General features: G+C 37.7%; 5 protein-coding genes across 12 annotated transcripts; 3 read left to right on the top strand and 2 right to left on the bottom strand.

Moving 5' to 3' along the window:
• The first annotated feature begins 2,986 nt into the window (after positions 1-2,986).
• ndufs1 (NADH:ubiquinone oxidoreductase core subunit S1) lies at positions 2,987-13,041 on the top strand. Its single transcript, XM_053497982.1, has 18 exons — positions 2,987-3,092; positions 3,310-3,401; positions 3,514-3,621; positions 4,898-4,974; positions 5,060-5,141; positions 5,247-5,377; positions 5,862-6,047; positions 6,182-6,316; positions 6,450-6,564; positions 7,331-7,476; positions 7,603-7,731; positions 8,704-8,833; positions 9,276-9,436; positions 9,737-9,891; positions 10,771-10,946; positions 11,303-11,437; positions 12,535-12,607; positions 12,748-13,041. Exons 1-18 carry the CDS (start codon positions 2,987-2,989, stop codon positions 12,837-12,839), a joined length of 2,229 nt encoding a protein of 742 aa, XP_053353957.1. The 3' UTR covers positions 12,840-13,041.
• Positions 13,042-13,730: 689 nt separating this feature from the next.
• ino80db (INO80 complex subunit Db) lies at positions 13,731-21,220 on the top strand. Of its 3 annotated transcripts, XM_053497981.1 has the most exons (11): positions 13,731-14,111; positions 15,720-15,966; positions 16,049-16,262; positions 16,392-16,725; positions 16,804-16,894; positions 17,191-17,409; positions 17,629-17,726; positions 17,961-18,094; positions 18,646-18,878; positions 18,968-19,125; positions 19,318-21,220. In XM_053497981.1, the coding sequence occupies exons 2-11, from the start codon at positions 15,749-15,751 to the stop codon at positions 20,028-20,030; spliced, it is 2,412 nt and encodes an 803-aa protein (XP_053353956.1). In that variant the 5' UTR covers positions 13,731-14,111; positions 15,720-15,748; the 3' UTR covers positions 20,031-21,220. The 3 variants fall into 3 exon arrangements, with proteins under 3 accessions (XP_053353956.1, XP_053353954.1, XP_053353955.1); XM_053497979.1 differs by having other exon boundaries at positions 16,049-16,725; XM_053497980.1 differs by lacking the exon at positions 13,731-14,111 and adding an exon at positions 14,140-14,715 and having other exon boundaries at positions 16,049-16,725.
• Positions 21,221-39,185: 17,965 nt separating this feature from the next.
• Positions 39,186-61,533, bottom strand: kcnj3b (potassium inwardly rectifying channel subfamily J member 3b). The gene is made up of 3 exons (XM_053499285.1): positions 60,288-61,533; positions 54,206-54,422; positions 39,186-41,392 (listed from the first exon to the last, which is right to left on the bottom strand). Exons 1-3 carry the CDS (start codon positions 60,954-60,956, stop codon positions 40,677-40,679), a joined length of 1,602 nt encoding a protein of 533 aa, XP_053355260.1. The 5' UTR covers positions 60,957-61,533; the 3' UTR covers positions 39,186-40,676.
• An 18,459-nt stretch (positions 61,534-79,992) lies between these two features.
• Positions 79,993-82,065, top strand: rprmb (reprimo, TP53 dependent G2 arrest mediator candidate b). Its single transcript, XM_053499316.1, has one exon. The coding sequence runs from the start codon at positions 80,084-80,086 to the stop codon at positions 80,393-80,395; it is 312 nt and encodes a 103-aa protein (XP_053355291.1). The 5' UTR covers positions 79,993-80,083; the 3' UTR covers positions 80,396-82,065.
• A 5,169-nt stretch (positions 82,066-87,234) lies between these two features.
• On the bottom strand, positions 87,235-131,561 carry fmnl2b (formin-like 2b). 6 transcript variants are annotated; one of them, XM_053498338.1, is made up of 29 exons: positions 130,948-131,117; positions 127,958-128,041; positions 122,522-122,602; positions 121,526-121,602; positions 120,202-120,285; positions 119,951-120,100; positions 119,459-119,567; positions 119,284-119,360; positions 116,937-117,030; positions 116,725-116,799; positions 116,531-116,641; positions 116,029-116,178; positions 115,420-115,521; positions 114,204-114,561; positions 113,781-113,966; positions 113,529-113,549; positions 113,058-113,182; positions 112,555-112,757; positions 112,170-112,404; positions 111,320-111,388; positions 111,159-111,239; positions 110,537-110,666; positions 108,446-108,609; positions 106,549-106,650; positions 106,142-106,243; positions 105,715-105,838; positions 91,333-91,386; positions 90,838-90,970; positions 87,235-87,484 (listed from the first exon to the last, which is right to left on the bottom strand). In XM_053498338.1, exons 1-29 carry the CDS (start codon positions 131,062-131,064, stop codon positions 87,391-87,393), a joined length of 3,492 nt encoding a protein of 1,163 aa, XP_053354313.1. In that variant the 5' UTR covers positions 131,065-131,117; the 3' UTR covers positions 87,235-87,390. The 6 variants fall into 6 exon arrangements, with proteins under 6 accessions (XP_053354313.1, XP_053354310.1, XP_053354306.1 ...); XM_053498335.1 differs by lacking the exons at positions 87,235-87,484; positions 90,838-90,970; positions 91,333-91,386 and adding exons at positions 102,036-103,219; positions 103,701-103,815 and having other exon boundaries at positions 130,948-131,561; XM_053498331.1 differs by lacking the exons at positions 87,235-87,484; positions 90,838-90,970; positions 91,333-91,386 and adding an exon at positions 102,036-103,219 and having other exon boundaries at positions 130,948-131,561.
• Between the last annotated feature and the right edge of the window lie 6,073 nt (positions 131,562-137,634).

Genomic DNA, 137,634 nt, shown 5'->3' with positions numbered 1-137,634 from the left:
AAATTAAATGATGTCCAGGTTAAATTATTGTTTTAATAGACCGGAAATTGCGTTAACGGTACATTCTACAAAGTGTTTTACATTTTGATGAAAAAGCTAATAAACGGAAGTTAACCTCTGACCTCTGAGTGCAGCGCATAATAGTTTACCTAAAATATTTTTTATTTATATAACTGTATTTTACTATTTTAATTGAAATTGTATTTATAATTTTTACGTTTAAAATTTATGCCGAAGTTCGTCACCCGTGAATCGTGTTTTTTCCCCCCACCTGTATTTAATAAGAAATGTTCGGATTGGCTGCTTAGTTACACAAAAAACAACCCGCCAATAAAATATAGGTTACATCTTCATGGGCGGGCTGTGAGTGTTAAGGACCAACCAATCATATCGCTGGATTCCGGGTTTGTCGGAATACAGGTGGGATTCATATCGCGTTTAAACATCCTTCAAGTGAATGCATTACGGTTGCGCTGTTCTGGTCCAGAAGGCCAAATAGCGTCAGGGTAAGATACACGATTTGTTTTAACAATATCACAGGCTTGTTATGGTTTTCTGCAATATTATACAGCAAAACTACAGACGTGTTTCTTGTTTTGAATATGGAGTGTAAAATGCCGAGACGTTCTCTCTGCCCTTGGTTTGACCAGCGGGTTAGCTTATATGCTAAACCTGCAAAACGTCAACACAGAGCGACACGAATTAACTGTCTAAATCTTTTCAGAATGCTTTTCGGCTAGTGCTGTGTTTTAAAAAAAACGAGTCTCTAAGTATTCTTTTTTTTTTTTTTTACTCAATATACGTTTCAGAGGTTTGACACGATTGCTATAACATCATAATGTCGGTTATTCAAGCATTATGCTATGTTACTTTGCTTACATTCTGCATTTAGTAACTTTAACCCTTAACATTATAGCTATTTACTGTTTCAGTACTAATTTTTAAAACATAACCCAGCTATTAAAATATTAGTTTTATGATTTAAATCTGTGCAATACTAATTTCTGGTTTGGAAACTTCCGCCAGCAGGTCAACACCATTTATAGACAGCAGTGTTATTTAGTTGACCATTATTAGTTGACAGTTTGCAACAGGTGAAAAATTCATTAAGTTACATGACCAGTCAGAAGTTTGGACACACTGTCTAATTCCATGCTCTTTTTTTTAATTTTTATCGTAAAACAATCATGAAGATATCCAAAATTTGCATTAATCTTCTTTGAACAGTTGATATTGAGTTGTGTCTGCTATTTATACTTTGTAAAGCCTTCATAATGGCTCTAACCTGAAGTGCTGTTTGTTAATAAGTGATTTTTGTGGCTGGTAACTCTAAATGAACTTCTCTGCAGCAGAGATCATTTTTGCTCTTGCTTTCCTGGAATGGTCTTCATGAGGGCCAGTTTTATCATGGTGCTTGCAAATGCACTTGACAATGCACTGGAACTGTTCTTGCAAGAACCATTCCACAACAGCTTACCCTAGTGTCTTTTAAAACTTATAACAACTTACTTATTTACAGACTGTATAAAAATGCATAAAGTTATGTGTTATTTCATAGTTTTGTTCTAGAACGTAGAAAGTAAATAAAAACTTTTGACTGGTACTGTTTACCTTCACGGAAATGCTTACTAGTTATTTGTGTTACCTGGTAGTGAAGAAACATTTAATAAACTTGAATAACATGTTTTTGTTAAGGGCATTCAATTTCACAAACAATCACAAAACTTTTGTCAGAGCGTGCTAAACTGTCTCGGATTGAGATACTCGAACTGTTCTTGGTCGCGTGACTAGTATTGCTTAAAACGCCTACAAATTGACCACGCATTACCCATGAAATGCAGTGTACCTGTAAATTGCCTAATCGGATTCCACTAGGAACGCTGGCAAACTCAAGTGTTAGGAACTCTCTAAAGAACTATTCTAAAGAATTTTGCTTTAAATTGTCAAAAAAACCTTGTTACGACCTGCAGTGATATCTCCTCTATTAACAGTGATCTGGATACCCATGTTGGTTTTTGTTTATTTATTTTTGCTTTATTACTATTATTATTGTTATCATGTTTTTTTTAAATCCCGTGACTGCTAAAGCTATGAACCTGGTATTCACTTCTGAAATAAAATGTAATAAGGTCACCATTCCAGGTGTAGTACTTAACGACATGCCCATTAGAGAGTAGCTTAGAGAGTACCTTTTTAATAATTTAGTGTGCAGGGTTTCAGTAGCTTCAACTTAAAGCCGTCCACTTTAACAATAATCAAGGAATTCGGCACATGTCTTTGGACTTGGTGGTTCACTTCGAAGTCTAAGGAGGTGGATTGAAGCTGGTGGATTGAATCTCCCCCTAAGATCCCTCAGAACTGCAACTAGCTGAACTCTTACAAACTTTCTGATGAGTTCATTATAATTTAGGGCTTCACAATTTGTTTAAAAAAAAAAATCACACACTGTAGTACTTGTTTTGACATATATTGCGATTTAAATCGTGAGATGTAACTATAAAATTAAAAAAAAATTGTAAATGTTTTAAGTGTTTATCTAGGCTAATAGCAAATAATGGCACAGATCTCATTGAGAGGATTTTTACCAGTGTATATTAATCCTTTAAAAATTATTATTATAAACAAAAACTCCACATAAATTCTTAACTACGCATTTATAACTTGTAATAAAATGGTGCCCACTGCGATTAAATAATTCCACAGGTCATATTGTGATTTAAATGTTTTATGCGAATAAAAGCAATAAATGTGATTGTGGAGTTTTAATCACAGTGATTTGAGAACAAATTTGGGAATGTGGGAAAACCTTCTTAGGGGATGAAAACCTTTAGACTGTCGTTATAAAAAAAACTTAAATAATGTTAAGGTGTAATATTGGTAGGGTTTCATATTAAAGGAAATAGTTTACAGTTTAAGGCCGCGGTTTAGGCACATTATTACAGAAACTAGTGATGCATCGCATGTTGTGAATGTACAATACATACTAATGCTCGTTTTCTTTCCCCACAGCGTCATGTTGCGGTTGCCAGCAGTTGGTCGGGCCTTGGCCGGGGCAGCCCACTCTAAAGGGCAACTCGTCACCTCTGGCAATGGTAAAACCACACACCTCTCTGAGAACACGAACAAACACAAGATTAAGATAAGAAATTCTGTTTCCATGTATGGGCTTAAAGCTTCGGATCGCTTCGTAGTTTTAATCCTGTGAATTTTTGCGCTTCCATTGTTTTCAAAGTTTACAAAAGAACTTGATAGGAAACAAAATTTCCCTATTGTTAAGGGATGAAGCATTTTGTGCTTTGTCGATTATAGTAAGGACGTCAATCCGGGCCTCGAGTAACCTGGTTGAAGTGTTTGTCGATGGCAAGCCTGTGATGGTGGAACCCGGGACGACTGTGCTTCAGGTGATGCATCACTACCCTGCAGTGTTCTCTGATCAGTGTTAATGGACTGTTTCACCCTAAGCATTTAATAGCTAAATTGAAACATATTGAACTGCTCTGTTCTGTGTCTTAGGCCTGTGAGAAAGTTGGAGTGCAGATTCCTCGCTTCTGCTACCACGAGCGTCTGTCTGTGGCAGGGAACTGCCGTATGTGCCTGGTCGAGATCGAGAAGGCACCAAAGGTATCGTTGTTTTCTCATTAGTAACCTCATCACTCATAAACTTGTAAAATTATACACACAACTAAATTATGCCAAAGATTCAACACTTAAACTTTACTTTAATCAACCTTTAGTTAAGAAACTTTACAGCTGTTTTTTTACTCGTTCTAAAATGTGATTAAACTGATGTTAGATGAAAGCTTTCTTCATGAATATCGGTGAACTAAATTTCAGTCCTGAATAAAAAGCAAAAATTGCATATAAAGACAACAGACTAAAGTTACACACTAGTTGCATCTTGTAAAGTATGCCTGTACAATAGTTTTAGAAATCTAAGATTCATAGATGCAAATATGCTTATTGCACAACTGCAAACTAAGAAGGTGGTTATCCTCATGAGTATTGTGATTCAGTATTATCTACATAATAACATTACCCTTTCATATAATTCACTTGACTATTAACGTTGTTTATTGTATTTTACTTATTATGCTCTAAAATGGTACACTGTCTGGCCCAATGAAATAATTGATCATTCAGAAGCTGCATAATGAAAAACCAACAGTTAAAACATAGCTGTGTTGAATAGTGAATGTAAGAGCATTTCCATACACACATGTGATGATAACTCACAGGATTGGGATTAAACAGCTGTGTCCATTAAAAAAAAAAAAAAAGACTTTAATTAGGCTAATCAGAAAAAAAAAGTTTCAATTTGTTAGGAAGGTTAAAGATTAGTCTTTGGAGCAATGCTCAAAAATACAGCAAAAATGTATGTGGTCTGATGAGGGCAAATTGACCGTCTTCCAAAATGATGGGTAAGAAGGTACACGTTTAAAAAGATGCACCCATCATGTATCGTGGCCACTGTACAAGCCAGTGTTATGATCTGAGGTTGCTTCATTTGGTTATGTCTAGGCTCAGCAAAGTTATTTGGCAATAAAATGAAGTCAGCCGATGACCTGAATGTACTGAATGACCAGGGCATCACATCAATGCAGTTTTTCCCTGATTGCAGTGTACAATCAAATTTCCACAAACTCTGACAAAATGTGTGTTTAATCTTACAGAGAGATTAAAAGAGGTGAAATTTGTATATTTTATTATTGAATTTGACTGCTTTGATAAATGAAGTCTAAGGTCTAAATTAAAGACTGCTTTAATGTAATTGAAAGTAATTTTTTTTATTAATTGTACTAATCGTAAGAGTGTAAGTATTGCAAGAATTTTAAATTGTTATCAGAGCAGCTCTTGTTCTCGTTCTTTGCTCTAAAATATCATTGTCCTTTACTGATAGCCGGTTGCTGCGTGTGCGATGCCTGTTATGAAAGGATGGAACATCCTAACGAACTCTGAAAAGACACGAAAGGCCAGGTATTGTTCAACTTGTAACTTTATAGCCATATTTTATTGTTTTTTGCTAAATTATTCTACTAATGAAATTGTTTGGTTTTGTTAGAGAGGGAGTCATGGAGTTTCTTCTTGCCAATCACCCACTTGACTGTCCTATCTGTGACCAAGGAGGAGAGTGTGACTTGCAGGTAGGAAGACTTTAACTGTTCACCTCTGAACAAATCAAAAAAGAGAATTTGTAGTTAATCTTTTCCTAACTGTTAAAAAAAAAAATATATTTTTTTTTTATGTAGGATCAGTCAATGACGTTTGGTTCGGACCGAAGTCGATTCACAGAGGGGAAGAGAGCAGTGGAGGACAAAAACCTCGGGCCACTCATCAAAACAATAATGACGCGCTGTATTCAGTGCACACGCTGTGTTCGGTGAGTGAATCCAGTGTAATGCATGTTACATATTGCAATCTAAAGTAAAATTAGTTACAATTATGTATATATAGGGTTAGTTAACACAGTGTCTTGTGTTAATCATTTAGTAAAGTTTGGTGTAAACGGTTTTGGTGTAAAAGCCACACCTGGAAGTTCTTTAGAACAAGATCTTATAAAAGTTTTCTTATGGAGATGGGGATTGGGGGGTTGATTCATAATTCAGGTATGAATCGCAATTCTTTTGTGTGGCGATTCTGGCGCAGAAGCTTCTCAGAGGGTTCTGACTGTAATTTTATGACTAATTTATAATATATATATATATATATATATATAAAATAAGAGTGCAAGTTGGCTAAGCTGCTTTCTTCACTCATCTGAATGGAAGTTTGGTTTAAAAGAAATGGCGTTGCAATATTTAGATTTGTCAGACACTTTTTTTTTTTTTTTTGTTAAGTCATTTATGATGTATCGTTTCTTGCAGCTTTGCTAGCGAGATCGCCGGTGTGGAGGATCTGGGCACCACAGGACGTGGCAACAGCATGCAAATTGGCACTTATGTAGAGAAAATGTTCACGTCCGAGCTGTCCGGGAATGTGATCGATGTGTGTCCTGTTGGAGCGCTGACATCGAAACCCTACGCTTTCACAGCCCGACCCTGGGAGACAAGGTAAAAACTGTTACTGTAATCAGCAGTTTAAAAGTGATAAACAGTTTAAAAATTCTCATATTCTAAGTAAAAGGGAGATAAAGGTAAAGAGCAGCACCTGGTGGTTCATTTTGTGTATTACTTCTGTTTTACAGAAAGACAGAATCTATTGATGTGCTTGATGCGGTCTGTTCTAATATCGTGGTGAGCACAAGAGGTGGAGAGGTAATGAGGGTCCTGCCTCGCCTTAATGAGGACGTCAATGAGGAGTGGATTTCAGACAAAACCAGGTAAACTTCCAACAGACTCAAAAATGATATTTGATTCTTCTCTTCACTTCTGTAAACCTCTGCAAACTTGCTTGTAGTTAGCTTTTGACTTTTTCCCTCTTTTTTTCTTCTTCTTTTTTGTTTCTCCCTTAAGGTTTGCGTATGATGGACTGAAGAGGCAGCGCCTGACCCAGCCCATGGTCAAGGACGCCAACGGTCAGCTGGTGCCCACTTCCTGGGAGGATGTTCTCACACGTGTAGCTGGCGTGGTTAGTACTTTTTATATAGTTTTGGGGATGAAGTATGAACTATAGTTAATTACTTATTTAAAGAATGTATACTAGAGGGTGCGTTCAAGTCAAACCAGGACTGAAATTTCTCATTAATAAAGGCACAGAACTATTTGATATTTATAGAAGACTTCAAACACAGTACGATGCTGACACTCTTAGCCGCAGTAAAACGTATGAATGGTTCATACAAAAATTGTAAAGAAGGACATATAACGATCCTGGCCGAGGTGGTAAGCCCACTGGTGTCAATCTTGTGAACATTCAACTAGTGGAACGTTCTCAGGGGCCTTATTTGATTACTGGTGGCATTCTGTTTTTGCAAGACAATGCACAACCTCATACTACGCACCACACCACTTTAAGCCACATTATAGCTGTGGAGCTCTTGTCACATCCCCAGTACAGTCCTGACCTTTTTCCAAGCGATTTTAATATCCTTGTGACATTAAAGGAGTTCCTGGGAGTGTTCCTCCAGTGTTTTAGATACAGTATGGTCCAATCATGGCTTCGGGGTAATGAGAAGTCTTTTTTTCCCTGATATCCAATCACTAGTGAAATCCTAGGATAAGTGCATTAGCATAGCAAAGTATTAAGTAAACTACTTTCATTTTTTTATAGTCATAACTACTGTTATTCTGCACAGCCAGAAGTCCAGGTTTATCTTGACCGCCCCTGGTAATGTAATGTATGCTATTATTCTGTAGTTTTTGAGACTTTTTTATGTGTGGGAATGGATTCACAGGTCCAGGGAGTCGAAGGCTCTGAGATTGCAGCCATTGCTGGTGGTTTGGTTGATGCAGAGTCTCTGGTGGCCTTGAAAGACCTGCTGAACAAGCGGGACAGTGAAAACCTCTGCACTGAAGAAATCTTCCCTATGGCTGGTGCTGGGTGAGTTACAAAAGTACCGTTCCTCTGGTTGATCCTTAAGTACCTCGTCCCTGAGTTAATTGTTGGCAATCTGTGTATTGGTAATATGTGTATTAAAATACTCTCTAAACTCTGCCCCTCACTCAGAACCGACCTGCGCTCTAATTACCTCCTGAACAGCCGCATAGCTGGCATTGAGGAGTGTGATCTGCTGCTTCTGATTGGAACAAACCCACGTTATGAGGCTCCTCTTTTCAACGCACGCATCCGCAAGAGGTACTTCAATTCAATTCAATTTTATTTGTATAGCGCTTTTAGCAATTTTCATTGCCGCAAAGCAGCTTTACACAGTCAAAAGAATTATTTAAGTTTGTATGAAATGTGAATTTGTATGAATCAAAATGGTCAGTTTGTCCCTGGTGAGCAAGCCGAGGGCGACAGTGGCAAGGAAAAACTCCCTGAGATGGTAATAGGAAGAAACCTTGAGAGGAACCAGACTCAACAGGGAACCCATCCTCATTTGGGTGAAACAGAAAGCAGTAAATGATCTGCATTTATACAGTGTGTAGGGTGGGAGGCAGTTCAGCTATAATAGCTGATGTTAGGTACTTGCCTATCAGCATAGTACAGCTGCTTTCTGTAATAAGTTTTAATGCAGGGACTATACCAAAAATAATACAAAAGTGGGCATACATCTCTTCTTCTACCACCCCCCCTCGCACATGTTGGTAGAGTAACCCGAGGACTCTCGAATCCTCTTTGAAAATCTACTTTGTTCCTGTTAATGATTTTCCACCTCATGGTTTATTTTAAATGCTGCTTTCCCCTACATTAGAATTCATGCATTTGTGCATGTTGTCCATGGGATCATTTCTATAAAAATTTTGTAGCCCAGTGGAAGACAACTGCAACAAATGGAATTTTTAAAAAGGATTGAGTTGCTTGTGGTCGAGACTATCTGAGTAGTACCTTTGTACAGAGTAAGGTTTATTTTACCAGCATGTACAATTTAAACAACCTGTCAGTTAAAAGAAAGAAAAAAGTTATGCCAACTTTTGCATTACATTTGGTAAAGCCTTCATATATTTGTCTTTTTATTTTTATTTCATTGCAGGTGTGGATTTTAATTTTCCTCCACAGAAGCTATTTTTTTTTATATTTAATATTGAGCTGGTCTAAAGTTTAACATTTTAAAGTAATGTTTTTTTTTTTTTTTCTTTTTTTTTTTCTTTCTTTCTCTCTTTATAGTTGGCTTCATAATGAGCTGCAAGTCTCTCTGGTGGGTCATCAAGTGGATCTTAGCTACTCTTACGATCACCTGGGTGATTCCACTCAAGTGCTGCAGGAGATCGCTGCAGGAACCCACCCTTATTGTAAGGTAACAAACTCTCAATTTCTTTTTACTTTTATGTTCATTCCTAAGGCAGTTCAATATTTCACTGTACCAAATATTGCATTGGCTTAGGAATCAAAGTGTTATTGTATCGCAAGACTGGCTGAAGATTACAGTCCTGCTGGGCGCATGGCAGAAATCACCCCAGACGATGTGCACACACACTTATTAAAAACAGCACTTCAGTTTGGAGGTCGGAGGAAACCCATGTAGACATAGGAAGAACATGCGGAAAAGGACCTTTTGATGAAGCCCACTGCATTATCTTGGCGTCAATTGTTTAATTGTTAACTAAATAGAGTGTTATTCATTTGGCAGAAAAGCAAAAAATGTATCAAATCTAGGCACCAACACATTGTTAACAAAAGACTGTGTAAGTTCATTTAAGATGGCAGGTAATCCTAATAGGACTGTCTCCTGGTGTTAGGTTCTGGCCCAGGCCAAGCGGCCAGTAGTGGTTGTTGGAAGCTCCTGTCTCCAGAGGGCAGATGGTGCTGCCATCTTGAGTGCTGTATCTACAATTGCACAGAATGCCCGTGTCAGCAGTGCGGTTGATGAAGGGTGGAAGGTGCTTAATGTGCTGCACAGGTTAGTTCAGTTTCATGTCATTTTGTAAAGTGACTGCGTTTTGTGTGACGACCTCTGTGTCATGTTCAGACATTAGTCATGGAAGACTGGTCAGCATATTAGTAGGTTGACTGCTATTTATAAGTCAGTCGTGATCCTAGGTCAGATTTTTTTTTTTTTCTACAAAGCTTTACAGAATTTATCGATAATCTGTTGTGGAGTGAACTAGCGATTCTGTTTAGAAATGAACTTTTGGTTTTTAAACTTGGACATCAATGTCTGTAGGCTAATAGAAATTTGTGTTTGTGCCAATGTGTGTAGAGTGGCCAGTCAAGTAGCAGCACTGGATCTGGGCTATAAGCCTGGTGTGGAGGCGATCAGGAAGAACCCCCCTAAAGTGCTGTTCCTGCTGGGAGCTGATGGAGGCTGCATTACTAGAGCAGACCTGCCCAAAGACACCTTCATTATCTATCAGGGTGAGTCTTTCTTATCAGGATAAAAAATTCAAAGACCTTTATTAATCCCAGAGGGAAATTGCTTTGTCTTAGGTATGGTTGTTTTTTTGTGATTGTTAGGTATGAGAGTAATAAATTGGAAAAGGTGGAGGGGAAAATAAATATAAAATGTAAAAATAACATGAATCATGAATTAATTCATATATATTGCACTTGGAATGATAAAAAGGAAAAGGCATTGCACAAATAATACAGTTATCAATATTGTACTTAAAGAGTGGTAAGGCTCAATAGCATTTGTAAATGACTATACAATACTTGTTCCCAATGTAATATTGTGTCATTACAGACCGTTACTACCCACATAGTGTAAACGCCATAGAGAAGACTTGTATAATTTTATGGCCATGGTAGATCTCTTGTGGCGCTCTGTAGGACACTTGGTAGTAAGTAGTATCTGTCTGAATTTGCTCCTCTGGTCGGAGAGAACACTGTATCGTAGTTGAGAAGGATTCAAGATTTATTGTACTTTGGACAGAATCTGCCTCTTTGCCACAACCTCAACAGAGTCCAGCTCCATGCCTAGCACAGATCAGGACAGACATGTACCTTACAAAAGGGATCAGTGTTAGTGGTTTGAAATACAGTATGTATTTGGACATTTTTTATTTTTGTTGCTTTGTGTGCATATTTCAAATTTACACCGATTTTGTAATTTGAAATTGTAATTTGAAAAAATCTGTTTTTCTTTTGTGTATACGAGCTAGGCTGGTTCTTTTCAGATGCCTTAGAGCATCAATTGACCATTACATAAATTACACCATTTCAGTACACTTTACATTGATCTCATTCTCAGGGTAATGAGCATCCCACAACCTTCACCCCTCTCTCCTAATGCAGGTCATCATGGCGATGTCGGTGCCCCGATGGCCGACATCATCCTGCCTGGTGCAGCATACACCGAGAAGAATGCCACATACGTAAATACAGAGGGGCGGGCTCAGCAAACCAGAGTGGCAGTCACCCCACCTGGAATAGCTCGTGAAGACTGGAAGATTCTTCGAGCCATCTCTGAGGTTTGTGTGCATGCATATATGCATTAGGCTGTTTACGGAGTCTGAACCAGATTAAGGTAGATGCAACAAACCAAAACCAAAAAAAAAGTAATCCCAGGGATTTGTAGGCCTAAAAACATTTAGGCCTACTATTTGTAAATCTAATCGAGTTATTCAATTTGTCATTTAACTTATTCAGAACACATGCCACTACTGCTTAGTCCCATGGGCTCAGTTTTTGCCTTGTGGCTCAATTTAGCAACTTGTACAAACAAAGAATGCTCGCAGTTTTCTTCCACACCTACACAAGTTAGCTGCCCCAGACAGGAAAATACACAATTCCAATTCATACTATGTGTTGTGTGTGTGTGTGCTAGCTGGCTGGAGTCCCTCTGCCCTATGAGACATTAGACGAGGTGAGAAACAGACTGGCAGAGGTGGCCCCCAACCTGGTGCGTTATGATGACGTAGAGGAAGCAAACTACTTCAAAGAGGCTAATGATCTTTCTAAGGTCAGTGTCTGTCTTTGGTTTCTCTCCATTTTGTTGTTTGAATGTATGAGCAATCTTGGGTTTACAAAAAAGGTAAACGACCTAATAAAGTAATGGTGAACTGGTTTCATAGTTAAGTTCATGCATACAGACATGAATAAGGGGATACACTCCCGTGTAAGGGATGACTCCACCATAATCTTCTTTTTCCATGTAACATTTTGTGGCTTGTATCCTTGACAGAAATAAATTAATTAGCAATTTGTTTGCTATGAGCTGTGGTGTTTCTCTTCACACAAATTATACTATGTCATTCGTGAAATTAATTCTTGATTACTTTTACTAATTGGGCATAGTGCAGCAGATGGTGGGATACAGAACAAGTAGCATGTGCCATAGTTGCAGCATTAACTGTGTCGCACCACTGTGAACCGTATGTTACTTAAATAATTATACCAAATAACTTTTATTCATATGACAATTCGTTTCGATCGAGCAATCTATAACTGATTAAATAAATTATAATCTGTAGATAATAAATGCTGTTTGAAGAACTGTTCTAAAAAAGAAATATCACACTAGGTCATGCTGTATCTAACAATACAGCATGATCTAGAGTGTGGTATTGCTTCATTTAAAAAATTATAATTATTCAAGGGTGAACTTTTTTTTTTTTTTATCCCCTTTTCTCTTTTGAAAAAAATAATGAAAACCACTAATGTTTATAGATTTTACTTGTCCAACAGGCAATTATCAGTTTTTTTTTATTACTAATGTCTCTGGCTAATAATTTGTCCACCCTATGCCCTTGTAATCATCATGGGCACATAATGCAGATCAATTCCTGCTTTCTGTTTCACCCAAAAGAGGATGGGTTCCCTGTTGAGTCTGGTTCCTTTCAAGGTTTCTTCCAATTACCATCTCAGGGAGTTTTTCCCTGCCACTGTTGCCCGCGGCTTACTTACCTGGGGCAATCTGCTCATTTTGATTCATGCACACTCACATTCCATACAGACTTAAATAATTCTTTAGATTGTGTAAAGCTGCTTTGCGACAATTGTTAAAAGCACTATACAAATAAAATTGAATTGAATATTTAGATATCTTTTCTCTTCCAGGGTGTGAATCAGTCCCTGCTTGCAGAGCCTCTTGTTCCTCCTCAGCTTTCAGTGAAAGATTTCTACATGACAGGTGATGATAAACTTCTTATAGTGTAAACTTGGTTAGAGCTTTGTGTGATGTGATGTTATGTATTTGTGCATAATTTAACATTGTGCTTTATTTGCCTTGCTTAAAACTAATGTAAAATCGTTTTTCTTTCTTCTTCATAGACTCTATCAGCAGGGCCTCCCAGACAATGGCGAAGTGTGTAAAGGCTGTGACAGAGGGAGCAGCAGCAGTAGAGGAGCCTGCTATCTGTTAAAACGCACACGTCCATGTCCATTACCATTTGTTAAAAGTGAACAAGTTTAAAGTTTGGTCTAGCTCATACCTACAGTCAGGAACGCTTGCTTCTATTTAAATGCTCTTCAAGAACGTTGTACACATTTCGTTCCTACACTGAGATCAAGAAAGAACTGCTTTGTTATCTAAAGCTCATAATGAATAAAGTTGTATGATGTACATTTTGTCTTTATGTACGCGCTTTATGTACACTGTCTACATTAATTGAAAAGTTAATGCATTGGTTAAAATTTTCATTTTGTTTGAGTTTCAACCTCTTGGTTCGTGTACAAGTATGCTTTAAATATTTTACACTGGTTTATATGTGGCCACAGTGTAGAAAGAGAAATCTGTATTAGTTATAGCACTTAATTCTGTAAAAAAAGGGACATGATGGAGAGGTTGATAGGGGGCATCCTATCTTACACTTTTCTTCCATGTTGAAGCATGTACTTGCTTTAATGATTTTTGACTTCCACCTTCATTTTCTGCATGGTATACTATTATTAATATTATTTTACTGAACTTATTATGGGATGATAATGCCATGGTTACGTAGGATTTGTGTTGCACTGCGTTTAAAAACAAGTTCAGGATTTGACTTGAAGCTTGAATGAGACGTGTGATGAAAAGGCTGCCGGAGAAGACTTGAGGGAGATCCCGTTCAAGTTTGAAAATCAATGACTTGGGAAGTCAGATCGAGTCAAAGTTAACACGTGTGCACTTTTAACACTACTACACAGAACTCTCCATTCAGGTTTCGGTTTTTAGAAAAGAAGTAGCGTGAGAATAAAGCCAAACACATAAAGTTGAATTCCAAAATGGTTGCGGAGGTTGTTGTTGCACTGTCGCCTGTTGTCATGTCCCCCCGGTGCCTGTAGTAGTGCTGTAAGAAGCCTCGATCCGGCGACCAAACCAACACCTTGTGCTCCATGTATACGCGCACTTTCTCTCAAAATAACCGACATCCAAACGCGCGCCACTTCCACCCAAAGGTGCGTGCGAGAACGGAATCAGCGCCGTCGCCGGATATCCGCGGAGAATACGCCTCGGGATCGAGCCGCTCGACCGTAATAGCCGTCGATAGTGGGTGAAAACGCGACGCTCGAGCGGCTAACGCTAGCGGGCTAAGCTAAACCCGGAAGCGAGCAGCTGGCGCAGCACGGGAGTCGGAGTGAGCGTGAAGCCGGCGCGGGCGCGAGGCAGAGCGGCTTGCTTGCTACGCGACTCGGGAGGATTCCGTAGGCCTACGGTAACTACGAATTTCGCTCAAAAAGACATAAAAGGAAGAACACACAGGAAGGAAAAACTCATCTGGTTTAAATACATTAAAAAGGGTCCTTAAATATATTATTAAAATAATTCGTTTGATATTTTTAAACCGCACTTTTTTGCTTTACGGTACCATTTGTTTTGCGCATTATAAACACTAATTAATTACACACCCCAGATAATTCATATATCGTAGATACTTAATAATTTTTTTTTTGTTTTTATAAGTATTGTTTCTGTGTTTATAATCAATCCGTTAATCTCCTTCTAGCCAGTTAATGAGCGCGCTTCCTCTCGCGCTCGGGTTCCGTCTTTCATCCGCAACGAAATGATCAAACGGTGACCGCGCGCGCGCTACTCTAAGCGTCTCTCCTAATCCTGGCCTCTTAAGTAACTGATAACGCGACCCGAGTGTGAGATAGAGCAGGAGGCGGGAAGTTCTGGTCACCATCCCCTCGCTCGTTTTAACTCGCTTTGCATTGCAAACCTGCCGTGCACTCTTAACTCTTTTTTGACATTTTAGCCCTTCATCTGCTGAAAAGCACCTGCTTCAGTAAGGGTTCCCCCTTGCAAGCATCACTGGGGTAATTTCAGAGGATTCCTTTTTTCATAAACTCCAGAATTTTGCATTGCATCGCGCTTTTTATCATCATTTTACTTGACATACCTATCTTTATTATTATAATGATTATAACCAGACACTGTGTAAAAAACAAAAAAACTTGTTTTAATCCCTAGGCTCAGTATGTGAAAAGAAACTGTACTAAATGCAAGCTCACACGCAAATCCACCATCAATCAGTGTTTGTTAGTCTTTAATTATATGCCCAAAAGTATCTCTCTCTCTTATATATATATATATATACACACACACAAACACAAATCCTGATGTGGCTGATGTTTGATTAGTAATCATGGAAAGAAATCTCAAAAACTTTTCCTCAGTCTCACTCACTTACTGTCTGTGTACAGGGTCAAAGGGGCCTGGATCCTATCCCAGGAGTCTTGGGGCACGATGCACGGGGTGCCAATCCATCACAGGGCACACACACTCATTCACACACTTTGGCCAATTTGGGAACACCAGTTAGCCTAATCTGCATGACTTTGGACTGTGGAAGAAAACCGGAGTACTCAGAGAGAACCCACCAAGTACTGTGGAAGAACATGCACACTCCAAGCACACAAAGATGGGAAGTGAACCTGCCCAGGAATATTGGCACCCTGTCCATGGTGTACCCAGCCTCATGCCATAAGTCTCCTGGGATAGGCTCCAGGCCCCCTGACCTTGTACATAGGAAATGAATGAATTAATAAATGAAGAAGGATGTGTCATTCGTTTTTATACAGCCAGAGTTCATCTCTGGTTAGTTGACTCCCTGCTAATGGAGATTTTTTTGACATGGTTTTGTGAATTAGTGTATATAATTGGTCATTTAATAATTTTTTGGGGTAATACTTTACATACATTTAATTCACACCAGATAGTAAAGGTGTCAGTTTGGTATCAGTTGTTCTAAGAATGTGTTTGGTATTGTATAGCCTCTATCTTCTCACCTCTAAGATTCTAACTTATTTTTTTCTTCCAGCTGATGTTTCAGAGTGTTTCAGCCCTGGGATGTATGAAGGGAAACACATTCACTATTCGGAGGTGGACCACAAGCCTCTGTGTTCGTACAGCCCGAAGCTCTGCAAACAGCGCAGACTTAACGGCTATGCTTTCTGCATTCGGCATGTTTTGGAGGACCGGAGTGCCCCTTTCAGGCAGTGTGAATATGTAGCCAAGTACAACAGCCAACGCTGCACCAACCCCATCCCTACGACCCAAGACCGCAAGTAAGTTTGTGTTATTATTATATAAATGTATTAAATGATCTTGCATTTTTAAGTATACTCATGTTTATTGTTTTGAAATCAGATATTGTAGCAGTCACCTGCAAGTAATGGGTGTCCTGCCAAAAAAAGAGAGAAAGAAGAAGCAAGACACTCTCGAATCTCTGGCCCTTAACATCACTGTGCCCTCTCTGGCTCTGAAGGCTTCTAATGACCTGGACCACTTACTCCCATCTTCACCCTCCTCACTCGCCCGCCTACTCCCGTTGGACCCATATGCCTTCTTTAAGGTCGATAAGGTAAAAAAAGAAAGCCCTAACTTGGGAAAGAAAATCGCAAACCGCTCATTTAATCCTAAACAGAAACATAAAGATCACACTGCAGCCCCTGCCATCTCCCCACCTTCCGTCTCCCTTCTTCCCCAACAGGCTGTAGGGCCTCCTCGAACTCCTTTAGTATCCAAATCCCCTCCTAAATCCATCTCACAACATGCAAAACCTAAGTCAGGGCCAACATGCACAACAGCTCCTGCTCAGGCTGGTCACCACACCATGACCACTGCCAGTCTCAAACCAGAGATGCGTCCAGAGCCTGCTCTCGCCAAACGAGCCGAACCTCCAGCTCCAAGCAGTGCAAGCGTGCATATGGAGCCAGCAAAGGATCTGAGAGCGCCAGTACAACATCGGACTCCATGTTTGATGCAGCTTCACAGGCTGATGGAGGAGCAAAGACGAAAGCGTGAAGATCTGAGACCTCATTTCGGTCTGTATCTACTGATTTTGTCCCGGGAAGTAGAAGATTTAATCAGTCTCTAAGCTTTACTAACTGTTTCTTTTGCAGATCTGGACTGGTCCGAGGACAGCGGAGAGGAGGAAGAGAGCCAGGTGGAGAAAGTGACATTGTCTAAGTATCAGAGACCACAGGACAAGAGGTGTGTTTTAAAGTCGAAAATTTATTTAAGATAGGTAGCGAGTATGGCAGTGTAAGGTATCATTTAACAGATGGGAATTAAACAGGCAGCATATGAATCTTGATTTATTAATACTAATAATAATTATTAATAATACTTTTAATAGTTAATTTTAATAGTTTTTTACATGTTACGGTAAAAAGGCAAACTGACTTTTTTTTATTTAATCAGTAGTTTGTATTGTAGAAATCACTTTCCCCATCTAACCCCTGAGACATGCTACTCGGTTTCTAATCTGTGTTTGTTCCGTACAACAGTTCTTCTGGTTCTGGATCCCGCGGGGAGCGGCTGGCGGGGCTCTGCGGCTATTTGAAACAGAGGCACAGACAAATGCGTAAGGAGGAAAGAGGCTTCAGGAAAGAGAGAAAGTCCCAGCACGCTCTTCGCAAAGCTTTGCTTCAAGCAGCCGCACACGACCCTGATCACGCCGCTCCAATAATTCAGCAGCGTCGTACTGAAATTTCAGCCACCTCCAGGTAAATCTAAAGCATAGTGCAAGTCACTTGTGTTCAATAGTAAAATGTATCCTACGTGTTGAACCCAAGACTTTATAGGTGACTAAGTTTTATTTATTTATTTTTATTTATTTATTTATGCAAATGATGCATCATCATCTTATTCTACCTCTTCAGTGTCAGTGAAGATGATTGTACGGTACTGTATTACTAATTCCATGTGTCTGTTTTGCTCTACAGTACTGTAGGCAGCTTAGACTCAGGACTGTGTGTGGCCCAGGTTAACGGCAAAGCCTGCACTAACCACTCCTTGCCTTTCACCAGACATTGCCTCCAACGTATCCTTTGAGTCTCCCCGTCTGATTCGTGTCCACGTCAAAGGGTGGACATAAAGGACTGCCGTGCAGCGCCTCACACCGACTATTCATCAGCTACATTTATAGCAGCATTGTTATTATTATGAGTCATTAAACATCAAGCACTGATGTACAAAGCATGTGCATTACACTGTGTTATGTGTATATTAGTGTTTTCTTTTGTGTACTGTGTCGGTCCTTAATGGTGTCGCTCAGATATCCTGCAGAACAGGTCACAGCAGCTGTTCTCGAGCTGCACTGCGCGTTTTGCGGATGGGGCGCAGTGTTCCGTGCCAGTCTTCGACATCACACATCAGACGCCACTCTGTCAGGAGCATGCCAAGAAAATGGTGCGTATTCAATCTGCATAGCGATTAGCACTTTGGTCTCGCACCTCCAGGGTCGAGGGTTCAAATCCCACCTCTGGTCTGGGTGCATAGAGTTTGCATGTTCTCCCCATGATTGGTGTGTTTCCTCTGGGTGCTCTGGTTTTCTCCTATGCATATTAGGATAATTGGCATTCACAAAATTGCCGAAAGGGTGTGTGTGTGTGTGTGTGCGTATGTGTATTTATGCACTACATAGTTGATTTAGCACTTTTTCCACAGAGTACCCTGCCTCATGCCCAAGGTCTCCTGGGATAGGCTCCATGCCCCCTGTGACCCAGTATAGAAAAAGTGCGATAGAAGATGATTTAAAGAAAAATCATATAGTACTTTCTCTGGTGAAGCATTTTGTTAGGAGACAATTATTTAAACATTTATGGAAGGAGCTTCCAGTTTCAGTGCTTTGTGACGGTATTTCAGCTATATCTTTCAGGATGTTTCATTATACAGTATGTTTACAGTTTCGATAAAGCATATGTGGGTCACGTTTGTGTTTTCTCTGGCACACGGAACAGGATAACTTCCTCCGTGGAGACGTCAGCCGCAGAACGTACCATCACCAGCAGCAGCTGCAGCAACGCCGGCGTCTAAAGAAGGCCAAGCTTCCAGCATTGAGCAAAAAACAGAAGAAGAAAGGCAGGAGAGGAGCAGTTCGCCGACCTCAGAAACCCATCCCTCCCGCACTGCCCCAGGGTAACCTGGGAATGCCCTCTGTCCTGTGCCTACCGACACAACCAACCGGGATCAGGTAATATTCTGCGTGAGTGTCTGTGTTTGTGAGTTTGGGGGTGTACCTTATTGCCTGATTTTTGTTGTTGTTGTTTTGAATATTGACAGCAGTCCTTTGACCCCTGGCCTGAGTGCTGATGAGTTTCCGGATGACATCACTAGTGACATCAGTGACATTCCTCATGACCTGGAACTGAATCAGGAAGATTTTTCAGATGTTCTGTCCCGATTCCCAGATGACCTGCAAGACTTTGATCTGTTCGAAGGTGGCATTTTTTTTTTCTATTGCAGACAAAAACATAAAAAAACAGAAATCACTGGTTATGTGACGTGCTCTGCCGTAGAACATTTAGTGCCATTCGATGGCAAATGTTTTGGAAATGAGAACATGTCTACAATGAATTATAAACTTTTGTCTCCATAATAACCTAGTTCCTTTTTTTTTTTTTCAATCACAGGTAAGCAAAGTGAGCTCTTACCTACGTCAGAGGAAGCTGAGGAACTGGTAAGGGTACTGCAGGACATGGGGTCCTACCCAGAATCTCTGGCATGCCTGAGCAGTATAGGTGAGCTGAGTCCGGTTGAGGGCTCAGACTGCCGCGGGATGGAAGGCGGTGTCATGGACCTGCTCGGTGCTCGTCTTTCAGCCGAAACTTTGTCCAGTCTTGAGCTGGACCCTAGCCTGCTTCATACAACAGAGGACGCCTTCCCCCCATCCCCACAATCCCCACCTCCTTCCATAAGTCACCTGAGGGACAGCATGCGTCCACAGAGGCGTCACTTGGCGCACATCGACGACTCCAAAGACGATCTGGTAGATGAGGACGTGTCCCACGGCTCTTGGGAAGTCCTCGCTCTGCCTCTCGGTGACACCACTCAACTCCACAATCTCATCAGCTCAGACGGTCTGCTCATGTCCACAGCGTTGTCCACGCCACCGACTCCAATGCCAACAGCACCTTGCCAACCCACCGCCTCGCTTTCCTCATTACCGGAAAGCAGCCTGACCATCCCAGTCACTTCCTCTTCTTCTTCCTCCTCACCCCGGGTAGACTTCCTGTTCCCAGGGCAGCTTAAACACACACTTCCTTCTTTGTTCAGCCACTGCGGAATTCCTGCTGACCTGCAGCCTCACCACAGCGCTCCAGCGCCCACTATGGACCAGACCTGAGCGGCCATCTGGAACAATTACAAGTGCACATCTCTTAATATTCAGGGAAGGTTTTCCTTTTATAACTTGCATGGGTTCTTCAGCTTAACCGCTCTATCTTCCCATAACCTACTGGGGTTTTTTTTGTCACTTGCAAACCGCAGAGCAATAAGGAAACCCCACGAGCAAGAGTATATGGCACGCTTATTTTCTACAACAGATAAATTAGATGGATTTTAGCCATGGATGCACACCACTCGTATTCTTATATATATGCATATTTAATATATTTATAGATTAGTGATGTGCACAGCTAGTTTTATTGCGAAGTCCATATATGTGGAAATGTGGTTACTCATCTAGAAATAACCTGAAATGGTTAAACGGAAGTACAAACAAAGGCAAGAACAATGTCACAGATGTGTCAGTTGTCCCCTCTCGTCCTGTAATGATTAAAGTGGTTATATCGGCGGCTGGTGTTTGTGCTTTTCGTAGCTGTTCTGCTGTTGGGTTTTGCTTTTTTTTTTATTGTCAAACACCATGGAAACTACGTAAACCTTTCATAATCAGTGTACTGCAAATCAATAGTGTCCTTTAAAAAAAAAGAGCTATAGATATGCTTAAAATGTCTTTGTTCTGACCATCTCATTCTGTATATGTGATGTAACACCGAGACCAGGAAGCCATATTTTTCGGCTTTCATGTTTGCAATTAATTTTCAGAAGAAGTTTTGTCGATTGTGTCATGAATAAAAGCTCGGTAACGCACGCATCATCCCAAGGTCTCCGTAAGAAACGGGATTGTATTAACTATCTTCACAAATACCGTCACAACAGTCTCATATCCTGACATGACATGTATTTTTAGTCGAAGGCAAGTTGATGTGTGATTGGAACAGTGAAAGAGTGTGTTAGATTTGGGTAGGCCTGCCTGTGTATCAGATAATGCTGCTTTTATCAGTGTCAATAACAGTATATTATTCCTACATAAACAGAGAAGCTGTTTTTTTTTTTGTACTCCTGTTTACTGAATGTATTGAATGATGGAAGGATTTGTTTATCACCTAATAGGATTTATCGCCCCCTCTGCTTTGTGTCTTGATATGTCTACTTTTTGTTACTAAAGTGTGTGGATGTGGGTATGTGGCAAACACAGATGTGTCTTTTTTTGTTGTTTTATCAGAAATGCGTAAATTAAATTGGCTATGAATACTGAACAATGTCTGTTTTTTTTTTCCCTTTTCAACCAATGTGCGGTGGTAGCATGGGAGCTATATAGATTACAATCATTGATCGTTTGTTGAACGTCATTCCTACGTATAATTATTCAGTCAGAACTTCAAAGCAAAAGCAGACACTCATTCCGAAATACTCTCTCTAATATCGCTCGTGCTCTATACCGCTTATCCTGTTCAGGATAGCGGGAGGCCTGGAGCACAGACCAGGGCACAAGAGGGGGTACATCCTGGATGAAGTGCCAATCTATTGAAAGCCACACAAGCACACATTCACTCGCACAGTATGGGCTAATTGCAACAGCAACAAGCAAACTTCACGCACACAGACCCGAGGCAGGAATCGAACCTCGACGCTGGAGGTATGAGGCCACAGGAGTGTTAACCACTACGTCACTGAGCCCACTGCAAGACAAATTAATACAATTTTGAAAAAGGTGTTATAGATAAAAGATGGGTTTTATTAGAGTATATTTGCAGTTAGCCCAAAATATGGAATTTTTGTCATGTTATACATGTTATTTTATTTTACAGAGGTTCCAGGGTAAATGCCAGTGGTAGCTCAGTGATTAAAGCACTAGACCGCTGATTGGTGAAACCACCACTGCTGGGCCCTTGAGCAAGGCCCTTAACCCTCATTGCTCATATGTATAATAAGAATGTGTAAGTTGTGAAATGTATTGTGTAAATGTGTGTGTTCTTCAGCTTGTTCCGAACAGTTGTACTCAAAAGTATTCAATACGCAAGTTGAGTTTATTTCAATTTTCCATTTAATTTTATTTGCGTAGCGCTTTGCATCATGAAATTATGGAAAAATTTTGGAAGTGTGTATGAATCAAAATGATCAGATTGTCCGTGATGAGCAAGCCGAGGGCGGCGCTGACGAGGAAAAACTCCCTGAGATGGTAATAGGAAGAAACCTAGAGAGGAACCAGACTCAACAGGGAACCCATCCTCATTTGGGTGAAACAGACAGCAGGAATGGTTTCACAGTCATACTTTGTTAGACAGCTGGAATTTCAATATAACATTTAATGTCTTTTAGTTAATATGAAGTCTAGTTTTTGGAAGCTCAGGTAGAATGTAGGAAATTCCAGTCCTGACTATGCAGTGTCAAGTCCACAGAGAACAGCTGTCTGCATCAGCTGAGGCCAGGACTGTCTTCATGGTATGGTGGAACCGTCCCCAGACACCACACGGGTCCCCTAGTGACGAGATCTCCGAGCAGAAGTCAGGCAGGTAGAGAGGGCAGAGGGGGTCTGGATCACTGGCAGCTTAGGAGCGGTATGTGTAGCTCGAGAGAGAGACAGAGAAGAGAGCAGAAGAGTAAGAGAGATAACTTCCACTTCTTTTTCAAACAACCAATTAAACAAAAACCCCACAATTAGAGTAAGTTTCTTTTTTTTTTTCTAATTTAGCAATTTTCTTTGCCGAAGTCGCACCTGCTGATTCCGATTTCCTTTCTTTTTAAGAACATTCACAGCACACACAAACATTTTATAACCTACTGTAAATTCAAGGGAAAATTCAACTATATGTTCATAATAAAACGTGGTTATCGGCTTTGGCATGTTTTCTGAAACTGCACGAGTAAAGAAGACTTTCTCTCACTCTCACCACAATTAAAAGTGTTTCAGGTTACTGCACAGAGGACGAAAAGCTTTATTTACAAAGTAAATCCACCTGAAATTGATTCGACAGCTACCAACCTTGAGAGTGTGACGGCTATGAAGACACATGATGCCATCTGGTCACATCTTTTTGAAGAGCCCACACGCCATTAGGGGGTGAAAGGAAAGCGCTAACAGCGTGAGCAGATGTGCCAGTCTTGCTATTTGTGCGAATTCAAGTCACTTTCTCCCTGAGAGCACAGCCAATCTGTTCCTTAAACGTGCCGCTATGGATGAATGCAGTTGCATTAAACTAGTGCACTCGTTCGTTTTTGTTTAGCATTATTTACACATTCCTACCTTAACCGGACCTATGCTCGGGGTCAGTGTTTTGTTATTATACGAGTTCATTACAGGAGTCATAACCCTTGCCTTCCTTCCCCATGCAGACCACTTATCCATCCATAACTCAACATGCCTATCCAAATTCATTCTTCTATATAAAAGTGTGCTTTTTTTGAAGTGTGAAGCATCTATCATATAACTTTGTAGTTATTGTCTCTTAAAACCTTTTTCCCCTTAGCTTTTGTTGGAGGTCCATTGGGTTTGGCATGTGTGTTACTGAGCCAGAATAGCTACATGCATGGATAGGGTTTATACACTGTATGTATCACAGGTGAAGTAAATTATGTGTGACTAAAGAGTTCCCCAAGGCTTATGCTGTGGTTATTAATGTTGCATCGTCTAATTTCCTCTCTATAACTGGTAAAAGTCAATGGAAATCAATATAACTTTGTCACCTCACGTGCATTTTAAAATCTGAAATAAATAAATTAAATATGCTATATATAATTAAATGAGAGTTTTCCATGTCAGTAAACTTGTTGCACTTGTTTCCTTGTTAGATTGGCTGTTTTTTTAAGTAACTGGATTACATTTTTAAGAAGGAACATTGGTAAAGTGTGACAGTTTTGGAAATGTTCTCTATCACTTTTTACATCATATAATTTCAGAAAAGTCTTGGTGGCACAGTGTTAGCGGTTAGCACTGTTGCCTTAAACCTCTATAGTCCAGGTTCAGGTAATTGGCGTTCCCAAATTGCTCATAATGTGTGAATACACGTGTAAATGTTGACCGGAGGTCCTACCACGGTCGTACAATAGGGGTCAATACAATGGTAATGACCACTGGCCTCCACAGACCCTAGTTGGACTACAGAGGTTCCTAGATGGATGGAAGGAGGTTGTCCTTTATACAATACAAAAAAAAAAAAAGATGAAATGATGCCTCTTCAAACCTCTATTGACCAAATGTTAAATCTTTTAAGAGAAACTTTATTAGTTCTTTGAACTTCTTCACCTGTTATAGAAATTCAAAGAACTCATTTTAGAGAAAGCATGTATAAATTTGCCAGTTGGGCTAAAAGATAAACCTAGTTTTTCTCCAGATGCAAATACTTTTAAGACTGTGTTCACTAAACAAATGTATGGATTTACAGTTTGGTCCACACAGAGCACTGTGGGAAGAAGATAGGTAGTAATGAACATGCCATTGATTAAAGCCTCTTAGCCATTTATAAACCTGCAATAAAAGGAACTACACAAATACATTATTCAAATAAGTTAATTAGTTAGGCCATCTTAGCTTATTAAAGAGGTCCTATTATGCTTTTTCAAATATTATCTTTCAGGCAGTGTGTCATGTAGCTGTATGTGAACATAAACTATCTGCTGTATCTGCGACGCTGACGGTGCATGATAAATGAAGTTTTTTCTGTTAAAAAAAAGAGTCGACTCACATTCGCCTAAACGAGTCGTTAGCAAATCAAATTTTTCTCTGTTACGGATCCATATGTCACTCCGTAACATATTTGCATAATGTCGTTCTACATCGCAAAATACTTGCCCGCCATCTTACAATTAACGTTACTACATTCTTGTTAATGTGATCGAGCATTCTTGCCGGAATTCGCTTAAACACTTTGTATTATAAAAAAACAATAAAAAACGAGAGCACACAAAATCCTTTATAACTGTTTATTCTTGAATTCTTAACAGTCGCGAAGTGCGCATGCCTATCTACGGCAAACCCAGAGGAGAAAAATGCCGAAGTGTAAGGACACGGAGCATGCGCACTTCCCATGCCCCGAGGGGAAAATGCATGAGTAGTAATGGTGGACCAGCGCTGGCGTTATTTGTTTGGACGAGAGAAGGAGAGATTGCTGTGGATCATTTTCTTTTGAAGATTTTTTAACCGGATTATCTTTGACTGGACATATTCCTCGAACTTCTCACCCTCCGTCATCGACCTCTCGGACTTCATTAACCCCGGTGAGACCGAACCATACTCGGTATACTTGGATAACACATATAATAAACACGGACTTTGGACATTTTCCACTCACTTGCGTTCACATACACATACAGTTTATTATATATAATTTGTAAATATTGTTTATATCTTTGTTCGGTTGTGGTGCACCTTTTTCATTTACTTTATTTAGTTTTGTATAAGACACGTTTGCTTTATCTACTTGTTTGTGTTTGTCCTTTTTGCTCAACAGCCTTTTAACGCAACACTGACACAAAGATAAAAGACCTCTCGATTTTTGTAGCCACAGTTAATATAAAATTAGCTGGTCGTTACACGGTAAAACCGACGCCATCTTTTCTATGTATTGACAGGTCTCCAGAGCCTTTTCTCAGCTGTGGTAATGAGCGGTTAGTTTCCCAACACACGCTGTAGCGGTAGACCAATTATAAATCACCATGCCATCTGACCAATCACAGCAGTGAGGGCTCACGGAAAGGAGGGGTTTAGACAGACTGACTCTTCAAACTGCTTTACATGAGTCGTTTACGAAACATCTAGAAATTGGGTTAAATTTAATCTATTTTTTGAGAAAATTAAAGTGTTTTTTGACCTTGCATGTAAACCTGTTTTAAGAGACTCATTAAGCAATATTAGCAACCTTTAAAATGACATAATAGGGGCACTTTAATACAACTTTTTTTTTATATAAAAATTTATTTCATTGCTTAGACTGCAGAAAATGTGTGAATTTGTGTGAATGTTGGTATTAAATATGTGGGAAAAAGTTGGTATTAAATATGACATGCAGGTATAACTGAATTATACAATATAAAGGCCTGTAGTGCTATGACATGCAAATGCAGGGCATTTCGAATGTTATTTTCCTGCTGTTTTACAAGGGAATGAGAATGGGTGAGTGCGGGACTGGGGTGTTCGCGATTTGCATATTAATATCATCTGGATTTCACAGTAAGAATAACAGCTTGTCTTGACTTGCTGCCCTTTTTCTCTCTTTTTTTTTCTTAATTTTTTGGTAGAACTAATAAACGATTACATCACAAAACATGAGCAGCCTCAAAAAAAAAATCACTGCTTCTGGTCAGTGAAATGATTTTCCTCATCACATGTTGTATGAAAAAAATAATTTGCTGCAATTGTGGTACAATTTGCAAGAAATTGTTATTCAAATGATTAAAAGGCCTCGGCCTTTCCGACCGTCATGTACCTGCTTAAAATGAGAGCCTGCCTTTATCCTATTTCAGCTTCTATCATTATGAATAAGCATGTAAATATATATATATATATATATATATATATATATATATATATATATATATATATATATATCTCAGATAATAACTTAATAATATCAAATAATAATAAATAATATGAGCTACATTTGATTCATTAAAAGAAATCTTCACCTTAAGACACATTAAGTATGAATATTCCTAATTTGTTTGTAATGTGTGTGGTGTCTGTGGAGATAATGTATTAATTAGTGCTATATTTTTGGTAATCCCTTGATTAGTTTGCACTTATCTGTTGCTCTAATGTGACAGGAGAACATTTTTAGTGCAATGAAATGATTTTCTATAATAATAACTAATAATAATTCTAAATGTCTAAATAAATCATAGTCAGATTTTGCTGTTAGCTTTTATTTTCCAGCAGCTTTAAATGCTATATTAACAAGAAATTCAATGTAGAAATAGTAAAAAACGCAAATATTAGACTTAAAGATTGTAGAAGATTCACATAGAAATAGCATACATTAACTGTATCAGTCAGGATTTAAGCCTCATCACAGCACTCGTTAAAGTAGTTAATGACCTCCTATTGGCCTCTGATCAGGATTTTGTAACTATGCTTGTATTACTCAACATCAGTGCAGCATTTGACACCATTGATCATAATATTCTTCTTTACAGATTAGAAAATGTAGTACGAATTAAGGGAACAGCCCTCTCCTGGCTCAGATCCTATTTGACTGATCGTTATCAGTATGTAGATTTGAATGGTGATTATTCTGCATGTTCTCTAGTGAAGTTTGGTGTTCCACAAGGTTCAGTTTTAGGCCCACTGCTTTTTTCCCTTTACATGCTTCCTCTGGGCAACATAATCCGTAAGCATGGTATTAGTTTTCATTGTTATGCTGACGACACACAGTTATATGTTTTAGCAAAACCAGATGAAAAAAAACAGCTTGCTAAAGTTGTAAAGGATATAAGAGACTGGATGCTAATTAACCTATATCTGCTTAATCCTGATAAGACAGAAGTTCTAGTCATAGGACTACATGCAGCTAGAAGCAACATTTTAGATTACACTGTAACTTTAGGTGGCCTTTTTGTTCTATCTAGTGCAACAGCAAGAGACTTCAGTGAGATTATAGATTTAAGTCTTTCATTTGAAGCTTATGTAGATTTATTTTACCTTAGAAATATTGCCAAGTTAAGGAATATATTGTCGATGCAGGAATATAAACGATGCAGAAAAACTAGTTCATGCTTTTATCACCTCTAGGTTGGACTATTGTAACGCCTTACTGTCTGGTTGTTTAGGTGCATAAACAAGCTTTAGCTAGTCCAGAATGCAGCAGCGGGAGTCCTCACTAAAACCAGAAGATACGAGCACATCATCCCTATCTTAACTTCTTTGGCTCCCTGCGAAATTTCGCATTGATTTTAAAATACTACTCTTGACATATAAAGCATTAAATAGACTCGCGCCACAGTATCTGAGTGAACTGCTAGTGTCTTACGATCCACCACGCCTACTTTGATCAAAGGATGCAGGATGCTTGTCAGTACCGCATATTATGAAAACTACAGCTTTTACTTACAAAACCCCAAGGTTATGGAATAGCATTCCAAATAGTGTTCGGGACTCAGACAAAGTCTCAGTGTTTAAGTCCAGGCTAAAAACCTATTTATTTAATCAAGCATTTTCGTTAATAGATTTTCCTTAGGTAAAGAAGCAGAACTGGGAGACTCATGGACGTAGAGTATTATGGTGAACTGGTGTGTTTAGATGCTTCCCCACTCTCATTGATCACTCAGGTTTGTTGATGGTGAAGTGATTAGTCGCTCTCCCCTCTTCTGTTCTCTCTCCCTCTCTCTCTCTCTTCCCTCTCTCCCCATCTCTCTTTTCCCTCTCTCTGTCGAGCTACACATGTCGTTCCTGAGCTGCCAGTGATCCAGACTCCTGGACCTGTCTGACCCATCCAGGTGCCCTGCTTCTGGTTGGAGATCTCGTCACATAGATGCCCCGTGTGTCTCTTTGGGATGCGTCCGGTGTCTGGGGACGGTTTCACTCTACCATGAAGAAAGTTCTGGCCTCGACTGATGTTGACAACTATTTCTCTGAGGACTTGACTTTCCTACAAGTCTACCTGAGTCTCCAACAACTACCTGGACTCCATATTAACATCAATTAACATCAACTGTCATCATTGTTATAGCTGAACTGGCTGCCACCTAACACAGTATAAATGCAGATCAATTCCTGCTTTCTGTTTCACCCAAATGAGGATGGATTCCCTGTTGAGTCCAGTTCCTCTCAAGGTTTCTTCCTATTGCCAAGGAAAGTTTTTCCTTGCCATTGTTTGTCGCCCTCGGCTTGCTCACCAGGGACTATTTGACCATTTTGATTCCTACACATTCACATTCCATACAAACGTAAATAATTCTTTTGATTGTGTAAAGCTGCTTTGTGACAATGACAATTGTTAAAAGTGCTATACAAATAAAATTGAATTAAATTAAAGAATGTAATGCTGAATAACAGTAAACACAATAATGTATATCTTGAACAGATGAGCATGTAAAAAAGCTGGACTGACTACATAACTAATGCAACTATATTTTTAGGTAAAGGTGCAGTACTACTTGTACCAGCGGGGAGTCAAACTGCATTATGGGGGAAAGAACCTTTACACAAAGTTAAAGTAAATGTTGCTGAAGGAAATTTAAACCAAACAGATTAATTGTTTGTACAGTTAATAATTAAAAATTAAGGATCAGATACTGATTATCTATTCACTTTCCTGCCACTTATTCTGTTTAGGGAGTCTATCCCAGGAAACTCCATGCAGGGTTGTGCCAACTGGATACACTTCAGACAATTTGGAAATGTCAATCCACATTCAAAGCATGACTGTGGAGTATGGGAAGAAACTGGAACACCTGGAGAACATTTTAACTCCATGCACACAGACTGGGGGTTGAGATTTGAATGCCCAAACTTGGCTAAGCACTGAGCCACTATGGCGCTGTTACTGATTATACATATTGACAATCACGCAAGTCATTCTGATGAAATTTTACTTTATGTCTGCATGAATTGGTAAATTGGCGACATGGTGGCTTAACAATTAGCACTGTCACCTTGCACCACCAAGGTCTGGGTTCGATTTTCACCTCAGGTTCTTTGTGCATTTGCAAATTCTCCCTGTGTTTGATGGGTTTCTGCTTGGTACTCAGGTTTTCTCCCATAGTCCTAAAACATTTAGATTAGGCTCATTGCCATTCCCAAATTGCCTGTAAGTGTGTGTGTGTGTGTGTGCGTGTGTGAGTGAGTGAGTCTCGCCTGGACACATGAATTGCATATGTCTAATAGACCTGTCAGTTGCGGTGGCGAAGATGATTTCAGTTGTCACCACGTGCACCTGAGTGGCCACGCCCCTGAACACAAAGTTTATTTTAAGCAGCTGGATGTGAATTTCTTTTTATATACGTGGCTCTAACATCAGGGGGCGCCAGAGTACTGCGCGAGCACGAGTTAAACAGAACTCGTAACTATGAATAAGTCAACTTCTGTCGTGTCGAACCGGTAGGTGGTTCAGCTCCTTACCAGGCAGAGCAAAGCAGAACATGGTGTAAAGCCCGAGCTGAACTCCCACACTGGATCTGCGCGCGCGCGCGTGTGTGTGTGTGTGTGTGTGTGTGGGAGTGATGAAGGTTCGCTTTGCCATGAGTAATAAATAATTCGACAGGGAACTTCGATGATGGCGGTAATGATGCAAAGCTGCTTTCCGTCATTAGAGCGCGCGCGGGGGTGCGAGCGCGCGCCAGGATTGGATCAGGCGTTGCCTGGCAACCCCTCTCTCGCGCTGTACCCTCTCGCGCGCTCCGAGCTGCGCCGCCGGTGCTATTTCGGTGGCGCGCGCGCTCTCCGCCTGCTGAAACATTCATGGCGCAGCCATTTCCATTTCCATCCTCTGAAAGCGGCAGCCTGTTTCACGGCTTGTGAGAGGAAAAAGCAGCTCGGTCCCCCGGTTCCGCCTTTACCAGCGACCGAGAAATGCGCTGAGTCCCGGGGGACAGGCGGAGCTGATCACGCGCTCTCCTCCAGAGTCTCACTGATTCTCTTAATGTAATGAGTGTAATGATGACAGGACACCCAATAACCTCGTGTCCAAGTGTGTGTGTGTGTGTGTGTGTGAAGGAGAGGGAGATATTTATCTTTTTATGGCAAATGCTATCACCCTGACATACTGACGTTCATTTATTTATTTTTTTTCTTTCAAGAAAAATGTGTGTATGAGGTAGAATAAAAAATAAAATACAGCAAATAAAAAAATGAATAGCAGCTTTAGTTCGAAGAAATGTCACATGAGATAGATAGAAAGCATTGATGCTTTTTGTTGTTGTTTATCAATGTTATTTATATTGTAATTTACCTATAATTTGGCAACAATGTAATTTTTCTTAAACAATCATGTCCAGAAAGAACTGCTGAGCTGAACAGAGAGAAAGATAGAGAGAGAGAGAGAGAGTTACCTTTTCAGTGGGGGATCACAAATCCTGAAATGCTAAAATGATATAGGAAAAGTTTCACCTTTAAATGTTGACATTTTCTTTCTTTCTTTCTTTCTTTCTTTCTTTCTTTCATTTAAGAAAAAGAAATGTGTGTGTACATGTTTTAGGGAGAATAACTAATAAAACATGTATAAGAGAAAGAGAAAAGAAATAAATGGATAGAGAGTGATTGATAGAGAGAGAGAGTTTTCATAGGGCTTACAAACCCTGAAATGTTAGAATGATATAGAAATCATTTTTAACTTTAAATGTAGAAACTTTCTTTTTTCTTTCTTTTAAAAAAGGAAGAAATGTCTGTATATAAGATAGACTAAAAATGAAATCAAATACAGCAAATAAAAATAAAAAGCAGATTTTGTTTGAAGACAAGAGAGAGCAAGAAAGATCGAGAGAGAGAGAGAGAGAGAGAGAGAGACTTACCTTTTAGTTTACAAATGGGGCTTACAAATGCTAGCATGATATGGGACAATTTTCACCTTTTACTTTTGACATTTCTTTCTTTGTTTCTATCTATGGAGAAAAATAGCAGGATTTATTTGAAGAAACACGCACACACACAGACCGAGAAAGAATGTATTAGTGCATCCAACTGTTTGAGAGTGACATTTGGCTTTATCATCTTTGTATTTCTATTTCTTTTATGATTTTTAAAAGAGAAATTGCAGCCTTTATTTCATGAAATGTGTTTTTTGTGTGGAAGAGAGAGAGAGAGAGAGACAGAGACTGTGTGTATTTTTGTGCAAGGAGGAACATGTAGCAGTGTGTCTGAGAAAGTGTGTGGGAGAGTGCATATGAGAGAGTCAAAGAGATTGATATGAACTGTGTGTGCCCGTGTGTGTAGGACGGGAAGGTTTTTAAGGCATGGTCAGGACCAAATGTCCCCATAAGGAGATTAGGATGTGACAGTAGTGACCTTGTGGGGACATTTAGCTGGAGAAATGCTTTGAAGTGAAGGATCTGCAGGAAAAATGATTCTTTTGGTTACTGCGGTCAAAATTAAATGGATTTGTAGGCAGAATGTTAATTAATGGCTTCATTAATAAATGTCAGTGTAAGGTATTTACAAGGTTAGTAAGACAAATGTTGTCTTTGTGTATATGTGGGTGTGTTAAAGAAAACAAATAGGAATATGTCCCAGTTTTGACCTTTCAATCTAGTGGTGACATTTGGCTGGTCTTTCTTTCTTTCTTGACATATAAAGAGAAACAGAATGTGTGTGTTTTTTGTGTGCGAGGAGAAATGCATCGGTATGGTGTGTGTATGGGGGACAGTATGAGTGTGATTGAAAGAGATTGTGTGTGTGTTGTGGAGAGTCTGTTTGTGTGTCAGCAAAAGAGCACGAGAAAATGTTTTTTTCAATTTCTCGTCTTATCTCTGTAGACTGTATGTGAGACCATGAAAGAGGAGAGAGACAGAAAGAAGGACACTGGGCATGTGTGTGTGTGTGTGTGGGTGAGTGAGTGAGTGAGAACACCTGGATAAGCTGGCAATCTCAAACTGCAGAAGCTGTAGGACTCTGCTGTGTGTACAGTGCATCAAAGTCAGCTCTTCGTGCCACAGAGAGTTGAGAATGTTGTATTACCAGAGCTTCAGAAAAAAGAAAAATGTCAGAATGTCTGAAATGACTCCGGAGAATCATTAAGGAGTGTGTGTGTGCTTCTCACCTGCTAACAACAGGCAAACATGTGGATTGCCTACTATAAATGTCCCCAAGTGTCATCTCATTGTCTACACCACTTCATTCTGTATACAGGGTCACGGGAGGGCCCGGAGCCCATCCCAGGAGACTTAGGGCACAGGGCGAGTTACAACCTGGATGGGGTGCCAATCCATCGCAGTTGGCCCTAGAAGAAATATGTGTGCATGCTGCCTTGTAATCCCATCCAGGTTAAATTCTCAGCTCCCAAATTCCATATGACCCTTTTTACAGAGAGCAGCCAAATTGATTCCTGCATATGAGTGCAACTCTCCAAACATACACCTTTTAAAATTGTTTTAATCCTCCATACATCACGTAATCACGTAATATCACTTAATATGAAAGCTGAGACTGATCCAAAACCTTTATTTATTTATTTATACAAGAATTTTTCATACTTTTACTCCCCTGGGCAATCGTTTTAAAAGGAAATGAGGTTTTATAAAATATTTTCCCAAAATTCTCCCAACCCAGTGGCTTTCAGTCTCTATGGTGATGATCAAGGTTACCCAGCATGCTCTTCCTCTTCCACCCACACATCCATTCTGACATCTAGAGCTTAATCTAGCACCTGTTTCTACCTGGGAAGATTCCAGATTCACACTGTAGGTCTTTTTATTTATTTTTTTATGTGTACAGTATAACAGTATAACCTTATTTTGCAAGGACCTTTAAATAATACATATCTCCTTTAGTTAACTCAAGTCATAAAAATGCGAAAGCAGCATACATTTACCAGAAGATGATCCACGCAGCTTACTTGTACAAGGGCATTCATTTTTTAAGCATTTCTAATAAATGAACACAGCTTTCAAAGAGTAAGTGTTATTTTATTAATATCATCATGGTGCACACTCTTAACTTATATAACCTCATACTGTACATTACTGTATATGTACAAATAGTGGTGGGTATATTTGATATTCTTTTAAAACCAACTATTGATATGGAAAGAACATGAACATCTTATGTTTTTATTCTGTTTGGAAGGATTGAACAGATTAGGCCCTGATTAGGTATGATATCAGTTAAATTAGGCATTCGGGTATACTTGATGGTTGACGTTGAACATATTTATAAACAGTTATATCTCAAACATTAAAAATATTCTGGCTTATATATGTCATTATATATACAGTACCAGTCAGAAGTTTTGTGATTCATTTTTTACATTCTAGATCAATACTGGAAATTTCAAAACTATAATAACACATAACACATATCGCATACGGTCAACAACAACAACAACAACACCAACAACAACAACAACAACAAAAAGTTAGTTAGTATTTTAGGACCCCAAGGTCAGTTGTTCTGGAATGGTTCTTGTCAAGTGCATTTGCAAAACCCATTAACACCATGATGAAACTGACTCTCATGAAGACCTTCCCAGGAAAGCAAGACGAAATACTTACCTCTGCTGCAGAGGAGACGTTCATTCAGAGGCACCAGCCTCAGAATAAAACACCAATTAACAAACAGCACCTCAGATAAGAGCCATTATGTTGAATTCTGTTATGTCTTATATACAGTATATACAGTACTGTGCAAGTCTAAGGCACCATATTATTTGCTGTACCAAACTTATATATTTTTATTATGTCTGCATAATTATGTACAAAAGCATTCAGTGTATCCATATGTAACTTTAACATTTATAAATAAATAAATAACATTACAGGAGAATATATGCATGGCTGTAAAGAAAAAAAAATAGAAGACAGACCCTTTTTTTTTAGATGGAAACCTAATGTACGCTCCTGGGATTTGCATAAAAATAGAAAGGAGCGATGGTGTTACTGGTGTTACCAGAAGAAATCATATTCTCCAGCATGCTCAGTAAAACCTAACAGCTGTTTTCCTAAAACTGTGTCTAAAACTACTGATTTTAAGCAATGAGTTTTCACTCCAAATATTCACTGTTTATTTTATTACTCTTTATTGCTCTTTATAGAAGTTTCTCTTATGTTGAAATGTTTTCAAAACCACAAAACCATCACACACACACACACACACACACACACTTTGTTCCAGTATTGTACATTGTTTCCATATGGTTCCAATTAAGAAAGTTTTAAGAATTATATATACTATATTCTTTTAAGAATAGATAAAGAACGACAAAGAACTAAAATATTTAAAAGCAGTCAAAGCTAATTTGAGAAGGATTTCTTCAGGGACAGAAACACCACATACGAGAAATGGCTCATTAGATAACAGGCATGCTGTTTCTCACTTCTCCAAGAAATAGAAATCATTAAAAAAATCTTTGGGCTTTAGTTTATAATTTATATAAAGGTCATTATTATAACTATGTGCAGCCTTGTGTTAGATGATACCAGGTTAAGATTTAAAATTAGACTCATGTATTTAAGGAGAGATACGAGAGGTAGAAATAACTGTTTTCATAACTTCAATCACTTTTAATAATTTGAGATAAATTCCATTTTTGTATATACAGCATATTTATCTGTAATATCTTTCTACTTTTTATTTGGGCGAAATGAACATTCAACAAATCAGGGATTAGAAAGACTGTTCCATATTTCTATTCTCTTCTTATAAAAAAGTATGGTATACATTGAAACATTTTAAAAAATGTGAATCATTTCTTGTCCACATATGCAAAGATATGTTAAACATCTGAGTGGGAAAAAAAGGCTAAATTTAGGTTTTATTAATAAACTAGGTTTACTATAAGCAGAATAGGACATCATAGGGAAATATGTGTATTATTATTCTATGAAATGTATACTATTTTCAGGTAATTCATGCATGTACAAAAATAAAAATAAAAAATGCATGTTTGTCAAATAAAAATAATGTCTAAAAAGCTCAAAAAGCTCAAATTAATGATTTAGTAAATTAGAGACATTGAAAAAATGACCTTTTTTTATAAAAAAAAAAACAAAAAACTAAAAAAAAAAAACTGAAATAAATCTGTCATGTGTCAGTTATTACTGCCTGATATGTTTGTTATGCATCCTCACCCTTAAAAGAATCCAATTACGTTAAGTCATGTGTTTAGACACTTTCTGCCTGCACAAAAAAAAAAGACCTTTAAGACCTTTAAAATAATCACTTTTCCCATTTGATCAGAAATAAAGCCCAGAGCATAGCTTACTGAGGCGGTGAAGTAGGCAGAGCTATGCTGCAAGAATTTGATTAGTTTCAACAGCAATTAGATAAAAGGTCTTGATAAGACGAAGCGCATGTTTTCGTAATCCTATGTAAACAATGTACTCATTTATCACAAAGGACAGAGGGAATGGGGTTTATTTTAAGTGGCAATGCATTTCTTTTCATTCATATATGAAAGGTCTTGTGCAATTTAAGTCTGAGGGTGTAAAAGTTGTCTATTTAAATTCTGAACACTTCAGTGTATAATTTATGAATAAATAGCCTTTCAGTGAAGATATGAACAGAAAAGTACCATAAAACGTCCATAAAATGTCTGATTAAGAGACATGCCGTCGTAGGTTTTAAATCAGAATGTTATGCTTTTTAAAGAAGGCATGAATAATTTACCAAATATTCACACACTGTCTGTTTTTTTTTTTTTTTTCAAGTCTTAATTATGCCTAGAAAGCATCTTTTGCTTAATGAGCTATGGCTTAAAAAAAGCATGCCTTTGCATATACAGGATTAAGAAACTGCAAAAACTTGTAAATGAAGGGCCTAGAATGGCAACCACACAGCCATCATTAATGTGTTAGTAATTTACCAGCTTTATATTTGTGATTGGTAATTGCTGAATTTTGATTTGAGTGGTACCAAATTGTGCCAACTCAGTCTTTTCCAGGTAATTAACAAAAAAGCATCTGGGCACATTTTCCTAATCAGCAGGAAACTAGAAGGCAGCACCTGTCATTACAGAATTGCTGTTTGTAAAATCCTTTTATCAAGACGTACAGAGATTTAGCTTTGTCTTGTTTGTCATAAAGGAGGCAGCTGTGTATGGTATGAACTATTTCATACATGCTGTGATTGAATTTTTTCATTTAGACTATAACTGGACAATATCCAGTTATTGACACCACATTAATGTTGGTATGTCATTAAGTCGATAGGTATTGCAAGTGTTTCATTTGCTGAGACAACTTTCCATCAGCAGGTCAGAGGAATAAAGATCATATAGTACTTTCTGATTTTGAGTGCATCTTAAATATTATTTCATAAATAGGATGGTGTTATGATGATATTATATAATAATCATTACGTCACTACACTATTGCTACAGTATTTTGTAATTATTACAAAACTGACTGGAAGCAACTAATATGTTAATATTTGTCAATTTAAATATTATGCGAATATGTATAGAATAAGTTTTGCTTTTTAAATGTATTTAGGTATTTATTTGATATATTAAAAGGGAAAATATAAATATTACCTACAGTAAGAAACTATTTTTGTTAAATAGTAAACTTACCTAAACCTATCTAAACCTGAACATGTATTGTGCAACATAGAAATTTCTCAATCATGACTTAGTTTTTTCCCCCTATAATTAGTTTTCTAGCTGTTCTTATGACAAGATAATCACCAGCTCCAGACGTATTGCTACTCTTTATAAATATGGCCAAAAATGTCGTTTTAGAAAATGATTTCGCATTTGCTTAGGTTAATCTCACACACTAACTGTAAATGTGAAAGAGCTCTAACCTTTAATCAAACCTTTAATTAAAAGCTGAAAAAAAGCTTTAATTAAAATGTTAATTCTCTTAATAAAAAATATTTTAATTTCGAGTATGGCTGGAAATTCTTAGAAACAAGTTGTAACTGATCCATAAATTCAAACATCCTTACATTTATACCACGTATCCTATGTGAAGTCACACACACACACACACTATTTGAAAATGACAATTAGCCACATGTGTTTGGACTAAAATCACGAAGCATGTGGGGAACATGCAATCTTCACTCACACAGACCAGAGGCGAGATTCGAACCTCCAACCTGTAAGGTGCAATGTGACTGTGGAACCACTATGCCACTGTGGCACCACGTATAATTTTATTAAAATTTAATTGTTGTTAGTTCACCAGTGTGTTCAAAACCTCCGAAAACCTCTGGAGTTTACTGGACATATTAGGTGATGCACTTGCAGAGAAGGCATCAATTGAATAAGGGTTTTATAATTGTACAATTTCAATGTGAATATCCAGGTTAAGCTAATTTATCATATAAATTTTCATAACCTTTTTTACCCATCTTAACAGGTGGTTGCCAGTAAGTCCTCTGTAACTTTATCTGTCCCTCACACAGACTCACCGAGACATTTTCATAATTAGCTCCGGGCTGATAAAGTTCAGGATATTGGCCTCATGTGGAGAGGTAACATATTAATAAGTCTGGGGATTTTTGCCGTGAGATTATTTTAGTGCAGAGGAACTTTACAGCACTCAGCACTTATTCTCACTTTTTAAAAATGTCTTACATTTTTCTTTCACTTCTCAGTTTTCACTGTCAAGATTTTTTAAAGGGTTTAGTCATCTTTTGGATTACATGGATAATTGCCCTTTATTTAATTTCTTAATAATAATAGTCATAATAATAATAATAGCATTAGTCTATCTGGAGAATAAAGTTATTATTGGTGGAAAGAATATTGCATCACGTTTGAAGTCCAACAAACCAGAATGTACTTTATATATATATATATATATATATATATATATATATGTACTTTATATATATATATATATATATATATATATATACTCTAATTCCTAATTAGTATTAATAGTATTCATTAATTAATAGTATTAGTCTATCTGGAGAATAAAGTTATTATGCTAAAGAGAATACTGTATTACATTTAAAGTATCCATCTTAACAATCCAGAATGTAAATACATCAAATCTCTCACGCACGCACGCATGAGCCAAAGGTGTCTGTTTTGACACCTTACGTGGACAATTTCGTCTAATCACTCCAATTCCCACTTGGACATATTGTTGAATTTATACAACAAAAATCCCCAAAAAAATGCATCCAAAAATGGAACTAAACATTAGGTAGAATAGATATTAATAAAATTGATTACTTTCTCAGACACATCTGGTTAAAATATTATGAGAACCTGAAAATTAATAGACTAAGTCAGCATTGCCCAATCAGATGACATGACAAATTATAGAACTAACTTTCATGTTGCTGAAAAAAAAAAAAGGTGCTGGCCAGTGGCAAGCTGAGCATTTCTGGTTACAATTCTTCTTATTCAAATGTATTTGAAACACCTGGCTGGCAATAAAAAGGATACATACTGTATACTGTAATTCTTTCACTGATTGTTCTCCTTCACCACATCATTTAGCCATAAAGCTTTCATAATATTAATATAGAGCCTACTGGTAGGTAGGTAGGTGTAGGTTGTAGAGTTGTTTTAACTGTCCCATTCAATATTGTCCCTGGATGTAAACAAGAGAGGCGACACGGTGAAAATATAAAGAGCTTTATAAATAAAAAGAAATACAGCAATGATATTGGTAAGCTAGTCACAATTAACAATGTCTGATTAATATTCTCTTTAAGTAGCATTCATTTAAAAATGGTGTACGTTGAACGATTAAATGATTTAGTGATTTATGGTATTTTGCTTTCCACCTTCTAAAAAAAAAGTGCATCATGCAGTTCCGTTTTAGAAGACAAATCTAGTAATGGTAGTACGTAATGGCCAATATTGCCAAAAGGTGATATTTAAGTAAGCAAAAGTGATAGTTAAGTAAGAGACGTCGTCTTTTGGAAAGCTGTCTACCGTCCACCATCTGGATTCAGACACTTATATTTGTGCAACATCATTTATTCCAGGGTTTATAAACTCCATAATTTGACGCGTTCAGGTTCAGGTCAGTCGTGGTTCTTAACGTATTGAAACTGAAACATTAACATAACACAAGTACAAGATTGTAGAGTCCAAGGTATCATGAAAAGCCGAAGGATTATTGCTTCAGTTTTCAAACACAAAACCATAACGATACCATTACAAGGTTAGAAGAGAAGATAGTTGTAAAAAATATGTGAAAAACAAACACAATTTTATGCTCTAGACTCATATCCAATAAAGCAGGCCATCACATATGAATGTGCCCTGTCACACATCAAACAAAGAAATACAATCCTTAACAAAAACATCATACAAGTTAAGGCTTATTCTTAGATTTGAGATCATATGTTTTTGGTTATGAATAGATACTGAACATGCAATAAAGTAATCACGAGCTTGAGGCAATCTGTTGGATATTGAAATGTCAGAAGTGAATTAATTTATTGGAAATGACTTGTTGATATTAAAAAGTGATTTGTGGTTATTGTGTAATAGATGAAGAACATCAAATTTAAGATTAAGATTCAAAATATTTCTCACATCTACCTTACAGCACAGTGAGAATATTTTTTTCAAATATCCCAGTAAGGAAGCTGGGGCCAGAGTGCCAGGTCAGCCAGGATGCAGCTCTTTTGGAGCAGACAGGGTTGAGCACCTTGCCCAAGGGCTCATCAGTGGCAACAGGGCGGCACAGGGGGCTTGAACCCCTAACCTTCTGATTAGTAACCCGGAGCCTTAACTGTTGGAGCCAACACCGGACAGAAAGAAAGACGGCTAAATCAGGCACACAAGGAGTCACTGACTGACTTCCTAGATTTCTTACCAGAAATCGAGGAATAGAGACCATCAAGAACATTTGACTATGTATGCTGCGTCATTAAAACATAATAATTAACATTTGATAAGAATAGTGAGTAATCTAAAAGCTGTAGACTATGTGTTCAATAATGTTTTTTATGCTCATGAATAATGTCTTGGATATGTGCCTGTATTTCATGCTCTTTGTGAAAAAAAAACAAAAAAAAAAAAAAAAAAACATGCCAGATTGTGTTAAGCAATATTAGGTCAAAGTTATATTCATATATAAATTGTTCCATATATAACATTATTGTCCAGTTTACAAAGGAGGTAAATGAAGTACTGAAAGTGAGGGGTGTTCATTTCAGACTTAACCCTGTAAATCTCTCGGAGTTCATCTTTCGCAGTTTGGGAGGCAGGTGCCCGTCCATTCTTCCTCCGATTCCAACCCCGACTCCTCCTATCCCTCCGGCCAGCCGCTGCAACTTGGGTGGCAGGTCTGTCACTGATTGGCTGATGGGGTCAATGCCTCCCCCAATCAGACCTAGCCTGGAAGTCAGCTTGTCCTCCACCGGGCTGAGCAACGAGCTGATCGGTGGCAGCCTGTCCTCGGCTACCCCAGGGGCAGAGCTGATTCGCTGAAGCTTGACGGGCAGCTCGCCCAGGTTGTACGTGATCTCAGAGCTCATGCGCATCAGCTTGCGTGGCATGCCGTCCCTTCCTGTAAGCTTCTGTAACTTAGCCGGGAGCTTGGTGCTGGCTAATGGGGCGGCCATGTTCATTGAGCCGGTCTCTGTATCGCTCTGAAAAGCTTCCAGACCGTCCACAGTGCTGCTGCCTTCGGTCAGACCTCCCGTGCTGTGGCAGAGTGAGGGGGCGGTGAGCGGCGAGGACAACAGCAAGCTCTCCTCCTGCTCTTTGACACTGTGTGGAGGCGTGGGTACCTCAAAAGTACCATGGAACTGCGAATAGTCTACCTTGAAGAAGCCCTCCTCAAGAGAGATGACTGGGAAAAAGCGATGACCCCAGAGGACCTCGTCCTCTGTGTATGATGTCCTTGCTTGGCAGGTCATGCCTGACGGAAACCAACAGACATGCATAGAAATCAAAGTAATTCTTTGACAAAGCATAGAGGTCCAGTAAAACCAAGTTTATACCTTTCATTTAAAGTTTACCAGCATGCAATTAGAAGTCAAAACCTTTCGAGTACAAACGATGGGTTTCACTGCAAAACAGGATAAACATTTTTGTACCCTCACACGAAATCATCTATAAACAAACTATTGCAAATCAAGAGACTGCAATATATCCCTGTGATATATGCTTTGAACTTGTTTTAGGTAAAATGCAGCAGTGAATAAATGCATTTCAGAGCAAAACTCTCAAGCAAAAAAAAATAAAAATAAATAAAAATCAGGGGTCGCCACAGCGAATCATCTGCCCTCCATCTAACCCTATCCTCTGCATCCTCTTCTCTCACACCGACTAACTTCATGTTCTCTCTCACTGCATCCATAAATCTCCTCTTTGGTCTTCCTCTAGACCTCCTGCCTGGCAGTTCCAACCTCAGCATCCTTCAACCGATATATTCACAGTCTCTTCTCTGAACATGTCCAAACCACCTCAATCTGGCCTCTCTGACTTTATCTCCAAAACATCTAACATGGGTTGTCCCTCTGATGAACTTATTCTTGATCCTATCCATCCTTGTCACTCCCAAAGAGAACCTCAACATCTTCAGCTCTGCTACCTCCAACTCTGCCTCCTGTCTTTTCTTCAGCGCCACTGTCTCTAAGCCGTAGAGCATTGCTGGTCTCACCACTGTCCTGTACACCTTTCCTTTCATTCTCGCTAATACCTTTTTATTGCACAGCACACCTGACACTTTTCTCCACCCATTCCAACCTGCCTCTTCACCTCCTTTCCACACTTTCAGTTCTTTCTGTCATGTGACCAGTACAGTCTGCAGTATATTATTTTCATATCCAATGCCGTTTCCTCGGCAGTCATGGACTACTTTGATATGCCTAAGTGGTAGATGTGCTATTGATGATGATGCTAATGATTCATTATTAGATGTACACTACCTCCTGTATTGCTTTTAATGTTTCCATCTCATCTTTAACAATCTCCCTCATTAAAAAAAATTGTGTTTTGTGTCTACACAAATGACAACAGTTTCTTCTTCTTCCTATTTGCTGTCAGTATGACTCACAACCAAAGCACAATCAAAGCATCAGCTGCATAAATCATACAGATAAAAAGCATAAATAAATCCTGAACAAAAATATCACTGATCCTGAAGTGCATATTCACAAACAAAACCGTAAGCTGGTTAATTCATTTTAAATAAAACTGTGGGAGGTGGATTTATAGTGTTTTGCAGAAAAAAGAAATCACACTGATACACAGAAACAATTTTGACATAATATTGTGCTGTGTTACATCCCTGTGATTCAAGGAAAACATGCACAAAATATTCTTTATTAGATTGGAATACTTTTGCAAAAACTAATTTATCTCTAAATTGCCAGATTTCTCATTTTGCAGCCAAATCTGCAAAGCTTCAAATATTATAAATTGGAGTGATCTCTTTCCTACACCACATTTTGCACATATAAAATTGAACAAATAAACCGTAGAACATACTTGCTACTATTAGTCATTTCCAATATGAGTCTCAATCGTATTTGATTTATGCTACAGGACTATATCTAGTAAATTTTTGATTAAGCCCATTATGGGCCTTTTGAGCATTGTCATGTCAACGTATGCTCATCCATGGTGCAGCCTATCAGCTTGTTTTTACTAGTTTCATGAACCAGAGTTGCCAGATTTCAGCAAAATGTCAAGTCCAACTAAAGTGCAAAAAACACACAAACGTCTTTATAGTCGACAGAAAAACTCAAGGATGGGAAAAACGAGACACATTGTGCATCATACAATAGATACACTTTACCTTTGTTGGTGTTTTTTTTTTTTTACATTTTATTTAATGTAATTCTGATTATTTGCCATAAAACAAGACCGTTGCAGCGACAGAGTACAGTATATTTAAACTGGCTCAGTTTGGTATAAAAAAAACCCTGGTAAAAATCAGGTAACATTGTCCACTCTATAATCACATGTGCTGCCCCTCCTTCACTGAAAACATTTATAGAGAGTCATCAGTGCATTTTCTGGCCCAGTGGGACTAGTTAGTGCCCTTTGACCCTCCCATTTGGACCATGAAGTGTGAATATAACTATATCATAATTAGCAAGGTGCCCCATGATGGCACAACATCTAAAAATCAATGGAAAAATCAATAGGCTTAAATCTGTCAATAGCACAATTAAAAATAATTGCTCATTTAAAATAAGTAATTAGAATGTTGGTGCAATATAAAGTCTGTAAAGTTTTTTAACCCTTAAAACCCAAGCGGTTTAGATACCCAGGTGGCAACTTCGCATAGGTCAAAGACGATAATTTTTATTTAAAAAAAATAATAAAATAATAATAATAAAAAAATAAATATGTGCTTATATAAAAGACTTTCCGGTGTGTGTTTCACTTCAAACTGTGTATTTGTGTTTTTGTATATGTCAGGTAGAACAAAAGGTACTTTTATAAAGAGTAAATCTTACCACTCCCAGAATATGTGAATGAAAGTTGCAAAAATGTAGAACCGAGCATATTATTATTATTTTTTGGCCATAGAAACAACCCAAAAACAACCACAGAAACACGTGATTGTGTGTATTTGTGCTGTTTCTTTGCCTTTGTGACCCAGTCGTGTTTGGGAAGGCGGTTAAAAAGACCTAAAATTCAGTTCATTATTATTGCCTATTTTGAGCTGAAACAAAAAAGAGCCTCTATACTGCCCAATCCTGAGCCCTATATACGTTTATAAAAAAAACCTAGCAAAACAAATAATGGCTAAAACGCTCTGAGCATTATCCTGTGTCACCCAGAGGAGGACGGGTTCCCTTTTGATGATGGTTCCTTTCGAGGTTTTTCATGGATTTTTTGTTCGTAATCACCTCCAAATTACTTATTAGAAATATAAATCTCTGAATCGAATTGGACTGCATGGAAACTATCTCATTATTACGTTAATAACCTTTGTAATGGTATCATTCTTTGTTAGTGAGAATGAATTGTACTGTTATCTCACACACACACACACACACACACACACATACACACACATAAACATGCACATGGGAGTAACATTTTCTGTTGAGCATCACCCACGGGAACGTCTGTTCACAGTCCATTTGGTTGCATGAAAACAAGAGCTTTATCAGAGGGAAATTCGTTAAATCTGTGGCTCAGCAACACTGCATCACCTTAATCACCAGTCACCACCTGATACCATGTTATCACAATACCTGGGTGCAGATTCGATTTATATTGGGAGTCTCTAAGTATCACAATCAGCATTTGTGCCGAGACTGGTGGAAGCGTGTGCAGTGTTTGAGTTTGAGACTAATTAGCTGACACATTTTGGAGAAAAAGGCTGATCGGAGGCTTTTTAATGCATACGACTTTGGATAATGGAACACAAAAATATGCGATTCTGTTGCACCACTTGGATGCTCGTGCACTCGGTTATAATAATCGGTTATATCCAAGGTTGATCTCTCTTAGCCGATCAAGCTGAAAACCAGCCAATCAAATGCTGCAGGGCACACACTCATACACACATTACAGGCAATTTGGGAACGCCAATTATCCTAATAGGCATGTCTTTGGCCTGTGGGAGGAAACTCACCACGCACAGGGAGAGAACATGCAAACTCCATGCACACAGACACAGGAGTGGAACCTGGCCGGGAATCGAACCTGAACCCTGGAGGTGCAAGGAGACAGTGCTACCTCTATTATACACATAAAAAAAAAAAATAATAATAATAATAATATGATGATTTTTATAGTAAGTAGGTGATCGCTACACAAAACATTTATAATTCATAACTGAATCAATTTTTTCCTTTAAATCTTTTCTGGACATCTCGTCATACAACAGGAAGAACACTATCACACCATCTGTACCTCTATATATATTCTTAGCGCTCCAAATATTAATGTCTTTATTTGGACTAAACTCAGAAGTGGACATGACTTAAACCAGTAGGCTTTTTATTCAAATCTATTGCTGCAGAAACGCTGGAAGAGACCCAGAGGTAAAATGGCAGTACTATTAACACAGTGTGTCAGTTCAGCTCCAGAGAGTTCCTTAGTTACATCACTTGAGTTCATGAACACCAGAATTTTAATCTCAACATTTTTTTTCAAATTTAATTTAAGCCACCATGAGTCAGACCAGGCAGCCGCTAATGACTACCACATGTTTATGTTAATGAATGTATTAGTATTTGTCCTGCAAGCTCCATGTCCAACTGCTTGCTCGCACACAGATTCAAGAAAATAAAAAAAAACCTTTGCTTATGTGATTTTTCTTTTTTGTCTCGCTGAATCACAATCTTGAGTCACTGGCTCAAACTGGATGACCTTCTGACAAGCTTTATAATCACATAATACAAATATACCATAAGAGACCTAATTCACTCAATGAAACATCTAAAGGTATCATAAAAGGTCAACAAAACATATTGTTATGTTATATATACATATATATATATCTCCTCTGGGAGATTTTGGAGACACAGCTATCATAAAAACACTAATTGAGGACAAATCTTGGCACTAATTAAGGACCTTAATAGAGAATTTGTGGAATCTGTGCGTAGCTGTTCACACCTTATGTTGCTTTTACATTTTTTATTTTAATTTTTTTTTTGACATTTTGGGCAATTATAAGGTGAGTCGAAAAATATCCGCACTCTGACTGTAAAATGTATTTAAATTCATCTTTAGATATGACAAATACATAATTTTTGACATAATCTTCTTGCTTTTCAATACACTTTATCCATCCGTTAGCAAGCTCTCGTATTCCCACGTTAAACATTTTTTAGGCTGAGCTGCCAGCCACAAATGCACCACGGTCTTCACTTCTTCATTCGATCAGCTTTCAGGGGACAAAACAGATGAAAGTCCAATAGAGCAAATTCAGGACTGTAGGGAAGATGCTTTAACACCTCCAAATCAGATTTTTGCAGCGTGTCGACAGTGTGGATGGAAGTGTACGCTCAATGTTGTCATCATCCGTGGATGTGGACGGGCGTCCGGGTCCTTCTCGATGGCTGCCGCTTGTGCAACCTGTCATGAACTTCTCTATTTATTCATACACACATACAAGTCTTCGATAAATAACGGCAGCAGGTACAACCTCAGACGACCAAAAAGACTCACTGCCCGCTGCTCTTCTTTTGTGCAAATCACAAGTGGGGCATCAATTTTTGCTCTCACCGTAGTAACAAATGAACTGATGTAACACATTAACACCTGCACAGCAGTGACTGGGGAGACGGTAGCATTGAACGGAAAGCGCTGATAAGACGGCCAACAGATGTTTTAATATAACCAGAGTGCGGAATTTTTTTTTTCTTGCAATTAATATATAGGTGGATCTGCTGTGAATATTTATAGATGTAGTATCTGCCAGCATGTGATCCAAGATTTGAGAATATTTTACAAAAAACACTCATTATTATGTACAGTGGAACAGAATTAAGTAAGAAAACCTACAGTAGATGTGTAAGGTTTTAGGGCATCTGGTGGGTTCTCTGATCTTGTGGCAGTGTTAAGAGACAATGAGCACAAAGGGCTTTTGGATTGTTTGGGGATCACTGAATGGGGCTCTGAGCTGCTAAAAGTGGCACTTATATCTATTTAGAGAGCAAGTCTGTTTAAACCTGCTCCTGCCACACTGGAAAGCAAGCTCAGGATGGAAAAGACGGAGGATCATCCGAGTCCCCGGAAACTTGTGCAGAGAGCACACATCTCCGGTTTACATAAACTAGCCCAGACTATGATCTAACCATCTCACACACGCACAAACACACACGCACCCATCACCCAGTCTAGCCGATACACTGTCTGTCTCTCACCCACACCGCGTGAGAAAGTTTACTGTCCGTGCTTGCCCATTGTAAAACCCCCATTTCTGAGTCGACAAGAGTGCGAAATATTATCATTCAGCTCATGAAATATTAAACAGGCTTTCTGATGTTCACCGAAACACTGCTCTAGTGCGTGTGCGCGCGTGTGTGTGCATGGCAAGTGAGGGTCCAGACTGATTTTCCTATAACGGTGCTTACATAATCACCCCATATTCACCCATTACAATAAAATTTAATTACAGCGATTGTTTGCGAAGCGGTTGCGCATATTACATCGTGTACTGATTAAAAACAAACGAACCAAAACATCATATCACTACGCGCTGCCAGATGACAGTTACGAGGGCAATTTATATTTCCAACAGAGATAATGTGTTTTTATGGTGACCGTCATTAAGAGCTCTGTTCGCGCAGTCGTGCTCTCGCTGACCTGTTTCTGTCATCTTTCTCTCGCTATGCTTCACCATCGCTCGCTTTTTTTCTCGCATGCATTGTTTGTCTGCTGTGCTCATGCCACTCTTTTGCACTCCCCCCCCCCGATCCTTCTGCAGGTGGCTGGGCTTTCTTTGGGTACCTTATACCTCTTTTTTTTTAATTTTTTTTTTAATAAAGCTACATCTCCCTATCATTATCACTACTTTGATCATCATTATCTGCATCGCTGTCTCCGTTTGTGTGCCATTCTGCACCTATTCATTAGTCAGTTTCTCTTCCTGAATGTCTGTGTGTGTGTGCTGACTTACATGGCACTACGCTTAGTTATTGGCTGTAATCGAGCATCCAGCTGAACTCAGTTTTCCCAAAAAGACTTCAGGGCTTTGGAGGCCAGGAGTAGCCATGTTCCTCCAATTTATCACAGTCTTCAAGGAGGGTCACACAAAGCCAGGGAATTGTTATTTAGCTTTCAGTGTGCGCTTTGCACCACATTGCAACCTGAACTCCAATAAGCATTCATCTGTTGAAGACATAAGTAGTAACAAAGAGGGCCAGAGACTTCAACACATAGTATGCACTGTACTTAGTTTAAACTTCCTCTCCAATATGCTAATATAATCTCTGAACAATCTGTGCCATGTGCTCCTCTGAGTCAGGCAGTTTTCAAAATATTGGCTGTAATATAATAGGCATCAGTTCTCCAGGAGCCACAGAGGAGTAGTTTACAGTTTACAGAGAATGCACTAAAGTATGAGCGCGTCTCAGACTGGAGGTTGACAACAGACACGAGTCCCGGTTTATAGCCAATGGAATAAAGACATTTTCCCATCATTTTCCCATCTAAATCCTGTACACCATAGCTAAACCTTATGAGCAGCTTGGACAAGGAAGACAAATGGCAGGTGTACAGAAGGTGTAGTGTCCGTAACTTTTTTTAAATTCAAATCTTTCAATGATCTTAATTGGGATGAAATTTGACCAATTTAGATTTCACAAGTAAAAAAAATAAACATAAAAAAGTGTATTATTCTTAAATGCAAAATTGTTAAGATATTGCAACATGAATTCGACACGGTTATGGACACTACAGATATTTTTTCCGGGAAAAAAAAATCCCTTATTGTAGTATCAATACTTATAAAGAAATATGAATAATTAGCATTTTAAATGATTATTGTTTGAAGTGAGACAGTATAATGCTTAAAAAAACCCACATATAACATCATCTCTCCAAAATGGCTGAAGTTAGCAACTTTTAGAGAAGCAAGATCGGTCACTTTTATGCTGCACAAACTTCAGGAATAGCTTTTTTGGCACACACACATTTTCAGTATTATACAGTATGTGTAACATTTAAAAATGAAATTATAGAATCAGTATCAATATCAATGGCCGAGATCAGACACATATTTGTATATACAGATTAAGGCATTTAAGAGATAAGCACATCAAGTATCAGATTGGGAAAGAATGTGAAAGTGTCATGGCTGTTGGTGTCAGATGAGCAAGCTGAGAAGCTTCTGGGGTTTTCACACACAACAGTCAAGAGTATAGAGTTTACAGAAGAAAAAGTGTGAAAGACACAAAACAGCCTCACTTGACAAGTTAAACAGTCAGTTTACAACCATAGTGAAAAGAAAAGCTGAACAAGAACTGGACCCCGATGTGGTCGTTCTGCATCTGCCACAAGGTTTGGAGTGTTTTTCTCAACATGACTGAAAAGAGAGGTTATTAGAGTTAACTTTTTTGGAGTACCTTTTTAGTTTTTTTTTAAGCTCAAACCCATCTGGCCATTCTCCTCTGACATCAACGACAATGCATGTATATCTATCCCAGGAGACTTGGGGCATGAGGCGGGGTACAACCTAAACAGGTTTGCACCCTGATCCATTGCAGAGCACACACATACACACACTCACATATTCATTCACACACTATGGGCAATTTGAGAAGACCAATTAACCTAACTTACATGTCTTTGGACTGTGGGAGGAAACCGGAGTACCCGGAGGAAACCCACCAAGCACGGGGAGATCGTGCAAACTCCATGCACACAGAGATGGGAATCGAACCCGGACCCTGGAGGTGCAACGTAATAGTGCTAACCACTACACCACAGTGCCGCCTTCAGGGACAATCTGTAAAGCTGCTTTGTGTTAAATTGTTAGTTAAAAGTGCTACATGTATATGTATAAGTTGTGGCCAAAAGTTTCGAGAATTACATAAATATTGGGAATTGGAAAAGTTGCTGCTTAAGTTTTTATAATAGCAATTTGCATATACTCTAGAATGTTATGAAGAGTGATCAGATGAATTGCATAGTCCTTCTTTGCCATGAAAACTAACTTAATCCCGAAAAAAACCTTTTCAGTGCATTTCATTGTTGTCATTAAAGGACCTGCTGAGATCATTTCAGTAATCGTCTTGTTAACTCAGGTGAGAATGTTGACGAGCACAAGGCTGGAGATCATCATGTCAGGCTGATTGGGTTAGAATGGCAGACTTGACATGTTAAAAGGAGGGTGATGCTTGAAATCATTGTTCTTCCATGGTTAACCATGGTGACCTGCAAAGAAACGCGTGCAGCCATCATTGCGTTGCATATAAATGGTCTCACAGGCAAGGATATTGTGGCTACTAAAACTGCACCTAAATCAATTTATAGGATCATCAAGAACTTCAAAGAAAGAGGTTAAATTCTTGTTAAGAAGGCTTCAGGGCTTCCAAGAAAGTCCAGCAAGCGCCAGGATCGTCTCCTAAACGATTCAGCTGCGGGATCGGAGTGCCACCAGTGCAGAGCTTGCTCAGGAGTGGCAGCAGGCAGGTGTGAGCGCATCTGCACACACAGTGAGGCGAAGACTTTTGGGAGATGACCTGGTGTCAAGAAGGGCAGCAAAGAAGCCACTTCTCTCCAAAAAAAACATCAGGGACAGAAGTAAAGGTGAGCGCTACCATCAGTCCTGTGTCATGCCAACAGTAAAGCATCCTGAGACCATTCATGTGTCGGGATGCTTCTCATCCAAGAGAGTGGTCTCACTCATAATTTTGCCCAAAAACACAGCCATGAATAAAGAATGGTACCAAAACACCCTCAAACAATCCAACAACAGTTTGGTGATAAACAATGCATTTTCCAGCACGATGGAGCACCGTGCCATAAGGCAAAAGTGATATCTAAGTGGTTCGAGGACCAAAATGTTGAAATTTTGGGTCCATGGCCTGGAAACTCCCCAGATCTTAATCCCATTGAGAACTTGTAGTCAATCCTCAAGAGGCGGGTGGACAAACACAAACCCACTAATTCTGACAAACTCCAAGAAGTGATTATGAAAGAATGGGTTGCTATAAGTCAGGATTTGGCCCAGAAGTTGATTGAGAGCATGCCCAGTTGAATTGCAGAGGTCCTGAAAAAAAAGAGCCAACACTACAAATACTGACTCTTTGCATAAATGTCATGTAATTGTTGATAAAAGCCTTTGAAATGTATGAAGTGGTTGTAATTATATTTCAGTACATCACAGAAACAACCGAAACAAAGATCTAAAAGCAGTTTAGCAGCAAACTTTGTGAAAACTAATATTTGTGTCATTCTCAAAACTTTTGGCCACGACTGTACATAAATAAAATTGAATTGAAATTGAATTGAATGTTCAAGTTTTGCAGGTGTTTCTAAAAAAGTGGCCAGAGGCTTTATTCATTAAGTTATTTACAGTGTATTTTTTTAAAATAATTTTTTAGGTTTGACTAAATTTTTCAGCTGAAAATAAAAAAATTTAATCAACGGCTTTTTAATTAATGGATACTTAATTAATAAGACTAATAGTTAACAATTAAAGTAGTTAAAATACGAATAAATAAACTTATTTTAATTAAGCATGAAATTAATTTGATCTGTGTTTAAATAATAATAATAATAATAATAATAATAATAATAATAAAAATCCTGATTCAGAATATGCAGAATAATTACATGACCTTGCTTGAATCGGATTCTCAATTCTGATTGGTTAGAAGGTGATGATTAATTTTATTTAATTCTTATTTTATGACAAACACTACTCATAAAGCCTAAGAATATATATATATATATATATATATATATATATTTTTTTTTTAAAGGTTCCTTAGTGAAAAAAGCATACATGGTTGTCTGGTTGCTATGGTAAGGATTTCTGCAGGAAAAATATTTGACATATATAGAGGAAAACTGCATGGTCAGTTAAATGTGTAGCTCTTACTGATTTTTTTTTTTCAGAGAGAAGCAAATCTTTAGTGTTGACTAGATGACAAGCATAGACGCGGGAAGCAATGTGGTTTCTCAGTAACGTGATAAGATATATGTAATTTACTTAGAGGAATAAAGAGGGCAGTGCTTACTGAGAGCTGTTTATATCTGCAAGGGATGGAAGAAATAAATTAATTAAGTGGATATTAAATGTAACAATAAATGGTTCATAATAAATACAAATAATTGTTAAATATATAAAATATTAAAGTACAAACAAGTAAAAAATCTCGCAGATTTTCTAAATTAAATACAAATAAATTACATGATGCCATCTGTAAATTAGTTGCATATGTTTCTATATCCATACTGTACGCCCTGTCATCATTACTATCATAATCAATCAACAATTTCATTTCTTTCCCTCACACGACAGTGAAAAGTATACGGATCTGTCTTATGACTAAAAACATACTTTGTTCAAATCCACCATCGCTAGTTTATGAGTTTATGTAATAAACACATAGGAAAAAACAGATCAGTGTTCCTTTCACATACTTCTCTGTACCTCAAACAGGCTGTGCGACTTTACTGTACTGAGCCCACTTAAGAAGGAGGAGATTTAGTTGCTATGGAAACTGATTCACAATGGGGAGAACAGAGTGCTGACTAACTGTACATAATTCTGTTTTTACCCACAAATCCGCTCACTTTCTGTGGGTGGAATATTCAGACTGCTTGCTGCTGTGCATGCACCGTTCATGTGGAAGACCTGTCGGCCGAAAACCTACTGTACATTCTGTGGCGACTGTGCGAAACACTGAAACTGTTTGGGGGGGTGTAGGTGTTTATTGGTCTTGGTATGGCTTGGTTTTTTTTTTTTCCCCATGCCGCTCTACAGTACATGCCTGGTGTACTTGCATGACTTGGTGCATTCGAAGCCTGAGGCACCGGGGGTACAGGAGAGCTTACCTATGATTGACAGGTGTGCTGATCTTACACCACGTTTAACCACCGAGATGCAGCGTGCTAAATAAAGATACCCTTTATGTTTCACACGTCTTACATAACAAGACTGTTGCTCTCTGTCTCTCTCTTTTGCTTTCTGCCTTTTTTTTTTATTAGCATTTTTAGCTCGACACTAAGAACATTCTCAACTCCTTTAGAGCAAGTCAGTCTGGTACTTCAGCGATGAGCCACCTACACCCACTGACCTAAACAGTGTACACCCACGCAAAACTCCCCAACAACACCGTTGTCTTTTTGTAAGAATAGTACAGAAGATAAAAATAATATTGTAGCTAACGCTGCGATATCTATAGTACGTCTGTATTACGTACGTCTGTGTGTCTCTGTGCAGAATGCCTGAAGACGTGTTTGTGAAACACCAGAAGCCTTAGCTTTACTGAAAGCACTTGGTAAGGTGTTCATATCCATCTGGCATGTTCTTTGCTATAACGTTACAGTTGGTACTGCACGTAATATCCCTCGTTATGTGGCACTCTGCTGCAAGTTAACCTTCGTCTCTTATAAATATTTATGATTCGTATATGGACTAACTCATTTGAGTCTAGTGCACTTTATTTTTCTTGCTTTATCACGCACATTTGTCAATTCATTTTGCATGGCACACAGACAGACGATCATCCATTTTCTTCACAGCGGCAAGCAACAAAGCGACAACAAGACACATTTGAACCGAGATTTTCTTATTACAATACATTAAAGTGACAAATCCAAGCACTTAACCAAACCTACGACATTGCGTGCTCAGTGTTTCTCCAGTTTTCCTACACACAACCTGCAGTTAGTTCCTTTTTAATGTTTTAAAATAGGTTGAATACCTAACCCTAACCATGTTTTCATTTAAAAATAGGTAAAAAAACATTATTGAGCATGGAAGGAGGTGGCAGAGATTCTGATAAGTGTATGCAACATATATATTTACCTTGCTTTGCTAATCTGCCAGTGCTAATATGTAAATAAAACCACTTTACATGATTAGGGCATTATTCAATTAGTGTAAACAAGGTAGACAGTTCTAAATAGCATTTCTCATCTGAATTAAAAAAACAAACCAAAAAAAAAAAAAACTGAACAGTGTAAGCGACAACAGTGGTAGTCAATGGGAACAAAGGGTTATTTTCAAGGAAAAAGAACATAAAACTGCATAACAAAACAGTGTATTTTTGCATGTGCACTGTAAAATCAATATTACCTGTGGTCTCCACAATGCCTTCCAGGATCACCACAATCTCAAACTGCTCAGTCTGCATGGACCGCAGGGAAAGGTCATAGAACGGGCTCTTCGAGTCGATCACATGACAGATAGTGAGAGGTGACACTAGAAACAGCTGATCAGCTCCTGTACTGAAACCAACATCCAGCTCCAGCTGGTCCAGAGGCAGGAATTCGCCCTCAGGAGTCTGCCGAGACTACAGAAAAACAAGGTTGCATTTCAGAAGCTACAATGCGCTATTGAGGAGGTTCACTGGACTTCATTATCTATGCACCATTCAACACATACTCTTAACAACGCTATAAAATCCACATCTAATTATGATGCTAGAGAGAAAGACAAGAAAAAGACAGCGTTGACAACTGGTGACATAAACCCACAGAGATGGGTGACGGGGTGGGTGAGGGGGGAACATTGATGACTTTATGATGGATCACCATAACTTGACCATACGGTACTGCTTGGCTGAAAATTAAATTGCACACCAATTCATCACACTGATTTATTGCCATATTATTGCCTCCAATACAGAGTTTCTCAATTCTGTTTCTGCACATTATATTGTACTCTAACATCCAATTTAACTCCGTTCTGGCATTTTAGTTGGCTGATGAGTTGAAGCAAGGGAAAAAAAACATGTGCAGGATGGTGGTAGTCTAGGACCAAAAATTAGGAACTCTGCTCTAAAGTAAAGCATATGTGCAAATGACACAGCAAAATCTCTAGTAATGAAATACATTTTAGCATTCATGTTTAAAATTGGATGTTAGAGCACAATATAATGTGCAGAAACAGAATTGAGAAACTCTGTATTGGAGGCAATAATATGGCAATAAATCAGTGTGATGAATTGGTGTGCAATTAAATTTTCTGTCAAGCAGTACCGTATGGTCAAGTTATGGTGATACATACAAAAATCGAACTAAATAAACTAAACTAAGGAAGTCGCAAATATTTTGTTCAACCACATTTAGCTTTGATTCCAGCACACAGTGTGGTGGCCAGTTCACATGTGAAAATGATTCCTCATTCCCCCCGAACCACTCTTTCATAATTTGAGTCCTCAAATATGATCATGTTATCAGGGAAGAAAAACTCCATAAATGTGTTAACCTGGTCATTCAGTACATTCAGGTCATCAGCTGACTCCTTGTTATTGCTGAGTCTAGACCTGACCAACTGAAGCAACAGCAGATCATAACACTGCCTCCAGAGACCTTTACAGTGGCCAATATACATGCGTCTGCATCGATTCCCTACTTACTCTGACCCGCTTTGGAATAGTGAACCTTGTCTAATCATTGATCCAAATTCCAATCTTTATGCTCCCTAGCAAATTGAAGCCTTTTTTCTATTTAGTTTCACTTAAAAGTAGTTTTCTCACAGCAACACCGTGGTTTAGTCCCAATCCTGTAAGTTCTCAATACACTGTGTGTGGAAATGTGATTACTTTCAATATTAAACATACAGTAGCTCTCTTCTCCATTGTCTATTTTTACTATGCAACGTCACCAAGTGTTTAAGTCATAGTCATTTTATTTGTGTGTGTTAGACAATTCTTAACTAAGTCCAATAATTTCAAACATTCTCCAGTCTGAAATGCAACTTTGTTTTTGTCAGACTGGCCGGATATATTTTATGCATGTGGACAAAGTCATTAGTATTTCAAGATTCAAAGAAAGTTTATTTTTCTTTACCTACATTAACAACAACTGGATGCCAGTCTGTTATGTATTTATCTTATTTCAGGTATTTAAATTGTAAGAAAATCATTTTTTATGAAATTATTTGCAAATTATGGTGGAAAATAAGTATTTGGTCAATAACAAAATTTCATCTCTATACTTTGTTATATACCCTTTGTTGGCAATGACAGAGGTCAAACATTTTCTGCAAGTCTTCTGCTGGTATTTTGGCCCATTCCTCCATGCAGATATCTAGAGCAGTGATGTTTTGGGGCTGTCGCTGATCAACACAGACTTTCAACTTCCTCCAAAGATTTTCTATGGGGTTGAGATCTGGAGACTGGCTAGGCCACTCCAGGACCCTGAAATACTTTATATGAAGCCACTTCTTCTTTGTTTGGGCGGGTTGGGATCACTGTCATGCTAAAAGACCCAGCCACGTTTCATCTTCAATGCCCTTGCTGATGGAAGGAGGTTTTCACTCAAAATCTCACGATACATGGCCCCATTCATTCTTTCCTTTATACGGATCAGTCGTCCTGGTCCCTTTGCAGAAAAACAGCCCCAAAGCATGATGTTTCCACCCCCATGCTTCACAGTAGGTATGGTGTTCTTTGAATGCAACTCAGCCTTCTTTCTCCTCCAAACACGAAGTTCTATTCTGGTTTCATCTGACCATATGACATTCTCACAATCCTCTCCTGGATCATCCAAATGCTCTCTAGCAAACTTCAGACAGGCCTGAACATGCACTGGCTTAAGCAGGGGGGCACGTCTGGCACTGCAGGATTTGGGGCCCTGGCAGCGCAGTGTGGCGGCTACTGATGGTACTTTGGTCCCAGCTTTCTGCAGGTCATTCACTGTTACTTTGGTCCCAGCTCTCTGCAGGTCATTGACTAGGTCCCCCTGTGTGGTTCTGGGATTTTTGCTCAAAGTTCTTGTGATCTTTTTGTCCCCACTGGGTGAGATCTTGCGTGGAGCCTCAGATTGAGGGAGATTATCAGTGTTCTTGTATGTCTTCCATTTTCTAATAATTGCTCCCACAGTTGATTTCTTCACACCGAGCTGCTTACCTATTGCAGATTCATCTATAGTTCATTCAGTCTTCCCAGCCTGGTGCAGGTCTACAATTTTGTTTCTGGTGTACTTTGACAGCTCTTTGGTCTTGGTCATGGTGGAGTTTGGAGGGTGACTGTTTGAGATTGTGGACAGGTGTCTTTTATACTGATAACAGATGCCATTAATACAGGTAACGAGTGGAGGACAGAGGAGCCTCTTAAAGAAGAAGTTACAGGTCTGTGAGAGCCAGAAATCTTGCTTGTTTTTTGGTGACCAAATACTTATTTTCCACCAAAATTTGCAAATGAATTCGTTAAAAATCCTACAATGTGATTTTCTGGATTTTTTTTATTTTTATTTTGTCTCTCATGGTTAAGGTAAATCTATGATGAAAATTACAGGCCTCTGTCATCTTTTTAAGTGGGAAAACTTGCACAATTGGTGGCTGACTAAATACTTTTTTGCCCCACTGTAGTTGTCAGCCAAATACACTCCTTGTTTAATAATCTAAGAATCACAGATGAAAAATCGAAAAAGTAAATTTATTAATGTTAAAATTAAGAAAAAGCACTAAATTTGACCAATTAAGCGTAGATGCTGTGACGTAATCTGGTACATAACTGCTCATAACGTCACTTCTCCTCAACATTTTGATTTCATTTAACTTGGATGCAGGTTTAAAACTGGGATTGCAGGTTTAACTTCAGCCAAATACCAAAGGACTGGCCAAGTTTTATTACATTCTGTCCAGCCAGTTTTGTGTGATGCTGTGACAAAATCTGGCTGGACAGACATACAGACATAAAAACATACAAACAGAATTTTGTTTCAGATCCTCCAAAATATGAAACATAAAGATATCAGTAAAAGGCTGAGTTCTGAGCAATGTACAGTTGTTCTATATTAATATGTTCTTTTAGTTGTATACTGTGAATTGATACATGGATCGTGGAACTAGAAGGTTGCAATGCGACCTGCTGTCTCACGATGCTGTTTACCTTGGTGCCAACATGACTAATACATAATGCAACATGTATACTAAAAATAAATACACACTTTCTTAACATATACACTACCAGTCAAAAGTTTGGACACACCATCTAACTCCATGGTTTTCCTGACTTTTATTCCTTTCTACCTTGTAAAACATCGCTGAATGTGTCCAAAATATCTCCTTTGAACAGCTGATGTTGAGATGTATCTGCTACTTATGCCCTGTAAAGCCAAACCAAGGTGCTGTTAATTAGTGATTTTTGGGAGAAATGTAAAAAATTTGAAACAAACTAGTTTCTTCTCTGCACCAGAGGCAAGTTTTGGTTTCGCTTTCCTGGGATGGTCTTCAAGAGTTTCATGATGGTGTTTGCAAATGCACTTGAAGAACTTTTCCAGAACAGCTGACCTCCATGTCTTAAAATAACAACTGTTGCTGTTGTTGTTACATAATTACCTAATTCCAGATTGTGTCATAGTTCTGAAAAAAATCCAGCATTGTTTTAGAATGTAGAAAATAAATCGAAACTTTTGACTGGTATGCACAAACTTGTGACTGGTACTGGATGTCTTAATATTTTCATCAATCAAAAAACTGCTGCCCCTGCACTCTGCACAATTGTCCACTGTAGACTATTCACAGATGTAGCTTCTCCACAGATCTGCTACTGCAATACCACAAATTAAAATATGGGTGACTGTTTAATAACCTAATTTTACATATTGAAAAGCACCATGCATTGTGTTATTGGGTTATTTGATCAATATGCATTAAATAAATTTGAGATCCTTTATTCAAATATCAGCATCAGAGTCCATTATGGTCAAAACCAAAAAACAACCATAATTTGGCTATGATGTAATCATTCTATGGAGAAGAAACTAAAGCTCACCTTCTTCCATTCAGCCAGCAGCCAGAATTGAATAAGGAATAAGGAACTGAATCTCTTTATGGCAATGACCAAACTATTTTTTTTGAAAGATAGATGTTGAGATTTGCCCTCCATACCTATAGCTCACCTCTGCTTTTACACGTGCTTTTATCAGATATGCTCCTGAACCAAACTGCTGACCTGTCTTAAAATGTTCTTTCTCTTTCTCCAATATTTTTTTCGTCCCTCACTGATCCCACTCTCTCGCTCTGTTTCTTCAGGATGCCACTCACACGCCTCTGACTGCAGCCAACTCTAATTGTGAACAGCCTTCCTCTGCCAACACTGCCATTTTCTTTGCTTATTTTTGGTTTTCACCTCATTATATCATTTCTGCTCAGCACTAAATCACAAAACGGCCATTGTTTATTTATACCTAACAGCTTGTACTTGCAGACCTCATTCTAATTCTCTTCTACATACATACATATAGTATATACATACTATATATATATATATATATATATATATATATATAAAACATATATATATATATATATATATACACACACACACACACACACACATATATATATATATATATATATATATATATATATATATTTTTTTTTTCCCCTCATATAGGTGAACAGAAGTAGTATGATATATTTTTTTACTTTTACTGTGCCTGCTCTAGCCCTCTGGACCTGACTGATTCATCCTGATACTTCTTCTGTTTGGAGCACTTGTGAATCACTCTCTGCTGTTGTACATGGTCCCAAGTGGATAGCCTAAAAATTCCACTTTATGCCCAAGTCTCACCCTGTCTATCTGGAAACTGTAGATTGGTACTGAAAGAACTGCTGCTGTAATCATAAACACTATGATATGAAAATCTTTAAAAAAATAATGACTTTTTTGTATTAATCTGGTGACACCTAGAAGAGAGTTCACTTTTGAGCCTGATTCCTGTCCCGGCTCACTCATGTCACTCACTCATCTTCTATACCGCTTTATCCTGTATTTAGGGTCGGAGCCTATCCCAGGACACTTAAAGCACGAGGTGGGGTACACCCTGGACAGGGTGCCAATCCATCACAGGGCACACAAACACACAGATTCACACACTACGGGCAATTTGGGAACACCAATTAGCCTGTCAAAGCTTCTTTCTCGTGATATCTTAGGAAGGTTTTACTTGCACCTCGGGAATCTAAATAAAAATCGGATATATTTTTTTTTTAATCAAGCTGCGTTGTGAAACCTTATAGAAACATTTATGAGAATAAATGGACGACTGACAGTAACATAAAAGCTAGATTGGTCCTACATGTGTGGAGCTGTTTCTGTGCGCAAAGCAGGATCGAGACACGACACTTGGGTTTATGAACCTAATGATGTCATGATCATGATGATAAAGTGGTAGGGAAGTGCTCGAAAAGTAAACATGCTCACTTTGAGAAGTTTGCATCGGATTTGCGCGGACACCATGTGGCTGTTTCTCAAGTTGCCCACGCGGAACATGAGCGTGAGCTTGCCGTCGCGCATGGAGATGGCCGCGTGTTCGCTGAACATGAGCGTCTCGGCGCGCTTCTTCGGCTGCGACATCTTAATGAACATGCAGCCGATCAGGAACGCGTCCACGATGGAGCCCAGGATGGACTGGAAGAGGAACAGGATGATGCCCTCGGGACACTTGTCCGTGATGTAGCGGTAGCCGTAGCCGATGGTGGCCTCGGTCTCGATGAAGAAGAGGAAGGCGGACGGAAAGTTGTGCACGTTGGCCACGCACGGTGTGTACTTATCGTCGCGCGCGCGCTCCAGGTCACCGCGCACGAAGGCGATCAGCCACCACATGGAGGCCATGAAGAGCCACGCTACCGTGTACGTGAGCACGAAGATGAACAGGTTCCAGCGCCACTTGAGGTCCACCAGCGTGGTGAAGAGGTCCGACAGGTAGCGGCTCGTCTCGCCGCCCAGGTTGCCATGCTGCACGTTGCAGCGGCCGTTCTTGTCCACGAAGCGCTGGCGCTTCTTCTTCTTCTCCTGCTTGAACGCGCCGCCGCTCGAGGACGTCGTCGCTACCTGGAAATCGTCCCCGAATTTCTTCCGCAACGCTGACATCGTGAAGTTAGAGCAGATCCGGCTGAGCGTAGTCGCGTCTCCCCCTGAGCACAGTCTCCGATCTCGGGTGTATTCAGAGCTCTCCCGCAGACGCCTCTCTTCCCCACATGTCTAACGCCGACACTGAAAAAAGTTGCGCGGAAAAGAGATTTTTCTGAGCGCCGCTCGAGCGCAGTGTGGGTGTTGGAAGTGATGAGAGTCCGAGCGCATCAGCTCTCTGCGCCACAGGAGTTTCCCTCCGATGTGCCTCTGTCATGGGAAGGACTGATGCATTTCAGATCTGGTTTTGACTTTCAGCTCGAAATCTCAAAAAGACAGTTAGGATATTAGATTGAGAGAGAGAGAAAAAAATCCAACACACAAAGAAACTCTCGGCTGATTTAAGCGCCACAGGCGCATCGGTAGTCTTTCCAGACCTGCTCTCTCAGGTGATGACAAAAAAAATCGTGCAAAGACACCCGAATCTGAACCTTCAAAAAAGGAAGCCCCGCTCCAACTTTGTAGTGTCACTGTGAGAGCACTAGCACGGTCGGTCATCCACCTCCTCCGATCCACCGCGATCTCCCTACTGTCAAGTACAGCGGAGGGCCATTTGGGAAAGAACCGTGTTTGTGTTGAATGACTCTTGTAAAGCGAGTCGGGAGAATCGAATCCTAAGCACGATTCCTGACTGAATCAAGAGTTTATGAGGCTGTGCTTGAACAGTGGTTATAAAATATGCACGATTTTTTAAAAACGAATTTCAAATTAATTTTGACATCCACGCCCAACAATGTTGCCTTGCTCCTCCAGGGTTGGGGTTTGAATCCCTGGCTAAAGTCGACGTTTGCGTGTTTTCCCTGTGCTTTCCTTCGGGTGTTACGGTTTTCTCCAAAAAGTAGTAATTTTGCAGGTTAAATGGTTTTACGAAAATAAATGGATATGTGTATGCATGTGCCACATCCTCACATGAATGTGGCAACCACATCCTTTTCATCTGTTTTGTGTCTTGAGCATCCTGGCCTCCTATCACCATGAGCATGAGAAGCTGATCAATAAGTATTTTTATGGCCACTTTTTTTGTTGGCGCTGTGCAACGAGAGTCTCTTCCATCACTTGAAAATGTTTTTTGTTCATCACCTTATAGAGGCACTTTGACTTTGTCCATCAAAGTTAAAGTGACTGTGTGTATGCATGACTATTAGGCCATGACTACCACTAAATGTTAGCCTGGAACACTTATAACCATTTGTTTGAGCAGTGAATCAGACTCATACACACAGATTCGTTGACAATGGTTTGTTCAAGAGAACCGAATCTGTGAAGTGATTCACAAAGCCCGCTGTTAAACACTTAACGGATCCTGCGCATTGCGCGCCTCCTGTTCTCCAACTCCCTCCACTGCGCAGTTTCAGCACATTAGAAACTTGTGGGAACGCAAAGATGGAGGGAGAAAGAAGATGCATGCTCTTTATGATGTTATGCTTTCGTATTATTATTATTATTATTATTATTATTATTATTGTTGTTATTAGTGGTAGTAGTATTAGTATTGGTATCAGTATTAGTACTAGTAAAAAATAATTATTTAGGTTAGAGTCTCTGCATATAGTCTATGGTATGATACCAACATACCATTTTTAATAATTGGATTTATAAGAACTTACTCAGTCCTTTGTTGTCTATACCGCTTTCTCCTGCATACAGGGTTACAGGGGCCTGAAGCCCAACTTAGGGCACAAGGCATGGTACACCCTGGACAGAGCACACACACACACAATTAGCCTAATCGGCATGTCTTGGGACTGTGGGATGAAAACCCACCAAGCATGGGGAGAACATGCAAAATCCATTTACACAAAAGCGGGAATTGAACCCGGACTCTGGAGGTGCACGGCAACAGTGCTAATCACTAAGCCACCGTGCCACCATTATAAGAACTTTTATTTTAAACTTATTTTATAAATGAGACGCATATATATGATGCGGTAAAAACCAACATTCAGTCATCAAGCACCAAAATACCAGATGTGTCAGATATACACTTACACTATATGTAAAAAATTATTTGCCTAAACCTATTAATTATTAATTTCAGGTGTTTGAATTAGGCCCCTTATTGCCAACGAAGGGCAATCTTAATTCTTCAGCATACCAAAAAATCTTGCAAGGACTACAAAGACATGGTTTGATGAGTTTGGTGTGGAAAAACTTGACTGGCCCTGACCTCAACCCCATTGGGCACCTTTGGGATGAACTGAAATGGAAAATGGGAGCCAGGCCTTTTCCCTCCAAATTCTTGTGGACAGCCTTCCAAGAAGTGTAGAAATTGTTATATGAAGCTGCAAAATGGGGATCAAAGTGTATGTATTTGGATTAATGTTATTGCAGATTTGGGCAAATGTTTTTATCCATATGTCCATCAGGTAATTGTCTTATTTGTATTTAAATGAATGGGAAAAAACATAGAGATGAAAACAGTCATTATTGCAGTGATGCACAGTCTAATGAATTTTGCTTATATTTTCTGTATTTGCTTTAATCTAGATGTTTGTGGTCACCTCTGAATCTTCCTCTTCATTGTGAGAGAGCAAAATGATAAGCACAACCATTAGTGTGTTATTTTAGAGGCATTTAAATAGCCTGCCTTCTATAAAAGGCTGATTGTACTGTGCTGTAGGTGTGGGTGCTATCCACTGTGATGAACTGTTCTGGACTGTGCTTAGATATCACCATTGTCTTTCGTCACACATCACCCACCACTGCAGTCTCACCCACCCACTCGCAAACTCCTTACTGGCCCGGCCATTCTTACATACTATCACTGACCTTGTGTGCCAAGCCAAACCAAACCACATTGTTCACAGATATGTGGAATAAGCAGCTATTCAATTACAAGAATACATCCTTCTACTTCTTAAGTAATGTGCTCTTGTTACAGATTATCTGTAAAAACAAAGGTCTTTTGAGGCAGCATTCAGAAACATGGAACAGAAATGCAATGGCAGTTGATGCACCTGATCTGTATTACAAAAAAGTAATGTGTTGGGAGATTTGCTGCCTAGTAGGCCATTGCAGTACACTCTTAAAAGATTTTTTATTTGTCCCTCTGTGGGAAAGTGTAAGGGTTTATGTAAAATTCTGCAACTCTCTCAGAGTTCATTGCTACTAACAAACAACATAAGGAAGCTGAGAACTAACCACACAAAAAACCCTCAAGGAACGCTTTTCCTGGAAAGCAATCACGCAATTTAGTACGTCCATAACAAATCAGATACTGTATGGTCAGAATAATTGTGGAAAACTCACCATAACACTCAAATATTTTGAACATTCCATTACAGATTTAATCCCCCTTAGTTGTTATAATAACCTCAACTCTTCCAGAAAGGCTTTTCACTAGATTTTTGAGCATGGCTGTAGGGATTTGCCCATTCATTCTCAAGAGCATTATGTGAGGTCAGGCAGTGATGTCGGACATAGTCAGCATTCCAATTCATCCCAGTGGTGTTCAGTGTTGAGTTCAACTTCCATCTTTGCTGATGTGCATCACATCAAACCAAGGAATCAGTATAAACTGTCTAAATGGATTCATTTCCTGGTTCATCTAGCATGCACAATCTGTATATGCTTGTTATAGACATTTTACTATAATCTCAGTGTGAATTTCAGGATGTAATGAGATGAAGGGAGGAAGAAGGTGCATGTCATCTATGATGTTATTCTTTTGCATTATTATTATTATTATTATTATTATTATTTGTGGCAATAGTAGCATTAATGACACTATTAATACTAATAGAAAATTTTGGTATTTAGCTCAAAGTAGCTGCATGTAGCCTATGAGAATATAATAATATTATATATATTGGTGCAAAATAATGGATGTGTCTGATATATGTCAATCATGTAATTGTCTCATTTGTGTCTGAATGAATGAAACAAAGTAAAGCTGAGGATATCTATTAATCCGGTGATGCATCTCATGTGCATTTTAGGGTGAATGAAAAACTATTACTGTGTAACAGGAAGTCTTGAACAGGAAGTCTTAAATAGTCAGGTAACTAATAGGCTTCCCATTTGGCTGTGGGCCATTACTACATATGCTGAGCACAATCTGTAAAAACATGAAGCTGTGGCTGAGAAAATGCAAGGTTGAACATGTCGAGCATCTGTTGTAAATAATAAATACAAAATTCATTTCAGTTACTCTCATACTCAGAAGGGAAAGAACTGATAGTGGGTTAATAACACACATAACATCAATTAAGTTACGTTAAGTTAAGAATGATTAAGACAAATGCAGGTTATGTGCGTTTAAAAATTTGACAATAACTTTAGGGTAAAGGTTTTCTTCCTTTCTAAAAACTAAGAAAAGTGTTTCATTCTATGGCATGTGAAGGTAAAGTATGGACGAGGAGCACCATGCCTTTAAATGATGTCGGTATGGCAAAAGGAACTTATCCATCTGGAGAGAAAAAAAGAAGGAGCCTGGGGTCAAGACACCACACAAGGGAGGTAATTTTATCGTAAGGTGCAGTATATAGACCTGGCCCCTTCTTCAGAGGTATCTGCTTCAATAATGGGAGACGGGTTAGGGTCAGGGTGTTTTAGAATGAGTGCAGTAGTAATTGCTCATGAGGACAAAAAAGGCCAGGGTTATTCACATTAGTTTGTTCTTTTCATCCTTTAAAAGTGAGGCAAGAGGTACAGCTATAGACTGTTTTTGATAAAATGTCAAGTTAAATTTACCAACCCTGAAAATCTCTGGAGGGCTTCAGTGCTTTGGGTGAGTAAAAATTCACCAACCTTATAAACCTCTGGAGGGCCCCATGCTAAATCTGTTCTATGAACCTGGAATAACTTAAGATTTACAGTGTGATGAAACTGCCTATCATGTTTCGAAGGATGTGAAAAGTGAAAAATATCTGAAACGGGCTAGGGCATCGACCAAGCCAAGGTAGTGCTGAATGTAGTTTTTCACCCATCAACCTCTCAGATTTCAATCATGTATTGGATTCTATAAAATTCTAACTTTATAATGGTGGAGGGTTTTAACTGTTCCTAGGTGAAAGTCACAAAGTATAGTGGATAGCAGCATTATGGTATTTCTGAATGAGATATGGATGGCCAAGCAAAAGGCCTCATAATACCCTACCAGATGCTGCTGAAAAAGTGCCTTGGGGTAAGGGATACATTACCAACAAGGATGCCATTCGGCACATCGGGCAATAGATACTCCCCCCGTGTATATATATCCATTATTTTTACGGCAGTTAATTAGGGGGTCGGTTTGCTAGCTCGACACCTGGTTGTATTTAAGCACGTCTGGGTGAAGTAACTTGCTCAAGAGTTCGCGTCATGGCTTGATCAGGGACCTACTGATCACAAGTCCAAGACCTTTACCACTGAGCTATCCATGCTCTCAGTTGACCAATGAAAGAGTCATAATAAAGATAAGGTGGATAAGACAGTTAGCAGCATGGTGGCATACTGGATGGCTCTGTAAACTCGCACCTACAGGTTCCATTCCTGCCTTGGATCTGTATACGTGGAGTTTGCATGTTCTTGTGCTTGGTGGGTTTCCACCCACAGTCCAAAGACATGCAAATTACGCTAAGTGGATGGGTGAATCATGTGTGGTTGAATAGGTACATGCTTGTGCCTTGCAATGGATAGTCCATCCAGCTCCCCTCTAGCCTCCATTGACCCTGTACAGGATAAGTGGTATAGAGAATGAATGAGTGAGAGCGAGAGTGAGTAGATAGCACAGTCTATATGAAAAAAGAGATCCCTTGTATTTGCCTAAATAATATATATATATATATAATATATATATATATATATATATATATATATATATATATATTATATATATATGCTTTGGATTTTGCAGTATCACTATGTTGTCATTTTTTTGGTAAAAATAGCAGTACAGTGGAAACTCGGAATACGAGTCTAATTCATTCCAGAAGTAGGCTCGTATTCCAAAACACTCGTAAACCAAATTTAATTTTCCCATAAGAAATAATAAAAACAAAATTATTCTTTCTACAGCCCAAAAAAATAAATACATAAAAAATTTATACAAAATATAAAGTAAAAATAAAACAAATTAACCTGCACTTTACCTTCAAAAAAGGTAAAAATATATCCCGACAGATAAGTGTTTCCGTTTGTGCATGCAGGCGCTGTGTGTGTAATGTGCGTGCACTCACACACACACATTAACAGATAGACTGTTTTATCGGAAAAATTAGCAAGTAACATTGCTAGTCACACCTGTGTGAGCGCATACTAACAGAATCACTGCTGTAAAGTAAAAAAAAAATAAAAATCAAATGAACCAGCACTTTACCTTTGAAAAGAATCGCGACAGAGCAGAGTTTCTGTATAAGGCAGAGAGTGCGCGTCTGTATGTGTGTGGAAAGTCAGGAGGAGGAGGGGGTGGGGGGGGGTGCCTTACACAAAAACTTTGCTCTATCGCAATTCTTTTCAAAGGTAAAGTAAAACATGACAGGCTGATACAGACAGGGAGAGAAAAAATGGATCTTTACCCTCTAATGAGATTTACTTTTGCTTTATACGCGTGCACACACGTGTGTACAAACACATTTCGAAACACAAAATAAAATATGTTTCACACACACACACACACACACACACACACACGTGGTCACAGTGTTATAGTAAATAGTACACGGATGTTGGTTATACCAGTAAGAGACTGGCACTAAGACCCAGCAGGGGAGACAATTACCTACAATTCCGCAGCGCAAGGGAGAGAATAACCATTGGCTCAGTTGTGATCACGTGACGCTCGCCGTCAAAACAAGAAGCGCATGCATGATACATGATACTCGGTGCTCGTAAACCAAGACAATGCTTTGTCCATTGAAACAAAGAAACGTTTCTCAAGTCAAAATTTATTAAAAATCTTTGCTCGTCTTGTGGAACACTCGTAAACCGCATTACTCGTAATCCGAGGTTCCACTGTACACCTTTCCTGCTTTATTATGTGAGTTGCATGTATCTGTAAGTACATTAAATGTTTATGTTTATGAGAGCACAATTAAAAAAAGACTAAACAAGTATAACTTTCATGGAAGGGATGGCCGTTTCAAATGGAACATGGGAGCATGACTTAGGGTTGCTAAATTGCTTCTAAACAAACCACAAAAGTTTCGTAACCATATCCGTTTGACTGATGAGACCAACGGGGAGAGGTTTGTTTAGATGCTTTGTGAAGACCATACAAGGGTGTAAAAACGTTCTGAGAAATTTTCAATAATTATAAGAATGCTGTTAATTTAAAATCCTCATTGCATTATAATAATTAAATACAAACTCTCAAACTTTCTTAGTTTAAGGCAAGGCACATCTGGTTGATCAAATGTCACATCTTGTTCAGAATGTTAAGGTATAAATATACAACTAAAACAGTTTTGAGAACAGCTTCAGAATTGGAGGTATATTCTATTGAACCAGTTATATGATTCGTAACTGTTCACAGAACTGTTCACGGTTTCCTTTAATGCTCACCTGACGTTCACTTGTACAATTTGTCAAAAGTGCTCTGCGTCGCACTGAGGAAGTTCAAACCCACTGGAGTAGTTAGTTAGCCTAGCTACCTAGGCTCATTGATGTAATAGATGATAAGTTATTGATAATAAACTGCATATTCACACTGCCACAAACACAAGTGCAGGCTGATTAATCACTTTGACAAAACTATGGGAGGTGGATTTATAGCATTTTGGAAAATCATGCAAAATTCACCCTGATATGACCAAAACTTTTGACATACTTTGGTGTTTGTGCTTTTTAACACCTTTGTAACATGTACTATATATTCACTATTCTCTAAAAAAACTGCCAAAATGGGACCCTTCCTATATCAGATCCACCTGAGTGCTTTCTACTGACATATATGCTGTGTTGAACAGGGGGAGCTATACAGGTAGCATTACAATCAGGAGGCAGTGATTTTGTGAAAGGAAATTCGTGGGTTATTTGTCTGCAGCCACAGCAATCCCAAACAATGGGGAGATTCAGTAATAATGAGGGATAGTCTCGTGGGTGATGACATTCTGGTTGTTGTTGAACATGGATAGGATATATTATATGGCAAACCATATTTAGGTTTATGATCTTTATTTGTGCTTCAGTAATCCAGTCCATACTGAAAGGGAGACATTGTTAGTCTGAATAGAGGACTATAATAAGAACATAATTTTTTTTTTTTTTTTTTAAATATGCAAAGCACTTAGATAAGTGATCGTGAAGATTAGTGACATCAGGGCTGAAATTACATCCCACAATCTGCAGGGATGTATCTCCACCTATCTTTAACACTGCCACTCTAAGAGGATTTAATGGAGCAGTTAAAATGTTCTTCTAGCTGTTATGGTGGGAACTCCATAATTTTAAGAAGACAGTATTGGGACAATTCTTATCTACAGGATTTTGTTATGAGTTTTTAATGTTAGATGTCAGATTTTCCTTTAATACTTTGAAAAAGTTGATGATGATAGGATTATTTATGGGCTTCTCTTTATATATATATATATATATATATAGATATATATATATATATATATTTTTTTTTTTTTTTTGTCTAAACTATTTGGAAAAAGGCATCCTTAGCTTCAGATTGTGACAAAAATACTTGGCAGTAAAATGTGACACTTTAAGGAGGCTGGCCAATCTAAATAAAAGTTTTTTGCCATTAAAGGATAGCTGTTAAGGTAATTGACCCTAATAAAATTTAAGATTTCTTGTAGTCCTGGTCTTTTGGCATCTATTGTTAAATCCTTTGTCAGCATTTTAGCAAATAAATATGCATAATCACTTTAAAATGCATACCTAGTTCAATATTACTTTTAAAAAAATATTGCTAAAATGACAATAATCTTTAAGGATATGGACAAAATGATCAATGCATGTCTGTCAAAACATCCAAATACTACCGTTCCTTGTTTATTTCCCTTATATAAGGAGTTCAGACTCATATCCAGTCAGTCTAGAGCGCAGCAGATCATCTGCCTATGAAAAGGACAGGAATTTGACATTTGAAATGTCTGGTCTTTGCATGCCAGGCACTACATGGTAAAAATTCTAAACAAGACAAGCAAAGACAACAAGACAAGCAGTGAAGTCTTGTGGGATTCTGAAGCAAAAAAGGTATATAGTGAGCATTGTAACAAAAATCCTTGGCACCTGGCTGGATCTTCATCATACTAATCTGGTCGAGCTGTTAGTGGAAGAGTGTGAGGACCGAGTGCAGCTGCTGCAGGGTCAGAATGTTGGATTTTCTAACATGACCGTGATCTGATATTGATCTGCAGTGTTGCTCGCCAACAACATGGCCCTGAGCAGTGACTACTTGATGCAAGTCCCTGAATCTCATTGCAATACGGTACTTGCAATACCGTCTTCTTTCATGACAGGCAGATGGAAATTTGTAAATGCAATTTCAAAAGGAGAAAAAACAAAACAGGATGGTTATCGGCAAAAATGGCTGAACTAGTCATAATATAAACCTGATGCTAAATTACAGTGAATGTGTAAGTTTTTTTTATTCTAATGAGAAATAAATCCTCAGGCTTATAAATCGTATACGCATATTGCAATAATACTATAAACATAACCACAACATATTTTTATTTATTATTTATTTTTTCAACATTTACAAGCCCCATAACAACCCACTGGCAGTGACACTTCTTGGACCTCAGCGATGACAACAGACGCCAGATGGAAATGTCACATTTAAAATCAGCACTGAACCTTTTGTACATTATAAATCAGACGAAACAATACAGTGCTGTTTAAAAATCACCTAAAAAGTTGTTTTTCTTTAAAATAGATTTAAATATCCTCAAGCTAAATGCAACATTCTGCACTTTAAATTCATACTCAGTGCTTCACTGCAAAAGTGATATGTTGTCATAGAGAGACTTGTGCTGTAGAATACTAAGAAGAAGACTTTCCCTTTAATCCATGGCACTCAGTGTGGAATCATATCACTAGCCTCTCACTTGCTGTGTGGCTGTGTCAATATCAAACATTTGTTTACCCAGTAAAATCCCAGACCAGAAGGGGACTGTAGTGTTAGCCTCAGATGTCCACCCTCCTGATCGTCTGATTCATCACTTGGCTTTTTGAGATTTTTCCCAAGTACAATAAGCTGCTCATTCCATGCTGCACATAAGCTTAAAATACAAAAAGAATCAATGTCAAATGCTTGAAAGTCAAATTCAGCTTACCAGCCTTCTTCTTGCTTCTCAGTTTCAATACAATGTTATATAAATGTGAAAGCAGATGACTAAATACAAATAGTTTTGTGCTTCCGGCTGCTCCTGTTAGGGGTCACCACAGTGCAGCAGCATATTTTTATTTTTATTATTATTATTATATTTTTGTTTATGCTGGATGCTCTTTCTGATGCAACACTCCTCATTTTATCTGGGCTTCGGACTGGCACTGAGAATGCATTAACCCATTGCTGGGGGTTCCCCATTAGGGACTCGAACCCTGCTCTTTGGCAAAACAGGCAGAGATAATCCCACTGTACTAACTCTTAGTGCTAGTTAGTGTATTAGTAGAATATCAGCCAAGTGCTCATGACATATATGAATAACATGATGTATTACCCACAATGCATATCAAACGTACAGACACGTTAAAATCCTAAAACATTTAGCCTAATATTGTGTAGGTCCACCTTGAGCCACCAAAACAGTTCTGACCTCTTGAGGCATGACTCCATGAGACCCCTGACGGTGTGCTTTGGTATCTCACCCCAGAACATTAGCAGCAGGTTTGTCCAGCACATCAATGGATGCTTAATCGGATTGGGATCTGGGGAACTTGGAGGTTTGATCAACAACCTCGAACTCTGATGCTCTTAATCTTTTTATCTGATTATTCATCTGAGCAGTTAAGGGGTAAAGGGCCTTGCTTAAGGGACAAACTGTGGTGCTGGGGTTTGAACCCGGGACCTTTAGTAGTTCAAAGCCTTAACCTCTGCGCTACCTCTACCCAATACACAACAAGTTGTGGTGCACTGTGTGTTCTGACACCTTTCTGTCTTAACCAGCATTCACTTTTTTCACCATTTTGTGCTACATTGACTTTTCTGTGGGATCGGATCAGACTAGCTTGCTTAAAAGAGACTTGGGTTCCTGTGATCCTGTCACCAGTTTACTGGCATATAATTGATAATGAGTGAAATTGATTATCAGGAAATTGTCAAATTTAGAAGACAATTTATTTTGGGGTCCTGATTTTTTTTTATTTAAACAAATCTATGATTGAAAACAACTTGGGTAAAAATTAAATGAGAATATTTAGATTTTCATTATGTAATTTTAATATATAACATTTTACATTTTTACATTTATTTTTCACATTTTATATTAAGGAATTATAACAAACTAAAGAAATAGCTGGGAAACACAGGACATTAAATGTCATGCATTTATAAATAAATTGGCTTGATTAATTTTGTCCTAGGGATATGAATTTTTCTGCACTTGTAAAAAGTGGAATATATTTTCTTTATTGTGATTAATCTCTAGATGGCAAAGGATTGGAAAATAACTTGGCTTTAAATGCCATTTATATACGGTATGTAATATTCCATTTTTAGATGCAGTACTATTTTGGAGCGGCCTGCAGGAATAGATGATACATTATATTACGATTTCGACTTTATAATAAGTGCTATGGAGAAAGACCTTCTATGATAATGTTTATAAAAAAATTAAAAAAACATACTGAATCTCAGGTTGATGAGGCATACACCCTGAGTAATAGGATTTTTAGGATAGGTATTTTATAATAGGACATATGAACAAAAATCTGTAGCATATCTGGTCATCAATCAACTAAATGCATGTTACACCCCAGCCGACACTCTCCTGGCTCCCCAGCATTGATCGACACTCATCAGGGCCTGCATTCCCACCTGATCGATAGAGTCGGAAAGTGAAAAGTGCAGAGGAACACGTTGTCAGTATTCAGACTTATTTTATTTGCGGTTGTAGACATGACCATCTGAATCCATGACCAGCTGCTTTTGATGTCTAGGATTGCATAATTTATACTTAGGTGCTAGATTTTCCTACATTCAGTTGATGGAAACTCTATTTCGCAGCACCGCCTCAGTCATGTGACTTTATATAAATTTATTCATTCCTTCATTTTTAGTAACCACATTATTGCATGAAACACCATGCATGCACACAATCATTCATGCATAGCAGCATTTTTCTGTTTCGTTTTGTTTTGCCTAGTCAATCCTCCTACTGGCATTTTTCTCCCCCCGGAGATGGAAGAGATCGGGAGGAGACACACATGAACATGAGTAAGTAACCCAAGCTTAGAAATAGACCAATGACTTTAATGATGATAATGTGGCATAATCACCCAATATAAAATCGTTTCAGATCTATCTTTAAAAAAAAAGCTCCACATTTAGAATGCAAATCTGTCTAAACCAGCCTCACTCTCCTGCTTCTGCAGATAGCTTTCTGCTTTCTGTCCTATCCTGCATGTCTCTCTCCTTTTCCTCCCTCTCTCTACCCATCTACACCTTTTCCTCTCCATGCCTACAGTATTATCTTTTTTGTTTCTTTCTCTCCCTCTACCACACACACACACACACACACACACACACATACACACACACACACACAGATACACATAAAGTGCTGAGAGAGGAGAAAGCTCTTCACAGAGGCAGCTTTTGAAGAGAGTGTAGTTCAGCACTGCACAGAAACACCCAGACAGGAATAGCAGTATGTCCTTGGTGCTCGCTCTCTCTCTCTCTCTCTCTCTTTCCTTTGCCTTCCTCCCCCTCTCTTTCTGTCTCTCTCCCTCTGGAATGGACTAATGAATCATGTACACATGGAAAAGCTTTGCGTAGGAGAAAGAGCATGCAAAATAGACAGCATAAGAGTGGACCCTTGGTGCTTAAAAAAAAGAAAAAAGAAGAAGAACTGTTTACATTTGGTACACTCCAATTTATTGGCGCTTGAGTAAAATGCTTGAGTGGAGCTAAGCACCTTTCGTGCTTAACCTGGTCGACCTAAGGAGCATGAATAAGTCCATAGAATGCCTTATAAAAGAGCTCTGAAGCTGTCGAATTTAAAGGTTGTGACAGCCTGGATACTAGAACCCACACAGTTTCATTTGTATTAATATGCAATAAAAAAAAACATACATGTTTTGACAGTTTCCTTAATGTCAGCAAATTATTTCTCTTCAGTTATAAAAGAAAAAAAAAATGTTATACGAATACATTATATGTGCACAGAAACAACATGCAGCATTATATACAATGAAATTACATATAAGAAATAAGTCAAAATGATTTATAACAAAGATGTCGAGTAATCTTCTTCAAAAGCACAGTAGTAGCTGTAATGCAATTCACAGGTCAGTAGTAACAGCTGTAATGCAATTCGCAGGATTATATAAATGTGCTTGTTTTATATATAAATCACGTTATGGTTTCTATAGTAACAACTCATTGACAGAGACTGTATAGGAGATGCTGCACAATTCATCTAAGATTAATAATAATAAACATATTTAAAAATGTGGTGGTGTTTTTTTTTTAAAGCAAAAAAAAAACTACCTATCATCGTTATTTTCTTATCTTCTGATTTTAAAAGAATAAAGAAATGTGAGAATGTGTGATGTAATTACTAGTACTGGGCAACCTTTAGCACAGCTGATGCACTGGTCATTACCAGTTTATAAGCCCTTTTATTTCTCATGAGTCTAGTAATCTGTAATAGTCTGCAAATGGTAATGATGTTTTGCATTTATAAAGCTAGCTAACTATATTTCTAGTTTAATGCACTTTGAATAAAATTATATAGTATTAGCTGTATTCGCTATATTAAACTTGATCAAGCAAGAATAGCTAGAATTCATAGCTATAATAATAATAATAATAATAATAATAATAAAAAGAATAAAAGCCCTTCAAAATGCTTTCACCGGCCTTCTGTTGTCCATCCTAAAGTTCTGGTGCATTTTGAAATGCTTTTCTGCCATACATGGGTGAAAAGAGTGATTATTTGTGTTAGTGTATCCATTAGCTCAAAGCAGACTGGCCATTTTTCTCTGACCTCTCTCATTAACAAGGCATTTACACCCACAGAACTAAAAAAAAAAAAAAAAAATCGATGTGAACATTAACTGAAGCTTTTAACATGGTTCTGTGCATCAGCTGATTATGTGATTACATGAATGAATAGATGTACAGGTGTCCCTATTAGTGTAGGCATTGTGAAACTCTTCCGCCTAACAGGAAAAATGATCCCACTGTCAATCATCTTGGTTGGCTGTGACCTGATTAGCCAGCCGATAAAAGGTGCTTGACATTACGCAGGGCTTGTACGTCGAAAAATGTTTAACCCTCTTCAACTTTTCAGCTTTGGTGAGAAGAATCCTGGTGGCAGTGATTTTTAGAAAACTGACAGGCCTGCTAGATTGCATAGGATTACGTAATGTAAATAGTCACTGGTGGTTGCGTGTGAACATAGCCTTCTTGCACAAGACATAGCCTTCTTACACAACACCGCCCTCTGCTGTTACATCTCTGCTATTGCTTTTGTCACTGCAGGGGATTGAATCATCTCTCTCTTTTTTTATATAGATAGATAGATAGATAGATAGATAGATAAAAATTTTGCAAATAGCAAATAGTAAATAGTGTGTGTGTGTGTGTGTGTGTGTGAGTGTGTGTGTGTGTGTGTATACACAGTCAGCCAAAAGAATGTATACACGCTTAGGGAAAAGAAAATTCCAAATTTATTGCTATATACGTCATACTATCTTTCTTTTCCTGAAGTGTGTATAATTTTTTTTGTTGGCTGACTATACTACACTACTCTACATCCTCCATTACAGTACACATACATATACAAAGTTACTAACTTTTAGCTGTTTGTAATAAGTCAGTGAAACAAGAGCAATTTAAATAGCTCAATACAAACTAATATAACAAGTGCTTTCTCCAAATGTAAAACAAATGGCCCATATTAATTATTATATCAGTTTCAGAATTATTCAACCTTGAAAAAAAATGCACTGATTAGATGCCTCAAGTGTACTTGATTTAGGACACAGCAAATAAACTTTCTACAGATGTTGATGGAGATGTTTAACTGCATGGTAGAAATGCCTGAGTCAAGAGAGTTGTTCATAAAGCTAAAAGAAGAGATTATTGACTTGCACAAACAAGGACAAGGATATAAAAAAAATTGCAAAGGTACTATATGTTCCTTCAAATACAGTAGGAAGCCTATTCCGCAAGTTCAAAGTTAAAGGGACAGTGGCTACACTACCTGGACGTGGCAGAAAGAGGAAGCTATTACCAACTGCTACAAGATTCTCGAGGATGCAAGTGTTAAAATACCCCTGATTTCCTGCAAAGGACCTACAGGAGATTTGTTGGCAGCAGCCCCTGAAGTTACTCTGTACTATAAGGCACATGAACACTGAAGGTCACCCCAAGACGTACCCCACTACTGATCCTAAAACGCAAGTACAGTCAGCTCCAGTATGCTATAAAATACTTTTTAAGGTCACTGGCGGTCGTGTAAGCATTTCACTACATTTCGTACTGTGTATGACTGTGTATGTGACAAATAAAATTTGAATTTGAATTTGAATTTGAAATAGACAGAAAATCTTTGGAATTCTATTCTATGGACTGAATTTGGTCCTATGAATCAGCGGTATGTCTAGAGGAAAAAAAGGCTCTGGGGCTGATTTGCGTCCTCTGGCACTGCTAACCCGCACTGTGTAGAAGGCCAGATGGATTCAATCGAGTACCCGGAAATCCTGAAAGAAAACGCTACGTCATCTGTGAGGAAAGCTAAAACTTTGGTGTCATTGGATCTTCCAACAGAACAATGACAAAAAGCAAGTTCACCAAGGCTTGGTTTCAGATGAAGTGCTTAAGGGTTCTAGAGTGGCCATCTCCACTGCCTGACTTGAATCCAATTAAAAAAAAAAAAAAAAAAAGCATTTGCAGTACACAAACCCAAGGATCTTATTGAACTAGAGGACAATTTCTATAAGGAATGGGCTAAGATCCCTCAGAAACACTAGTTTCTGCCAGAAGCTAGTGTCAGAAGCTAGTGTCTCTACATTTGCAGCAGGTCGAAATAGCTAAAAGAGGACTAAGTACTGAAGATGTTTTTTATCAAGGGGTTAAATAATTTAGATACTGTAGTAGTCATTAAAAGTAGCATTTTGTGATGACTTTGGAGAAGCAAGTTTGTTACATTAGTTGTGTTAGGCTGGTTAAATTGTTCTTGTCCTAATGATTTATTACAAACAGCTGCAAGCTAGTAATTTGGGCCAAAAAAAAACCCCAACTAATTTTTAATGGTGGTTGAATAATTTGAGTGCAACTGTAGTAAAAGCAGTGAATATTTTATAACATGGCTATTAAGTGAGGTACATGCAGTAACTACAGAGAAGACAATGATATGAAGTGAAGGATAAGCTGGCAATGTCCATAAAAAAGTACATTACTGAGGCTTTGCAATAAAACTGCATGATGGAAATATTATTAGATAAGTTATGTGAAATTATGTAAAGTATGTGGTCTAATTTAAATAGGAGGTTAAATACGGTTCCCATAAGGTTATAAAAATATCATGACTAATCCAGTATATTACCGTTATATATAAGATGTGCTACTGTAACAGAATACGTAAACAGGATAATTTTTACCTTACCTGTTTATAAGAAAGTTTTAAAAAGATTTATGTATCTGGATAACACTGACAAGCCCTGTCACCACTGTTATAGCTGTGAGAAATGATTTGCCAGCATACAGTATTAATATTTAGTAAATATTTTGTTACCATAGTAGAATTTGGTGATAGATTAGGGATTTTTTGGATTAGATTGGGGGAAGTTCTGTTAATGAAATTTGTTGCTTTCATGATTATGTCTTGCTCCTTTATGGTTTGATATACAGTAGCATTTTTAATATTCAGATTTTTTTGTTATCTAATTAATAAAAATTAAACTCATATATTTTATATTCATTACACGTCTTACTTAAGATCTGCATTCTTTGTATTTAGATCTTAATAACAAAAGTAAAAAGTGTATGTGTAGGTGTGCTTCTTTCTCCCGCTGGAAAAAAGATCTCACCCATGCAGGTAAAAGGTGTCCCTATTGTACAATCAAACAAAAAAGTAATGATTTCCTTCATTATGGGAAAACTTTAGTTTTTGAACCCATGACCATTAAATATACATAATTTAATTTACTTTTAATACTAACAATGTTCTGTACAAACTGACTAAAGATGGCTCAAATGCCGTTTTTTCTGAATCGAGAATAACACGTATTGTACTCTAGTCACAACAAAATAACAACAACAGTCAGTTGTTGTTTTAAGACACAAAGGTTAAATGTTCTGAAAAAGGTCTTGCAAAAACAATGCTTTTGCAAAACCCATTAAGCACTATGCTGAAACAAACTCCCATAAAGACCAAAACTCTGCTAAAAAAAGAACTTCATCTAGAGTTACCAACCTCAAAAAACACCAATGGGCCATACCAAGATTTGTTCATTTGCACACAGCAAAAAGTATTTTTTCCTACAAAAAAGCACAGCCAAAAGTATTCAAAGACTTGTGTTGCAAAAATAAATACACCCCAATGAAAGCTTTAGGTGAACAGCTACATTTTAGACAACAAAATCCTAATTAACAATAATTCAACCATAGGTGAGTCTAATATTCATTAAAAAGGTGCCCAGCAGACAGTTGATTATAAAATGGATTCACTTATCAAAGAATACCCCTTCCTATTTCATGCTGTCAGCAATGGCACCACATGGAAAAGAAATGACACAAGACCTAAAAAGTCAAATCTTTTTTTTTTTTTATGCAAGAAACTTGATGCCTACAAGATCAGCAATGCTTTACTTATTAGTCAGAATACTGTAGCAAAAGTGATACAAACATTAAACAAAGGCATCCATGGATAATAACATCTCGACAAGAGCGTCTTTTGATGAGAAGGGTTGAATAACATTGCCATTGCAGTTCGCTAAAGAAGGGTGACTGTTTCCTGTAATACAATACGACATACACTGCAGAGGAATAGCATGAATGATTGTTGTCCATGAAGAAAGCCTCTCCTAAAGGCACAAAAAATGGTTGCTCTGACCCAGTTGTCTAGCCATTACAATTTGGCTCTGACCCAGTTGTCTAGCCATTACAAATTGGCCCTTCTGACAGTAGCTACCTTTTCAATATCTCATTACAACGGCAGCTGGAAGTGGGTGGGATATATTGGGTATCAAGTGAACCTTTTTCCTTAGAAAAATAGGCAAGCATAAAGATTTGAGAGGGCCAAATTGTAATTGCTAAAGTACTAGGTCAGAAACACTGGTCTGAAGTGGTCAGGACCTACGAAAAGTAACCCAAGGAAGGAAAACTGATGCACATGGAGAGCGAAGGCTGGCCCTTGTAGCCCGGTCCAATAGACCGCTAGTGTAGATCAAATTGAGAAAAAGGTTAATGCTGGTTTCAGTAGCAAGGTGTCAGAACACATAGTGCATCACTGTTTTGGTGGCAAAAAGGGGGACCTACTCAATATTAGGAAGGTGATCATAATTGTATGGCTAATTGGTGTGTATATATACACACACGTGTATAAATAATTATTTTCTCTTGCCATTTTTATTTCTTTTGTTCCCACTCTTTTTTAATCTGGATTCTTACTGTCAAATATTTTTTTATAAACATTTAAAACAGAACAAAAAGCTGAAATTCTAGGAATATTGGTGATAATATATATATTAAACATGTATAATATGTTTTAAAAAAAACTTTATGCAAAAAATGTCAACTACAAAAGTCGCTGTTCCATTGTTGCTGTAGGGGGCGCCGTTTTCACACCTGAGCTGCCCGTCCCTCACCCGCACCGCCTAGCACGTGCTGGGAATTAGACACGCGCACACTGATGTCTTGTCCTCCAGAATAAACACGCGCGCTCTTGACAGGTTTCATGCGCGAGCTCTGCACGAGTAACTCCACCAAGCCTCGCGCACAGTGTTTGTTGTTCTCCACTTTATTTAAGTAAGCAAAGATAAGAATGAACTGGACGGCGCTGAACAGCACGGACGCGGGTGTCCACTCCGGGAGCGCTGAGACTTTTCCCGCGTGCTGCGCGTGGTCCTCAGGTGCCCCAGACTCCGGTTTGGACCCGGGCGGTGCGCACGAGCGCGACTCCTTCGCCCCGAACATGGTGCAGGTCGCCGTGGTGTGCGTGCTCTCACTCACCGTGGTCTTCGGCATCTTTTTCATGGGCTGTAACCTGATGATTAAATCAGTCGGCATGATAAACTTCCTCGTCACGGACAGAAGATACTCCAAGGACGTCGAGGCGGTTGTAGTGGGCTCGTAGTGGAAAGATGTGTCCATGCGGATGTTCTCAAATGGACGCATATGATCAGATGCTCTGAGGATATTTGGGATTTTCATAGTGGTGCATGGAAGAGGAAAAAACTTTATAACGCACACAGTTGAATGAATAACCTGCCATGGCATGGTGACATTCCCTGGTGTTAGCTATTCTGCACTGGATGATTTATTAAAAAATCTTAGAAAACTGCTTTGTTTTAATGCAACCTGGACTGATAAAAGATGCAACCGATTAAACAGTCCCAATATTACAGAGTGTCAGTAAGATTTCTGGACATTTCTGTGCTTCTGAAAATGTGATACTCCAGTCTCGAATGGATGTACACCTTGTTGTACTATGCTCTTGTTGTACTCTTCTTCATCCATGAGTTATTTGTACTTGAGTGCGTGTACTTTAACTTTTTAACTCTACGAAACTCTCACAATATTTACATTCTACCTATGATGAAAGATGACATTAATTATTATTCTTATTAATGGAAAAGAAAGTTAAGATTTAACAGCATGCCTAATATCTTGCATCTCAAAGGCCATATTGATACTATGTAGACAAATCCTTGATCTGTCAAGGCTCCTAAATGGGGAGAAAAAGTATTTAAAATAAATGTACTTTTTTTTCAGAGTAGTTTTTGTTATAGAAATTATGTCATAGGAAATAATGTAATATATGTGAAACTTAAACAATTTGTTTATTCTAATTGCCTGGTTGTTGTTTAAATCGTAAAACTGTAAACCTCCTGGTCATGTAATGTACAACCCTTTAACAGTAGCACAAACATGAGTTAATTTCCATAATGCATGGTCATCCTTGGCTTTAATGTTGGGATTACAGTGATTCTCCATGACCTCAGTGCAATTTCTTTGTCATCGTTGCAGTAAATGAGAGCGCAGAATGAAGGGAAATTAACTTGGAGTTGAAATAAAATTAGTGGCCACAGCAACTGGCCAAATACAATTATATGTCTGTAATGATCTGAAATAATTGTCATCTCATAGCTGATTATTGCTAAGAATAAAAAAAAGAGATGTAATTGTGCACCTGTTAATAAACACTATTAGAATTAAAGAGCACCCATGAATTTGTAGGTGGTGTCAATAGCAATAAAAAGGCTATTAGTAGTGCAGAGAAAATTCCAAAAGTACACACAGTGATTCAGCCACTTCATAATTCCAAATATCTGAGTCACTTTTGACTCCATTGGCAGTTGTAATCTTGGAGCCTAAACACTGCTGAATGAAAAACTTACAAAAAACTCACAATGACCTAATGCATTGTGTCAATGCATTAGGTCATCCAGGGGCAGCATTTGAACGTGTACAACTGTAAACAGATGAGAAGCTGTTCTGTTTAGAACCAGAGCCAAGTACTGGGATGTATATACATTATTGACAAACATTGTAACTAAAAAACAGCCACAGCTACAGAATTAAAATCTGTACTTGTTTATTGATATGTAGCATATTTCCAAAATTGAATTTCAAATTAGTGCATCTCATGTGCTTATACAGTATGTACTGCAGCCTATAATCAGGTGAAGAACTACATTTAGTGTGATTTGTATATTTTCATGTATTTTTGTTTTATTACTTTTGTGTATTTGTATTTTCACACAATCTGTTTTTCCCCTCATCATTCTACATACAATACTCCATAATAACCAAGTAAAAACATTTATTTATAGTGGTTTTGTTAATTTATTTTAAAAAATAAAGACTGAAATATTCAATTTATACAAGTATTCAGTGGTCTTTCAGATGCTTCTACAACTTGACTGGTGTCCACCTGTGCCTAATTTACCTTATTGGACATAATTCGGAAAGGCACACACCTGTCTATATAAGGTCTCACAGTAGATTGTGCATGCATGTCAGAGTCAAAACAAAGCCATTAGGTTGAGAGAATTATCTGTAGACCCAAGAGACAGGATTTTGTCAAGACACAGATCTGGGGAAGGATGCAAGAACATTTCCGGAGAATAGAAAGTGGCCAATAGCACGATAGCCTCAATCATTGTCAAATGGAAGAGATTTGGAACAAGCAACAGTCTGGGCACCCAGCCCAACTAAATAATCGGGAATGGACAGCCTTGGTCAGGGAGGTAACCAAGGACCGAAGAGTCACTATAAATGATAAATCTCCCTTTTGGAAATGAAGAGACTTATAAAAGGACAGCAATTTTTGCAGCACTCCACCAATTATCTCTTTATGGTATGGTGGCCGGATAGAAGCAATTCCTCCTTAAAACACACACGACACCATGCTGGGAGTTTGCCAAAAAGCCCCTGAAAGACTCTCAGACCATGAGAAACAAAATACTCTGGTACGCATCAGGGTACACATAATCTTATTAAACCTTCCCTAGAGTCGAACACGGTGGAGGCAGCATCATACTGTGAGGATGTTTTTTTGTGACTGGGATTGGCCGATTAGTGAGACTAATCTCAAAAAAAAAAAAAAAGCTTAATTTTGCTAGAAAGCATTCAGATTGGACGTTGAAACAATGGAAAAAGGTCCTGTGGTCTGATGAGTCCAGACTGAGCCTATGGATCAATGGATGTGTCAGGGTAAGAAGGGAAGCGCATGAAGCAATGCACCCATTATGCATTATGGCCACTGTACAAGCCTCTGGAGGAATGAGTTCGCTTCGGTTAGTCAGGTATAGGTTCAGTGACGTTATGCGGCAATAAAATTAAGTCAGCCGACGACCTAATTGTACTAAATGACGATTATCACATCAGTGGATTTTTTCCTCCCTGATGGCACAGGAATATATTCCATGACTCAAATAGTAAAAGAGTGGTTCTGGAAACACGAGGACTTATTTTCACACATGAATGGACTTACCAAACTGCGCACCCTAATCAAAGCTAAATGCATACAAAAAAATATTGAAGTAGTGTGTGACTCTCTTTTGGCCAGGCAGTGTATGTTGATTGATCTAAAGTGGATACTTTTCCATATAGCACAACTCATTTAAAAGTAAAAAGTGTTACCTTATTTACTGTTGTTGCTGTGAGCAGCCATGATGATTTGATGGCACTGAACTCAGAGGAGCTTGAGTTCCTACTTTTTCCTGAGTAGAAATTCTAAGATTTTTTTTTCTTGGTTAGAGGGCACAAAAAAAATGATGCCCTCTAGCATGGAACAGCTCTTAGAGAAGTGCCATGTACAGGACAAATCCTAGGTTCATATTAATTAACATGTATCATGCACTTTATACATTAATAACTTATACTTCCATAATGAACATGATTAAACAGCTCAGAAATGGATTTCTGTGAGTAGATATTTAAATTAGTGTTTAGAAATGCAAACTCACATCTACCCCAACTATGTTTACATGTCCCCTACTGTTCATAAATAAATACAACTAAATATCATATTGTACTTTCTGCATGGCTAATAACCATAAAACTATTTGTGTCCAACTATGTTTATTATGTATGCCATTGTGCAAATACAAAGGAGTCTTCAAAAAACTTTTTTTGCATTAAAAAAAATATAAAAACATTTATGAAACAAATTAATAATAGTTGTGATCACTTCTTAAATTATAGTCTCAAGTACAATTTGTGCAGTTTTAAAAGGAAATTAGCTGCTTAGTTTGATGCAGAACTACCCACTGTTCTTCTGAAGACTTGGTCACACCTACGTTTTTTATGCATGCCAAACACAAAAGCTTTCTTTCTTTCATCTGAAAATTGCTATTTTACATATTTTTCTGCTTTCTTTTCTGGCCTACAGATATTTTCCTGTAAGAATAAGTGTTTCTGCTGTAAAATTAATGTTTGGAAATCATTTTTTTTTTACCAACATAAAAATAAACATGTATAACAAATGAAAAAAAAAAATGCACAGCAGTGTGCCAGACCAGAGCATTGACTGGTCCAGATTGAGGATACATTAAATGGGGCTTATGTTAGATAATGTGTACAAATTCGACCTCGGTGGGGCTTCACTGTTATGTAAAGGGTAACTCAGTACAACTCACTGCACTTAAAAAAATGTTTTGATTGATATAATTCCCAGTTAATTTAATGAGTAATGCTTTTCTTTTTCTTCTTGCTTGTTGTTAAACAGTGGTTGAAATACAGTAGGTTTGCATTACCACCAACTGTAAGTCTCATTCTTCATCTTTATGGCCTTTTAAAGCTGATTTTTTTAGTCCACCCTTCCTAAACAAAAATTCTTACAAAATCTTCTGATCTTGTCTTATTCTGTCTCAAACTATTTGTCTGCTTTCCCTCTAAGTACCGCTCTGCGCCATTGGTTGGAGTCTTGTGAGTTGCCGCCTTCTTTCTGTTTATGTATCAATTTCCTTAAGTCTTCTCTGTTTAATAGTTCCAATTACTCACCAGCCTTATTGTGCTTTTTTAGCACGGAAATAAATGCAGTCAGATATCCATTTTTTTAAAACCAGTTTAGTGTTGTTACATGCAAAGGCATAAAAGTAGAAATTACTGGTTTCAACATGTCCCCATTGAAATTGATTACACAACCTACTTCTATTTGAGGAGTCTGCCTTGGGGTGTTCAATAAAATGGCTTCAACTGAATGTTTTATTATGAAGTGTTTCTCTCAATAGCTGTCAATTATGAATCGAGGTATAATCTCTATAATAACAACTAAAGCAAATTAAAATTGGACTGCTGATTACGTAAAAGTAATTATGAAATGCATTCACATAAAGGCGATACTTACTTGGGCATTTGTGTTTATTGACCTTAGTTAATTAATACATGAATTTAATGATAATGATAACTGATACAACCTGAGAACTAAATCAGTATTTTTTTTTATATCCCTGAGGGGACCTACAGACACAACACAAATAATAAAAATAAGACAGATAATAATACATCAAAGGAGCAGATATAACTATGTGAGAGTTTGTGGAAGTGGTATAGGTCTACAACTAGATGTGACCCATCACATCAAATCAGGTACATTTGGGTAATTTGAGTTATGCATACTTTCAGATTCCTGGTTCAGTAACTAATTTGATATCAAGTTTATTATTGTTTCATAGCTGAGATATGGCCAAAGCAAGTTTGTTTATAAGAAGAGGGTAGGGGACAGGAAAGTTTAAATCTTATTTTTGAAATATGTAAATGAGGATTCTGTGACATAGTAGGAAAGGGGGAACCTTCAGTATAATGTTAGCACCAGGATTTCCCTCCAAGCCTTAAAAATGAGTTCTTGTGCGGCGTGGTTTTTATAGTGTTTTCTAGGTTACACTGTTTGAACATGGTATATTAAAGTGCATTAAAACAATGTTCAGGATGATACTTTCTCAATTCTGCTAAAGGATCAGGAAGATAAGGTATTTATCAAGCGATGTTTGCCAAAATTGCGCTCTACTGACCATACTGCAAAACCACTCAATACCAGACTTGATATGCCGGGTCACAAGATATCTAATAGATTACTCATTCACTCACTCACTCATTTTCTATACCGCTTTATCCTGTATTTAGGGTCGTGGGGACCTGGAGCCTATCCCAGGAAGCTTAGGGTACGAGGCAGGGTACACCCTGGACAAGGTGCCAATCCATCGCAGGGCACACACACATACACACACTCACACACCCATTCACACACTACCGGCAATTTGGGAATGCCAATTAGCCTAACCTGCATATCTTTGGACTGTGGGTGGAAACCAGAGTACCCGGAGGAAACCCACCAAGCACGGAGAGAACATGCAAACTCCGACAGTGCTAACCACTACACCACCATGCCGCCTCTAATAGATTATAAAAGAAATATTTAAGACAAATATGTATGAAATAATATTACATCAGAGGATACGATAAAAATGTTCTACTAAAACACTATATAAAAAGAAAAGATTCCTAACTGTGTAGAACTAAGTTTTTTAAGATAACTAGTTGTTTAGGAGCGTTTAAGACCTTAACAATATATACATCTTAAGCAGAAACAATCTTCCCCCTATGCAAAACATTTACTATTTTTATGGCTTAAAAAATTCCACTCCTGCTATAATCCTATGATTTGCATACCTTCCTGAGGCAAGTGTGAATGTGAGACCACGCATGAGTTCCTTTCTTTTACGACTGTGACAATAATTTGGATATTTGCCGTAACCACTGATCAGCCTTGCATCATAAGCGAGAAAAGCACAGGATGTTGGGAATCAGAACACACCAGAGTAAAACACATGTGTATCTTCCGTATATATGAAGATAACAGTTTACAAGGCTGTAGAGTTTTGACCGTTTATCTTCATAGAGAACAGTGCATTAGTTGTCTTAATGTATTGACAACTAAGTGATATCCAGGACCAATGATTAATAACAAGCAAACAAAAAAGTAAACTCTAATTCATTACACTCGTAATGAGAAAACATAATGGCTGAATCACTGAGTTCAAACTGAGAGCTTTTTTTTCTCTTTTTTTCCAAAAATAAAAACCCCAAACAATTAAATGATAAAGAAAGCATCATTTGCACTAATGTGGTTTACCCAGAACAAATTTATCTTTTGTTTTTTATAAACTTTCCAAAGAATTGTTTCAGTTCTTCTAAATGTGCAGTGAATGAGCAGGTATTGAAGGCTATTAGCATTGGCTAAGATACTATCCCATTTTAATGTTTAAAGTTTTTTTTAGCATACAAAGCTAAATTAGTATTCTAATATGTAACAGGAATTTTTAGAAATCTGGTTCCAGCCACTTAAGGACAAGCTAAATTTCTAACTAGCTGTTTAGTATTCAAATCTGTTGCAGGTATGACGTGCTTCTAAATAATAAGTAACTATAATAATAAAAAAAGAAAAGAAAAAAAAGAAATAAGAAAATATAAAGTATTTTTACACTTTATAATAATTACAAAAAAATAAAATTGAAGCAACATAATCGCTATAAATTGTATTGTCCTCATTTTCTGCATGGCGATCATGATGATGAGTTTAGGATAGTGTCTTAGGCAATGGAAGGGTTCATGAAGGTCTGTATCTTAAATAAGACACCAGAAGATGGTGAGTGCAGCCACGATGCCATTGAGTATAGCCATGCTGTAGCCCATGTGAAAGGAGTGGCCAGTCATTTGCCTGCAAACCAGACACACATAGACATCAGTTTAATCTTCCAGCACTCAATAAGCCTGGATAGTACTAGAGCCCTAGTGTACATTATGGAGGGAAAAAAGTGTGTATCCATTATAGAAAATGACAGGATGCATCACTCTCATCAGTTCTACAGTGGATATGTAGACAGAGTGGTCAGTGATCTAAAAACCCACAAGCCTATAAAAACACCATTACAAAACATTGCGGCATCCCATAATAGCACTCCGTTTCCATAATGGACAGTTTATCTAATGCTTTTAGAGGAGTAGTATTCACTTTGACTGGTCCTCTATTAGATCTTTAAAACATACTGAGTTCATACACAAGTGCCATCTTCCAATGCTTTTCTAATGGGCATTCATTGCATCCAATTTATCTGACGACTATGCCCAATTCTTTGTCAATCTCTTCCTGCACCATGTGGTAGTATTGCCTATTGCTGGGAAAGTAAAAACTACTTGACTTGAAGACTTATTAACTTAAATAATTCTCATTTTATAAAAAAACTATCAAACCTCTCTTTACATTAAATCAAAGAGCATCGGATTTGCACTAAGTTGTGTGAGAGTCACTTCTTAGAGCTGCTTTAAAAATTAAGACTCTTAGCTTTCTCATACTATTATACTCATAATTCCTCAATTATTAGCTTTCATTGTAATACATCATGTTCTCCAGAAGTAGGAGTAAATAGAAATAACTATAATTTTTTTTTTGCTATTTTCCATAATTAAAGATTAATTCAGACTATAGAACACATACAACTTTACACAATAAATAAAAAGAATATTAATAATTACGAATAAAAACTTATAAGTAATACCGTTCTTGTCTTGGCCTTACACATCTTTCTATAAAAAGTTATTTTTAAAAATTGTTTTGTGCAGCCTGTTCTTTTAGTATGCTAATTAGGCTCAACATCACTTCCGTGGCACTGAGATCATGCAACACGAGATCTCATTAAAATTTTCTTCAAAACAACCATTATGGCGAACACAGAGCCAACCCGCAAAAAGACGCAAGCTTTTTATGGAATCTGACAAGAAAAAAATTTCACTTGTTTGGGTTTCGGACATCCTGTTTGTTTTGACAACTTGTCATGTGCATTTGCATACTCATTTTGCATACTAATATTCATGGGCTACATGCATACTAATATTCATTAGTGTCTGCAAAAGATGGGCGTGTACACAAGATCAGCCTTGTCTGTGTTCAATTATTTTAATTCAATTGTTCAATTATATGTTTTGCTATAGTGACTTCAGTGTTATTCTTTAACTTTCTCACAAAGCTACTCTTTGGTTTGTTTAGATTTAGCAAGGTTATGGAGTGTTGTTAATCAATACTGTCGTGAACGTCAGTGAAGCACTTGACCAACCTACAAAATACATTTTCTGTCAACCTAATAAATAAATTTAATGGACTACCTCAGAACAGATTTGTTTTTATAAATTTAACTATTTATTTATTTAAATATTAAGCATGCTATTTAAATAAAAGTCAACCAGAGGTTCTCGCAGCACTGAACCATCTGGTCCACCTTGACCTCTGAGATGCCACTGAATTTACATATTTTAGGGATGGAATAATCAAAGTGCATTTCATCACCAAATGAATTTCTCCACATGAGCAGGAAATGGGTGGCAATTTGTTTTAGACTATATGTGCTTTATAGACTCCGTATCTTTTCTTTTCTCTTTGTATGTCAATTATATATTTTTGCAAAACTGGAATATCTTTTTGTGCTTTGAATTAATTGCATTTTAAAATATTTTTAAAATATAAAACTCTCTATCTTTTTATCCCAGTAAGTTCTAAATTATTTACACCAATTTAAGTCCAAGGTTTCTAAAATAGTGGTCTATGGTGTATATCCAGGTGGTCCCTTAACAGTATTGCTTTACTAAACTCACAGAACATCGACAATTGTTTGTCGTATTATTCGTCATATTGTCACTCGTTTGCACATTAGAATGTGCACTTTATTTTGTCTTTTTTTTTTAAAGGTATTTAGTTTTTAGTCTGTTTTGTCTCAGCTAGTCAGTTAATTAGGGGTCTTACTTAGCTAGTTAGCTTTTGTTAATTTATGTTGTTAAATTTTGTTTGTTTGTATGTACCACCTTGGTTTTACTGTGTACTTAACTATATATGGTTAAAATGACAATAAAAGCCTACTTGACTTGATTTGACAATTATCATCAACATAGTAAAATAGTTACTATGGCTATCATTATGCTGGAAACCTAATAACTGGTCATTGGTAGCTGATCCTTTACATGGCTGCCATGCTTCAGGTTTAATGATGTACAGGAGAATAAGAGGAAATGAAGATGTTACCATTGCATAAAACCATGATCAGGGTCAAATAATAATGATTCAAAAGCTGCTCAATATGCTGTTGAATCGATGTGTGTTGGTTGGTTAGGTCCAGAGGTTTGTGATTATGTAACTCCCCACATTGTGACTTTCTGACCTTGCAGTTTATTACTATCCCCACAGGCATAATCAATAGTGTTCTACTGCTCTAATGGCCAATCAGGTAAAGAATCATTGATTTAGTGTGATGCAGGATAGAACATTTTGTCCTCACATGGCTCACATATCTGAGATGGCTGTACATGTAAGACTCTAAGACTGACCACCATGCCTCATTATAACAAAATCGTCCTTGAATTGGTTTATCCGGTTTATCCACAGCATCTGAAAGAGGATTGCTTTTCTGCAGTAAAGTATAGCTTTTTCAGCAGTATGTTTTGTTAAGAGACTCTGCATTATTACTTTGGGCATTTCTTATCAACCTTAAACCTAATGATCAGAAAAACTTTTAAAATTTAATCCTAACCTGAGCAAAGCATGCCCCAGGGGAGAACCATTGATGTTGCGATGCAAATATTGAGTCGGCCAACATTTCTCATATTTGTAAACTGTATAAACAAACCTGATTATAACAGAGAGCAAAAGAGAGAGAGACATGTGAAAAGCTTATTAATTAAGTAGATATTTGCTTATTAAACAAACAATATTTATCCTATTTGGATGCAGGTATTTCAAACCCCTCCGAAATGAAATGTGGTGTGTAAATAACATATTGAGCCATTTGTCTTACTGTGCTTTTTTCTCAAACTTTAAGGGCGTTTCCGAGAACATCTGACACCAAACACTAGTCCGTTTTGATCAAGGAGAACACAATTTTACACATGACTGCATGCCATTACTATAGATATAAACCTAATTGACTGGCCACTTGGTGCATAAAATGTACTCAAAAATGTGTTTGTATAGATTGGTTAAAATACTGGCTATGGGATTAATAGTGGTGTTCGCCCAAATAAATGTACCTGAATTTGGCTGGAGAAAGTGGTGTGGGGGGAAACATCCCAGGCTCAAACGAGTCAAAGTAGGTTACAGTCCAGGAAAAACTGCAACACAACACTCCAGCCAAAGATGAGAGAACAAACATACTCCAAAAGCCTGGAAATAAATACAAAAGTGTAGACATTTGTTTAAATCATGGTTTGAATTGTCTTTTTCGTTCTTTCTACTCCTGTTGAAGGAGTGTTACTTCAGAAACATAAGCAATTAAAAAATAAAATAAAAAAAACAGGGAACAAATTCATGAGCTTTGATTCATCAGCTTTCCTTTCTATTACAATCCACAACTTTTAAAGTTGAGAAAAAACTTGCATGATTTAAGACTTTGCACTTTAGCAGACTAACATCACCATGTTTACTCTCCCATTGGATATGCATTCACCTCAACTGTAGCTTGACATTGTGAAAACAGCAAATTTAACAAGCTAAACAAACAACCCAACAGCAAGGTTGTGACCCACCTAGAAGTCTTACTTCTGTTCCATCTTCATTGATAACCCTCTCTGCACGAAGATCTTGAGGAAAAATATGTATATACATAATTAAATAAAGCCACAGTTACATGCAACACATTACTTCTTTCTTTTCTAAATTATATCTGAGGTCACTTCACAAATGAGAAGTACTTTATGCTTTTAATCAATTCTTTTAAATTGGATGCTTCACTTCACAATCTGGCAAGTTTGGCTTTAATATTATTACTACAGGTTTAACAAGTTCATTTCTATTTATGTGTATACTAATGTACTGTACAATCAGTTTTGTACATCCGATTTCTTCTTACACATGAATAGAAAGACATAATAAACAGAAAAAGACATAAATAATCATCTGCTCTTATAACTAAGAGTACTGTAAATTAAAAATGTTTAGTTAGAATGCCTATGCCCAGCTTATATTGTCTGTATTTCACACATATGAAAATCCTGTTCTTGTTTATACAACAGTTCCACAAACACCATTTATTATCATCAGATTATAATTTAATTGTATATGTAAGTTTATTTTGATGTTTGTTTCTCTCAAAACATATCCTTCCTTGCCTGGCGGAACTAAATTTGTTTTAAACATGGAAAGCTAGTGAGATATGTAGGGTGCACGATTTACCCTCACACATACGCACACACACACGCACGCACGCACGCACGCACGCACGCACGCACGCACACCAAGTGGTGCCCTTGATTAGGGTTTGGCTTTGTACCCGTAAAAAAAAAAAAAAAAAAAAAAATTATAATAAAATAAGCAATTATTAAAGAGTTTTTGAGCAGGCAGCTGCTCTCTCCTTATTATGAGAGACAGGATAGACCTACTTTCACCCATGCTGAGACAGACAGTTAGTGTAATTAACTATTGTAGAGTACCACGGAGTGAGGCATATAATTGAACATAATATATATGAACATAAATAACTTAACTGAGCTGCCTTTAAGTTCTGCCTTTGCGCTCCTATTTTTAGGGCTTTAGTAGCCCTAAAAATATATGATAAACCTAACCAACCACAGACAAAGCAGAATTCTTCTAACCAAACATAATGCAGAAGGTATGAATTGTAAAAAATAATTTTTATTTATTTATTTATTTACTGCATTTATTTTATTAATTTACTGCTGTCTTGGGAATTGAGATCACAATTCTGAGATCATAGTGGGCCCACAATCATTTCTTATCATCCCTGTTCACTGGCAACTAAACACTAATACAACAACTAATAATCTACACAAAGAAACCCAACAGTGTTCTGACCAGTCTTACAACAAACCTGTGACAACAAATGCATTTGTTTATATATATTGTTTATATAACGTGCAAATTGAAGCGTCTTTTTCCTATTTGTAGTGGAGATGAGTGGTACCCTGTGGGGTCTTCTGCTGTTGTAGCCCATCCGCCTCAAGGTTGTGCGTGTTGTGGTTTTACAAATGCTTTGCTGCATACCTTGGTTGTAACGAGTGGTTATTTCAGTCAAAGTTGCTCTTCTATCAGCTCGAATTAGTCAGCCCATTCTCCTCTGACATCTAGCATCAACAAGGCACTTTCGCCCACAGGACTGCGGCATACTGGACTCCATGTTTTTCCCTTTTCACACCATTCTTTGTAAACCCTAGAAATGGTTGTGCGTGAAAATCCCAGTAACTGAGCAGATTGTGAAATACCCAGACCAGCCCGTCTGGCACCAACAACCATGCCACACTCAAAATTGCTTAAATTACCTTTCTTTCCCATTCTGACATTTAGTTTAGAGTTCAGGAAATTGTCTTGACCAGGACCACACCCCTAAATGCATTGAAGCAACTGCCATGTGATTGGTTGATTAGATAATTGCATTAATGAGAAATTAAACAGATGTTCCTAATAATCCTTTAGGTGGGTGTATTCTGCCAGTGGAATAAAACACCAGTCTGCTGCTAAAAAGGGTTAATATAATGACCAGAAGATTATTGCATTTTCGTAATAGAATGATTACCAGTGTGACCAAAAAATCAGGAATTACAACCTTTATAATACACCTGAAGAAGTCTATGTCCGAGTCTAAATGTATCAATCATTAAATGTTTGTGTCAAGTGAATTCCACTAAAGCATCACCTGGCTTACTTACATTCGGAAAAGAAAATCTGGAATAAAGCCAACAGTCCAGTAAGTTAGCCCAATTAGACAATCGAGTATTATGTTTTAAGCCACGGCAAGGACATGTTAAGGGAAGTTGATAATAAATTATTAAGTCTAAATAAAGGGATAGTAAGCAGAAATTATGACATCATGGACCACTTTCTAGTTTAATACCCTAGATGGAAAAGTAATCCAACAAGGAAGGACACTGATGTTGTCATGAGTTGGAGAGCTGAGCAGTGAGGAAACTGATATTCTTGTTAAGTGCCAGATTGCACATGATGTTATGGATGAAAATAGCAGCCAATGTTGTCAAGCAGCCCCTTCACACTAAAATTGTGCTATAAAGACAATAATAATAAAAACACTTAATACTGTGCTTTCCCTTGTGTTTTGTGATTCACAGAACACACGAATTTGGCGATAAACTGCCTCGCTGAGTGCATTTAAAAAGCATGCTGCTTTCTGCAATCATAAGAGGCATGGTGTTTACCACAACAGTGATGGCGTCTAGTGTGGCGAGCAAACTGAGTGTTGATGTGCTCTTAATGCCCATTTACATCATAGTCTGCATAGAGCTTGCTGTGTCCCCAATTCACTGCTGTTTCTTACTGATAAAGCACTTAACTGAGCTGCCTTTAAGTTCTGCCTTTGCGCTCCTATTTTTAGGTCTTTGGCAACCAAAACAAACCACAGACAAAGCAGAATTCTTTTAACCCATCATAAAGCGGAAGGTACGAATTATAGGAAATACTTTTTATTTATTTATTTACTGTATTTATTTAATGAATTTACTGTCTGTTGCACTTTAAATAACTTATTTAACAATATTTTTAAATGCCTGACACTGCTGATCAGACTCAATCTCAGATGATTCATAAGTTCATTGTTTTTAACACACTACAGCTAGGACACTAATTAAGTCCGATGGGCACGTCTGATCTAGGGCTGCACGATTGTTGCTAAAATGTGAATCATAATGCAGAAAAATTATTTTCCATTGGAATTGAGATCACGATTCTGTCACACGATTCTCGATTTTTAAACCAAATCATTTTAAGGTGAATAACTTAAAAGCTGTTGAACATAAACAGAATGTTAACAATAATAAATAGCGTCTGTTCCTTCTGAACACTCGGCTAACTACAGTACTTCAACATTACATACGTTAGTTTATACTGTATCATTATTATTACCATAAGATAAATGCCACAGTGTGTTAGGTAGTTTGAAATTTAGTACATAGTTTACAGTATGGAATTAATTGTTGTTTTAGGTTATTTTGATCAATCTTAACAGGTGTCTTTTATACTGACAACAGATAGCATTAATACAGGTAACGAGTGGAGGACAGAGGAGCCTCTTAAAGAAGTTGTTACAGGTCTGTGGGAGCCAGAAATCTTGCTTGTTTGTAGGTGACCAAATACTTATTTTTTACCATAATTTGCAAATAAATGTGATTTTCTGGATATTTTTGTCTTATTTTGTCTCTCATGGTTGAGGTATACCTATAATGAAAATTACTAAATACTTTTTTGCTCCACTGTATATACAATACTAAATTTCTATACACTACTACAATACCAGTTGTCTAGGTTTAATGTTGGATAAAACACGCAGGCGAATGCTATAGATATCGAGATCTTCTGTCGCGCTGTAAAGAGCAATATCGCGATAACGATACATCAGATTGGACAAGTCCTGCTGTTCACAGGAATGTAAACGCCCTGTTGAACTCGGCAGTGTTTGTTAATAAAGCAGTCAATGCATTATGATATGTGATGTCGTACCTTTGAGAATGACATACATGAAGAAAGCGAGTATAGCAATAAACGACATAACCACCAAACAGCAGAGCATGGAGCAGATCCGCGCTGGCCACGGGCTCCTCCAGTATCTCTGCACTGGAGACCTGAAGCGCTGATACCGAGCCTTAACGCGGCTCAGCCTGCTTTCCTCTGAAGCCGTGTGAAATGTGGCTTGGTGTGTAACTTCATCGTTAGTCTCATTATTGTCATCTTCATCCCCTGAAAACGCGTCCGGAGCCCGATATCTCCGCCGCATCTTTGTTCGCTTCCAGTCCAAACTTTTGGCTCCTTGAATTTTACCACTAACCTTCTAGCTCAGTCGTTTACTATTCTCACTTCTGACAAAGTTAACCTAATTAAAACATATAATGTAGTAACAATTATCTAAAAACCAGAAGAACAACGTGAACTGTTCATAATACTGTTATTAAAATTTAAACTTTCCTTGCTTTCAAAACATCGCGGTTTACACTTCCGCATCCGCGATCAGTCCCACCCACCTCCATTTTTGTCTAATCAAAATCGCATGTCGATGAGCGTCGAACAAACGATTGGTTCCAATGACTGTCAATCAAGCTTGAGGCTTAAACTGCGTACTAAACTTTCCGTAGACGTGAGGTACGGTATGATTCAGCGTGAAAAAAGTGCAAGAGCGCTTTAGACATGTTTGTTCCTGTTTCATCGGTTTAAATGTGCAAATGTGCGAAGTAGGCTCATTATCTCAAACAACCATTTTAATTCTAATGTCGTTTTTTAAAAAGAGCAATTAATAAAGTATATATTTAGTAGCTGCCACATTATTTATATTAATCGTGAACATATGATATGACAATGCAATAATATAATGTATGCTAAATTATTTTTCAAATAAAGCCTCAAAATGTATTAACATATTAACTATCTTCCAACTAAGGGGACATGTTTTTTGTACTATGATGTGTTAAGGGTGTTTCTACACAATAAAGTATTGTAAATAACATAAGGCCAAAACATTTGCTCTTCATAGTTGAATTCCATGAAAAAAAAATGATGTCATTTCCGGAAACCACAAGGCTTACATCATTAATGGTACGTTGTAAAGGGGAAATTTGTAAACGAGTAAGGGTAAAAAAAAACCCTTGGAAACCCTTTTAAAAATAAAAACTATATCATAGCTATAAAATATACCATATCATCATATGTTCTGCCAGGTTTTGTCCCAGTATCACGCAAAATTGTCTGGATATAATTTAATGAATTAAACCTGAAGTTAAACCGGAATTTAAATGAAATCTAAGTTTTGAGTAGAAGTGAAGTTAGAGCAGTTATGTGCCACATTACATCACAACACCCAGCGCTGTTTTGGACGAACATAGCGCTTTTTCCCTCAAGGTGAGCGTGGCTACACACGTCACTCAACAGAGCCAGTCAATGCAATAGTCTACTGTGTATCGACGGAGTATGCGGAAGACACAGAAACGACGGTAATGCACCTAACAAGCTGCCACAATCCTCACAAAACTCAAGAGGAAGTGCCACCCAGCATGGCTTACTCCAAAAAAAAGAAAAGAAAAGGAAAGCAGACTATGAAAACTGTCTATACCTGAACCTTCACATGAAGGGGGGCGTGTAAAAAAAACTGAACCTTTAAAGATTAATGGACAGATGTATGTAATTCTTCTCCCTATGGGAAGTTTCAAATTTTGTCTCATACAGTATGTTCCGAAACTGCGATGCTAAGGAAAAGCAGTGATGTAAAGCACCGCTATGAAATAAAACACAGGCTTGTTAGGGCCTGCAAACATATCTGCAGCGGTCCAAGGTGAGAGCGTGTAAAATACCTGAACTCAGAGCCCAGTGAGCCCACTAAAATCAAAATGTTGGGTAGAAGTAAAGTTATGAGCAGTTACAGATTATGACACAGCATCACACAAACCTGGCTGGACAGAACTTAAGAAATAATAAACTTAATTTTAATAAATTATTATAAAAAAAGATAAATTCATACATTTAAAAATCTACTTTAAAATAAGCTACTAATAAACTACTTGCTCAATGTAAACAAACCTGCACCAATAGATATTAATTAGAAAAGCTAAACTACTTAATATTTTCACTGCTGAAATATTAGCACTGAAGTGGTATAAGTGATTTTTAACATGCTGGAGGTGTTTTAAGACAAAATGTAATCTTTGTCTGATCTACTTTTTTCTATGATTTCATATCTGTGGGGTAGCTCAGTGGTTAAGGCATTGGACTACGGTTCGGAAGATTCCAGGTTCAAACCCCACAACTGCCAGGTTGCCACTGTTGGGCCCTTGAGCAAGGCCCTCAACTGCTTAGATGTTTAATGAGATAAGAATGTAAGTCGCTCTGGATAAGAGCGTCTGCCAAATGCGTAAATGTAAATGATATTCAATCTTACAAAATTTAAATTCCTTGTATTAATAAGTTAGCCAGAGAGTATGTGGGCTTCAACCTGAAATTATAACATCACTGATTACATTAAAGCTGATCAGCCTATTTTAGCTTTAACCTTGTAACTATTACATACAAGTAATGATCAAAGGCTTCTCATCAAACATTCCTATGAAGGGAAAATTGTGATCTCTGTGACTTGACCTTGGCATGTTGGTGATAGGCTATTGACTTGGTCTTTTTCCAGGCTTCAGCTGTCTATAATATTGTTATACAGTATATTACACAATATATAATAAATATGGTATTGAGAAGTTAACATGTTCTGACATCTGGCTTTAAAAAGAAGTAATGTATTTTCTTTTCTTTTTGATTATCATAAAATAATTGTGCCTAGATTATAACACCACCTGTGCCATCACTATTGTTATTGCTCACTGCAACAGTACTGTAGTATAGCAGGGCATAAATATCGGTCACACAATAAAGCTCAAAATCTTGATATAACTTTTTGGTAGTGTAATTTTCATGATCAGATGATAAGGTACTGTACATATAGTATAAATAGTGGATGATATGTTTGTATGAAGCAATTGCCAAAATGTTAGTATAAACTAATGTTCTTTTTAGTGCATAATATGCAAAAATAATAAAATGGAAATTAGTAGCCCATCTGTACACCTGGAAAGATTGGCATGTGCTAAGAGTATACTTAGCACTGCAGTTAGTGCTGATTTAGTGCTGATTACTTGGAGCAATTATCTGTCAGGCCTTTTATGACTCGTGGCATATAGACATAGGGGTAATGCTCTATGTAGGTTCAAGACTTATGAAAAGCAAATATTTTTTTGTTTGTTGTATATTAGTGTGTGTGATGCTTAGGAGCAATGGAAAAAGATCATGTGGTCTGATGAGTCAATACTGACCCTATTTTAAAGTGATGGGTGTGTCAGGGTAAAAAGGGAAGCACATAAAGTGATACCTACTGTACAGGCCTCTGGGGGAAGTGTTATGACCTGAGGTTGCTTCAGTTGCTCAGGTTTAGGCTTAGCAACATTATGTGGCAATAAGATGAAGGATCTTCAGAGGATGTAACTTTTTTCTTCTTGGCCTGGTAGCGTAAGTACATTTAAACCAAACAGACTTAAAAAAAAAAAGAAAAAGAAACATTACCAGGGCTCTTTTGTGATTTCTCATGTGTCATTACACTGCTGCTATCTGCTGGCTACAACCTGTAACTGCTAATACAGTAAACAGTCATGTTCACAACAATCTGATATGCATCTTTAATCCTTACTAAACACAAAGTAGCAGAAAACAGTTCAGTATGAGTTTGGTTTAGGTTGCATAGTTTAGTTCAGATATTTAAGGCACTGCCGCAACCACAAGATTTCCAAGGCACATTTATCATTTGTAAAGCTAAAGAAAAAATGAGAATATAAAAGATATATACAGTATCTCACAAAAGTGAGTACTCCCCTCACATTTTTAGAACCACTTTATTATATGTTCTCAAGGGACAATACTATAGAAATGAAAAATGGATATACTTTAGAGTAGTCAATGTGCAGCTTGTATAGCAGTAGAGATTTACTGCTCTCTAACAATAACTCAACATGCAGACTTTATTATCGAAATAACTGGCAACTTAAAAAAAAGTCAAAACTGTGTCTAAAGTGTCAATATATTGTGTGAGCCCTACTGTTATTTAGCACAGCCTTAATGCTCCTGGGCATGGAGTTCATGTCGCTGGGATCCTACTTCGACTTTTCCAAACACATGATGAATTGACTTTAATATGTACAGCTTTATCACTTAGGGTGTACTCACTTTTGTTGCCAGCTATTTTGACAATAATGTTGATTGATTTTGCTAGAAGACAATAAAAATAACACTTTTTTTTACTTAGCTCCAAGACATTATTCTTTGACTTAATAAATAAATTGAACACAATAATTATATCGGTATATTGGTTTACTTTTTAATTCTGCACATATCACGCGGTTAACTGAACTGTTGTTTAATGCATAAATCTGCAAAAGACGATGTTTAAATCAGTTCTAATGATTGATTCATACAGGCTGAAAAAATTCAGCTTAAATCACATAGTATGGCATTTCCAGATGAGCTACCATAATTTGATCATTATCAGTCACCTTTCTTCCAGTTCTGAATGAAATATCCACAAGATTTTAAGAATTGGGATAAGGTGTCTTTACAAATACAAATACTTACTGTATGACATTTAAATTGCCTCCATACCTCGGTCTGAATTCTGATCTACAAAGCCCTTCCTCTCCAACAATGAAGTGAAATCCACTTTTGCTTTTTACACCAGCCAGAGCTACAATTTTATCTATGGAGCTAAAGTAAAACTCATTGAGGGTTTGGCTGATGTAAATGTGATGTGATGATTGTTATTACGACCTGCTTTCTCAGACTCAACATTCTTCACATTGTCAGTTGTTGAAGATTTTAAGGAGTGTTGGAGAAATTCTTTAATGCGTCAGTGATAGCCTGAATAGCCAGTGATAGCCAGTTGACAGTTTTGTTAGGCCTGTGTCTGTCTTATTTTGGTCACAGGCCTACCTGTAAGTGTTGGTTTAATACTCTGAGTAAGTTTACAAAGATGTTTTTAGAGCCAAAATGGAGAAACTATCAAAATTTGGTTCAATCATCTTTCTAAAAACATTTTTGAGATCAAAGCTGCTATATATTTTTTTGCATTAGTACATGGCCACAAAGCTGAAAGAACACATTTGGATAGAATGTCTCTGTACAGTATGTTGTAGCGTTACAAAAATTCCCGTTCACTGAACTACAGTAAGAGGCCCAAACCTGTTCCAGCTGACATTCTGTCTCTGCACAAAAGTGACATTCAGTGGAAAGTGACTGAGTGAATGTTTCTGTGTTTTCATCATGTATACGTGTGTTTAGCTGCAGTTTGCATTTGATAAACTTATGCTTGATCTGCTGTTGGATACTTTTTGGATTGGAGACTATGATATAGGTAGGAGGTAAATTTCCCTAATTCACCACAGAGTGTTTGATATCAGATAAGTACAGGCGCACTGTTTGAAGTGTTAAATTGACTTATAAACGTAGATATCAACTAAATGTACTGTTTATGCATTCATTCTATTGAAGATAAAACAGTATGAAGGTCTTGATGTCACTGAGATGCACGTATCCCACAATGACAGGATAGACAGTAATCCGTGGACCTGCTGAGATAGCTTAAATGCTTGAATTAGCTGAAAATGGAGACAATGAATAATCAAAATACCTTAATTATTAATAAATGAAAAATTCATAGTTTTATTAACAATGAACTGAATCATTAGCTGAAACTGATCAGTCATCCTAGTAATTTTTTTTGTTCACACTAACCCTGCCTTCTGCATTATGACTAGTTACAAGAACTTGGTTTTGTCTTTGGCTGGTTAAACTGCAAGAGCCTGTGGCATATGAGACAATCCAAGAGGACGAAAGAACTTAAATTCAGCAGATTTTAAGTTAAGTTTAATGAGCAGCAGTTCAGGCAAAAATGCTTTGTTAATGAGAGAGTTCAGAGAAGAATAGCCCAACTGGTTAAAGCTGTTAGAAAGGCAACAGTAACTCAAATAACATCTCGCTACAGCCAAGGTATGCGACCAGCCGCAGAAGACCACACCAGGTACCACTTCTTTCAGCTATGATCTCACCAAGCTTGTTCAATAGAAACCTGAAAAATCTGATGAGTCTGAATTTCTGCTGTGACATTTGGACGGTGAGGTCAGAATTTGGCGTAAACAACATGAAAGCATGAATCCATCCTGCCTTGTATTAATGTTTCAGGCTGCGAATGGTGTGGGGGATATTTTCTTGGCCCACCTTGGGCCCGTTAGGACCAATTGAGCATGGTTTAAATGCCACAGCCTGAGTATTGTTGCTTACCAGTTCCATCCCTTTATTACCACAGGATAATGCTCCATGTCACAAAGCTAAAATGATCTTAAACTGTTTTGCAATGAGGTCACCGTCACTCGAATGGCCTCCACAGTCACCGGATTTAAATCCAATAGAGCAAATTAGGGATGTAGTGGAATGGGAGATTCACAACATGGACCAAAATCTCAAAGGAATGTTTCCAGCACCTTGCCGAATCTATACCATGAAGAATAAGACAGTTTTAAATGGACAAATGGGGGTCCAAACCTGTACTAGCAAGGTGTACCTAATGAGGTGGCTGGTGAGTGTAGCTGCAAATGTGATTTAAATGTCCCATTGCATTATAGGGTATATCTGAGGGGAAATCTAAGACATACTAAAACTCATTAAAAAACACAAGAATAATCTGGTACAATTCTGGTATTGTTGCTTTATTTTCCATTGATTCCAGTTTGAACAGTGTAAACCAAGGAATGCTATATGCTCCACTAACAGCCTAACACCCGCCCAAGCTTTTTTTTTTTTTTTTTTTGGAGTGTAATGTGCAACCACAGACTATTACCGTTACGTGTGATGAAAAAGATATTTAGCACAGAGTGACCAGATCCACTTGTTTCACCACTTATCTACATAATACTGCGATACACAGTGACATCATAACATTAAACTGATATCAGAGGAAGCAGATCGTTCAGACAATATGTACAATATCACAATGGATGGTCAATGTAAAAAATAAGGGGCTCACTTTTTGTAGCAAAATATCTGTATATTTAAAAAAGGATCCTTTTTTTTTACTCAATGCAGTGTTTTTTTTTTTTCCTTAAAAAGAAGAAAGTAAACAGTCCTTTCCACAGTTCACGAACATCACGAGAGAAGCCAAGCAGGAGACGGTGTGTGTGTGTGTGTGTGTATGTGTATGTGTATGTGTGTGTGCTGACATACATTTATACACCGAGCTTTATGGATTACACTGAGCTTTGTGAATCGCTCGCTGGTGAGAAGGAGATTGTCCTCCATAGCACCAGTGACAGAGGCGGTCCTCCATAGCACCAGGTGTCTGTCTTCCCTCTCATCTGTCTCTCTTAAAGCTCCATGCAGTTCTCTTTTCAAGAAAAGTTCATTACGACAGCAGGATAATAAAAAGCAAAGTGCGTTATTGGTTGTGTCCCATATCAGACAAACACTGCTCATGGGATAATTCGAACACCATAGTAGTCAAGCATGTCTGGACTATCTGCTTTATTTGTAATCTTCTGTCCACCAGAGTCTCTGAAAAAGCGGTTCATATAGAGCCACATCCACTTGCAGTGTGCAATAGTTATGACTGCTTAATTCCAGTCTTCTTCCATGCACTGCAGGTGAACCAGTTCCAAGTGCAATTAAAAAGAAAAAAAAAAATTTTTTTTTAGCTCCTACTTAAAATTTTGGAACTAGCACAAGGTGCAACAAATAATTGTAAACTATAAACTGTAATAATTGGACAAGGCCCGCCTTCTCAACAGATGGTGGCCACTCGGAGAAGATGAAGGCTCTGTCTCTCAAAGCTGTTCCTCCCGCTCCTCCGGGCGGCATCGGCACGGCGGAAAGGGTGACTGCGCAGGTCTGCAACGGCAACAGATAACACTTAGTTTTACGACCCGGACTAGATTACAACGTCCAGGAGTTTGAGTCCATTACCAAGAACGTGAGTAATACAAATGATTACTATTTTGCCAATTGTGATTTTGGGGCTAGATTTGCAATAAATTCAGTAATTTCAGTTATAAATATCTGAACGCGAATTGAAATTTCATTTCGCTCTTCCATAGCTAATCACATCCGAAACCTTCTTGGTTATTGACTCAAATCGTGGACGTGCCTCCAGGAGACATGTTTGAACAATTTCCATTTGTGCATGCATGACATGAAGAATGGATGAAATAGCATGGACAGAAGATAGGATTCGTGCAGAAATATGAGCCTGTAGACATCATGCTCGATATAACAGAGAATGCAAAAGAACATTGAGAAACAATGAACAATAAAATAAAGAGACAGATATGAAAAGGGATGGGGTCACATGGGCGATAGAGAGAAAAGCCACCTTTCTGAGGGAGAGAATTTAATTTAGTAATGGAAGTCCTCGGAGTGGGTGGGGTCACAGAAGAACCGCGAGCCGCGCTTGGCTGACCGTGCGGTAAAGGGGACGGTCTTCAACACTGTGGCAAAACAACATCCAATCACAACACAGGAATACTAAGAATGTTTAAAAAAAGTGGGGAGGTTTTATAGGCTACTGTGTAAGTCTGATCAAGGATCTTTGTATATTCCCAAGCTGCTTTGCAAACACCTGACAACTTTGTGTGGTTTGCCCTTCCTACACTTTTCTCCCCAAGTGCTTCTACTCCATAATTCCCACCCATTAGGTTTCCCTTATCATACAACAAACACCTTTCAGGGATCCTGAAGGCAAGCACTAACTTCCTATCAGGCACAAGCTCAATCTTTTCGCACAGTTGCCCACATGCTGCATCACACTGCAGTCAAAACACACTTTTAGAGGAACACACTATCTTCACTTTTCCACATACATAAGGCTTCACAGAAGCCTGGGTTTCATGAGAGAGTGAGTATGCCATCTCTCCTGACTCCTGGCTCTGAACCATACACTAATTGCATATTTGGGATTTGAACTCACAATGTTCCTCCGAACAACAAAGTGAACATTTGTCTGTATTATATTTAGATAGAAGCCCATAATATGAGTGCATGCCCACGACTTTTATCTTTTTTTTAATGTCTTTTTAAAGAAAAAACTATTAACGATCAGATCATGGCTATAAATAAGACTATTTGAAGAGGTTATGTTATGTTTTCTTTTAACGGACTGTTTTAAATTCGAATCAAGGGAATGAACACGTACTTCCTCGTCTAGACAATCTGTTTCCAAAACTAGAGTCGCTGATCTCTATGAACTATCAATAATATGTTTTTTTCTTTCTTTTTTTCCATGATCACTGTAAGGTGGACATGGAGGTCATGAAAGACGTGATGTAATGTATTGGAAGGGGTTTTGGTTGTCAAATGTGGCTTGGAGAAACCCTTTAGTCATAGACAAAAAGGGTTTCAAAACTGTAGAAAAAAATATGCTTTTCAAAACTTTATGCCACATAGATTGTTTGATTTGTTTATTATGACTTCATTTAGCAATATTGGTATTTGTTTACAGGTAAAGGTACTTACTAGTACTGGTTAGTCTTTAATCAGGATTTTACTGGATTAAAAAATGTTCACATTTGCCACAAAAGTCCCATTGCACAGGATGTGGTGTGGAAGGTGAATGAATTCGATGTCTCAAACACCAGAGTTCATTACCTACTTGAATTTTCTCTCTTTATTCTCAAAATCTGGCAATTTGTTGACTTGCTAATGTCCCATCCTGTAAAATTTACTTTGTCTTCTTTTCTAAACCATTTATATTTTTACTAACTTTTGCTGATTAAAACTATTTATTTTTTTGTCATTTACCTGTAGCTGTACATGGTCTATTCTGGCCTATTGCTGTATTAATGCTCCTAAAATTTTACTTCTAGTTTGCGTTGAAACTTAATTTGACATTTTATATCCAGATTGTATCATTTGAAGTTACACTAGAACACTTTCCTTTTCATTCATTCATTCATTCATTCATTCAGTTATTCATTACTTTCTTTCACTTTTTATAAAAAAAATTCTGTTTATAGTACATTTAAAAAATTTAAATCTAATAATGATTTATACTTCTATAATATATGTAATTAATACTATAATTTGTTTGCAATATTACCTGATAAAAAAATACATATTGTTATCTCTCATTTTTGCATTAGTATAATATCCACACAATCTGCACCTTAAACCTATTGAAATGCTTTATGTGATTGAATCCTTTTAATGGAAATCTTGTAATTAATTACTTTGTTTGTTTAAATAAGATTTGTACACACATAAGTTCTATTTGGATATAATCCTGATACATAAGATGCATGGAGGTTGTATATGAGGGCTATGTACTTCGCTCCCAACAGCACATTCTTTCATCCTTTGGCTCCACACATTAATCTGTGTTAGAGCCGCACCTGTAATAATGTCCTCGATGGCACCGTCCTTGCCCTCGTAGACATGGCGGCTGTCCTTGCCCTGCCTCTTCCTCAACTCGGCTATCAGCTCCTGCTGCTGCCTCTTGCCTTTATGAGATGGAGACTTGTGCGTGGAGGAGAAAAAGGTCTAAGTTGCATTACAAGCAACCAATGTATACATACAATTTACAATATAATACAAGTACACATACAGTACAAGTATAGAATATGTTTTTATATTTATGTACACACTAATATGCGGTGGGAAATAATAAAAAAGAGGGAATAAATTATTTATAAATCACTCAACACAGATCAATGATTTACGAGAATCAGGCACAGAAAGTTTTAAGAAGGTAAAGGTTAGGTACTTTTCACTGATGGCTGCATCGCTAGTTGCTTGATTCTGATATTAAGTCAAACTTACCTGCTGCCCCTCCTGCTCCTCCATCATGGCCTCCTGTTCCAAACGCTTCTCCATCATCAGCTGCTCTTGCTTTTTCCTTTGCTCATTTTCCTCATCTGCTTGCTGAAGAATAAGAGCAGACCGTGATGCAGAGGTGGGTGTGAATGCATTCAGATGAATAAATTATTGTTGCTACTGTTATTATTGTTATTATACTGTATATGATATCAGATCAGATTAAACGTCTAGGCCCCCCATTGTCAAAATACAATATAAGGAAGAAAAAAAACATATATATATATATATATATATATATATATATATATATGCCATGTAAACAAAATCGTGGGCACACACATACTGTGTTTGCCCACTGTGCATATATATATACATATAGCAAAAAAAGCAAACAAAAATATCAGACTCACCCTGTATGCCTTGACAAAGCGCACAAACACAGGGAAGAAGACAGAGGGAGGCATGGTTTTGGGGCTTTCACCAAAATACTTCACAACTTCATCAAAAGCATCCTGTGTGAACAGACACAATATTATTATATTATAACTGCCACATATCCTCTATCTGTCTCTCTCTATCTTTTCATTCCTGCCCTGTTTTCTGTCGTTCATGACCGGGTATTGTTCATTGATCACAATGCTTTTTAATTTTTAAATCTGAATAGTCAGTACGTGAACACAATTCACTTCTATAAAGAATAGTACACATAATTAATATTTTAACAATACATAATAGAAAAGAAGGACATACAGGTATAATCTTTCAAATAGTGACATTTTCTGTGAAAAGATATTATGTAATTTTTTAAAGAAAGGGCTTGCAGTGAGAAACACTTGGTAACAGTCAGTGAGTTGTCCACCACTAAAAGTCTACATGATGGAGGAGTGTATGTTTGCTCTGTAAACAACAGCATAACTGATTTAACATTTATAGCCCTTATCATGTAAGAAAAAGCAAGGAGTTGTTTCTTGGAAGGTCTACAACTTTTTATGTAACTATAAACTAGGGATGCACCAATACCACTTTTTGTCTGAGTATGGGTATGAGGACTTCCATTAGGGTACTTGCCGATACCCAGGGTTGGATTGGTAATCTGGCATACCGGGCATTTTCCTGGTGGGTCGATACAATATATTATCATTATTATTTAATTTTATTAAAAAACATTTTTTTTTTGCAGGACTGCCCCATCATGCAGGAACAAATCACTGGTAAGCCAAATCACATGTCGCCATAGGCAGAGCAATTAAGTATCTCGCTCCACCTGCAGTATATAAAAACTTTAAGGTGTAAGCAATAGCAAGTGCATACACAAGGAAAAGAGGTAGGGTAAAAGATGAACCAACAATTATAAATTGCTGGTTTGTCAACTAAATTAAGAGAGCAATAGGAGGAATGCCGTTTACTAAACCTGGAACAACAAATCCAAACGTATGCAAATTTGATGCTTTTAAAATGAATTTTATAATATTAAACTGCACTAGTTTGGGGATGTAACACATGTTGTTTTGGTATCTGTATGTTGCTGCTCTTAAAATTATTGTGAAACTATCATGCTATCCTTGGCTCGGGGTGGGCTACAGTATGTGCTCAGACAACCCCTACATGGGTGGTGATCTCAACTCCCCCCAATGTTCAACACAAAGTTACGCCCTTATTTCAGAGATAATGTTTATAACACAATAGCCTGTTTGCATTTATTAAATGAAATAAATTAATGTACTGTCATAGAACACAGAACACATTAGAATATTGCTGTGTGGAAGACAGTTTGCAATGTCCATCAAAAAATTATCTCCGAGAATGGCCTTACACCAACTCTTTAAAAAAAAATTTTTTTTAGCAACCTCTTCATTTTTATTATTTATTTATCTATTTACTTACCCAAATTTCCTCCTCATTTTTTTTTTTTGGTTCCTATCTTAAGGCATTCTCCTATTAAAAGACTGTAACCAGCCAGGAAGGTACTGTAGAAGGCTACCACGTGCCCCATCTGAGACATGTGAACCCAGCTGAAGTGGCGCTCATACACCATTAGAGGGCGGCATAACAATCTTGTATGCAAGTGCTATTGGCCCCTCTGCCTGTGTGAACTCATAGACTGTTTAGTGTTGCTATGATTGATGTAAGAGTGCACTCATGAGGGTTTCTCACTAATTGTAAAACTATCATCCCCTTCTGTAAGTATCCATTCTCCAGTATCAAAAATTTGCCTGGAAAACATAACTTAGCTATATTGTTATGCTTAAGTCTCTGCAGATACAAGGTTCATAATGTCTGTGATATGTCCAGCTTATTTATTTGTACCTGTGAGATTCTAGCATCATCCTGTAGTTTTTTCAGCCTGGTCTCGTTGTGGTGAATAAAGTCCTTGAGCAGCGTGTTGTGGCCGTGCATGCTGTACTCACGGCGAGTCAGATCCATCCCCCTCTGCAGCTCCCTGACGTCCAGCAAGACATTCTCCAGAGAGACTAGACAGGCAGAAATTACATTTTTTTAAACTTCCAATCAAACAGAAAGATGCAAAATTTAACATGAAATTTGAATTTTATCAAAAATCCTTTTTTAGTTTTATTTAGTTTAACACTTTGTTTGAATGGCACCCAGTTAAGGATTCAAAACTGAAGTATGTGAAGTAAAAAAAGTTTTTTATAGTTTGTCACTGGCAGCAAATTAAAACAAATAAAAGTGGTGAGCTTTTAATTGCGCACAAAACCATTTTGATTACAAAAATTGTTGATCATCATAAAAAAAAAACACACCTTATCATAGTACAAGTATGTGCTGTACAATGTCTATTTGGATATTGTCTGAATGGATAAATGTTTAAGGTCCCATAAGTTTTACCATAGTTCTAAAATCCCAATGAAGCATGGGATGGCGTGAATGTAACCAGACATAACAAATACAACAGCTTTCCACACGCAGCATGGGTATCTCATAGAAATGTTTTAACATTCTCTTTCTGCTTAATTTAAGTTTGAAAATATTACTGTATGTGCATTATGGCTCGAAAATACAGCAAAAACAATGCTAGTAATAGTAGGAAAAGAAGTGCAAAAGAAGGATATGTAATGATTTTAAAATTAAATGTTCGCCAAATTAATCTGCAGGAATGAGTAAAAGTATAAAAATGCTGTTTATAGCATTTTGCTGTCAAACTCTTCAAACCTTGGTATTAGTTTTTCTTAATTACCAAACATGCATTAGTGTCGAGTGGTGGTTAAGTCTCCTTGAAGTTACCGTACCTTCCCTATATATCTCCTTCCTATATAAGCCCGGATGTTCACTTAATTAAGAAACTTATATGTTTGATTTACTGTCAGATGATGCAGAATGGTTTATAAATTTTGTGTTAGACTTAATAAATTAGACCTCTTCCATTTTCTTTGACATACTGTAAGCCTTCAACATTGCATTATTAAATATTAATGCAATTTTCATTAAAGTGTTATGAAGGACCAATATTTCAAACAACTGTATTTGCTAATTATTCAGATCAATGTTAGACTATATGTTGATATCTGCTTTAAATCTGATCGCATATTTGATTGCTGATAATATAACCATTCAATAATTTCATTAATTATCCAACAATATAAGTATTTTATTATAATTCAAATCAGCTATAAGAAACTAAACAAGGAATGATTGTGTATCTTAATAAAAAATAATAAAAAAGATTTTATACTCAATGTTTTTTTTTTTAAATATGTACTTTGAGAATCATTGTCTCAGTAAACCACTGATGAGGTGAAATCTGGATCTGGATTTGGATTAAGCTTGTCTAACTTCACAAAGCTGAATTTGTTGTTCCTCCTTCAATTATCAATTTTATTTACTCACATTGGCTCAGTCTCTACAAGGGGCTTGAACCACCAACCTTACGATCAGTATCTTAGTGCCTTAATCCTCAAAGCTGCTATCGGCCCTAAATTATTTAATTATATTGTGTGTAGCTTCATTAGAACATCACAGTTATAGCTGTTATGATGTAAGGGATAAAAGCAGCAAAATGGTCTTACTTATGTACCATAATTTTAATTCATTAAATCTCATGCTTTAATAAAGATAGAAATAAAATACCTCAGGACATTCTGTTTCAGTCCTCAGATTGGTAAAATAAAAAAAGTGTTATCACATTTCTGCATGTTTTATTCACTCTTGCGTGATATGCATATTATACATGCATTCCTAATATTTTACTTTGTTAATCTGTTTATTTTATTTCATGGGACCTTAAATGAAATGTGTACTTTCTTTACAGACTGAAAAATTATGTTCAGTTGTAGCATGATGCAACAGATGAGATTTGGGTCTATATTAGTGATCCATTTGCAACAAACTGCTTTACTTTGGTGCATATTTTTTGTTTGGTGATAATAAATCGAGTCTTACCAGCAGCAGCTTTCTCTACATAATGAAGTTCATTGTGGAACATGCTGACAGCAGCGTATTTCTCCCTCACCACATTAGCGATGTAGTGCAGAAGGGTCTGCTTCCTGTCTGTGGATTTGGTGTCTAGGAGCTATGATAAAAAACAATAAAAAAAAAAGATAAAAGACATTTCAAACATAGTAGGAATAAGTGTGCAGAGCACAAAACGGAGGACAAAATCTGCTGTGCACAAAACATGCTTCATTATTCACGAGTTATTTCATATTTCAGTTTGTTTCGTTCAATGGTCAGTGACAGTGAAAAAGGAAGAATTTTTTTTCCAAGTGGGTACAAAAATAACCCTAGTGCTCAATAAATTGCTAGATAATTAGATATGTAAAACATTTTATTTATCACCCATGGCATTTTTTTTCTCATTTGGTTTGCTGATCATGTTATCCAGGACTGCATTTCCATGCTTTGGCTCAGTCTGTGCCTCCTGGTAGTGATCATTTATGTAACAATCCACTTTCATGAGAAATCATAGTTAAATTACAGCACTAAAACGCTGCAAAGGCGTGAGTCAAAGAGATTGAACACAGTATATGTGAAACACTCTAAGTAGCAGAAGATCGAAACTCACCAGATCTAAACTCTGAAGCTTGTAGCCATACACAGCTCCTCTCTTACTGCTGTTCATATAGTTCCCCAGAGCCAGAATGATCTGAGAAATAAAGGATAAATGAATGTACATAGTGAGATAGGGAATTGTAGAAATTTTAAATACAAGCTCCGTAAACTTACTTCAAGAATCTTCTTCAACTTCTGGGAAGATTTAATTGACACCGATGCAGCAATGATTGCATGAAGTTGCTAGAAAAGAAAAAAAAAATGGATGTTGGTATAAATATCCATATCCATTCGGGATTTAGAACAGGATGCACTTCTTGTAATCTATTCATCGTCTTCTCCGTCATGTACATGCTTTCGTCTTGTCCCTCTAGCCATTATGTCATCCTCCCATATCAAGATTATGGAGTGGTGTTTAATCATTATTCCCTTACTTATTTATACAGTGTTTAACTCATCATACATCTTCTCCTCCGGCAGATCGTCCATCCATCCTTTTATCCGTTTCTTCTTTAAACCATCCTGTACACTGTCGTGTTATTCATGATTCCTATGAATTTTTATATTTTTTGACTGCTGTGCATTTATCCATCCACTAATGGTTTAATTCATTGCCACCCATTGATCCATTATCATCTCAGTGCATCCCTCCACCTTCCATCTATCTTCATCTACCATTTGTACCCATTCATTCAACTTTAGTAACCGCTTTTTACTGGTCAGTGGTGCGGTGAATCCAGAGCCGAACACTTCTGGTGGGAGTACAGCCTGGCATGCTAGTTCATCTAAGGGCACATGCATATTTACACTCACTCATTCTCTATACCGCCTTATCGTGTATACAGGGGGGCCTGGAGCCTGAGAACCTGTGATCTGAGCCTGAGCCACCTGGATGGGGTGCCAATCCATCGTAGGGCACACATAATCTCATCAATCTGCCTCAACCTCCTTCCCTTCCAAACTCCTCTTCATCTATGCATAATAAAAGTATCACCTTCTATATATATTGCTCTACCCCTCTCACCGGTGTAAGCATCTGCAGGCTGTCACTAAAGTTGCCCATGAAGGCCATGATCGTCATTCTTTGAGGCAGCCGTTCGATCTTGCTGAACATCATCATGAAGCGGTCCTCATCGGTCAGTTCCGCTAAGGGCCGCCGCTCCCTCTCATACTGCCGCAACGTCTTCACCTCGGTTTCGGTCGGCATGAAGCGCATCAGGCACTCTGCGAAGTCCACGGGCACGGTGCGCAGATCGAACCTAGCAAAGAAAGAAAAGGAAGTGGATTTTCTGCATATTCCGAACGAAACAAACCCATTTCCCAAAAATTTATACGTGAATGGAAAGATTTTGCTCATGTAATGATATTTGGTTGTAGGTCTGAGGAGGACTGCAGAGGAGTATACGCACGACTGAATTGCTTTGCAGATCTCCTCAGGGCTCTTTCCTGCTTTGCGTAGTGTGATGGCCAGGTTTTTGGCCCTGTTGGCCTCCAGTAGTGACACTTTACTGGGGCCTTTTTGCGGTGCCTTCTGCTTGCTCATGGTCATATCCACAGATGGACCCTGTGCTTTGGTCTTAAACATCTCCTCAAACTCGTCCACATTCAGGTCCTGGCAATTACAGACAAACAGAAGCATGACAAATCACATCAAATTTAATTCTATGCGACTGACCTAATTTTATTTTTAAGTTGTTCTCTGAAAAGGAATTTATTACGTTTATCTGACCAGGCAGCACATTAGAGCATTCGCATGTCCAGTTGGTAACCTAATGAATTTCTCACTTGTCCACCCCTGGAGTATCATGCTAATTAAGGTCATGACCTGACATGTAATAATAGGATTTAAGCACTTGTTGTGCATGTTGCTATGGTTGTGAGAGGAAGGTAAAAGTCCCAGATGACTTATTACCTCTAGAATCTTTTCATCATCAATCTCATTAAAGACAGTGCCATTGATCTGATTAGGTTTCAGAGCCACCCAGTTAAAGACCGGCATCCGGAACTTGGTCTTGATTGGCTTTTTAATCTTCACCGCTGGAAGAGACAAAAGATGCACATGTGACCATCAGACAGTTGGAATTCATTTCTGTAAATACAGTATATTCATACCTATTTTCTCATATTTCATACACATTTCCATAATTTTCTTTTGATTCTATAGAGCTGATTTGCGACAATGACCATTGTTAAATGCGCTATACAAAAAAAATTGAATTGAATTTATTATGTATACACGTACAAAAAGGCAGGTTAGTTGATGAAAATGAATAATAATAACAATAATAATAACAATGATAATAATAATAATAATAATAATAATTGGTGGCCACAAAACAAAGAAATAAACACAACAAAGATCACCAAAACAGAGGAAACCTACAGAAGAGCTTGATTGGTCCATCTTTGAGGGCAGGGAGGAAAAGATAAAAAAGTAGATAATAGCAGAAAGGTTTAGAGAGTAAAACAAACAGGTAATTCAAGCAAGCAAAAAACAGTCAAAAGTAAAGGAAATAAATGTGCTAAGGATTATATTCATTCATTCAGCAGAAACAGAAATAAATAGCTTAGATGAAAACCCAGAGATAAATAGTCTTCACATATACGTACAGATGCTGTAGATTATAGCACATACCTGTTAGACCAGAGTTGAATATGACTGTGGGTGTGCCACAGCCAGGAAGGGGAGGGGCTATAGGGGGAGGAGGTGGGGGAAGTGGGGTGGACAACTCCATGGCCCGCCCAAGAGGAGGGGGTGGAGGAGGGGGTGGAGGTGGAGGAGGAGGAGGCGGGGCAGTGACAGCCGATGGTCCGTTAGGTACTGCATGACAGGAATAATATATTATTTATAAAACCAGCTTAATTCAATTTACTGAGGTATAATAATAAAAACAAAATATAAAACTTCTAACATAATTAAAGCCATTTTCAATAATGCAATAATATTAATAATAATATTTTTAGTCTTCTGTTAAAGTAAACTGTCTAGTATACAGTTTTTTTTGTTCCTAAATAAAACAAATAAATCTAGATCATTTGCCTGCTTTGTTTTACTCACAGGTGGAGTCAGGCATGGGTGGTGGTGGAGGAGGTGGTGGTGGAGGAGGTGGAGGGGTGGCCACCTTCCTCAGGGTTCCAGTCTGTGAAGCAGATGTGTATGAGCTGCTGGCACCTGCGCCAGCCTGGACCATGGCATCAGGGCACGGTGAGAGAGGCATGGGCTGAGGGGGAGAGGGAAGAGGGGAGGTTTCTCCTTCACCATCTCCCTCCCCCCTCACCTGGATCTGCAGGCTACCACGCCGCTCAAGCTCGTGAATCTTCTTCTCCAGCCTGGACTGCTTCTGGATGGCTTCATCCTTTTCACGTACTATGCGCCGGAGCGAGTGTACCTGCGAACTGGCGTCCCTGTACACAGCCTGGATAACAAAAGCAAATAAATAAGTTAAAAATCATTCAATATTGATGTGATACCCTGGTCATTCAGTACATTCAGATCATCAGCTGAATTCTTTTTATTGCCACATAACGTTGCTGAGCCTAGACCTGACCAACTCATTAGACCACATGGCTTTTTTCCAAATGTTGCTCCAATCTTCATGCTGCAGAAAGTTGATGGTTCTGCACCATCTTTCCAGGTTTTGATAATGTGTTGAAGGGTTCTTGTGTTGAACCCGGGTCCAGTAACTTCAAATGCCCCTGGTTGTTTTCTTCGGTTATTGCAGCCCAATATTTTACCCCATCTGAAATGGTGACTTTTTGACCAAGCAGTGTATATTTTAATTATATATTTTTTTATACAAAGTATATAAAAGTTACGTTACTGATTTCAAAATACACTTTCCAATTTCTTATAAATTTTTCTCATAAAAAATGTCCTTTTTTTTTTAAATAAAAAAGGCACATAACCACTCAGAATTTAAATCAAGGGGTTACATTATAGTTTAGTTTCATTTTCATTAAGAACCGTTCCTTTTTATCACTCTGATTTCAGCTTGCAAGTTTTAGATCAAATCTAAACTGTAAATAAAATGCATATAGGTATAGAAGCATTTTTTATGTTCTACAAATGTCCACAGAAAAAGGAAAGGTGGAAAAGAAAGGCTAAAAATAACAATAATTTCGCCACACTCATGATCGTTAGCTTTGATTGTAACTACATATATAAAATACACTGCAGTACATGGATGTTTTTTTTTTTTTTTTTTAAGAAATAGTCCCAACTCAATTTGGAGGTTTGTTTATTTATTTATTTATTTATTTCACTTAGGCCCTACCCTAAGGGAGTCCAGCTCCTTGTTCTTCTGCATCAGTTGCTTTTCCAGCTCTACGATCTTAGACATGGCCTCATTCTCTGTGTCCAGCAGCTTGTCTGTCATCTAGCAAAAGAGAAATAACAGACGCCAATAACAGGGTTACCATCAGAACGCTATTCACAAAGCTTTCCTTTACAGAGGAAGAACGGGATTACATCTACAGATAAAAATGCATTAATATTCTAGCATTGTACTGATCTGTCCATTTTAATGTAATTTCCTAATCAGACAATTCATCTTGCATTCGTGCGCAATTAGTATAGTGACTAATAAAGCAATGCATTTGGTGGTCAAAGTGTAGTAACTGTTAACAGACATGGCAATGTTCCAACACACTGTGCAAACGGTCACATCTATTTTACTTATTACTTACTTCTGTGACACACTCATACATTCACTGTCTTACTTAGATTCCATGTATTATTGGATGCATTATTTAGAATAGTCAGTCCATATTTAGAAATTGACTAAATGCACATGTTGGATTTTGTATTTTTCTGCACATACTGTATATACGTGATATTTAAATGGTGGTAAAAACAGAGAGAAAAAAAGATGTATTTTCCATACATGTGACAGATTCTCTTCCAGCTCCTCCACTCGTTCCAGTGCTGCGTTTTTGGTTTCGGCATCCTCCAGCAGCGTGCCCACATCGAACAGGTTATCCAGGTACGCCTGGATCTGCACCTGTAGCTTATCACTCTCTGTGTGTTTCAATCTCTACACACACAGACATACACACACACACACACACACACAAAGTAAAATGTATGAGCTTTTAAGTGTTTTTGGTGAATTATGCTCTGAAAATGTTTCATTGTCTGGGTTCCTGCGGCTAGCATGAGGCACTCTCACCACAATGAATATAATCAAATATAATGTAATACAGTATAATCAAAACCATGCTTATTAATGTCTATTATACACTATATAAAGGTAAGGATCTGTTCTGTAACAGGATTAGTAAGGGCTGTTGGCCCAACAGTGGCAACATGGAGATGACGGAGCTTCGATCAGCAACATACTCTTTGTTAAATTAAAAAATTAAATAAAATGTCTAAAAGTGTCTTACTTCCAGATAATCATCCAGCGCAAGCTTGGTGAAGTCGTACTGAAGGTGAACTCGAAAATTCATGTCTTCTACAGAGTGCACCACAATGTTGATGAACTGCATGCATGCCACCTACGAAGGAATGGCACGAATCATTAGTGGTGCAAATGAACACAGAGAGCCATTAGGATGAGAGGATTCTTACATTAACCCACCATGAAATCAATATTGTTGTCTTCGTTTTTAAAATCCTCCATTAGCTTCTCAAACCGCTGGGACTCGGAACAGACCTAGAAGACCAGAAATGAGTTTAGATCAAACAAAAACATCATTAGCTTCTAATCCTGAACATGAGAAAACTTGCAAAAACATTGCTACATTAATAAATGGAGTAAAAAAAATGGAGTTGAACTGATGGCTCAAGTACCTCTTTGAAATGGTCGAAGGCAGCCAGGATGATCTCATGCCCGCCTCTCACGAGACACACAGCAGCCAGGAGCTCCAGAACCAAGGCTTTGGTCCTAGTCAGTACAAGACACACACAAACCAGAAGTAATTAGCTCCTGTTAACATCAGGCAGCATGTTCTAATGTACATCACCGTGAATTGAGCCCAACCAAACAGGCTTGCACCAGCCTGCAAGTCACAGGTCCTGATTAGTTAAAGGTCTGGTTCCCGCTCTGGCCACAGTGGGATCCACTGATTTCCACTGGTGTGCAGCAAGGTGATTAGAAGTGTTTTATTTTAGTGTCTTAGTTTGCTAATTCGGGGTAAAAAGAATCAGCGTGCTTACAATATGTAGCTATTTAGAACTAGAATAGACTGTTCGCAAACACTTTAATCAACTGAGAAAGAAAAATCAAAGCCATTCACTGCCACCAAATTTTTTACCAGCCATCAAAACTCCTGCAGAAAGTTTGATCAACACTGTTAAGTCCCATAAAAGTTTTGACTAATGGTACTGCAGACAATCAGACCAACCCCGTCTGCTTCAGCATTGTTTGACAGGCAAGTTCGACTGGGCCAAACCTCTTGTAGAAATGCCACTAATCTCACCCTGCTCCAGCAGAAAGGTTGACTTATCTTTCCTACACCAGTAGAAAACTGACCAGAAAGTCTAACCATTCCCTCCAATTATCCCAGACAATTGTGACCAATTGCATTCACTCCAACAGAAAGCTTCCCAGTCATGCTCACTTAAGCACCAAGTGTGCAAGATTCAACAGAACGCTAGAACCAACCCACCTGCTAGACCCATCATACTATAACCATATGGTGACTAAAATGGTTGCCAATACACCCAATATTTTTATTTTGTGACTAGTTTTATCCAGACAGTCGAAAAGGCATGCAGTAATCTTTAATTCTGCTCCTTTTACTGAACGCAGCCCTTCTGTACTATCATGTGTGCTCCTGTAATCTTATGTTTTGTCCACAGTCAATGTATTTTGGTGCTGCATGAAATAAATTGCTAAACAATAAAAGAGATACATTTTAATTACATTATTAACTTTATTAATGACATTATGTATTTCCTTTTTTAATCTTTTTTTATCTGGCAGGTTCTGAAACTCGCCAGTGCCACGCTGCCAGGAATGAAGGATGGCAGGCTAGACATAACTGCACAAGTGACTTTTAATAAAGAAAAGCCAACACAAGAACCAAAATGATCCTCGCAGTGGTATGAAACTCCGAACATTAACAACAACAGGTAACAACATTACAGGCAAGATATCAGGTGCAAGACAAAAGCCCAACTGTAGGTGCGTTCTGATTGGCCTGAGGTACTCTGAGAGGTGTAATGCACAGGGTGCAGCCATGTTATGTGTGATTCTAAACCGCAGTGAGCAATACTGCTCAGTTCTGCGAACGGTGTAGGGAACAACTGAACAACGTGTTGAAAAATTGGATTACATATTAGTAGGACACAATAATTTATATTTTAATTTAAACAAGAAATACTTAAGTATTATATAGGCTAGTAATCTGTAATACAAAAAAAAGGAAATAAATCTTCTTACATTTTGTAAATTATTTAAAAAAAAATTAATAATCTATACACGTAGCAATAATATTTGTTCTATAATAATATCATTTTTTATTTTAATAAATATTCAATATTTAATGTCCATAGTGTAAAATTTCCACCGCAGCAGCGACAGGTTTCCGAGGTGCTCATGTTACCATGGTAACGCACAGACGGAGTAGCGTTTGCGCTGGTGACGTTGCAGGGTGGTCCGAACGGCGGAGTTTTGTCAAGAGACGTTCCCTTTACTACACATGGAGCAGGGAGTAGGGAGCACCCTGTGTAGTATACTTCAGACTTAACAAGGTCCAGGACAGATTATTGAGGTCTACTCTGGGAGCTGATTTCAAATTAAGAGTTCCACCACCACTGTGCGACACAGCGTCCCTGGGCGTTATCCCTAATGCGTGCGGCGTAGCTTTACCTGTTCATACTCTGACTCCTCTTAATTAAATCCCATTAATACGGAGATTTAGTTGTCCAGTGAAAGTTCATTCCAGTCAGTCTCAGTTATCATTATCAGATAATTCTAGTAAAGCACAGCTAACTAAGTTTCTTGTACCCATGGCTCCAGTTCCAATCAGACTGGCTACATGGGTTCACCTGATTATGTTAATTTGGCACTTAAATATTTTGCATTTAGGATCCGAAAGCAGATAAAGATTTATATTCGTTTGAAGAAAAGTATTATAAAAAAAAAAAAACAGATTATTTATTCTGTTTGGCCTATAGTTTGAATGTATCTTACCTTGGATTTTTGTTGTTGAGGCTCAGAGCAATTTCATTTACCGCATGCGGATGTGACATGACCATGTTGAAGCCATACTACATACACGAAATATAAGAGAAAGGATTCAGTTTCAAAAATGGCTATTAGTCCACCAAAAGATCCATAAAGAACAAGTTATTTCTGATTTACATACCTGGTAGTTCATAATGGCTCTGAGACACATGACGCAGACGTGCACGTCATCCTTCTTACAAACCAAACGTGAATTTTTCAGCGTCCTACGGCTGGGAAGAGTGTTGGACCTAAAAAAAAAAAGCAATGTTTGATTAAGAGTCTAACCCAAATCATTGTACTTTATCCTATGCAAGGGTGCGGGGTACAACCTGGACAGGGGGGCCAATCCATCGCAGGGTACACACACACACACACACACACACACACACTACAGGCAATTTGGGAACGCCAATAGGTCTAATTTACATGGGGAGATCATGAAAACTGCACACAGACCCAAGGTGGGAATTGAACCCAGACCCTGGAGGTGCAAAGTGACAGAGCTAACCACTAAGCCACAGTGCTGCATCTAACCAAAATATTAACATGAATTAAAATAATAAATGTTCAATGTAGAATTACTAGTTATGCCAAAATAACCGTGTCCATTTTTTCTTTCTCTGTGATTTACCTTAACGAGTGTCGTGTCGACCGCTGAATACTGCTGCTGCTGACTGGCGAGGGCAGATTAGTGTCACCATGTAGATCTTCTATAGATCTGCTCCACGGAGTCTCCACTGACGCCTCTCCACTCGTACTTTCTGCTGCATCTCCATCAAAGCTGAAGAAGTGATGTATGTAAAAAATACATGTCTAGAATTTATACAAGCTTATAGATAAAGAGTGCAATACAGAAAAAAAAGGCAGAGAAAAAAGACTTACGTAACAGCATATTGTGCAAAGGATAGGTACTCCACCAGTACATCCAGGCCTTGGTTCTCTTCATTCAGAAACTCTCTTACCCACCTGAGAGCACAGGAAGAACACTGTACAACACAATCTCAAAAGCTCTATGATATTTCTAGCTCACCTTCAAACAGACAAAAATTATACAATAGTAGTAATAGCAATATTCAGATCCCGACAAGTTAATTTGCATTACAACATTAAGAGCCACTAATTCTAACACTAAATTTAAAAGTAAAATTGAATGACATTAGAGTGCTCTTAAATGAGAGGTTTGACTGGTCAGAATTTTATTCGGTATATAATATTATAACGATTTTTATAGTGGTGACTAACAAAATTATGTATTGTATGGATGATGCAAAATAAAGAAACTTACCGAAATCATTTTAGTTTGTTAAAATAGAGACCTTTTCTGTATGTATATTTGGAAGGAGTCTCCGATGTCAGTGCTTTTTACAACCATAAGAAAAGCATTAATTTTGTTTGGAAGGCTGCTTGTTTTTGTTTTGTCTTATTAATTTCAATAATAAAATAAAAATATAAGCTGGTGATGCAATAGCTGATTACAGCTGCAAAACATACTCTATGTGGCCAAAAGTTTGTAGACACCTCACTCATATTTATACATTATTTCTTGCTATACTTACAGTAATCTTTACTCTACTAGGAATTTTTAAAGTGACTATAGGGATTTGTGTACATTTCATTTAAAATTCTTCCCATGTGTGTTCAATGGGGTTGAGGTTCCGGGCAGATAATGTCTTCATAGATTTTGCTATGTGCACAGGTGCACTCTAATGCTAGAACATATTTGGGCCAGGTAGTTCCCCAAAAAGGAAAACTGTTATACCATAGCATACAAAACCATCCTAGACAATTATGTGCTTCTAACAGGTTGGGAAAGGCGCACATATGGGTGTGATTGTCAGATTTCCACAAACTTTTGCCAATGAGTAACAACTTGTTCCAAGGATCATTAAACATAACTATATACAGATGAAACATATTGCACATAATTCCTAAACTGCTGCAGTGTTCGGTAGGGCTGTATAATGTTTGCAGGCTTAGTATAGGGGGGATTAAAACTGTTTAACTGTTGTTCTGGGATTTTTTCCCCTAGAAAAGCATGCACATAACAATTGGTTTAGCACTTATTTATTATGAGTCACACGTTATCTTATTTTATTTAATGCTGTTATAGAACCTAAACCAGAGAGACCCTTTGCAATATTGAAATCGATCTTTTTGCTTTTTAAAAGAACCCATAAATCAGATTGTCTGCCAAACTGAGACTCACCCGATGTGATTGGTTCGGAGTGAAATTTCCAGCTCACGGAGCACCTGAGTGGATTCCTGAACTCTCCTTCTGAATTTCTGCAGACAAGATACTTCATTTTAACAAACTGATGCAAACAATACTACACATCACACATGCATTAACTTCATTTAGCTTTTTTTTTGACTGGTGGGTATGCATGTTTATTTCTAACAATGAGAGAAAGTGTGTGGCCTCACTTCCATTACTTATGCTTGGTAAATGATCTGAATAAAGCAGGAGCTCCGCGCCTATCATGGCACGTTATCCACATACAGTATTTACATATAAATATCACACGTAACGTACAGCCTAAGTCATCCGCACACATGACAAAAGGTGGCTTAGAGTTAAAAGTCAGATCATTAGTCACTATAAAAAATTAAGGGACGTTCAGAGTCACTTACACTTTACACAATGCTGTTGGTACATTCATTATTTACTGGCCTATCTAGTTGAAATATTCAGCTGATATAAAGTCAGCATTAAAGAACAACATGCCGCCACAATTCCAAGCAGGGATCAGTATTAATCCTGTCCCACTAAAAGCTTGATTTAACCAAAACATGTCATGCTGAAATCAAGGTTTTAGGTCTTTAAATACACTGAAGACCGATGCCACATAAAGGAACTATTTATTTCATAAATGAGGCTATTATGACATTTATTTCAAGTACTGAAATGTACTGTATAATGGATGAAATTATGAATTAACTGAAATAATACTAATTACAGAATACTATATTACAGACAAAATATTATGATGTGCTGGATCAAGTGCTATTTTATAAACTGAATATGAAGAACGTTTCTTGTTAGGGCATCCAGTATAGCTCAAATGTGTGAATGTGTGAATGCAAAATTATAGCTTATTGTGTATGACTGGTCTAAAAGGCAATGCTAACATCATCATACTGTACCCAATGTCATGGTGGAGGAAATGTCATGCTCTGGAAGAAAAACAGGCTTCAAACCTACCTTTCTTGTGACAGCTGGGTCCAGAAATCCTCTTAGCTTCTGGATGTATGTGTGAGGAGGGTTCTTCACCTGGAACCGCTCCTGTTACATACGAGAAGATCATTTTGAATTAGACTTAATATAATATAAAGCTGTTTATATTTAAATTGTTCACATTTAAATTGTTCTCCATATGTATTATACAAATAAAATAGTATGTTATTTAAACTGAAAATAAATTGAAAAAATGTAAAAAAAAAAAAAAAAAACTGTTGCATTTTTTTTTTTACTGATGCATTTATCATCTTTAGGACTCTTTAAGACAGGGGTCATCATCTGGTGCACTGTGTTCCATATGTGCACACCCAGTTCAGTGTTCAGTATGTGCAGGTTTTTAAACATGATCCCTTGCTGTGGTAAAAGCACATGCTAGGGATCATATACTCTAATATTGACAGAATTAATTAAAATGTGGCTAAAAAATAAAACATTGCATATCTATAATTTCTTAAAAATAGGTTTACAAAAGCAAAGATATGCTTATTCAGCATATTTCTGGTCAGGCGAGTGTCTTATTTTAATTTTGCTAGATTTTAGGAAGTGATTTCTTGAAAGAAGCAAACATTATCTGCAGATAGAACAATAAATTGTTTGCTTGCATTGGCACTAACAATTAACTAGAAAAAAGCTTAATAATCTTTAATATTTGGTTCGTTGTAAACTATAAAAGAAAAAGTTTTTTTCGTCAAGATTCATGAGTATTTAACTTGCGAAGATGTCCTTTTTTACAGTTTGATAAATAAAGGCACAACATTTTAATTATTAAAATTTTCTTAATTAATTACAATCTGACTGAAAATGTGCACGTAGTAGGAAAGAAAATGTAGTATGTTTTGAAAAATGAATACAAAATTAAGCATATATAGGTTTACTCTCATTGGTAATCTGACAAAGGGTATTGGAACAGCAAAGATAAGACAGAGAGTTTGGGATCAAACACCGAATATGAAATGATAGATCAGAATTCCAGCTTAAAATTTTTTGATATTTACATCTAGACATGTTAAACGTCTTAAAACATCATCTGAATCTAAGATGTCTGAGATGTCTTTGAGGGCAGACCAAAGGTTTGTATATAAGCAAAAGTATTCCTAAAGTAAACAACATGTAATATTTATGCCTCGTCTGAACTAATTACATCATGCTGTTAGTTGCATGCCTCTTTTGTGGTGCTTTTCCAGACTTGTACTCAAGCTTCTTGCACTTGTTGTTTGTTTTGGCGGGTTTCTCCATTTAGTTTTCTCCTCCATGGGGAAATGGATTTTACCTCAATAGGGTTAAAGTCTGGTGATTGACTTTGCCAGTCTAAAACCTTCTATCCCCCCCCCCCCTCCCTTCCTTGTGTTGGCAGTGTGTTTCGAGTCATTCTCTTGCTTGATGAAGTTCCTCTCAATAAGAGTAGACACATTTCTCTGAAAATTTGTTTTTCAGATAAAACTGTGTCTGTAGACTTCTAAATTATTTCTGCTGCTACCGTTATGAGTTACATCAATAAAGATTAGTGAGCCTGTTCCAGAAGCAGCCATGCAAGCCTAACCCATGCCACTACCTCCACCATGCTTGACTGATGAGCTTGCAGGTTGGGAACCAGGAACACATTCTTTCCTTCTTCACCGTTTGGCTTTTCATCATGTTGGAAGAGGTTAATCTTGTTTTCCGGAAACTTTGCGTCTCATTTCTGTATTTCTTTGTAAATACCCATCTGTCCTCCCAGTTCCTACTGATAATAAAGGGTTGGCATCAAACCATATGAGCTCTAAATTTCTGCCTTCAAAGCCTCTTTCAAATTGTGGATTGTGGTACCTTCTCCACCTCCACTCCTGACCTCACTGTCGGCTTTTTGTTGATTTGTTCCTTCACAGTTCTTACAATGGTTCTGTTCTGGCTGACCTGCTCAATGTCTGCTTGTTAGTACACCAATCGATTCTATTTGTTTCAAGATATTCCAAATAGATTCTTTGGCCACTTCCGCTGTGTTGCTTGGCACAAACTGTTACTTGAGGCCAGGAAGTGGTTTTCTTGATATTAGCTATTTTTATTACTAGCTCTCAAAATGCCTATGGCTTGTGAATTAACCATTTCTCAGATCGATTAAACAAAGTAGCTGGTCATAACAAAGGAGATTTTTTTCAAAAAATGACAACAAAGTCATGGGCAAGAACCTTTGCTTGCGGTTGGAAGAAGTGGGGTAAGATAATGAGATTTAAAGCAACACCACTTAAATCAGGGTTAACAGTTACACAAAAGACAGGTGAAGGTGAACAAAATGACGGCTTGAGTGACAGTTTAACTGGCCGATCACAGCACAGTATGAAGAGACGGTGGAAGGTGGAATAAGCAACACATCCCTTCTCTTGAAGACAGAAGAACTACAGCCAAAATATTTGCTGATCTTCTGTTTATATAGTACCATGCTCTGGGAATATCATCTAAACTAGTGCATGAGGGACATTCGCTGTCTTGTTCATTTTGTTTTTCACTTTCTGCCCTCCAGAGTGATATCACTCACCATAAAAGTCATGGTTGTATTGGCTTTGCCCAATGCTTAATTTGAACTCTTTTCTCAGTTTCAAAATGTCTCCCTATGGGATAAACGGGCAGTGGTGGCTTAAACAGGCTGTAGGTTACTGGGTTTTTGATTGGGGGGTTGGGGTTTTGAGCCCGAGCACTGCCTAGTTGTAACTGTTGAGCAACAACCTTAAATCTATATATATATATATATATATATATATATATATATATATATAAACTCTGTAAAACTACAGTATGAAACAAAATAATTTTACACTAATGTGCCTTTTTTTTTATACATATTTAATTTATTAAACAGTCCTGGACCTTCACAGGACTAAAGATGAAAGTAGTTATTTGGGATCCATGTGTTACCATATAAAAAAAAAATCTCAATATCTAAAAATTAAAGCTCCTAATAAATACTGTATATTTTAAGTTTGCATTGAGAAATGAATTTGTATCTGTTATAAATGTCTCCCGAAACAGTAGGTATCATCTGTCTGAAATCCTTTTTCCTTTTTGATGTCGGTACTGGGCTTTTAAACCCTACGGTACATTACCCAGACTACATCCTCCAATTTTATTTTCCTCCTTCCAGCATCAATCCGTTACATCTCATGAGAGAAATATGATCATGCATTATTAATTCCTCATTCGCTCAATCACCTCTGCAAACACACGCACAAAAAAAGTCGACCATGCTCACATTGCTGGCTCACATTAGCGTAGCCATGGTAACATCACATGTGTATGCAAATGCAGTGGGTGTGTATTAGTTTCTCGTGTAAGTCACAATCAGTGCGGGGAAGTGTAGGAATTCAGAGAGAAGTAGAAACACAATGACTCCCTTTTAGACTCACATTACAGAAATATTATAGTTCCTACACCTATTATTATTATTGCATACTTCTCTATTTTAATGCATGGAATAACTTAAGAGATATATCTAGATTAGCCAGCATGCTTCTTTTAAATTTCAGCAGTGCATTATAGAACTGTTACATAAGTTTTAGGTCATCATTTAAATTATTGCCAATCATGACTAATTGCATTGACTGCAATCAACCGTCACATTTTCTACAGTGTTTCCATACATTCTTAATGTAGTTAGGCAAGTAAAGTGTATCAGCAAACAGCATAAACTTTACTGTTACACCACTATAATTAAATCTTTATGTAATCGAATCCTGAAATTATTCTTGATTAAGGAAAAATGTATTTATTTACTTTTAACAGTATTGATTAGTTAAAGGTAATATTAATACTAATAATGCCACTACTACTACTACTACTACTATAATTAAAATGATCTTTAGCTAGTGATTAAATTATTGATTAGATCATGGTAATAATAATAATTATTATTATAATAGTGAACTTATCTAATTAATACTGCTATAAAACATGTTATAAAACATTCTTTTATTTTCCATTAGACGTTCATGTCAAACCAGGACTTGTGATAAAATTATTGATTAGATAAAGGTAATAATAATAATAATAATAATAATAATACTGCTACTACTAATAATAATAATAAAAATAAATTTTAGCTAATTAATACTGCTATTAAACATTTTATGAAACATTATCTTATTTTCCATAGGGCTTTCATGTCAAACCAGGACTTTATGAAATTATTCATTAGATAAAAGTAATAATAATACTAATAATAATACTATTACTGCTGCTACTACTGTACTACTACTAATAATAATTAAAATTAATTTTAGCTAATTAATACTGTTATAAAACATTAGCTTATTTTCCATGGAGCATTTAAGTCAAACCAAGATCATGGTAATAATAATAATAATTATTATTATTATAATAATTAACTTACCTAATTAATACCGTTATAAAACATGTTATAAAACTTTTTTATTTTTTACATTGCAATTCATGTCAAACTTTATTGATTAGATAAAGGTAATAATAATAATAATAATAATAATAATAATAATAATAATTATTATTATTATTATAAATTTATAAAAAAAATTTACTGTTATAAAACATTGAACTTTCTGGTGAATGAATACAAAAAAATGATAATTTACAGAGAAACTAGAGCACAATAAGGTGGTGGGATTTTTAGCCGCAATAAAACACGGATTCTGCCTGAGGTGGCTCAGAGCCCACTGCAGTCATTTTTGCCTCATACTGCCCACTGTATACCATGCACATTACAGGAACTTGGCTGGGAGTTATGTCCTGTACACTCCTGACTACACCCACACCTGAAGCGGTTTCAGGCCAGAATTTCAGCAGGAAAGATGATATGAAGCAGACAATCAGCTTCAGAGTACTGAGAAAACTTTATTTACCTTGATGGTATCCAAGCACTACTAAAATGCTTAGAGGAGTGCATTAGTGTTGCAGGGGATAATATATGGAAAAACAAAGGTAGTTCTTACTCTCATAACTGTGTTCTGGTATTTTTTGCAAATAAAAGTCCCAAGTAAATTTGATCGTCCCTCGTAATAGTAAGAATAATATTTTTTTTATCTGCATATTTTAAAACATAATATTAAATCATCAGTATAAACCAAAATATAATCATTACTAACCCTAGCAGCAAGTAAACACATGGCACACGCATAATGTGCAAGATGAGATCATCCATAAAGGGTTCCAAAAGAAACACTGTCCAAGTTCCGGTTCTTTCCAATGAAAACAGTTTTTAAATACATTATAGTGCAGTAATGGATTAGGAAACGATAGTGGATTAAATGTTCCACACCTAGAGAGCAGAGTCATCATGCTGAAATCTCAGACTTTTCACATGTAGAATATGTGATCAACTACTTCCAGCAAGTGTGATGGACGGGCGTTAGTGATTGAACAGTTTAGCAGGGTTAGAGCATCATGCATGTCACTCACCTGATCACATATGAGCTCCCACTTCTTCTCGTTATCGTACTGCCGAAGAAGACGCACCTTGTCTGGCGGAAGGTTCATGGAGTTCTGCGAGATACAGAAACTGCATCAATTTATGTATCCATTTTAGTCATGCTTTGAGTAGACATTGTGAACACGCCAAGACTCACACCCACTTACTGGGTTTGTCCGGATGGATTGTCCAGATTTGGAGACTAATCACCTGATAATCTTATAAACATATGGCAGGACCATACATAAGTAATAAAACATGATAGGAAGTGCTAATATAGGATAGAACTCGATGATGGCGAGGTGTGATGCAACACAACATGAGTTACTAGAAACAGAAAGCCATTTTATCTCTTCCCCAATTAATCAATCAATCAATCAATCAATCAATCAATCAATCAATCAATCAATCAAGCAAGCAAGCAAACTCATAAAAACAGCTTTTCCTCTGATTGTTACAAATTGCTGACACTGAAGACTTCTTCCAAAAACACTAAATAAATGTCTCCTTAGGGAACCTTTCCAATGTCAATAATTACATGAACATACACCAGGTATTTCTTCTGAATTTATTTGTATTTTAAAGATTTTTAAATTTCCTAATCCAACCATTACCACTTAAGAACCTTCACTTTCCGTATCATTATTATCAAACACTTTATGATTGTTTCTTTTGACATACATTTTAATCTAGCGCACATTGTTAATAAGCACTGTACTGCATGTGTGTGTGTTTTTTGTGTAAATTGTCCTTGGGTGTCAGAAAGTCATTATACAAATAAAGTCAAGTTTATAACCGATCTCTGGAGATTAATCACATTCTTAACGGGTTCTGTAGGCGTGTAATTATTGATACAGTATGGTGGAGATTTCTGTCAGATTGATTTTTTGTAATTTTCTGAAAACAGTTAGCAGTAATGCTGAATAAGACAGGAAAGTGTTAATGACAGGATTTACATTCATTCCTCTTCTATACTGCTTTTCCTGTACAGGGTTGTGGGGGCCTGGAGCCTATCCCAGGAGACTTTTGGCACAAAGCGGGGTACACCCTGGACACAGTGCCAATCCATTGCATGGCACACACACACACACTCTACAGACAATTTGGAAATGCTAATTAGCCTGATCTGCATGTCTTTTGTCTGTGGGAGGAAACCCACGAAGCACTGGGAGAATATTCAAACTGCACACACACACACAGACCTGAGGCAGGAATCGAACCCTTAACCCTGGAAGTTAAGTTAACAACAATGCCATCATGACACTTAGAATATACATGCTTACAGCAAATAGATGTGATATATTATATGAGGAATAAAACATTTCAGACCGATTTATAGTTAGAAAACAATCAACACTTATCTCGTTGCGGTATCATATCAGTTACAGCATGTCCTGTCACGTTTACTTAACTATAATGACTAAGAAAAGATGAAGAAGAAATGTCATCTGTTGTGGAGGTGTCGTCCAATTTTGTCATGACACATGGAAGACGTAATCTAATGCGCGAACGTCCACCTATAGTATGCTCCATAGACTTCACAAGCCACATACTGAACACAGGGAAGACACAGAGACTCCTCAATGTAAGCACAGATGTATCCCGACTCCCTAGGGACCAAGAGGCAGGTGCAAGGATGATTAATTGACTAATTGGCCAAAACACAACAACTGCGCTTCTTATTTAAAACAGAGTTCAAGACTGTGAAGTCAGTCTTAGTGGGGTAGAATTTGTGATGCAAAGTAGCAGACTTCAGGTGGTGATTTGTAATTTCCTCCATTTTGTCTGTCTCTGCTTCTACACCCTCTAAAAACACACTTATACACAGAAGGATGTCTGATTTGTAGGTCTCTTCTCTGCTCTGAACATATGTCTGACGATACCTGTCAAAGAGAAATACTTTACGCTAATCCGATCAGAGACATCAGTGCCGTAGCACTGACGAGGACTCCTTAAGAACTCTTTCGACCAACATACATTAAACCCAAGTTCTGCCAAGCACAAAGTAAAAATACGGTTTGTGGTTCTAATGTGGTGGAAATCTGTTTAGCAAGTTGGATTACTTTTTTTTATAATTATAAAATATATTAAAGATATTGTTAAGAATTAACAATAACATTATAAATGTTCTGCTGGTTACTGTATGCACGTGTTTTAGTGATGTTTAAGTGTATTTATCGATCTGTCTGGCTCAATCTCAAATTCGGTGTTTCCAGTGTTTCTAATGATATTTCCATCTTTTGAAACACTGTTATAGTGGTTTGCCTTTTTTTATTTTAAACAGATATTCTCTGTTATTGTTATGTTACCATACTATTTTGGCATATTTGGCATATTTGTACTATAAATGAATAATGTCCATTCAGTTTTGAATGTACTGTATCTTTGCTTTTTTCTGGCAATAGTGCATGCAAGAATGAAATTTATAAAACTGTTACTGAAATACTATTTATGCAGTATGCAGCATGTACAAGTATGCAATAGCTTCAGTGTATTGTATATCGATAATTACTTATAATTTTTTTTTGTTTTTTTTTTGCTTTTTTCACACACTTATATGTTCTCCTGGTATGAAGCACTGCACTTTCTAAATGCTCTCTCTCTCTTCACCATTAAGCACTATAATCAACAGAATCACTGGTATGGACATGCACTGGTGACTGGTGACTGGACTGGATGGGTTCCTCCCTTCACGTGGAATTGAGAGAACATGCACACGTTGATGGCAGCAAAATATCCACTGGTATCGCGTGTAGCTATTGTGCTGAAGCAAACATCAAACATTCAGCCAACCTCCACACAATAGACGCGCGCGCGCGTGTGTGTGTGTGTGTGTACGTGTGTTACTGCTTTCACAAGGGCTCTGGCCAAGATGGGAGGGGGGCGGGGGGGGCGTCTAGAAAGCCGACTGTTCCGTTACTACGAGGCAGACTTTCTTTAAAAGATAGATTGCATGCTGATAGCCAGAGGCAGACATTACCAGGGCGATGGAGAACCTCTCCTCGAGCTCAGCCGGGTCAGGCATGGGCAGCTTGGGCGGCTTGTTTCTCGCTCTGAAGTCTGTGAGCTGCGCGTCCACGCTCTCTGCGTTGCCCATGGTTTTGTGTCTCTCTTTCACGATGGTGAAGATGATGATGATGATGATGATGATGGCTCACGAAGAGGATGAACTGTTGTTTTTCTTCAATCCAAATTAAATCCTGATGAAGAACAATACAGTATTCAAATATGCAAACCTCCAGGTCCTCCTCCTCCCTCCCGCCCTCACAGGTCACTACACGTTTCCAGCGATGGATAAAACGCGCCGCATCTGCTACATTGTTAATCCTTAATGCTGTTTATTCTTTCTCCAGCGCTCGGCCCTCGCGGCGCATCTTTTCGCATTTTAAAGCAGCATCGCTCCTAGACGGAGACGCGGTCTGGTCTCAGAGGGATCTCGGCATCCGCATCGAGCGCCGTGAACGTCCCGATCTCCGTTAAACGCGCGTCTGCGTGCATGGCTCTGCCTCCATAGAAGTTGGTGTCCCGTTAATCCTGCGCGCTCACGAGAACACACGGAGTCCGAGCGGAATCAGCCACGGGACACAATGAAGCCTTTGAGCATGAGAAACCCCCGCTGAGGCGTGACGAGAGCTGAGGGGGTGGAGGTGGGGGCAGGGGCGGCAATGTTTTGTTGTGATGCATTTCGGGACGTGTAGTTTACACACAAGGATCCCAACCAGCATTTGGGGGTAGGGGGTTGGGTGTGTGTGTGTGGGGGAGGGGGGGGGGGGGGGGGGGGAGTCCACAATCCCTATGGTCCTACATGAATAACCTACAGTTTCATGAAAATCTAAATCTCTGCCTAGAGCTTCAGTGAATTAAATCGCACCTCCATACTGCAGCCTTGTCTTCAAGACCTGTAAGACTCACACTCACCCTGAACATCCTCAATGATTATGTAAAAGTGCAGCATAATTATCTAACACTGCACAGCCACGCTCATTTACATAAAGACACGCCCCACAATTACCATATATGGTAAGCACCTTCCATTAGCCTGCTTGCTGCTTCTCGCACACACCATGAAGCAAGGATGACCTAAGTGAGGGTCTGTAAATCCCTTAATAATATTGATTGACTTGGCTGAATTAGTCCCATCTTTAGAATGAGAACTTCACACAAACATTTGAACACAATAAAAGGTTTAGACACAAGTTGGTATACATTTTCCAAATTCTAGAACAATACTGGATTCGTTTAAAACCATGTAATAACACATATGGCATTAGGTAATTAAATAACATAAAGTAAGACATGAAGGTCAGCTGTTCTGAAACAGTTCTTTGCAGGAACAGTATTGTCAAGAGCATTTGCAAAACCCATCAAGCACCATGATAAATCTGGCTCTCATTGAAAGCAAGACCAAAACTTACCTCAGCTGCATAAGAGACGTTTATTTAGAGTTACTGTACCAGCCTCATAAATCATCAATTAACAATTAGCACCTCAGATTAGAGCCATTATTATGGCTTTACAGAGCATAACACACAGTAGACACATCTCAAATATCAACTGTTCAAGGAAGATTATTGCATATGTTGGATGCCTGTAGCACTGTTTTAAAATAATGGAATAAAGAAATTAAAATCAGAAAAGACCATGGAATTAGAAAGTGTGTCCAAATTGTACAGCGTGAGGTTGAGGCAAAATTTATACAAAGGTCTATACCCAGTGGGCATGCAGACTAGCCCTCAGGTCATCTGTAGAATGTCTTCAAAACTCAAGACACCTTATCAGGTGCTAAAAATAATATCTTACTTAATACTCCATGGAGGTACACAAAATATGACTTTAGTCAGAGACCTTTAGAAAATTAGTACTGAAGATGTCTATAATGTTAACATTTTAGGGCTTTATTGGATCCTGCAGTCTCTTTACCCACGGGGTTCACAGTATTAATGTTTTCACCATTTTGCTATATTACAGCCTTATTCCAAAATTAATTAAATTCATTATTTTCCTCAAAATTCTGTTTTTGAAGTTTGTTTGAAATATTGGCAAATTTATTTAAAATATAAAATAAAAAAATCATATGTATATACTGTAAGTATTCACAGCCTTTGCCATGACACTTAAAATTAAGCTCATGTGCATCCTCTTTCCACTGATCATCCTTGAGATGTTTCTACAACTTAATTGGAATCCACCTGTCTTTTTGAGTATGATGCTACAAGATTTTACCACAGGTGGACTCCAATCGTGTTGTAGAAACATCTCAAGGATAATCAGTAACATTTGTAAAATTTAGATTTTATTATGTTTTTTTTTATTTTTAAAATACATTTTTGCAAAGATTTCAAACAAACTTCGTTCACATTCTCATTATGGGGTATTGTTTGTAAAAAATATGAATTTAATCCATTTTGAAATAAGGCTGTAACATAGCACTGTGAAGCACCGTGAATACTTTCAGCATGCACTGTAGGTGAAGCATGTAAATTAGTGTCCCCATGGGGGCCAGCCCCTGCTCCAGAAAGGCCTGCCCAACCAATTATCACCCATCCATGGTTTGTAAAAGAAAAAAAAAACACATTTTAATAATTATGTATAATAACAAATTATGAAAACAGAAAAATTATGTGTTGTATAAAATAAATGGAATTGATCTAAAATGAAATATTTATAAAAAAAAAAAACATGATGTGGATGACATTGTAATGAGACTCATTCATATCGCCCATTATAACTGTGAGCTGTGAATTTAATCTGAAGCCTAAATTTGAGCATTTTTGCTGGTGTGTTGATGTGATAGATAATAGAAAATCCTTTGTTCATTGAAAAGAAATATTAGTGGAGATTCACTGTATTTGGGATATGTTAAGTGCTGTTCTATCAGTTCCTCATGCTTTTAAAGAAATAATAGAATGAAACTTTATATTTACCTGCTGCTTCCTCATATTAAATTTCCAGTAAGTTCAATGAAATTAAATGAAGCAATACATTTTTCTTTCCCTAAATGTTACATGGTCATTGTCAAAAAACATTACAACTGAGACAGTTGAGGATTAAGGGCCTTGCATGCACAGGAGATCCAGGTAAATCAGGATGACTGATGTGGATAGTGATGATGGGGTCCTGGAGACAGTGGTTCCAGCCCCAGCTGCATTTTCACTACCTCATGTACCTCCTGCGGATCCTCCCTCGTGTGCCACATATTTTGGCCCTGTATTAAAATATACTGTATTACAAGACATGACATAAAATTATAAAAATATATATCATATCAGAAATATCAAATGACTATAAAAGAATTTGAGAGATCTTTTTGACCGTCAGTTTGTTAAAGTTAACATGAGTTATGGCTTGGTTTTTAGGAAAGATACAGTATGGTGAGGGAGCCCATTTTGCTGTGAATTTCTCTGGTTTCTATATATCAGTTTGGTATAACAGGCCAGTGGTGTGTATCTACATCCAAAAACACAAGAGTAGCCTCTCGCCTTCACACTTTGTGGGTTTGGGACATTATGAAGTATGATTTATCTTCATGGCTTTTCTATCCCCCACATTACAGCAATATTTTATTTTAACAGAGGAGCGAAGACCTTTTGAATTTATTGTAATTCTCACAAAAAGGAACTGGTTGCCAGGAATGCAATGGTCATCAAACCATTGTATGGTTTTACAACATTGATTTTTCTAAACCTGAGCCCAACTCAGCACATACTTTACCAAGAGAATAGCTCCTGGAAATCTAATTTGGCTCATTAGCCAGTCATCTTGCTTGGCAAAGAAGTGTTTGTGTTCTTCAGAAAAACATTCTCTCCCTTTCTGTCAGATGGTGTGATCTTCAAATAATCAAAACATCACCATTGATCCATCGACAACACATCATTCTGTTAAATATTTACAGTAGATCAATCTGTAGTGATGTATGAAATGGTTTGTAATTTCTCACAATTGATACCAGCGAATAATGAACTATTCACTTTTTGTGGAGTGAATAAAAGTAATTTGGAGCAATAAATATTAATACAAAGAAACTCCTGTCATAGTGATAGTAGATTGTAAAGTGTTGATTGTGGGTGCTATAGCAGCATAGTGGTTAGCACTGTGGACTCTTACCTCTAGTGTTAAGGGTTCGATTCTCGCCTTGGGTCTGTGTGCATGGAGCTTGCATGTTCTTGCATGGTGGGTTTCCTCCATGTACTCCAACAGACATGCAGATTAGGCCCATAGTGAGTGCTTGTGTGCCCGAACTTGAATGAACTTGCACCCCGTCTTGTGTTCCAAATCACCTGGGACAGGCTCAAGGCTTTCTGTGTCTCTGTAAAGAATAAGATCAATAAAGACTGATTGAGTAAGGGTGAAAGTAGTGATTTGTGCGTTTACATGCAGTTCCCTACTTGTCCACAAGGTGTCACCCATTGCCGATGTTTCTAAAATGTCGCATGTGACTCTATGCATTGGTCATGAATTTGAGTAGCAACAAAAAACAATTCTTAATCCATAGAGGTTATTAAGATGTTGGCCCACCCTTTGCAGCTATAACATCTTTAACTCTAGGAAAATGGTGTTAAGGTCAGGATTATGTGAAGGCCAGTCAAGTTTTTCCACACCAAACTCGCTCATCCATGTCTTAATGGACATTACTTTGTGCACTGGTGTGCAGTCATGTTGGAACAGGAAGGGGGCCATCCACAAACTCTTCCCACAAAGTTCGGACCTGAAATTGTCCAAAATGCCTTTGTTGTCCAAAGCATTAAGAATTCCTTTCACTGGAACTAAAGGGCCGATCCCAACTCCTGAAAAACAACCCCACACCATAAACCCCCCCAAAACTGCACTTGCTTTACACTTGACTGTGTAATATTTAGTAGCGAGGAAATTTCACGACTGGACTTATTGCATCCTATTACGGTACCATGCTGGAATTCACTTTAAAGCTCCTGAGAGTGAACTATTCTTTCACAAATGTCTGCATGCCTAGGTGCTTGGGTTTATACACCCGTAACCATGGAAGTGATTGGAACACCTGAATTCAATGGTTTGGCTGGGTGAGTAAAAACTTTTGCCAGTTTAGTGTATATATAAGTCAGAGTTGGGGTAATTAAGATGGCATAATGTTTTAAGGATTTTAGGTTTTTAGGAAAAGGATGACAGATCTGTGTCTGTACCCCTGTACAGTTAGTACGGTGGCCGTGAAGTGCAAAACAAATTAACAAAACTGAAAACAAAATAACAAAACCCAAAACAAAATAAAAAATTCAAAAACCAAATAACAAAACCCAAAACAATTTCTTTTTCTTTTTTTTTTGCGGTTGGATTGTTGTTTTGTTTTTGGTTTTGTTATTTTGTTTTCGGATTTGTTAATTTGGTTTTGAATTTGTTATTTTGTTTTCCGTTTCGTTAATTTGGTTTTGAATTTCTTATTTTGTTTTGGGTTTTGTTATTTTGTTTTCAGTTTTGTTAATTTGTTTTGCACTTCAGGGCCACCGTAAGTTAGGAAAAACTACAGCAGCGACACTCACACTTCATATGCTCTGTAGCATCCTCTGTCGTCCTAAAAAGGAACTGCAGTTCAATTACTGCTTGGAAGCTTTTATCACTAAAAATCAGATTTGGTTGTTTATTGCTGAGCATCCTCTGAAAGACCATTTTCAATTAAGTGTTCATTTTTATAAGCAAGTTTGGTACTGTATAAAACCAAAATACATTATTTTCAATGACTGCCTAGTTGAGTGCTGTTTTATATTAGACAATGCTAAGCTGGTTAGGAAGCATATCAAATTCCAAGATGGTGTGGGATCAATTGTAATAGTGTTACTAGTGTAAGTATTAAGACATTTTACAAATACAAATGATATTCAACAAAAATTTAAAAAGCCAACTGCATCAGCTGTTATTCATGCAACCGATGTGTTTGTGCATCATGCATCATAACTATAAACTTCTTTAGAAATTTCACAAGATTTATGAATGGAGGGTTGAGTTTGCTGAACTGATCCAGAGCATGTTTCGGTAATGAACTATTCGGACATTTCTGCCTTGTGCAAAATGACCAAGGAGCAGTATTAACTACAATATATGATAGTGAAATCCACAATATGGGTTATAATACAAGAGAAAGCCAAAATGCATAAATATTACTCACTTACTCACCTATTGTTCATACAGGGTCGTGAGGAGCTTAGAGCCTATCTCAGGAGTCTTTGAGCATGAGGCGGGGTACACCCTGGACATGGTGCCAATCCAACGCAGGGCACACACACACACACACACACACACACACACACACACACACACACACACACACACACACACACACACACACACACACACACGCGCACACAATGGGTATGATGACATATTTTATCATGTCTTAAATATTATGATTTTTTTTTAAATATGAATATGAACTTTATTTATTTCAAGGACCATTTCTATTTGTATAATGATTTAACATTGATGAACCCTAGTATCATATTATTAATTCAGGAAATAAAAATCCCCCCCCATATAAAAAAGATTGGCTGGTTCAATGGCTATTTTATAAAATAATAAGTAATGAGAGTTACAACCTTTAGTTTAAAACCTAAGAGCAAGTGCTTATGTTTAAAGGGGGGTAGTCCAAATGCTATTGAAAGTTCTGTCCTGGATGGGTTGTCAGCTGATCTGGACACATGTG

This window comes from Clarias gariepinus, chromosome 6 (assembly GCF_024256425.1).
Source record: "Clarias gariepinus isolate MV-2021 ecotype Netherlands chromosome 6, CGAR_prim_01v2, whole genome shotgun sequence".
NCBI classification, from domain to species: Eukaryota; Metazoa; Chordata; class Actinopteri; order Siluriformes; family Clariidae; genus Clarias; species Clarias gariepinus.
The sequence above is the reverse complement of the archived record's forward strand: the minus strand, read 5'-3'. Positions and strand labels throughout refer to the sequence as shown.

What these genes read in the sequence shown, in the direction of transcription:
- ndufs1 (XM_053497982.1), top strand. Translation starts at nt 2,987, where the DNA reads ATGCTCGTTTTCTTTCCCCACAGCGTCATGTTGCGGTTGCCAGCAGTT. An exon ending in TTCCCTATGGCTGGTGCTGG is followed by an intron (nt 7,477 to 7,602) that starts GTGAGTTACAAA and finishes CCCCTCACTCAG; the next exon opens with AACCGACCTGCGCTCTAATT. An exon ending in GTGCTTAATGTGCTGCACAG is followed by an intron (nt 9,437 to 9,736) that starts GTTAGTTCAGTT and finishes CAATGTGTGTAG; the next exon opens with AGTGGCCAGTCAAGTAGCAG.
- fmnl2b (XM_053498338.1), bottom strand. Translation starts at nt 131,064, where the DNA reads ATGGGCAACGCAGAGAGCGTGGACGCGCAGCTCACAGACTTCAGAGCG. An exon ending in ACAACAATATTGATTTCATG is followed by an intron (nt 116,642 to 116,724) that starts GTGGGTTAATGT and finishes ATTCCTTCGTAG; the next exon opens with GTGGCATGCATGCAGTTCAT. An exon ending in ATTCAACTCTGGTCTAACAG is followed by an intron (nt 113,550 to 113,780) that starts GTATGTGCTATA and finishes CTGCCCTCAAAG; the next exon opens with ATGGACCAATCAAGCTCTTC.
- ino80db (XM_053497979.1), top strand. Translation starts at nt 15,749, where the DNA reads ATGTATGAAGGGAAACACATTCACTATTCGGAGGTGGACCACAAGCCT. An exon ending in CCTACGACCCAAGACCGCAA is followed by an intron (nt 15,967 to 16,048) that starts GTAAGTTTGTGT and finishes TTTTGAAATCAG; the next exon opens with ATATTGTAGCAGTCACCTGC. An exon ending in CACCAGACATTGCCTCCAAC is followed by an intron (nt 17,727 to 17,960) that starts GTATCCTTTGAG and finishes GGTGTCGCTCAG; the next exon opens with ATATCCTGCAGAACAGGTCA.
- rprmb (XM_053499316.1), top strand. Translation starts at nt 80,084, where the DNA reads ATGAACTGGACGGCGCTGAACAGCACGGACGCGGGTGTCCACTCCGGG.
- kcnj3b (XM_053499285.1), bottom strand. Translation starts at nt 60,956, where the DNA reads ATGTCAGCGTTGCGGAAGAAATTCGGGGACGATTTCCAGGTAGCGACG. An exon ending in TCCGATGCAAACTTCTCAAA is followed by an intron (nt 54,423 to 60,287) that starts GTGAGCATGTTT and finishes GTTTTTCTGTAG; the next exon opens with TCTCGGCAGACTCCTGAGGG. An exon ending in AGGCATTGTGGAGACCACAG is followed by an intron (nt 41,393 to 54,205) that starts GTAATATTGATT and finishes GGTTTCCGTCAG; the next exon opens with GCATGACCTGCCAAGCAAGG.